General features: G+C 43.1%; 1 protein-coding gene across 2 annotated transcripts; it reads left to right on the forward strand.

Annotated features, from left to right (window-relative positions):
* Window positions 1-9576: 9576 nt before the first annotated feature.
* On the forward strand, window positions 9577-93910 carry IFT57 (intraflagellar transport 57). 2 transcript variants are annotated; one of them, XM_033943419.1, is made up of 11 exons: window positions 9580-10168; window positions 18267-18429; window positions 19226-19344; window positions 19761-19851; window positions 19977-20048; window positions 42268-42390; window positions 55492-55563; window positions 57296-57427; window positions 59879-59941; window positions 86815-86881; window positions 93534-93910. In XM_033943419.1, exons 1-11 carry the CDS (start codon window positions 9906-9908, stop codon window positions 93710-93712), a joined length of 1344 nt encoding a protein of 447 aa, XP_033799310.1. In that variant the 5' UTR covers window positions 9580-9905; the 3' UTR covers window positions 93713-93910. The 2 variants fall into 2 exon arrangements, with proteins under 2 accessions (XP_033799311.1, XP_033799310.1); XM_033943420.1 differs by lacking the exon at window positions 86815-86881 and having other exon boundaries at window positions 9577-10168; window positions 93534-93676.
* Window positions 93911-124405: the final 30495 nt, after the last annotated feature.

Here is a 124405-nt window from a genome sequence, read left to right on the forward strand (position 1 = left end):
GACCAGACAACAAAAGGTAGAAAAATAATTTTATTTTCTATTATGTGATTACAATATGTCACATTTGAAATGTGTATCCTTCCAGAGCTGGTGTTAGACAGCGAGCGTGAGCTCGGACCTAACAGAGAGAAGTTTATTTTGTTTACACTACAACTCCGGCATGGGGCTGGAGAAGGCAAAGGGGGCTGGGATGGGTGAAGAGGCTACAAAATAAGCTTCTTAAAGTATTATCACCCTAAGTGGCCTAAATAATCAATATAACGTGATGTACGATATTCCACTCAATATAGGAGGTGCATCTACAGTGTTCTATTGCATATAATAACCTCTCTCTATTCAGGAAAAGGCCTCAGAATTGGAGCTTATGCAAAGTCTTATCATAGACTGAGAGATCAGCGTAGTTTTTTCTGCTCCATGCTCCAGTCATTGGCCAAAAAACCTGAAATCTATATTTATTCTTAATATCATAATTATTATTACTTTTTTCTTTTTTTGATTTTTATAACTTAATCTATGACTTAAAATATCATTCAACATTTAAAATTACCAAAGATGCACTACTCCATTAGTTTGAAAAACAGTTGACAGCTAGTTACTTATCTTAATCAATGTTTGTTCAGTGTTTTCTCATTGTTTGTTCTATAATGCCGACGCAGCCAGATTTTCGCGGATTTTATTCTTTATCCACTGCTTCAGGGCCAATGTCAAAGCATCAAGACATCTATAATTAAATCAACTCATTAGTATTATAACAAACCATCTTTCTAGTTAAACAAAATGTTACTCACTTTCCTGCTACTGACTGCCAATGGTTCTCGAACATGATGACAAAAGTCCTGCAGGAAATATTGTAAAATGCAATGTAGAACCTTTATGAATAGAAATTCAATGGGAAGACTACAGTGGTAAGAGCATACGACTGTTTACTTAAACAGGATAAAAGAAACAGTGAAATACTACACAGAAATTAGTAAGAATACCCAAATTTGGAAACATAATAATAGTGTTATTTTTAAACAACATCCATACTTTCTGTAAGCTTTTAACTCTGACAACCACTCCTTTTACTTTTTTGAAAAACTTCACATTTTTATGGAATTTGATACCTTTCTTATAATCCAAGTAGTGTACATGTTACTGCAACGGAGATTTAAATGACTTGCACAGAGTCATAAGAAGCTGCAATGGGCATTGAACCTAGTTCCCCTGGTTCTCAGCCCACTGCACTATTAAGCTACTCCCACTCTAATAGTCTTAATTTTTTTTTAAATTAAATGTGACAACAGTTTTATGTCTTCTTTCGAGGGACTGACAAATCTAAGCAATACATATCGAAAGAAACACAACCAATTTGCTTACCTTTTTGATGTGACATCACTAAAAGTTATTCCTAACCACATAATAAGCAAAAATTACTACATAAATATTACCAGTAATATTTATAAAGAATAAAATAATGTTAATTAATATACCTTGCAGAATTAAATAAGTAACTGGGCACAGTGGCGTACCAAGTGTGGGGGGACATCCGCCCCGGGTGCACGCTCCAAGGGGGTGCACAGCCGGCTGGATCCGGAACCTCCCGTGCTGCTCCAAACGGCACCTCAGCGCAGCTGCCGTACTTATAACAGAGCAGAATTGGCATCCACGCTGAAGTGAACGAAGGTCCCGCAATGACTGTGCCGTCTACTGCCTCTGTTCCGGAAGAGGTAAGTGACGTCGGGGGTGGGGGGGGGAAGGGTGCCGGTCATTGCAGGATCTTGCCGCAACTAACTGCGTCTGTTGGCCCAGCCCCCACTTACCTCTTCAATCCGGAGCAGAAGCAGTCATCGCGGAACGTTTGGGATGGAGAAAGAAAGGAGCATAGTAGGGTGGTGAAGGGAGAGAAAGGAGGTCAGGGTGGCATGGAAGGGTGTGGAGGGTGACAAAGGGAGTAAGGGTGGTATAGAATCATGCTGAAGGGTGACAAAGGGGGGTCAGGGTGGTATAGAATCATGGTGAAGGGTGACAAAGCGGGTCAGGGTGGTATGGAAGGGTGTGGAGGGTGACAAAGGGAGGTCAGGGTGGAATGGAATGATGGTGAAGAAAGGGGGTCAGGGTGGTATGGAATCATGGTGAAGGGTGAGAAAGGGGGTCAGGGTGGTATGGAAGCATGGTGGAGGGAGAGAAAGGGGCAGATGCTGATGGAATTGCAGGGAAAGAGACATAAGGGGGAAGGATACTGCATGGAATAGGGTTGGAGGGAGAGAAAAGGGGCAGATGCTGATGGAAGTGGGGGGAAGGGAGAGGAGAGAGTGAAATGCCAGACCATGTGGGTGTGGGAGAGGGAAGGGAAGAAGAGGAGAGGCCAGACCATTGGAGGAGGGGAGGGAGGAAGATGGATGCCAGACTAATGGGGGTGAAGGAAAAAATGGAAGGGGGATGCATAAAGTTTCTAGAATGGGAATAGAAAGAGAGAAGATGCCATATAAAAGGGGCAGAGAGAGGGTAGACAGTAGATGAAAGGAAGAGAGTGACAAAAAGATGAGGAAAGCAGAAACCAGAGAAGACAAGGTAGAAAAAAAATTCTATTTATTTATTTATTTTTTGCTTTAGGTGAGATGCATCCCTGTTTCTGTGATGTTGCATTGTATGCAGAGTCCAGCTTCTTGGTGCTTCAGTTTAACCTTTGTCTATGTATTTTTATTCTGTCTCTCCATTTACAAAACTGTAGAGCGTTTTTTAGCGTTGGCAAATGTTATGCCTCCGCATATTACTGATATGTTCAGAATATTATATGTCTCCTCAAGTCTGCTTACCTGACCTTAGTGTTACCTTGACAACATTAAATGCTTTACTAAGAACCCAGCAGATTTTCCCTGACTTCAGTTGCCTGCGTACCGCTCAAATAACATCAGTAAGGACAGACCTGGGTGTTATCAAAACAGAGAACAAAAGAGCAAGACCAGTCCCTGCAACACCTCATTAACGCCAGATGGGACCTGAATGTTATCCAAACAAAGGAACTGGCCAGGGGGGTAACTGAAATTCAGCATGCTACCGACATGAATCCACAAGTCTGTTTCTACATCACATCAAAGAAAGAGTGAAACCAGATGAGAAGCCGGTTTACTTCGACACCTCCTTATGACATTCTGAATACCTCCTGGGTAGCATCAAAGAGGACAGGGAAACCAAACAAGTATCTGACCTCCTTGAACTATGTGTTGTCAAAACAAATAACAAAGGACCAGTACCAACTGTCTTACTAAGAGGGCAGCAGTTTTTCTCTATAAAAGAGAAAAACTCAGCCCATAGAATTAGAATCCAAGATGTCGCAAGGGACAGAATCCATGATGTCTGTAGGGAGAAGCCACGACGTCTAAAGGGACAGTCCTTTGGTCCACCCATCTATCTATTGCACGGATTCCCACTAGTGAGGATGGTCGTTATATGGGGTCAAGGTGATGATAATTTATATTTAATTCTTATATGTGTATAATAAAGTGTTATTGTTTATGCTTTATATTGTCTGGGTGCTTTTCTGAGTGTTACTGATCATCCCACCTGTCAGAAATTAGTGGCGCACAAATTGGTACCAGAAGTGGGGTAATCATGTGGTCAGGAAAGCTAACTAGAAAACAAGGGGTGGAGGAGCAGGCTCCCAATCCCTCCATTCCAAATGGGAATGAAATTATGGGAAAATTAATGGCCACTGAGTGGTCTGTAGAAGCAGGATTGTGTGAATCCTGTACTTTTGGAAGTGGGGATCCACATGAATTATGTGCCTCCTTACAAAAGGTGAAAATCTCAAAAGGAGATGAGCAAGAAGTAATTTCTAGACAAGGAAGGATGATTTTGTCAGACTGGAGGAATTTGCATGAAGATAAACAGGAATTACAATTGAAATTAGAAGAGCTGGAAAAGAAAAAGAATAAACAACAGCATGCCATTACAATGCTACAATGTCAGAATAAGTTGTTAATGGATAAGGTAGAAACCTATCAAAATGTAACAGAAAAGTCAGCTATGCGATATGCACGATATAAATACAAGAAACGGAGGTGGAAAGTGAGTTACAGAAAAGTTAAAATTTTTATTTATCATCTGCCGAATGATTGGAATCCAAACAAACGGGATGGGAATATTTGGGATTCAAATTCTAATAACAGTGAGGAGGATATATGTGTTAAAGGAGAACAGGCAGAAAGTTTAGAAGCAGAGCCTGTGAGGAGACAAAGATTACAGGGAAATCTGCAAACAGGAGAAAATCTAACTAGAGATAATGTTAGGGAGGATGTTACTCCAAATGAAATCATGGATATGATGGCACGCTTTACACAGCAGCCTGGGGAACCACTAATACAGTGGGTAGTTCGGGTGCAGGAGCTGGGCGCAGCAGGGATTATGTTAGATGCCACAGATGCCCCTAAATTTGTTCAAATTAGTCAAGAAGTAGCAATGCAACATGCGTTGCGGGAGGATCCTTATCCTGCAAAAAATGCCCAAAGGTCTTTATTAGAGATAATTAGTAGGGGTGTCACGAGGCGATATCCACTTGAATCTGATTGGCCCTCAAATGATAAGATTTGGTATACATTAAAAGATGCTCAAATGAGAATTAAGGAGGAGTCTATGAAGGCAGCCTTAGTAATAGGTCACGCTGACACATATATGTCATTACCTTTTACTGAGTCCATGAGAAATAAAATTATTAAGCATGCTGCACCGGCATACAAACAGGTAATGATAACTTTGTTGATCAATCAAATAGACAGGACTATTTTGGAAGCCTTAGAAGCGGTCCGACAGTTAGGAGATCGGGGGGACTGGGGACCTCAAAATACTTTTGATAAAAAGAGAACAGGACAATCCAATTCAAACAGGGCTAAGCGGGTGTCTCGGAGGAATATGTTTTTGGCATTAATAAATTTTATCTTGATTTAAAAGGGTGGAAGTGTTTGGAGGATCAATAATGTGAATGCCGAGCCTCAGTGTGTGCCTGGACCAAATTAGAACAGCGTCCGCAGGTAGAGATAAATATTTAGTAGAAACCTGGGGAGCAACAAGTACAAGCTGTAGTGGACGCTGGGGTGTAGGAATATAAATATCAGGATTGGGGGGAAAATTATACAAGCAGGAAGAAAAAATTTTACAAATTTTAAAATCGGACAATTACCAATTTGGGATTAATCTATGGGATTCCTTGCCAGATATCCAAAAAAGGGTTAACATGATAGCTTTCCGATGGAATCTATAGTTTTGGTAAATTGCCAGACATTCCTATGAGATCAGTAGTGGTGGGGAAACCAATAGTAGTACCGATCTCCACAAAAAATTGTAAACATGAACCAATGCATTTTTTACTATTCCTATAGTGGAGCAATGTCCAGAACCATTTACATCCACTTGGCAAGGGAGGCAATATACATATACCAGATTACCACAAAAAATACTTACAGATGCCGAGAGGTGATAGAGAAAGCTAAACTTCTCTTCTCCCCAAAGTAAAAAACAGACTTGGGCCTTTTTGGATTTTGGAGGCAACATATTTCACATCTGGGGTAACATATGGGGTAGGTTGGACAATAAAAAAGTAGACTTTTATAATGAATAAAGTTTTGTTAGATAGTATAAGGAAGTTGCACTCCAAGTAATTTTGCAAATGTGTCTTTTACCTCAAACACTAACATTGTGAACCACTGTACCGGCACGTAAATCTCTCTTATATGTTTTATAGATTAAAGCGTCCCTGCTTGAATTTTTATGATTGTGTGACAGAACTTTGAAATGGAAGAAAATAGAAAAGAAGACCAGTAAAACTATATAGAGCAATTAACTTAAATTTCTATCTCTCTTTCTTTTAGAAGCTTATTATCTAGACATGGTCCGGAGAACCAATTTCACTGTGCCACATTTAAAATACTTCCAGCAATGTGACCTGATAGTGGGAATCCAATGGATACCACATTTGTTTGTGACTCTTTTGATTAATAGTGTGCTTATTTACAGATTAAATTCAACCCTGAATCATTACTGATGGAAGAAAGCATGCCGGAGCTCTGTGTTTGTCTGTTTCTGTTATGTGTTGTCTGTTTTAGCTTATGGGATACCCCAACATTGCACATTGGCCATTTCCAGAGTTTATTCCACCCCTTCTATTAGTCCAAATGGTACCATATCCCTTTCCAAAAAAGATTCCCCCACATACCAGAAAGTATCTTATGAAAACCATGCTCACAATGATTTTATGCTATGGCTCAAAGGTAATCGAGGCCAGCAGCGTGCCAGATTTTAGGAATAAATGGGACGCCCATGTGGGATCCCTACGTGGGTCAGGGCAAAACATTGGCTAATCTTAAGGGCAAAGGGTCTATAGAGTGGGCAGACTTGATGGGCCTTGGCCCTTTTCTGCCGTCATCTTTCTATGTTTCTATACAGCCCAATGATAATTTAGTTAGGGGTTATATTATAAAAGGATATCTGAAGAGAAATAATTAGAAAGCTTTATACCTGGTAAAATGGTGTTCATTGGTATTTGATATTTGCTAAATAAAATAAAAAATGGTCTCTCTTTATTTAACTTACCAGGTATAAACAGTGCAGTGCACATCTCTGACATAAGTTATTTTGGTATCACATTCTGTACGTGTGTATGGTCTCTCTTAAATGACATAATAATTATGTCCAGAACATAAAAAGGTATATTTTCTGAATGTCCTACAGAATACCTTTAAGTGCATTAGTGTTGTTTCTCTTATCTCACACAAATACTACCTTACACACAAGTATTGTGTCAAATGTTATCACATTCTGTACGTGTGTATGGTCTCTCTTAAATGACATAATAATTATGTCCAGAACATAAAAAGGTGTATTTTCTGAATGTCCTACAGAAGACCTTTAAGTGCATTAGTATTGTTTCTCTCATCTCACACAAATACTACTTTACACACAAGTATTGTGTCACATGTTTTCACCTTCTGTACATAAAGTGGTTTTTCTCCTTTTTCTCTTATCTTCTCTTTTACCACTAGGGGTGTTTATTGTAACTAAAGCACTGAAGCTAAATAGTCATGAGGAAATATTTTCCTTGAAAAATCACGTACTGGGAAATGTTATTCCATATAGACTTTCATCCTTTTGTGATAAAATTGGTCAGCTCTATTCTCTCATTCTAATGATTTGGCTAACATGCTGGGTTAAGAGAAAATTTCACCAGATCGAGAAGATGACACGCAACCAGACATACAGTGCCATGAAGCTATTATGTGGCACCGACTTGGGAATAGAAGTGAGCCTATATCCTGCCACTTCACATTAGGGCTGGTCTCTGGAGGCGGTGCTCGTGAATCTTACATGAGTGAAGGCATGTGAGTGGCATAGCAAGCCTATTGAAACTGGAGCATAGCCAGACCCTAACCAAAGCTGCTAAGAAAAACAGGATAACAGATAACTGCAGTGATCGATGGTGACTATGAAGCTACCCTAAATGTATGTAAGTCATGAGTAAGAGCACAAATATAATATTAATAAGATTATTAATTTCCATGATTCCCTATACGTGATACTTTCAAGTAAAATGCCTAATTAGCAAGAAATATTAGGGAATGCAAGAATACCAAGTTTAGCACATAAGGAAATAATTTATGACTATTGTTTCTGAAATACTGGCTGGCAAACAAGCATATTTTGGCTCCAGAGTAGCAGATGTATTTAGATGGGAAGGTGAATAGGTGCCAAATACTGTACATAATTATGAACTATGATCAGTTAATGTTACATGTCGTTAATGATATCACAAAGAATTAACTTTATCGCATTGATTTAAAACCACATCACATTCTGTACCCTTAGATAGAAAATGGTGTAATTTTGAAATGAAACAATGTGTCCTTTTACGGGGATGCCTTTGACATTGGGACCCCAATTAGGGTTTCCCCTTTTTCATGGGCAACAAATAGATGAACAAAATAAAACAAACGTGTCATTCTATGAACCATGTTCTTTATAAAAATGTTTTTGTTGCTAGCAGTACTGTTAAACTTGTGATTCATGCTATTCAAGCTCCCTTTTCAGTATGTGTATAGCAAATGTAAATATTAATTTTTCTTTTAATAATTGTGAAAAACAGACTTGAGTATCCAAGGGTGGAATGTTATGCCTCCGCATATTACTGATATGTTCAGAATATTATATGTCTCCTCAAGTCTGCTTACCTGACCTTAGTGTTACCTTGACAACATTAAATGCTTTACTAAGAACCCAGCAGATTTTCCCTGACTTCAGTTGCCTGCGTACCGCTCAAATAACATCAGTAAGGACAGACCTGGGTGTTATCAAAACAGAGAACAAAAGAGCAAGACCAGTCCCTGCAACACCTCATTAACGCCAGATGGGACCTGAATGTTATCCAAACAAAGGAACTGGCCAGGGGGGTAACTGAAATTCAGCATGCTACCGACATGAATCCACAAGTCTGTTTCTACATCACATCAAAGAAAGAGTGAAACCAGATGAGAAGCCGGTTTACTTCGACACCTCCTTATGACATTCTGAATACCTCCTGGGTAGCATCAAAGAGGACAGGGAAACCAAACAAGTATCTGACCTCCTTGAACTATGTGTTGTCAAAACAAATAACAAAAGACCAGTACTAACTGTCTTACTAAGAGGGCAGCAGTTTTTCTCTATAAAAGAGAAAAACTCAGCCCATAGAATTAGAATCCAAGATGTCGCAAGGGACAGAATCCATGATGTCTGTAGGGAGAAGCCACGACGTCTAAAGGGACAGTCCTTTGGTCCACCCATCTATCTATTGCACGGATTCCCACTAGTGAGGATGGTCGTTATATGGGGTCAAGGTGATGATAATTTATATTTAATTCTTATATGTGTATAATAAAGTGTTATTGTTTATGCTTTATATTGTCTGGGTGCTTTTCTGAGTGTTACTGATCATCCCACCTGTCAGAAATTAGTGGCGGAACAGCATCTGAGTTGTTACCACTGTGGCTAAAAACCACACTACAGTTTTGTAAAAGGGGAGGGGTTAGTTTGTGATTACATACTAGGCGAAGGTGTTTTCTGTGTTCTGTGTGTTTGAAAAGACATGGTTTTCTGTTAGGATTGACTGTGTAGGATTGATCTGTACTAGTCTGGCTTGTTTAGTTTTACAACATTTGGGTTTATTGATGTACTGCTCACTGCAGTATGTAAGATGCTGCCTTTTCCTAGATATTCATGTGTGACATGTGGATTGTTCCTAAAAATCATGTTTTTCATACAGATGGGGGGTGTCAAAAAAATGATGGGCCCCGGGTGTCACATATGCTAGGTAGCCACTGACTGGGCACACAATTGAATAAAGCTCTGTAACTCTGTTCAAAGACCACCACTGTAGATTCATTGGCACTGACCTGATAAGACATGCAAATTAAGTTCCACCCTATCACAAGTTTGTAGTTACAGTACTGTTATGCAAACACGTGTAACAACATTCAGAATCTCGTTTCCAGAACAGATCCCACCTTTTTTTTTTTTTTTTTCAACTTTTGTCGATCAGACTTGTGATGATGATGATGATTGGCCAACTCAGAAAGAGGCTTGGAATACAGCTCGTGCTTACCCCTCTGTGACATCTGAACTTACAGCTCTCTTACACTTTCCTCTTTCAACGCACACAATCGGAACTCTGCCAGCTTTCCCTCACTTCACGCTTTCTACTTTCGCTTCCAAAGAAATCTCTACGGCCAAATCCTGGTGGCTATCGTGGAACAGAATCATAGCTGGAGCGAGTTTTTACAAGTGCGCGAACGTTTCTCTTTGATTTAAGTTAAACAGTTAAACTGGCGGGTAAAACCAGCGCGCGAATTAAGGCTAACGAGCCTACTAGGCCCCGCCCCCTCACCGGAGACGCATCTCCCATGGTAACGGGAGCGATAGGCCCGTGTTGTGTAACTGTGGCGCCTGCGGCGGGAGCAGCCGAAGAAACCACAAAGGTGGCGGCTGGAGGTGCCGCCGCCGCCGCCGCTGTGGCGGAGGATGGTAGACGAGGTGACGACGAGGATCGCGGTCCTGGAGCTGTCTTTCAGATGTTCGTGATGATGGAGGACTTGCTGGACAAACTGAAGCTACTGAACTATGAGCAGGAGGTGCTACGGAAGCACAACATGAAGGCGCTTTCTAGGTAAGGGGTGTGTGCTTTAATGAGCCTCCATAGCTTTCCCACTCCGAAGGGGTGGCAACAATAAAATGCGGCAGACTTTGCGCACATGTCGGCTCGGCTTCAGCAAACAATGTTATTTGACATAAAACGCAAACACGAATTTTGCACGGGAGCTAACTGAACCCAAAGTCTTAGTTAGACTGATCCCCGGTACGTTGCAATGGTTGTTCTGCACAGATGCTGCAGAGAAGTGTGCAGAAGAACCAAAAGCTGAGTTATGGGTTTGTGAGGCCGATGCAAAAAGCTGCCTAGTAGAGCTTTACACCAGTGGCTGTGCATGCAGCTTTTAATTTTAAGGTAATGTGAAAGTTCTCTAAGGACAAGCAGACAGTATTCTCAGATGTGGGAAATGTTATCCATGAACCTGGAACAGACACTACCAAATGTACTGTCACTTTAAATCAGGGGTCTCCAAAGGACCTCCTTGAAGGCCGAATCCAGTCGGGTTTTCAGGATTTCCCCAATGAATATGTATGAGATCTATGTGCATGCACTGCTTTCAATGCATATTCATTGGGGAAATCCTGAAAACCCAACTGGATTTGACCCTCAAGGAGGGACTTTGGAGACCCCTGATTTAAATCTTTAGGTAGTGTGCGGTATGGCGCCGTGAGGTGTGCTTCTGTGGCAACATTCTAACCTCACGGTGCATGTGGGGGCAGAAGGCGCGCAACTGTGGAGCGTCATTTAGCGCGGTCGTCTTCGGCCGCATTTGGCGGTTTGTCGACCAGGAGGAGAGTGGCTGTGGCGGTTACAGAGTGGCAATGCCGGCATTTTCTCTCCTGTTAGTGGAGAGTGTCGGTTCCGTGTGCAGCCGCTGTTACAAGGTAAAAAACCCCCAACAACAAAAAAACACCAAACGGCTCAGGGAAGTGATGGGGAAGAGGGAAAGGGGCTACTTTGGAGGGAGGGGTGTGTTGGGAGGCCGACAGAGAGAAGGGGGCCAGAAGAGACAGAGAAATACAGGCAGGGGGCCAAGGACAGAGACAGGGGCCCAGGCAGAAAGAAAGACAGCCATCCATACAAGGAAAGAGAGAGAGACAGAAATAAAGGTAGGGGTCAGGCAGAAAGACAGAGAGAAAGAAAAACAGGGGGCCAAGCAGAGAGACAGAGAGAAAGAAAAACAGGGAGCCAGGCAGAAAGACAGAGAGACAGACAAACAAAAACTGGGGGCCAGGGAGAGAGACAGGGGGCCAGACAGAGAGACAGCCAGAAAGATATAAACAGGGGGCCAGGCAGAAAGACAGACAGACAGAAAGAAAGACAGCCTGCTTGTGGGACCATACTACTGCTTGTGGGACCTGCTTGTGGGACCATACTACTGCTACTACTATTTAACACTTCTATAGCCCTGCAGGGTATATGCATTACTATACATTTTGACATTAAATTGACAGTCCCTGCTCTGAAGAGCTTATAGTCTAACTTGGACAGACAGACATGACATAGAGCAGCGGTCTCAAACTCAAACCCTTTGCAGGGCCACATTTTTGATTTGTAGGTACTTGGAGGGCTGCAGAAAAAATAGTTAATGTCTTATTAAAGAAATGACAACTTTGCAAGAGGTAAGTACCTGCAAATCCAAAATGTGAATTATCTGAAATCTGAAATTATCAGAAGCAATTAAGGAAATATTTCTAAACAATATTTTATAAATCTTTCCTTGATTACTTCTGATAATTTCAGCTATAAACAGCTGAAAGCAGTGCAGCATGCAGAAAATGAAAAACTATCGAAGTATCAACTTCAAGAGACAAGACTTTGGACCAACTATTTTGAGGCCCTTGATATTATAAAGAATGATTTTTTTATTGAAAACTTATGCCTTAAGTGTCCGGTGGTCACATCCGCAACCGCCTTCAGCTCTCACCTCCTCCATCACCGGACACATGCACAAGCTGCACTGCCTTCAATGGTTACCTTATGTTCTGAAACATTGCCCGCCTCACTGCTGTAAACTCAGGCAAACGCTTTCCCTCGTCTGTACGTGATTATGAGGTGGAGAGGAAATTCACATACAGATACAGGAAAGCGCTTGCATGAGGTTACAGCAGTGAGGCGGGCAACGTTCCAGAAAAACCGCCGGACACTTAAGGCACAAGTTTTCCATAAAGAATCATTCTTTATAATACCGAGGGCCTTAAAATAGTACCTAGTGGGCTGTATGTGGCTCCCGGGCCGCAAGTTTGAGACCACTGACATAGAGGGTTGGGGATGCAGAACCCAAGGAGGAGAGTTAGGACTTAAAAGCAGTCTCAAAGAGGTGAGCTTTTTTTTTTTTTTTTTAATCTTTATTCTTTTAATTTTTTTAATTTTTTTAAATTTAATCTTTATTTTTTTAATCTTTATTCTTTTTTTTAATCTTTAATATATACATCAAGTGTACAATAAATATAAATCATCATAGTACATTATCACTTGAAAATTCCATAACAATATATATCCAAAAAGTTTACATCCCACCTCCCTCCCACATCCGTACATATGTAATATAATTCCTATGCATATTAATCATTTAAAATATGTAAATATATATTTAAATTGTCATAACCCACCCATCCCCCCATTCTTTCAAATTGTCACATAAGGAAAAAGAATAATACATTAACATTAATCATTATAATAATTTATTATTGGCCTCCACACATCCTGAAACCTATTAAAATGACCATTTTGTATTGCAAGTAGACGTTCCATTTTGTACAATGACACACTGAATTCCACCAGAAGCTGTAATTTTGTCTAGAACAATTCTTCCAATTAAACGTTATTTGTTGGATCCCCACACCTGTAAGGATCATCAGAAGCTTATTATTTGCTGCAGATATTTGGCTTTTAGTTCTCATACATTCCAAATAGAACAGTATCATAGGACAATGCCACATGATTTTCCATCATAAGGTTAACTTGATCCCAAATTGATAGCCAAAATGCCTTAATGAATGGACAACAAAATAAGAGATGATCCAAAGTTCCAATTACAATTTGACAATGCCAGCACCTATTAGACTTAGAGCAATCTAATTTTTGTAATTTTACAGGGGTCCATGCAACAGGCTCTATGCAACAGGAAAAACCATGTCTGTCTAATAGATGCCGACACTGTACATTTAATTCTCCAAGACCAAATACGTGGCCATTGAGATGCATTAATCTGATGCTTAATCTCAATGCTCCAAATATCCCTTAATCCATTTTTAGGTTTCTTATTCAAATAATTAGATAATATTTTGTACCACTTTGCGGCCTGGTGTCCCAGAAAGTCTGCCTGGAAACATAGGAATTCTAAACTAAATTGATTATTTAAAGATTTCCATTCAGGGAACCCTACCTGAATAGCCTGCTTCAACTGCAACCATTTATAACTTTGTTTTTTATTGAGACCATATTTATGTTGCAATTGTGAAAAATCAAGCAGCTTACCATTATGAATAACATCATTTAAGGATCGTATATCTGCTTTAATCAAATCCTTCCAGACAATCTTAAACCCGCCTATTTGTATCTTGGAGTTTACCCAAATAGCTTGATGTGTAGATTTTCCAATAGACTCAGGAGTTAATTTGTCTACAAATCTTAATGTTTTCCAAGTATCCATTAATACTTTATTGTCTTTACGTATTCTAGGCATCTTTATACTAAGCAGAAGATCAAGTCTAAGTGGGAATATAAGCGACCTTTCAACCCATAACCAGTCTGGCAGTTGTTCCAAAAGCTCTGGGAGGACCCAATACATACCTTAGCGCATGATATAGGATTGGTGATACCTATAAAAATTGGGGAAATTTACCCCACCCTCCTTAATTGGCCTTTGTAAAGACACTAGAGCAACTCTTGCAATTTTACCCAGCCAAATAAATTTAACCAGAATACTATTTAATTTTTTATAGAAAGACCCCTGAAAAAACACTGGTATCATGCCCAATTGGTAACAAACCACAGGCAGAATCATCATTTTAACAGTTTGAACTCTTCCCCACCACGATAAATGCAAAGGATTCCATTGTTCACACAACTCTGTTACTTTTTGCAATAAAAATTTTTCATTTACTTTTATTGTCTCTTCAAGTGTATTTTTTAACCAAATACCTAAGTATTTTATTCCATCCTCTTTCCAAATAAAAGGAAAAGAGTCAAATAGACCTTTTGTACAATACACATTCAAAGGTAAAATTTCTGACAGTCCAATTTATTTTGTATTCTGAGAATTTTCCAAATGTATCAATTATTTCAAGTAGACATGGAATTGTTGTTTCCGGATTTCTCAAATGAAGCAATATATCATCCGCATAAGCAGATACTTTATAATCCACTCCAGCACATGGAATATCCTGTATGTCCTTTGCCTGTCGAATAGCTAATAACAAGGGTTCAAGTATTATATCAAAAAGCAAAGGAGATAATGGACAGCCCTGCCTAACTCCCCTCTGCAATTTAAAAGCATCTGAAAAATTATTATTTATATATAAACGAGCAGTCGGGGAGCTATACAGTGCTTGAATCATTTGTATAAATCCGGATCCAATACCAAACCATTCCATAGCTTGATACATGAATTTCCACTCTACACAATCAAAAGCTTTCTCAGCATCTAGTGATACTGAAAAAGCCGGATCATTAATTTTTTTTTGTTAGATAAAACATCTGGAATGCCAATCTAGTATTATTGGAAGAGTGTCTTTGAGCAACAAAACCCGTTTGATGCATACCTATTATATGAGGAAGAGCTTTAGCCAATCTTAAAGCTAAAATCTTAGCTAATAATTTACCATCTACATTTATTAAAGAAATAGGCCTGTAATTGAAACCAATGTAGGATCTCTATTTGGCTTTGGCAAAACAATAGTTAAAGACTCTGCCATAGTTCCTAAGATACAACCTTTATTCAGTTGAGCCTGATACAATTTTAACAAATAAGGTAGAAGGGTAATTTGAAATTCTTTATAAAACTCTACCGTAAATCCATCCCCACCTGGAGCGGTCCCAACTCTAAGGGACTTCAGTGCTGTTTGTAACTCTTTTAGTGATATAGATTCATCTAAACTTCTTTTTATATGATCAGGAACTTTAGGACCTTCAACTAAACTCAAAAATTCCAATCCATCTTTCTCTTTACTTAAATAAGACTCAGAAGAATAAAGGGACTTATAATAATTTAAAAATTGTTTTAATATATTTCCAATCTGAGAATGAGAATTACCTAACTCATCCTTAATTATACCTATTTTTTCCTTTCTTTTCTTTGCTTTTAAATAATTTGCCAATAGCCTTCCAGGCTTATTTGAACTACCATAATACAACGCTTGCTGAGTAAAAATATCTTTCCTTACTAATTTAGAGGAAACCTCATTATATTCACATTTTGTTTTTAAGAATACTTGAAATGTAGACTGTTCCCATTTTTTAATCAACTGTGATTCAAAATTTTTAATCTCTTTTTCCAAACTTACAAATTGCTTTCTTAGCTGTTTCTTATTATATGCAGAATATGAAATAATTTGACCTCTCATAGTTGCTTTGAAAGCATCCCATAAGATTTCAACCGAAATTTCCTCTAGGAGAGGTGAACTTTTAACTTGGACTTGAATACTGCCAGAGACTGAGCCCGCCATAGGGATTCAGGCAGTTTGTTCCAGGCATATGGCGCAGCAAGACAGAAAGGGCGGAGTCTGGAATTTGCAGAGGAAGAGAAGGGCACAGATAGGAGAGATTTTCCAGTTGAGCAGAGGAGGGGGGACATAGGGGGAGAGGAGAGAGATAATGAGGGGCAGCGGAATGTGGGCTGTGGTAAGCAACCACTGCTCACATTGAAAGCTCATTGTACCAGAGGAGTTGCTACCTCATGGGCAGAGACTAGGACTGTCTCACCCGAGGAAATCTGTAGAGCGGCTACACAGTGGTCTCCTCATATCTTTTACCAGGTTCTATTGCAGACATGGACAAATTACAGCCTGCAGGCCATATCCGGCCCGTTTAGTTTTTTAATCCGGCCCACCAACCACGAGCCCTACATACCTCCCTCCAGAGCAGCATCGAGCCAGCAGCACTCTAAACAGGCTGTTTCGTGGCCTTCTCTCGTCGGGGAATTCCCTCTGATGCATCATTGATGAGGTCATCAGTAACGTGGCACACGGAAGGCCCCGACGAGAGAAGGCCGCAAAGCAGCTTGTTTAAAGTGCTGCCGGTCCGATGCTGCTCTGGAGGGAGGTATGTAGGGCTCGTGGTCGGTGGGGTTCGGATGGTAGGGAAGGATGGAGGATCAGCGGGGTTTCGGTGGCGGGGGGGTAGGTGCTCAAGGGTTCTGCTGCACAAGGAATGGGAGAGAGGGAAGGATAGAAGCTAGGCAAGGATTCTTCTGCACGAGGAATGGGAGGGAAGCTGGGCAAGGGTTCTGCTGCACAGGGGGATGGAAGGATAGAAAGATGCTCTTGGTCTGGCCTCTCTGTCAAATTTAAGAACCTATTGTAGCCCACGAGTCAAAACGTTTGCCCACCCCTGTTCTATAGGGTGGACATGACAGCCAGGGAAGACACCGCTTTCGGGTCCTCCATTCTGAAGGTGGTCTCAGCGGAAGCACCCTAGACTCTGGGGACTGCTTTGGTACGTCTCTGCAGTTCAGGACCACTAGACACATTGCACTAGAAAAAGAAAGATTAGGTTCTTACCCCAATTAATCTTCTTTCTTGTAGATGTGTCTAGTGGTTTGAAGCCCCACCCTGTATATGGGCTGTACCTGCCTTGGAATCTGTCTGGAGCTGGACAGATTTCTATCTTGGTGAGTTGGGGAAAAAAAGAGAACACGCTTGAGAGTGTATAGTCTGCTTCGAGTCTGTGTTGGATAGTGGAACATGCAAGTAGCTAAGAGCTTTAAATAAGATTAATGCTGATTGCACAAATTTTTCTATCTGTTTTATAGCAGATGCTTGAATTTTATAATACTTATTGGCATTGTTTGTTACAGAGCAGAACAAAATTGTACTGTTGGGGATTCTTCCTGTTTTCCTCCTTCCGGTTATGTCTTTCATTACAGTACTACTTGATTGCTTTTGCAAGAACTGAGAGGGCAGGAGAAGGTCCCTGGGAAGGAGGCGGAGTTGAGAAGATGATTGACATTTTTCTGCAAGCAGTTTGCAGGTTCAGATGCAAAACTCTATGGTTCAGGACCACTAGACACATCTACAAGAAAGAAGATTATCGAGGTAAGAACCTAATCTTTCCTTATACAAAGTAAAGGAAAATTGGATCGATGATGTAAGGGTGAATAATTTGATGAATGATATGCACACTCTTCTTTCTCACTTATGAAGGTCTATATTAAAATATTTATTTCATATTTGAAAATGTTTTGTTAGTGTTTTTGATAGAGATCTCATAATTTTGGATATTATTGCTGCTTCAGCACCCTGAGGTTGTGAATTTGATTCCCACTGTAGCTCCTTGTGACTCTGGGCAAGTCACTTATTGCTCCATGTAAACTACCCAGAAAAAGCGGTGTATCAAGTCGCATCCCGTTTACATTTATTGGAAATCTTATTTATACATAGAATAGGTACAAAATTAGTTCCTTTTTAGACTTCAAAAATTACCATTTGGGGTGCTGTTTTTATAAAGACACATCGGTACCTTTATCTTTACAAAATAGTCTCTCAAACTTGTAACAATTGCAGATAAATACACCCTCACACATTTAATTCCTTCTTGGGAGTTGGTGTAATTGTGTACATTTGAAATACCGGTACATATGCTTGTGCATAGGATATGAAATGTGTGTGAACTTCACCACTCTGTCCAAACTCCCTCAAAACACACTCACCCTTGGGTTACTTAAAATAGGAGCAAAAATTCTACTTGCTTATTTTGCTCATACACAACCCCTCTGGATAATTATATAAAAGCCTTTTTCTTGGGTAAACCACTGTTTACCCTTGGATTTCATAACATTGCCTCTTTAATGTATTCCCTCTCTGTTTGGCATTTAAGGAAAAAAGATTTTCTTAAACAAAAGAAGATAATATGCTCTTATGTAACATACTTTTGTTTTTTTCTTCTTTGTTTACAGACATTACTTTGCTCTGCCTACAAACCCAGGAGAACAGTTCTACATGTTTTGTACACTTGCAGCTTGGCTAATTAATAAATCAGGACATCAGTTTGAACAGCCACAAGAATATGATGACCCCAATGCCACAATATCCAGTATCTTATCAGAGCTGCGGTCTTTTGTAAGTGTCATTTGGTTCTTGTGTTTTGTGCCTTGCATTATTGTTTGGGTTATATTGGGACATATTTAAGAACACAGTCCTTTTCTGGAATCCTTGGCACCAGATACCTTTTGGTATTTGAGGGTTTTTTGGATTTTGGAATTATAGTCAGGAGAATTAGGTGTTTGCATAGTTTATCAGGAATTAAACCTTAAACACCTTGTTAGTATATAAGATATAGGTGGGGTGGGATTTGGAAATATGATATTTGCTAATTGATTTATTGTTAATGGGGGGAAGGGTTTCTTTTATACTTTAAGGATTATAAGTAAGATTGTCAAGTGATTTATTAAAAATTTTTTGTGATAATAATTTTACACTTGATGTAAGATATGAAAATGAATAAAGATTTAATAAAAAAAAACAAACGAAAAAAAAAGGAATTATTACCAGTGTTTTCCTAGTTTTCATTAGTTTTTGGTTCATCCAGTATCCTTTTTCCAAAAGTGGCCAAGCCAGGTCACAGATACCTGGCAATATACAACGAGTAAAACAGATTTTCTGCTGCTTATCCTAGAAAAAGACTAGTGGATTTTCCACAGTTCATCTTAATACTGTCTGCTTTTGCACAAACTGGATCTCAGTGGGCAGTGCTGAGGTAAGAGGGTAGGGTCAAAAGAATTATGTTAATGAGGCTTCTTACAAGCAGTGTCTCACAACATGGGATGCATAACCTACTTGTCCAGGAATAGAGTGTGGATTTACAAGATTAGCAAAGGTAAGAACCTAATCTTTCAAATTTTCCTTTCTGTTGCAGGGGAATTCCGTGGATTTTCCTCCTTCCAAGCTAAAAGCAGGTCATGGAGAACAAGTGTGCTATGTACTTGATTGTTTAGCGGAAGAAACTCTGAAAAGCATTGGTTTCAGCTGGAAAAGGTAAATCTCATTGCATTGTGCTTCAGTGCAAATTAAACAGAACAAGGTAGAAAAACATCAGGATGGATTTTTGAATTTGAAAGAAGAACCAGGAACATCGGGATCTCTTGCTTCAGAATCCTTGTAAAATTACTTTTTTACATCTGTTATTGACTTGAGACTCCTTTTACAAAGCTGAAGTAGCAATTCCCCCTTGGCAAATGCACCGAAGCCTGTTCAAGTCCTATGGGTTTTGGTGCATTTGCTGCAGGAAAATTGCTACTGCAACTTTGTAAAAGGGGACCTTAGTGTAGATTTTAAAATTCAAATGCAGTGCATAGGATCTGAATTTGAGTACTCCCCACCCTACATATGTGAGTCTTTTTGTAGACTAGGCATGTGTTGGTAAAATGCTTATAAGAATTTGCATTCCTTAGGCCTACATATCCCTCAGAAGAACTAGAAGAAGAGACTGTACTGGAAGATGATGTAGAATTGACACTAAATAAAATAGAGGATGAAACTCGGGTAAGCATGTATGTTTGTGGTCATAAGAAGAGAACATCAGACTGCACAAATATAAATGTAGGGGAAAAATTCTAGGTCTTCTGTATGTTTTATGACAAATGATCTGTTTTTTTTCATTCTTTAAGGAAGAGGACACAGACAATGAAGATGATCACCTTATTGATTTGAATGTTTTAAAGTCACAAACACTAAAGTTGGTAAGCTATGATAAATGCAGAAAATGCAATTTAAATCTTTTTTATTGAAAAAAATGATCCAAACCATATTAATATATTCCATTAAATACAATACCATATAGTTTATTTCAGTGTAATAGGTAAGACATTCTAGACAGTAAGGTTATTTCCCTTTAGTCGCATGGTTACAGAAGGAATCCATTCAGGATTTTTCACTGCCTCTATAGTACTTCACTGATCAATTTGGCACCCTGTACAGTTTTTTCCTTCTGCACACATTGATGCAGTTGTGTGTGTTCTGCTCTCCCCATTTTATTGTTTTAATTCAATGTAATTTCGTCCCTTTTCGGGTAATTTAGTGCTTGGAGCGATTTTAAAGCTCTGCCTGCTTGAGAATTCACATACTTCGGTCTGTAGCTGACAGGCCGATTCCTTTTTGGATACCTGTTGGCCAGCCTGCATAGTTTTCTTCGGAGCCCAGGGCCGTCCCTGAGGTGGTCTTGCCTTCTGTTAATTAGGGGTCAAGCTCAGGCACCCTTAGGAGGCTCAGCGGTGTCTCACAGTGCCAGCTGCGTTGTCACGCCTCTGCCCATTCCGGTGCACATCCAGTGGTCTGCAAAAGTGAAGATGTAGTCAGACATTGGAGTCTGATTGGTAGCTCGAAGATCAGCTTTGAAGGAACTTTCACACCATTGTGACAGTGATTATTTTCATCCAGCTACTATGAGAGAGCTGAATGCAGGCTTGCAGCACTTCTAACTGATCCTCTGAGGTTACAGTGAGTAAACAGGCTGAGACACATCGAGAGAGATGTGAAAAGTGGGGTTTTGAGTGCTTCTGAATGTTCCCCTATAATCTACCTCCTGAAAAATCCTAAAATTTCCGTTTTTAACATTTGGGAAATGTGAAAAATATTGCGATTTTAGCACAAATTTTGTGACGGTGGCCATCTTGGATTTTTAGCATTTTTTATTTTCTAAAGCTTCCCGCTTCTTCAAAACTGCAAATTTTGCCTGGAAACTTGCTGGGATGGAGTTTTGGGGCTCTCCTCTTGTGGATTCTTGACAGAATTGTGAAATTTTAGTGTTTTATAGCGTTTTTTGCACCACATGTCATGTGGCACAGCCGGCGGACGGGGGGCCTGCAGTGTTCAGCTTAGCCTCTTCCCTGCTGAAGCAGGTGACTAAACACTCAGCTAGCCTAGCGGGGTGGCCTTCATGGTTTTCGAGGCTCAGCACAACTGGTAATTCCATCCTCCAGGCTGCAACCCCTGCACAGCCTCAGAAAAGCTCAGTTTTGCCACTTTAATGTGATCTATTGTTGGAAAATCCAGTGGCATTATCCTCTGATACTGTGCTTTTTGGCAAGTCAATGAGAGCTAAAAGTCAAATATCTAAGAACAACAGGCTTTTATTTTATTTTTTTTTATAAATCTTTATTCATTTTATATTTTACATCAAGTGTACAGAAAATAACAGCAATTACATTAATACATCACTTGAAATTCCACAAAATTTTCCATAAATAAGATTTATCCCCCTCCCACCCACCATATCAATATCAAATAAACTACATAATATAATACAATATAATCTATCCTTCCCTTCATACCAAATGATGAGAATCAAAAACCCACCCCCCCACCCCATACAATCATTTATGTTATATAGGGGAAATGATAACTGTTCATCACAGTACTTTATTAATGGCCCCCACACATCCTTAAATTTATTAAAACATCCTTTTTGAACTGCTAACGCTCTTTCCATTTTATACAAGTGACACACTGAATTTCGCAAAAACTATAATTCAATCTTTTCCAATCCTTCCAATTATACGTGATTTGTTGGATGGCAACTCCTGTCAAAATCATTAAAAATTTGTTATTATTGGAAGATATTTGGCACTTAGCTCTTATAGACATGCCAAATAAAACTGTGTCATATGACAATGCCACATGATTTTCTAATAAACAATTTATTTGATCCCAAATCGACTGCCAAAAAGCCAGTAAAACAATAGATGATCCAAAGTTCCAGTATCAAGATGACAATGCCACATGAATATAATATCTTATCATTCATATTTATTATTAATAGAAATCCAACCCCAGCCCGATCCACATGTAAGAATTAAAATTGGGAAAAGTGTAAATTATTCATTAGAATAATTTAAAAATGGCCCCCACACATCCCATACAGTGGGAGGGGGTGGGGGTTATATCTTTTTGTTATATGATATGGTAGATTTTCAAGTGATATTGTATTCTAATTGTTTGATATTTACTGTACACTTGTTGTGAATTATAAAATGAATAAAGAATTAAAAAAAAAAAAAAAAAGATGACAATGCCAGCATCTATTAAACTTAGAGCAATCCAATTTTTGTAAACGAACAGGGGTCCAGAATGCTCTATGCAACAGGAAAAACCATGTTTGCCTCATAGATGCAGACAATGTACATCTCATCCTCCAAAACCAAATTCGTGGCCATTGAGATACAGTAATTTGATGCTTAATCTCAATGCTCCAAATATCTCTAAGTCCAGTTTTTGGTTTTTTATTCATATATCCAGATAATAATTTGTACCACTGTGTGGCCTGGTGTCCCAGGAAGTCTGCCTGAAAGCATAAGAATTCTAAACTAAATTGATTATTAAGAGATTTCCATTCAGGGAACCCTGCCTGAATAGCCTGCTTCAGTTGCAACCATTTATAACTTTGTTTTTTTATCAAGGCCAAATTTATGTTACAGCTGTGAAAAATCAAGCAGTTTACCATTAGATATAACATCATCTAACGTACGTATGCCTGCTTTAATCCAATCCTTCCAGACAATCTTGAATCCGCCTATTTGAATCTTGGAGTTTAGCCATATAGTTTGATTTGTAGATTTTTGAATTGGAATAGGTGTTAAACTATTGACATATCGTATAGTTTACCATGTATCTATTAATATTTTATTTTCTTTATGTAATCTAGGCATTTTGATACTGAGAACATGACCGAGCCTAATGGAAACATGAGCTGCCATTCCAACCACAACCAGTCTGGAAACTTTTTCATGAGCTCTGAGAGGACCCAATACTTACCCTGGCGCATAATATAGGCCTGATGATACCTATAGAAATTTGGAAAATTTACCCCACCCTCCGCAATTGGTTTTTGTAAAGTCACTAAGGCAATTCTAGCAATTTTACCCAGCCAAATAAATTTCATAAGAATACTATTTAATTTTTTTATAAAAAGACTCCTGAAAAAAAACTGGTATCATACCCATTTGATAACAAACTACAGGCAAAATCATCATCTTAATAGTTTGGACTCTTCCTCACCAAGACAGATGCAACGGATTCCATTGTTCACACAATTCTGTTACCTTATTTAATAAAGATTTTTCATTCATCTTCATTGTCTCTTCTAGCGTGTTCTTAATCCAAATACCTAAATATTTGATGCCTTCCTCTTTCCAGATAAAGGGAAATGAATCAAATAAACCTTTTGCACAATGTACATTTAGAGGAAGAACTTCTGATTTATTCCAGTTTATTTTATATCCTGAAAATTTCCCAAATTTTTCTATCAATTCAAGCAGACATGGAATGGTTGTTTCAGGATTCCTCAAATAGAGTAATATATCATCTGCTTAAGCAGAAACTTTATATTCTCTACCAGAACATGAAATACCCTGTATCTCCTTCACCTGTTGAACAGCTAAATAATAAGGGTTCTAATACTATATCAAAAAGTAAAGGAGACAAGGGACAACCTTGCCTAACCCCCCTTTGTAAATTAAAACTTTCTGAGAAATTATTATTAATATATAATCTGGCAACAAGGGAGCTATACAATGTCTGGATCATTTGTATAAATCCTGGACCTATACCAAACCAATCCATTGCTTGATACATGAAGGTCCATTCTACCCTATCAAAGGCCTTCTCTGCATCCAAGGATACAGTGAAGGCCGGATCTTTCATGGCTTTCGTTAAATATAACATCTGAAAAGCCAATCTGGTATTATTTGAAGAATGTCTCTGAGCAACAAAACCCGCTTGATGCATACCAATAATGTAAGGAAGAGCCTTGGCCAAACAAAGCCAAAAGATAAGCCAACAATTTTCCATCAACATTAATTAAATAGGCCTGTAATTTGAAACCAAACTAGGATCTTTAATTGGCTTCGACAAAACAATGGTTATCCCAGGACAAGCAGGCAGCATATTCTTGACTGATGGGTGACGGCACCAACGGAGCCCCGGTACGGACAATTTTAGAGTGATTGCACTCTAAGAACTTGGAAAGTTCTAGTAGGCCGCACCGCGCACGCATGAGTGCCTTCCCGCCAGACAGAGGCGCGCGGTCCCCAGTTTCTTAGTTTCCGCGGAGCTAAGAAGACGCACTTTCAACGGCTGTTGAAAACTTTTTCCTCATTAGCCTTCCCGCTCGCGTAAACCTTTCTGGAAATTGTATTCCCTTTTTTTCTATTTTCTTATTTAAAAAAAAAAAAAGAATTTTCTTTTTTTCTTCTTTTTTCGGTTTTGCCCCGGTGGGGCCTTCTGCCACCATCGAGGCCTCGGCCTTCGATTTGGCAGAAGCCGTTTTTACATTCATGCCCCCCCAACCCGGGTTTAAGAAGTGCCAGCAGTGCGCGAGGCCCATTTCTCTCACCGACCACACAACTGGTGCTTACAGTGCCTGGGTCCTGACCATCGGGCGTCCACCTGCACCCGCTGTGCCACTCTAAAAAAGAGAACCAAAACCGACAGATCCAGCAGCAGTTATTGTTTGGTACCGATATGTCGGATTCGGCGGCACCGGCCCCGACATAGGCCCCGACGCAGTCGGCACCTACCTTGTCGACACCGCGCCGGCATCGCATCCTCCAGGTAAGCCGGCTAAGAAGTCTTCCCCACTGGAGCGTCCTCTGGTCTCAGTAGCAGCGAGCCCAGTCCTGCCGACCTCGAGGCGCCCGTGGAAGCGCTCCGCACCGATTGAGGTGAGCCCCTCGACCTCGGGTTCCTCTTCGGAGTGTAGAGCGGCACCGAAGGTACCGCAGAAGAAAAAAGCGGTGCAGGTGCAGCTCAAGGAGAAATTACAGCAGCTCCCTCCTGCTCTTTTGAAACCGAGCCTTTCAGTCCCGGTCCGGTCTGAGCCACCGGTACCGGCAGTGGAGCAACCTCTTTTATCTGCATCCACTCTGTCGGTACCGGTACATTCGGCTTCGTCGGTATCCATGCCGATCTTAGCGCCGGAACCGAGGTCCTTACACCAGGCTGTGCAAACTTCGGCACCGGCACAACCCATAACATCTCCCGGTACCGTTTCCCAGAGGTCGGGTAAGTCGACACACAAAACTCGACACCTGGAACCCTCCACACCGGAGTCCCGAGACCGCAGTTTCCAAGTAAAGGATCCTGATCTGTGGTGTGACTCCGAAGAGCCTCTTCTCTCTGAGGGGGAGTGTTCATCGGCAGACGAGGATCCTTCTGTTTTAGATCCGTCCTCTAAGCCTGATGCAACCTCTTTCACCTCTTTTCTCAAAGAGATGTGTGACTCTCTCTCTATTCCCTTGGAGGCTGAATCCAAAAAATCCAAGGCGTTTCTCGATGCACTGGATTTTGAACAGCCTCCAAGGGAATTTCTAAAATTGCCTCTCCATGATATATTAAGAGAGACTTTTTACAAAAATCTGGAGACGCCTTTGACCATCCCAGGAGCCCCTCGCAAACTGGACTCCTTATATAAGGTCATCCCCATTCCTGGCTTTGACAAACCACAACTCCCTCATGAGTCTCTCTTGGTGGAATTGACTTTAAAGAAATCCACGGGAGTTAGTGTGTACGCCTCAGTCCCTCCTGGCAGAGAAGGTAAGGCCATGGATAAGTTTGGCAAGAGGTTGTATCAGAATGCGATGCTAGCTAATAGATCAGGGAATTATGCTTTCCATTTTTCATTCTACCTTAAATATCTCATTCAGAATTTGTCAGCTTTTGAAAAGTACCTCCCTGACCGCAAAAGATCTGCCTTTCGCCAAACTTCTTCATCACTTTTACAACTTCGTAAATTCATGGTCAGGTCGATCTATGACACCTTTGAGCTGACCTCTCGAGCCACGGCTATGTCGGTGGCCATGCGTCGTCTGGCATGGCTCAGGGTTTCAGAACTTGATGTCAATCATCAAGATCGACTGGCTAATGCGCCTTGCCTGGGTGATGAGCTGTTTGGAGAATCCATGGACTCCACTACCCAAAAGCTCTCAGCTCATGAGACTAGGTGGGATACTCTCCTCAAAACAAAAAAGAAGACCCCACCTACCAGGCCTTTTCGGCAGCAATCAGCCTACCAACGCCGATTTGTGGCTCGTCCTTTGCCACCGGCCTCTCAACAGCCCCGGCGTCAGCGGCAACAACAGAGGCAAAACCCTAGACCAGCACAACAGCAACAACAGGTGAAGTCTCCTCCTCCACAAAAGTCCTCCCAATCCTTTTGACTTGGTTTTCCAGGACATAGCCAGTATTCTACCATCTGCCCATCTTCCGGAGCCCATAGGAGGACGCCTTGCTCATTACATAAGCCGTTGGGAAAATATCACCTTGGATCAGTGGGTCCTCAACATCATCCGCCATGGCTACTCTCTCAACTTTCAGACTCTGCCTACCCAAAGTCTGCCAAAAGAGTCTGCTTTGAACACTCATCAGTCTTCCCTCCTTCTTCAAGAGGTTCAATTCCTCCTCCTTCTGAACGCCATAGAGGAGGTTCCTCTAGATCAGCAGGGACAGGGATTCTACTCTCGTTATTTTCTAGTCCCCAAAAAAACAGGAGATCTCAGACCCATCCTTGATCTTCGCAATCTCAACAAATGCTTGGTCAAAGAGAAATTCAGAATGCTTTCTCTGGCCACTCTTTACCCTCTTCTCAATCAGGGCGACTGGCTATGCTCCCTCGATCTCAAAGAGGCATATACTCACATACCGGTCAATCTGGCCTCCAGACAGTTCCTCCGCTTCATGATCCATCATTGTCATTACCAATACAAGGTGCTGCCCTTCGGTCTTGCCTCCTCTCCAAGAGTATTCACCAAATGTCTGATTGTGGTGGCTGCCTTTCTACGCTCTCACCACCTTCAAGTCTTTCCTTACCTGGAAGATTGGTTAATCAAGGCCAATTCATCTCAGACGGTACTTCTGGCCACCAACCAAACCATCCTGTTTCTACGACTTCTGGGGTTCGAGATCAATCTACCCAAATCTCATTCATCCCCACTCAGAGACTTCAATTCATTGGAGCGGTGCTGGACACAGTCCTCATGAGAGCGTTCCTGCCGTCCAACCGTCTTCAAACTCTTCAGTCTCTATGTCAGCAGGTACTTCCACAACGTTCCATCTCTGCCAAGCAAATGATGATACTCTTGGGTCACATGGCCTCCACAGTTCATGTCACACCCTTCGCACGTCTTCACCTGCGCACTCCTCAATGGACCCTAGCTACTCAGTGGTCCCAAGCAACGGATCCCTGCTCACGACACATATCTATGACATCATCTCTTCGTCAGTCTCTGCAATGGTGGTTGATATCCTCAAATCTATCCAGAGGTCTTCTGTTCCATCTACCTCCTCATCAACTTATCATCACCACCGACGCCTCCCCTTACGCCTGGGGAGCTCATTTGAACGAATTCCAAACTCAAGGTCTTTGGACAGCCCAGGAAATGAAACATCACATCAATTTCCTGGAACTCAGAGCGATGTTTTATGCCCTCAAGGCCTTCCAACATCTTCTCTTTCCTCAAGTCCTCCTGCTGTGCACAGACAATCAAGTTGCATTGTATTACATCAACAAGCAGGGTGGGACAGGCTCTCGCCTCTTGTGCCAGGAAGCCCTGAAGATTTGGGCTTGGGCCACAGATCACCAACTCTTCCTGAAGGCGATCTACATTCAGGGAGAACAGAATTCCTTGGCGGACAAACTCAGCAGAATTCTCCAGCCTCACGAGTGGACTCTCGATCCTTTAACTCTACAGTCCATCTTCGCTTAGTGGGGCACTCCTCAGATAGACCTCTTTGCAGCTCCTCACAATCACCAGCTGCCCCTCTTCTGCTCCAGACTCTACTCTCCTCACCGTCTGGCAGCAGATGCATTTCTCCTGGATTGGTCCAATCTGTTCCTGTATGCTTTCCCTCCGCTACCTCTCATGTTACGAACCTTGTTCAAGCTCAAGAGGGAACAGGCCACCATGATTCTCATCGCTCCACGATGGCCCAGGCAACATTGGTTCTCCCTTCTACTTCAACTCAGTTCCAGGGAGCCTATTCTTCTTCCATTGTTTCCTTCTCTGCTTACACAGCATCAGGAGACCCTTCTGCATCCCAACCTCCAGTCTCTGCACCTGACAGCTTGGTATCTCTCGGGCTGACTTCGAATGATACTCTGTTGTCTCAGCCCGTTCGTTCTATTCTGGATGCCTCCAGGAAACCTGCAACTCTGCAATGTTACCATCAGAAGTGGACAAGATTTTCTTCCTGGTGTCTTCTTCATCATCATAATCCTACGTCCCTTGCAGTGGAGACTTTGTTGGATTACCTTCTTTCTTTGTCTGACTCTGGGCTCAAGTCTACTTCCATCAGAGTCCACCTCAGTGCTATTGCTGCTTTTCATGAGCCAGTTCATGGGAAACTCCTTTCAGCTCATCCCTTGGTTTCCAGATTCATGCGGGGTCTTTTCAATGTGAAACCACCTCTTAAAGCACCCCCTGTAGTCTGGGATCTCAATGTGGTTCTCTCCGCCTTAATGAAGCCTCCGTTTGAACCTTTGGCTACGACTCCTTTCAAGTTTCTCACTTGGAAAGCGGTCTTCCTTATTGCTCTAACTTCTGCCAGGAGGGTCAGTGAGCTACATGCACTAGTTGCGGATCCACCTTTTACAATCTTTCATCATGACAAGGTGGTTCTGCGTACACATCCAAAGTTTCTCCCTAAGGTTGTCTCTGAATTCCATCTCAACCAATCCATTGTTCTGCCTGTCTTCTTTCCGAAACCTCACTCTCATTCTGGAGAACACGCTCTGCATACTTTGGACTGTAAGCGGGCTCTAGCTTACTATTTAGAGCGTACTAAGCCCCACAGATCATCTCCCCAACTTTTTCTATCCTTTGATCCGAATAAATTGGGACGTCCTGTTTCTAAACGTACGTTGTCTAATTGGCTTGCAGCGTGCATTTCATTCTGTTATGCTCAGTCCGGACTGACACTGGAAGGTTCTGTCACGGCCCATAGAGTTCGAACTATGGCAGCATCTGTAGCTTTCCTCTGTTCCACTCCTATTGAGGAAATCTGCAAGGCTGCTACTTGGTCCTCAGTTTATACTTTTACATCTCACTATTGTCTGGATGCATTCTCCAGACAGGATGGAAACTTCGGCCAATCTTTTTTGCAAAATTTGTTTTCCTAATGGCCAACCTTCCCTCCATCCCTCTTTTTTGTTAGCTTGGAGGTCACCCAGCAGTCAAGAATATGCTGCCTGCTTGTCCTGGGATAAAGCACAGTTACTTACCGTAACAGGTGTTATCCAGGGACAGCAGGTAGATATTCTTGCGTCCCACCCACCTCCCCGGGTTGGCTTCTTAGCTGGCTTATCCTAACTGGGGACCGCGCGCCTCTGTCGGGCGGGAAGGCACTCGCGCGTGCACGGTGCGGCCTACTAGAACTTTCCAAGTTCTTAGAGTGCAATCACTCTAAAATTGTCCGTACCGGGGCTCCGTCGGTGCCGTCACCCATCAGTCAAGAATATCTGTCTGCTGTCCCTGGATAACACCTGTTACGGTAAGTAACTGTGCTTTAATGATTCTGCCATAGTTCCTGAAATACAACCTTTATTTAGTTGAATCTGATATAAATTTAATAAATGAGGTAATAAGGTAATTTGAAATGATTTATAGAACTCTACAGTAAAACCATCACCACCTGGAGCGGTCCCAACTCTAAGAGATTTCAATGCTGTTTGCAATTCTTTCAATGATATAGGCTCTTCTAGACTTCTTTTTGTATGATCAGGAACTTTTGGTCCCTCAATTAGTTTTAAAAATATAAACCATTCTTTTCTCTATCTAAATAAGCCGCAGAAGAATAAAGGGCTTTATAAAACTTTAAAAATTGTTTTAAAATAGGTTCAATTTGAGAATATGTATCACCTTTTTCATCTTTAATAACATTTATTTGTGTTTTTCTTTTCTTTGCTTTGAGATAATTTGCCAATAATCTTCCCGCCTTATTTGAGCTTCCATAATACAGAGCTTGTTGAGAAAAAATATCATTCCTTACCAATTTAGAAGAAATCTCATTATACTTGCATTTAGATTTTAAAAGAGCTTGTAATGTTGAATATTCCCATTTTTCAATCAGTTTTGATTCTAAAAATTTAATTTCCTTCTCCAAATCAGAAAATTGCTTTTTTATTTGTTTCTTAGTAAAAGCTGAAAATGAAATAATTTGTCCTCATGGTTGCCTTAAAAGTATCCCATAAGGTTTCCATCGAGATTTCTTCTGTGTTATTAATTTGAAAGTATTCATTAATTTTTAATTGAAAATCTTCACAGAATTTTGGATCCGCAAGCAGTGTATTATCAAATCTCCATATTGGTCTACTACAATCTTTATCAATAAAATTAAATTTTACCCACACCCCACCATGATCAGATAAAATAATTGGATCAATGGAGGCCTGTGTAACCTGTTGTATTAAGTAATCCAAAATAAAAACATAATTCTTGAAAAAGATTTATGAACATGGGAACAAAAAGAAAATTCCCGCTCATTAAAATGAAGTATTCGCCATATATCTTTCAAATTACAAGATTGCACAAAATTATCTAAACCTAATGATTTCATGATTTTACTAGGTATTTTATCCATTAAAGGATCCATAACAGCATTAAAATCCCCCGCCACCACTAAATTAGAAGTAGCCAGTGGCAATAATAACTGTTGCAGAGTCTTAAAAAACTCAATTTGGTTTGAATTAGGGGCATATACATTAAAAAGAGCCACAGTATTATTGCTCATGCTCATATCTACATGTAACCACCTTCCCAATGGATCTGAAGCTATCATGTTAAATAATGCATTACATTTTTTACTTACTAGAATTGCTACCCCAACCTTTTTCCTCACAGCAGGGGCAAAGAAACAGTGCTTTACCCAATTACCTTCCAACTTTTTAGATTCTTCAGCGGTCAAGTGTGTCTCTTGAAGAAAACATATATCCGCGTTCTGTTGCTCTAGGTATAATAACGTCTTTTTCCTTTTAATCGGATGATTAAGGCCATTAACATTTAATGATAAAATTTTAAAATCCATAATATTATTTTATCACAATATCTGTATATAACCAGAAAATCACAAAACCTTTAATAACTAATATATAATCATTTTTCCCAGATTTAAACTAAACCACCCCCCTCCAAATTCCCTCCCTCCAACTCCCCACCCCATACCCACCCCTCCCTCCCAAATTGAAAATGAAAACTTGGAAACACACATATAGAATCAGGTGATGAAAAGCTCCCTTCATATACATCATTTATAAAATACAATAAGCTACCCAATAATATAATACAAATCATATATTATGTAAAATCTAATTTTTTTTTAAGATTAATTACTAAAAATTCCATATGTAACAAATTATATAAAACCTTACATAATTGAACTCAAAATCATAAAACCAATAAAAGCTCATTTCCTTATATCAAGTCCATGAAATTTTACAAAGTCAGAATTTCTTCAAATTAAAAGAAATCTTTACTACACTATATACCTATACAAACAAGTGAATACTAATAAAGTATTACTCAATCTCCAAATTATCCACAGTCCATTAACTAATCCATTTAATTATGTAATATATCATCTATAACTATATAATTAATCATAATATACCTTCCTATCTTAAGATACACATCAAATTGATTTCAGGAAGAAGTAGCTATATATCTTAAAATGGACAAAAGAAATGGAGAAATCAATCAAAACAAATCCATTTTTTCCTTTCCTCTAAATTGACTATTTGTCCTCTCCATCAGTTGAAGAATTATGTTACTTATGACCCTTTCATCAAATGCAGAACTCTGATTCTTGTGACTACTGAATCAGTAGCTAGTATTATTCCTAATGGCTGCTGGAGTCTTCTATATCCAATGCAAGTCAAATGTGTCAGCAACTAATATCCTCTTCTGTCCAAGTTATTATAATTTATTTTAGAAGTCCAATTTATCCAATTAGTCTCAGGTTTATATTCCCTACGTTTGATGACAATTACAACCTCCTTTCCTTCCATCTGCTTATTTGTCCACTCTACCGGCTGCATACTTTTATAATTTTATGACCATTCTGACAAATACTGTTGTCCTCTCTGTCCACTGCTCAATGTCTTTTGATGTTATCCATTATGTCCAATGCTGATGTCCATTATGTCCGTTGCTGATGTCCACTATATCCATTTTTGATGTTCACTGTGTCCGTTGCTGACGTAAACTGTTTTAGCTGCTAATATATGTTTATCGACGGCTTTCTTCCCGCCTGCTGACAGAATCCTCCAAACCAAATTCAGTCCCCCTCTGCACCTTATTATAGTCGTATGAATTCCTGAAGCAAATCCAATCACGCGCTAGTAAAACAGAACTAGAATCGCAGTTGCTTGACACATCAGAATGTTTAAGACACCAAAAGTTCTACTAAAATTGCAGCCAGTAGAATGTTGCAACCATGGACTTTTTCTCTGTGTAACCCAAAACCAACGCAAATGAACGCCGCTATTCAAAGTACTTGCGCTCATAATACAAAAACTGATTTTTTGTTTTGGTTCTATACTTTTCTTGCTGTTGTTAATAATCATTGCTTCCATGGTTTCCTGGTATCCAGCAGATATTTTCTCATTGAATTCTATTTTAATAACCTCATATGTTATTATTTCAGGAATTAGAGCCATTCACTCTTAATCTATGTTTTTTTACTGCAATTTCATGCCAATTCCATTTAATATTAGCATACTAGATTTAAAATCCCATCAAGCAGACACCTCAGAATGTTAAGTATCATCAATATCCTCTGAAAACTATAGCATGTGGAATGATGTAATTATAGAATTCTGCATCCTCATCCTTCCATTCAGTTCCATCAGAATTTCAATTCAGTTCAAATTCAAACTGTGACCACCCAAAGACAAAATCCCTACAAATAAACTATATCAGAACAAAAATAAAACAGAGAAAAAAAAAATTTCCTAAATAAAATAAATCCCACTGCAATAAATCCCATGTAGTCATAGGCTGATCACATTGCTCTAAAAACTCTTTTAATTTCAATGGATCATCAAAGTTTAAAGTTTTATTTGCATAAGTGACCCGCATGATTGCTGGGTATATCAACCCATATCTGGCTCCAATCGACCTAAGCTGTGGCCTTAGTTAAAGTAATTTTTTCCTTTTATAAGCCGTTGCCTTTGCAAAATCCAGCACCATGTAAATTTTTGAATCCTGGCACTTAAGGTTCTTATTCTCTTTTGCCAGCTTAGTAATTTCAACAACATGTTGATAACGGAGCAGCTTAAAAATTAAAGGACGCGGTCCCTTCTGATTATCAATTCTTCTTGTCGGGACCCTGTGCGCCCTTTCTATCTCCAGAGGAAATTTAGTTTTAAAAAGTAGAATTTTAGGCAAAAACTGCTCAAGAAAGGTAATGGGGTCATTTTTTTCTACCCCTCTGGGACCCCAATCATTCTTAAATTATTCCTTCTTTCTCAATTTGAACAATCCTCAAGATCTTTCTTTAACATTTCTGTTTCTTTACAATCCTTCTTGCACTGAACTATTTCCGTTTCTGCCTTTTCAACTCGTTTATCTAATTGATCCACTTTAACATCCACTACTTGCAGTCTGATTTTAAGACTCACAAACTCCTCTTTAACCTCCTGAATATTTTTTGCATTTTGTAACACTATCTCCTTAATTTGCCGGAGCTCTTTAAAGATATCTATATCTTCAGATTCTTCCGTTGGCAACGGAATTTTAGAGGGGGTTGCTGGCTCCATTTTTGACCTTTTATTGCTTCCTGAGTTCACTCCCGCTGAATTAGCTTTTGTCAGCTTACCCGATGCCATTATGCTTTGAACTTTCTTCTTTTGAGATGATTTTAAAAATAGTTTTGTAGCTTATTTTATCAAATTAAGCCTTTTTCCACAGAGCAAATCAATCACCCGACCATTCCCTTACATCTCCAAGCCACGCCCCCCAACAGGCTTTTATTAATAATGACAGGAGTTGCCATACAACAAATTACGAGCAATTGGAAGAATTGGATGAGGCTTAATTATAGTTTAGGGTGGAATTCATTATGTCATATGTATAAAATGGAAAGAATATTAGCCATTCAGAAAGGGAATTTTAAGAAATTTCAAGAGACCTGGGAGCCATTAGCAAAATATTGTAATGTTTAATCATTGTTTTCCCCTATAGCATGCACATCCCGGAGGTCTGATAGGTTAATGAATTGGGGTTCATTATAGAAATTTTATGTGATGAGCATTGTGATTGTTTAGGAGGGAGGGAAACTAATTCTGAAATGAATATTAATGGATATTAAGTGTCATTGAAGTATAAAATGTGGTATTTATTGTTACACTTATTGTAAGTTTTGAAAATAATAAAGAATTGGAAAAAAAAAATGTGATCTGTGCCCCAGGAGCCAGACACCTTTTCAAAATCTTCAAAACTTTTGCACTCTGGAGTTCGTACCACTGTGTTTTTCATTCTGTGAAGTCCCAATCCTTCCACACCGCATCTCTCAGTGGCATTACTTCTTTGGACACGTCCTAGACTCACCCTGCCAGAATTCTTGCACTGCCTGACTGTGATCTGGGGGATCCGGGTGCGGATGATTTGCTTGCTCACCCCTTATTTACAGCGTTTCCTGGGACGGGAGATCAAAGACTGTGTGCTGAATCTGTGGATCCTTCTGGGGTTTGGGGAGCCTGGAAATGCTCTTACGAGCCTGCACCTATTTGAATTGGTGGCTTTGCCAGACCTTCTTTCTGAATCTTTATAGGAGATCTTTTTGGTCTCAGCTGGCTCCAGCCATCACTTCTTCCTGGCTTTGTGTGGTCTCTTTGTGGGCTGCAGCTAGAACTGTGTCTTGTGGAGATTTGCATGCAGTAACGTGGTCTTATGTACTTACCCTGGAGACATTCTAGACTTCCGCCCAATATTTACTGTGCCTGTTTACAGTTTTCAATCAGTTTATGCTTCTCCAAGCTATTTCTTGGATGCCTGTCAGCCCTTGTGGGCTGTTTGTATATATGTTCCATTTATTGGGGACTGGTTTCTCAGCTTCTTTGAAGCCAGGGTTGACATTTCACTTTACTGTTGGTTGAAGTCTTGAATTGAACAGTTGGTTTGAGCCTATTGCTACAGGTGCCTCTACTTTATGTATATTCGGTGCTTGGGTACTGACTGTAGATGGTGCTAAACTGATCAGTGAAGTACTATAGAGGCAGAGTGAAAAATCCAGAGTGGATTCCTTCTTCAACCATGCGACCTAAAGGGAAATAACCCTACTGTCTAGAATATCTTACCTATCTACTGGAAAAGAGCTTACCAGGGTACAATATAATTTGGGATCAGTTGTTACATTAACAATTAGATTCTAGAGAGCATATTGGATAGTGATTAGTCATTATAAAGACAAAAAGATAAGTCTTTTAACAATACATCTTAAACACCCTTAAATAAGCCTACCCCCCAAAAAAAAACCTCAAAACAACCAATGTTGTTCAGTTACAATAAAGAGTTCCATAGTGTGGGGGCCATTTTTAAATTATTCTAATGAATAATTTACACTTTTCCCAACTTTAATTCTTACATGTGGATCGGGGGGGGTGGGGTGGATTTCTATTAATAATATATATGAATGATAAGATATTATAATCATGTGGTATATTTTTTGTTGTATATGGAAGTGGGAGGGGGTGGGGGTTATATCTTTTTGTTGTATGATAGGATAGATTTTCAAGTGGTATTGTATTCTAATTGTTTGATATTTACTGTACACTTGTGAATTATAAAATGAATAAAGAATTTAAAATATATATATATATATTAAAGAAACAATAATAATAAAAAAAAGAGTTCCATAATGTCTACAGGATCTGGTCTCTTACGACCCCATAGCACCCTTCACTGGTTACTTAGCATTGACTTTGCACCTCACCCTCCCAAACCCTAGATACTCTAATGATACACAAGACTTTGTACTTTAGAAGAAATGGACTGAAGATAGGCCTGCCATATAGAGAAGAAATCCTTCTGTTGTTTAGGGTGAAACATTGCTCCAAAGATTCCCACACCATCAAAGTATGGAGCTTATTCCTCTGGTACCAGAAGGATAGCAAATAATCCTGAAGCCAGAAATGGAAATAATGTTAAAGGTCTTGTTGGACATTCTTGGGAAATGAGAGCGATCACATGCTGTCACTCATAATAGCAAAATCCAGTGATTTTGAATATTTCAGTGAGTATGTGCTTTGTTCTCTGATGGAATCATCTTCAAGGGCCCTGATCCAAACTGCCCTCAAACCTCCAACCTGATTCCACCAAATTCACTGACAAGACATTTATGTTGTCAGTTTTGAGAGTACTCTAGATTCAGAATACCATACCATACTAGCAAATGTCAGTTAGGAATCATTGCGGCTTACATAATATCAGAAATGATACAGAGGTATAGACTTTATACAGATGGGTACATTATTGTAAGTCAGTGCAGTGAAAAGAATAGATGCATCTTCAGTGCCTTCCTAAATTGGAAGTATGTGGGAAGTTAACGTAAGCTGCTTGGGAGTGTGTTCCAGATTTTAATAAAAGCGGCATGTTTCAGAGATAGACATCTCTATCTTCAGGTATGTAAAAGTCAAAAGTAAATGAAAAATTAAATCTTTTGTCACTAACTTTACAAATCAAAAGTGTATCATCGCATAATCAGATAGGTGAAAAATTAAATTCTTTAGCATTCTCCAGACCAGTAGAGGTTAATCTTTATGAGTGGGTATATATCCAATCATGACCAGCAGGTGGAGACTGAAACAAAACTGTGGAATAGTACATAAGAGATACCTTTCCCTATTCCTATCAGTCTTCTTTCAGTCTCCAGCAGGTGTTGAGTGAGCTGTACCCATCTCCCTTGGTAGGGCTGTTGGAATTTGTTTAGGGGATTTCTAGTTCCTGTTTTTGGCCATGGTATTCCGGTTTTAGGCCTGTAGTTTTCTACCTTACTTGGGTCATGTCCTTTGGCCTTAAGGATGGGTGTCAGGTAGATGGCTGACAGTGTTGAAGGGTAGATCCCTTTTGCCAGGCATAGGATGGTGATATCAGTCAGCCAGCATATAAATTTGGTAGATGTGTGGTCTAGTAAATTAGCTGGGCACAGGTCGAGATAGCATCGTTTCTTTGTAAGTCTCTTTAGTAGGCTAGCGATTTCCATTAGCTTAACTTTGGCGAATTCCTTCCAGTTCCTGTCTGCTGGTACTCCCATTGGACCTTCAACTTGCCTTAGGTCTGATGTTGCGTAGGCTTCTGGTGTGTGACTAAATGATTCTCTTATAGATCTGATTTTGTCCTGGAAGTATTGAGCAAGGTCCTCTTCATCTGGACATTGAGTAAATGGGTTTGTGGTTATTTCTGTGGTGGAAATCAGAGTTGTGAAGACTTTTGGTTGAGTTTTATGATTGGCTGATCAGTGTGTCATAGTATATTCTTTTGGCTTCAGCTATCGCTAGCTTGTATTGCTTTATCTCCTTTTGCCAGCTGATGTAATGTTCTTTTCCAAGCTTCTTCTTCCGTGCCCATTCTAGCCTATGTACTTACAGTGTTTGGGATCATAGTTCCTTTGTGTACCATGTGTTGATTTTCTCTTTCACCTGTGTTTGTTTGATTGGATCTAGCTTATCGAGGGCTGAAGTGGAGAGATGTTGCCAGGAGACCATGATCTGTTCTATATCTCCTCTTGCTGGCTTCAGATGGGTTGTGATTTCTTCCCAGTATTCTGCCACTGGGATTTTGCCTCAGGATTCTCTTTGTGTTGTTGTTTTGGATATTGTTGGCATTGTCTGGGGTAACTGCAGGGTGGAGGTGAAGAGATAGTGGTCGGACCAGATGGTGGGTTCCCAGTTGGTATGGTCAATCAGAGGATGGTTTGATCAAACTGATAGTGTGGCAATTACATCAAGACTGTGACCACCCTTGTGGGTTGGTTCTGGAGGGAGGGTGTTGCAATCCAGATGGGACAGGATGACTTTGAAAACTCGAACTTTGGGGTCAGAGTCATCTTCCAGATATAGGTTTACATCTCCTAGCAAGACAGAAAATAAATTGACTCTATTTTCTGTCTTGGTGGGTCTGTATGTCTTGTCATGTTGATTGTAAACACTCTATTGGAGAGGGTGAACAACCTGTTTTTATCTACTAAGTCTATTCCCTTCAGTATCTTGAATGTTTCGATCATGTCACCTCTCAGTCTCCTCTTTTCAAGGGAGAAGAGGCCCAGTTTCTCTAATTTCTCACTGTACAACAACGCCTCCAGCCCCTTAACCATTTTAGTCGCTCTTCTCTGGACCCTTTCGAGTAGTTCTGTGTCAAGAATCTTCAAGTACGGCGACCAGTGCTGGACACAGTATTCCAAGTGGGGGCGTACCATGGCCCAGTACAGCGGCATGATAACCTTCTCTGATCTGTTTGTGATCCCCTTCTTAATCATTCCAAGCATTCTGTTCGCCCTTTTTGCCGCCGCCACACATTGCGTGGACAGCTTCATCGACTTGTCGACCAATACTCCCAAGTCTCTTTCCTGGGGGGTCTCTCCGAGTACCACCCTGGACATCTTGTATTCGTGTATAAGATTTTTGTTACCACTTATCCACGTTGAACCTCATTTGCTATGTTGCGGCCCATTTCTTGCTCGTGTTTATGTCACGTTACAGGTCTTCGCAATCCTTCTGCGTCTTCACTACTCTGAATAATATTGTATCGTCTGCAAATTTTATCACCTTACTCGTCATACCAATTTCCAGGTCGTTTATAAATATGTTGAAGAGCACGTGTCCAAGCACCGAACCCTGTGGCACTTCACTCGTGCCGCTTTTCCAGTCCAAGTATTGCCCATTTACCCCCACTCTCTGTTTCCTATCCGCCAACCAGTTTTTAATCCATGTGAGTATTTCACCCTCGATTCCATGGTTGTGTATCTTGAAAAGAAATGGAAAATTAAATTTGATATTTAAATCTGTTTCTTTCTTTTAAAAAAAAAAGTAATTTTAAAATCCTGTTTCTCCAAAATTTGCTTATTTCTATCTAAATCTGCATTCCATGGGAAGGTTACTTCAATAGAAAATCGTTCTGTAAGTAATACGTCAAGTTTCAAGTTTAAGTTTCAAGTTTTATTTAAATTTGATGAATCGCTTATTGTATACTAAGCGAGTAACAATAAAATATAAAATAAACTTATAATTTAATGTACAGCATTAAAATGGGTTAAAACGGACTGACAGACAGACTTGGATACATAAGGAAAAAAAAGGGAGACAGTTACAAAATTAATGTTTTTCATAATTAGAAAAGAAAGGAAAAAGGCAAAAAAAGGAAGGAACATGAGGAGCGGTATTAGGTATGTTAAAAATGGATCATTTAAAGATTAAAGGCGTCTCTAAAAAGAAAAGTTTTCAGGTTGTTTTTAAATCTGTTAAGATCTTTTTCTTCTCTTATATGTAGAGGTAGGGCATTCCAAGTTTGAGGGGCCATCACTGAATATATATCATGGCGTCTGGTTCCAATAATTTTCAAAGAAGGAACCGTTAATAACCCCTGTGCTGTGGATCGGAGAGAACATGTCGTATTATATGGGATAAACAACTGATTTATAAATTGAGGTTCATTAGAAGACAGTGTTTTAAATACTAGAAGCACTTGTATTGTATAAGTTTGTAAAACAACATCTTGAGAAAAATCGGATTTGTTCAAAAGAAACTCGTAAAGTTAGAAAAAGTACAAGGCATTTGCTATGTACAGTATAAAAGAATACATGCTGTACTTAAAGAGATGATCCATTTGTAAAGTCAGGTTTTTGCTCTGACATACCTGTACCTTTTTCTTCTGTGGTATATATTTGTTGTATATGAATTTGGGAGGGGGGTTAGGGTTAAATTTTCTTTTTGAATGATGTTGAAGATTTCTTCAAGTGATGATGTATTTAATTGTTGATAACTACTGTACACTTGATGTAAATTATAAAATAAATAAAGAATTACCGTATTTTCACGCAAATAACGCGCACCCGTATAAAATGCGCACACGGGTATAGCGCGCAGAAATCACGATGATATGTACAAAAACTTTGGTATACCGCGCTCACGGGTATACCGCGCATGCTGCCCGACGCTCCTTTCGCCCGCCCTGACTTTCCGACTCTCCGTTCACCCCCCCTGACTTCCGTGCACTGTCCCCCCTTGAAGGTCTGTCCCCATCCTGAAAGCCTGATGCCCCCCCCCGACGTCCGATACATCCCTCCCCCCGAAGGACCGCCGACTCCCCAACAATATCGGGCCAGGAGGGAGCCCAAATCCTCCTGGCCACGGCGACCCCCTAACCCCACCCCGCACTACATTACGGGCAGGAGGGATCCCAGGCCCTCCTGCCCTCGACGCAAACCCCCCTCCCTCCAACGACTGCCCCCCCCCCAAGAACCTCCGACCGCCCCCCCCAGCCGACCCGCGACCCCCCCTGGCGACCCCCACGACCCCCCTTCCCCGTACCTTTGGTAGTTGGGCCAGAAGGGAGCCCAAACCCTCCTGGCCACGGCGACCCCCTAACCCCACCCCGCACTACATTACGGGCAGGAGGGATCCCAGGCCCTCCTGCCCTCGACGCAAACCCCCCTCCCCCCCAACGACCGCCCCCCCAAGAACCTCCGACCGCTCCCCCAGCCGACCCGCGACCCCCCTGGCGACCCCCACGACCCCCCCACCCCCCTTCCCCGTACCTTTGGTAGTTGGCCGGACAGACGGGAGCCAAACCCGCCTGTCCGGCAGGCAGCCAACGAAGGAATGAGGCCGGATTGGCCCATCCATCCTAAAGCTCCGCCTACTGGTGGGGCCTAAGGCGCGTGGGCCAATCAGAATAGGCCCTGGAGCCTTAGGTCCCACCTGGGGGCGCGGCCTGAGGCACATGGTCGGGTTGGGCCCATGTGCCTCAGGCCGCGCCCCCAGGTGGGACCTAAGGCTCCAGGGCCTATTCTGATTGGCCCACGCGCCTTAGGCCCCACCAGTAGGCGGAGCTTTAGGATGGATGGGCCAATCCGGCCTCATTCCTTCGTTGGCTGCCTGCCGGACAGGCGGGTTTGGCTCCCGTCTGTCCGGCCAACTACCAAAGGTACGGGGAAGGGGGGTGGGGGGGTCGTGGGGGTCGCCAGGGGGATCGCGGGTCGGCTGGGGGGCGGTCGGAGGTTCTTGGGGGGGGCGGTCGTTGGGGGGGAGGGGGGTTTGCGTCGAGGGCAGGAGGGCCTGGGATCCCTCCTGCCCGTAATGTAGTGCGGGGTGGGGTTAGGGGGTCGCCGTGGCCAGGAGGGTTTGGGCTCCCTTCTGGCCCGATATTGTCGGGAAGTCGGCGGTCCTTCGGGGTGGGGGTGCGAGTGGTCCTGCCGGGGGGGGGGGGGGATGTATTGGACGTCGGGGAGTCGGCCGGGCAAGAGGGCTTGGGCTCCCTCTTGCTCCGATCGTGGATGCGGGTGCGGGTGGGAGCGCGTGCGAGCGGTCGTTCGGGGTGGGGGTGCGAGTGGTCCTGCCGGGGGGGGGGGGATGTATCGGACGTCGGGGAGTCGGCCGGGCAAGAGGGCTTGGGCTCCCTCTTGCTCCGATCGTGGGTGCAGGTGGGAGCGCGTGCGAGCGGTCGTTCGGGGTGGGGGTGCGAGCGGTCCTGCTGGGGGGGGTGAATCGGGCGTCGGGCGGGGTGGGAACTATGTTTTAAAACTTTTGTATACCGCGCTCACGCATATAACGCGCGAGGGGTATGTGCGGTAGGTAAAAATGCGTATAACGCGCGTGTTATATGCGTGAAAATACGGTATTAAAAAAAAAAAAAGAAGTTACAGTTTAGAAGCATTTTCCTTTGTTTCTGTCTGTGAATAAAACCTTTGGTTTTCATTTAGGATTTAAGTGAATCTTCAAAGCCAGAAGAAATTTTAGAATCAACAACAGACGCAGCAGAGTGGAACCTGGAAGTGGAGCGTGTTCTTCCTCAATTGAAAGTTACAATTAGGACAGACAACAAGGTAAGCAATATACCTGAAGCCCTTATTTTGCTGATTGAGCATTGTTTGATTTTTGTAGTTGTTCGTTTAGAGTGCACTTCTATAACTGTGTACCTATATAGAGGTGCACATTTACTACAGGAAGGTAGATGCCTGATCTTTCCAGAACACTAGAGCAACTGGATATATATGCACTCATGTATTCGGCACAAGCAGTTGACCAACAACCAAAGAACTGATGTAAATATATGAGCCTGTAGGCTGATTACACAAATGAATTATAATATACTCTAAATTGTGTGTAATGTTGGGCCTTACCTATGCTTCACCCTGATGTTGCTCATTTGTACACCTACCTACAATCTTTGTGTTGTTGGAAGTATGCGCGTTTTTATAGAATATCTGTTAGGCAGCATATTATCAAGCATGCATATACACTACTGGTATTCTAAAGCTGAATGCAGTTATTTGGCACCTAAATGTAGATGCCCATATTATAGAATTACCCTGTTAGTGTATACTCTTAGTTTGTCTAAAGCAGGCAATGGTCTCAAATTCGCGGCCTGCCAGGTACTATTTTGAGGCCCTCAGTATGTTTATCATAATCACAAAAGTAAAATAAAACAGTTTCGTGATCATATGTCTCTTTAGCTATAAATGACAATATTATTATTAAGACTTAGCCAAAAGGAAAGATGTATTTATTTATTTATTTATTTTTCAAATTCTTTATTCATTTTTCCATCTTACATCAAGAACACAATATTACATCATTTAAACCTTGTAAACATCACTTGTATTTCTTTTAACATCATCTTAAAAACATTCATACCCTCTCCTCCCACCCTTCCCACAAATATTTTAATCAAAAATATCATATAAATATTATCAATTGATCGAACCTTAATATAACTTTATACTCTCCCCCTCCCCCCTATATATAAATGTACTTTCAATGGATAATGGTGTCTAATCATTACAATAGTTTGTCAATGGCCCCCAAATCTTTTCAAAATTATTATAATTCCCTCTTTGTATGGCAATTACTCTTTCCATTTGTAAATGTGGCATAATGAATTCCACCAGAAGGTATAGTTTAGTCTACTGTAATTTTTCCAATTACTGGTAATATGTTGTATGGCGACTCCTGTCATAATCAATAAAAGTTTATTATTGCTTGATAAAATTTGACTTTTTGTTCTCATTGACATACCAAACATTATTGTATCATATTATTATTATTATTCAAGTTTATTAGGTTTTTTTATAAACCGCCTATCAAGGTTGTCTAAGCGGTTTTACAATCAGGTACTCGAGTATTTTTCCCTGATAATGGTTTTCTAATAAATAATTAATCTGAGACCAGATTGATTTCTAAAATGCCATGATACAGGGACAATAGATTATCCCAGGACAAGCAGGCAGCATATTCCCACACATGGGTGACGTCACCGACGGAGCCCCGCAGCGGACAGCCTCGAAAGCAACTTTGCTTGAAGATCTCGATCTTTCGAGTGCTGTAGCGCGCATGCGCACGTGCCTTCCCGCCCGAAATAGGGGGCGCATCTCCTGTGAGGATCCTCAGTTCGTTTAATTCCGCGGAGACAAGAGGACACGTTTTTCTTCATCTCTGCAGCAAATTGCCTTCTTTTCACCGCGGCTGGTTTTTTTTTTTCGGATTAGTTCGGTCGCTGTGCTCTTCAATTTCTCCTTTTCCTTTCTTTTCTTTTTAAAAAAAAAATAAATAAATAAATATAAAAACAAATTTTTTGTTTCTTTTCTTTCTTGTCCGGCCGGTGAGCCTTGGGCCTAGGCCCAATTGCTCCTTCCGTTCGACACGGACTTTATTTTTTCTATGTCCCGGCCCCTTACCGGGTTTAAACGTTGTCGTCAGTGCAATCGGGTGATTTCGGTCACCGATCCCCACTGCCGCTGTCTTCAGTGCCTGGGTCCTACTCATTCTCCAGAAGACTGTCACCGTTGTTTCACTCTCACTCCACGGGCCTTTCGACGACGGTGTGCCCAATTTTTTCAACTTTTTGGCGACATGGAGCAATCTTCGGATCCTGCCTCGACCGCGACGGCTGTCCCGGTCTCGAAGGCTTCGACTCCATCCACATCGACGCCCAAGGTCTCGAAGGCTTCGACCCTGGTTCCGGCCGGAGCCTCGGTCTCGAAAGCCTCGACCATGCCTCCTTCGGTTCCCTCGAAGACAGTGACCTTGGTGAAATCTTCCATAGGGGGTAAGTCTCCTGGTTCTATTTCAGGTGCCGTACCTAAGAAGCCACCCGAGTCCTCTTCACGCCCATCTTCTAAGCGTACCTCCAAGATAAGGGAATACTCACCTTCGAGGTCGCCCTCTTCGGAGCGTATTGCTGCACCTACGAGACCAGAATCTTCTGTCTCGGTGCCGATGCTGGAGGACATGTTAAAGTCTATCTTGACCACTCAGATTTCCTCATTGGTGGCTCAATTGGTTCCGTCCTCGACCTTGCCTCGGGTGGATCAGCCTGTCACCCAACCACAGCTTCCAGTGTCTCAAGGCCGATCCCGGACTCCGAAGAGGACACCTTCTTCGGATTCTTCTCCGGAATCACCTCCTCCGAAGCATTGCTCGAAGCATTCGAAACATCTTGCTTCCAAGCATCGAGGGGAGTCTTCTGCTTTTGACACCGAGACTTCATTGCCTCGTTCTTCGAAATTGAAGCAGGGCTCTCGACACTACAGAGCATCGAATCGAAGCCCTTCTCGACCGAGGACTCCATTGTCGAAAACCACTCATCGAGACGCTTCTCCTCAGACTTCGACCCACTCAGTACCACGTACACCTGGTACTTCTCCATCCAGGAGTCTTAAGAGGAAACATTCTCTTACTCCACCTCACAGTACAACATCTTCTGTGACTCTACGTCTTGAATCAGAACCACTCTCACCATACTCTAGAGAAGCTTCTCCTTCTTACTCAGCACTTCCTAAATCTCGCAGTGTGTCACCTGAGGAAGCATCTGATTCAAAATCCATTTCATTTGCCAAATTTATTTTCGATATGGGACAAGCTCTCAAACTAGATCTTCATTCAGATTCAAAATACACTCCTGAATATTTAGCAGATATGGAGCTTCCTCATCCACCTAAAGAGTCACTACGGTTACCAATGACTCCTGTTCTCAAACAAATCTTTGTTCGTAACATGGAGACTCCTTATTCTATCACTGCCATTCCATCTAAATTGGAATCTCGTTATCGAACAGTTCCATGTAAAGGTTATGAAAAATCTCAACTTTCCCATCAATCCCTGGTAGTGGAATCATCTCTGAAGAAAGCGCATCCCTCAAAAATTTACGCTTCAGTTCCTCCAGGCAGAGAAGGTCGTACCATGGATAAGTTTGGTCGCCGATTGTACCAGAACTCTATGATGGCAAATAGAGTTCTTAATTGTAGCTACATATTTACATCTTACTTCAACCACTTTCTGAAGATTTTACCATCTTTTTACCCGGATATCTCCACAACTCGTCTGTCTGAATTCAAACTTATTCTTAAGACTCTTTCTCAATTGAGACTCTTCATGCTTCAAGCTTCCTATGACGCCTTCGAACTATCTTCTCGTGTCTCTGCTTTTGCTGTAGCTATGTGTCGTTTAGCATGGTTACGCATTGTTGACATGGATCCCAATCTTCAAGATCGATTGGCGAATCTACCTTGTCTGGGGAATGAATTGTTTGATGATTCTATTGAAGCAGCTACTAAGCGTCTTTCAGAACATGAACGCTCTTTTGCTTCTCTCATCAGACCAAAACCGAAATCTGCTCCAACCAGAGGTTTTAAACAGACTCCACGTCGTTATCCTCAGAAAACGACTCCTGCTTTTTCCAGGCCTCCTCCTCGTCGTCCTCCGTAACAACAGCGCCAGCAAAAGTCTCAGACTCCTGCTGCCACCAAACCAGCTCAGTCTTTTTGACAGTCTCAGCCTGAGCATTCAAATTTCTCTGTTTCCAAATTCTCCCCTCCCCATAGGGGGTCGCATTTCCCAGTTTTATCACCAGTGGGAGCTCATTACATCAGATCTCTGGGTGCTTACCATCCTACGAGAGGGATACTCTCTTCGATTCCTTCAGGTACCTCTAGATCGCCATCCAAGAGAGTGTCCTTCCGATCTGTCGCACCTTCCCCTTCTTCTTCAAGAAGCTTGGGCCCTTCTTCGCCTGCGAGCTGTGGAGGAAGTTCCTCTTCCACAAAGGAACTTGGGATTCTACTCCCGTTATTTTCTAGTTCCCAAAAAGACGGGGGATTTCAGACCGATCCTAGATCTCAGAGCTCTCAACAAATGTCTAGTCAAAGAGAAATTTCGAATGCTCACTCTGCAAACTTTATATTCCTTAATGGATCAAGGGGATTGGATGTGCTCCCTCGATCTCAAAGAGGCGTATACTCATATCCCTATTCATTCAGCATTTCGCAAGTACCTCAGATTTCAGGTAGGAAGCCTTCATCTGCAATACCGAGTTCTCCCCTTCGGGTTGGCTTCTTCTCCCAAAGTGTTCACAAAATGTCTGGTGGTGGTGGCGGCAGCTCTTCGCAACCAGGGTCTCCAAGTATTTCCATACCTCGACGACTGGCTCATAAAAGCTCCCTCTTTTTCAGGGGTTATTGCAGCGACCCAACAGACTATTCTTTTTCTACAAAGTTTGGGATTTCACATCAACTTTCCCAAATCTCAGTTGACTCCTTCTCAGTCTCTCCAGTTCATAGGAGCGACTCTGGACACTACCAATATGAGAGCCTACCTTCCAAAGTCGCGTCAGGACGCCCTTCTTCAGATTGCTCAACAAGTCTTCCACCTTTCATCTGTTCCAGCACGAAAGATGATGGTTCTACTAGGTCACATGGCTTCTACAGTTCATGTGATTCCTTTTGCCAGACTTCACCTTCGTATTCCTCAATGGACACTTGCATCCCAATGGCAGCAAACTGTGGATCCACCATCTCGACTGATTTCCATAACTCCTTCATTGCGGAAGTCTCTCCGTTGGTGGATGCTCTCTTTGAATCTTTCAAGAGGCTTGCTGTTCCACCCTCTACCTCATCAGAAAGTCCTCACCACCGACTCGTCAACGTATGCATGGGAAGCACATGTGGACGGACTTCGTACTCAGGGTCTATGGACTCCAGCAGACCGTCGATATCATATAAATCTGTTGGAACTCAGAGCGATCTTCTATGCTCTCAAAGCCTTTCAAAATCTCCTTCACGACATGGTGATTCTGGTACGTACAGACAACCAAGTAGCCATGTATTATGTCAACAAACAGGGAGGGACGGGATCTCACTCCCTCTGTCAAGAAGCTCTGAAATTGTGGAATTGGGCAATTCTTCACAACATCTACCTCAGAGCTGTTTATATTCAGGGTCAACACAACTATTTGGCGGACAAATTGAGTCGTCTTCTACAGCCTCACGAATGGACACTCAATTCTCCAACTCTTCACCAAATCTTTGCTCGTTGAGGAACTCCGCAGATAGATCTGTTTGCATCACCTCTCAACTTCAAACTGCCTCAATTTTGCTCCCGCATCTATACTCCTCAACGTCTCGAAGCGGATGCATTTCTACTAGACTGGAGGAATCTGTTCCTTTATGCTTTTCCTCCGTTTCCTCTGATTCTCAAGACTCTATTCAAACTGAAGTCAGAACATACCACCATGATTCTGATAGCTCCTCGGTGGCCCAGACAACCATGGTTCTCCCTTCTACTTCAACTCAGCACCAGGGAGCCTCTTCTTCTACCGGTATTTCCCTCTCTACTCACGCAGAGTCACGGTTCCTTGCTTCATCCCAATCTGCAGTCTCTACACTTAACAGCTTGGTACCTTTCTGTGTAACAGACTTTTCTCAATTTTCTCCATCTGTTCAAGATATTTTACTTGCTTCCAGAAAGCCATCAACTAGACAATGTTATGGCCAGAAGTGGACTAGATTTTCTGCTTGGTGTTCTACACATCAATTATCACCCAGATCTTCCTCCTTGACATCGGTTCTAGACTACTTACTTCATTTGTCACAGTCGGGACTTCAAACTACATCTATTCGAGTCCATCTTAGCGCTATAACTGCTTTTCATCAACCTCTAGATGGGAAACCTCTTTCTGCACATCCTATGGTTTCTCGCTTCATGAAAGGACTTCTTAATCTTCATCCACCCCTTAAACCACCTCCAGTGGTCTGGGATCTCAATGTTCTAGCTCAACTGATGAAACCTCCTTTTGAACCACTTGACAAAGCCCACCTCAAGTATCTCACTTGGAAGGTTGTGTTTCTTATTGCCCTCACATCTGCTCGAAGAGTCAGTGAGTTGCAAGCTTTGGTTGCAGATCCACCCTTCACAGTTTTTCACCATGACAAGGTGGTCCTCTGTACTCATCCTAAATTCTTACCTAAAGTTGTGTCAGAATTTCACATCAACCAGTCTATTATTCTACCTGTGTTTTTTCCAAAGCCTCACTCTCATCCTGGAGAAGCGGCTCTCCATACTTTGGACTGTAAACGTGCTTTAGCGTTCTACCTCCAACACACTCAACTTCATAGAACATCTTCTCAGCTTTTCATCTCATTTGACCCGAACAGGTTGGGTTGTCCTATCTCGAAACGCACCATCTCCAACTGGATGGCTGCTTGCATTTCTTTCTGCTATGATCAGGCTGGTCTTCCTCTGCAAGGTCGAGTGACGGGCCACAAAGTCAGAGCTATGGCAGCATCTGTAGCTTTTCTTCGATCAACACCTATTGAGGAAATCTGTAAGGCTGCCACTTGGTCCTCGGTTCATACTTTCACTTCTCATTATTGTCTGGATTCTTTATCCAGGAGAGATGGCCAATTTGGCCAATCTGTTTTGCAGAATCTTTTTTCATAATTTGCCAACTTCCCTCCATCCCTTTCTACTTAGCTTGGAGGTCACCCATGTGTGGGAATATGCTGCCTGCTTGTCCTGGGATAAAGCACAGTTACTTACCGTAACAGTTGTTGTCCAGGGACAGCAGGCAGATATTCCCACAACCCTCCCACCTCCCCGGGTTGGCTTCTTAGCTAGGTACCTGAACTGAGGATCCTCACAGGAGATGCGCCCCCTATTTCGGGCGGGAAGGCACGCGCGCATGCGCGCTACAGCACTCGAAAGATCGAGATCTTCAAGCAAAGTTGCTTTCGAGGTCTGCCCGGAGGGTTGTGCAAAGACTTGTGTATCTTGGGGACAGTATAAAATTGAGGAGTGCGAGTAGGGGTCTGGGTGAGAAACTTAGCCTCAGTTTTGGTAATCATGTTTTTTTCAAGAGCAGTTTGGACCACCTTAGCAATATCAGCTTGTAGGACGAGGGAGGGGTCAGACTCAAGCCTTCTGTACCATGCCGTGTTGGTAATATGGGCCTGTACTTGAGCTAGGTACTGAGTAGTAGATTGGACAACAATGGCCCCTCCCTTGTTAGCGGGTTGGGACTGTCCTGGAGCCGTTGTCCAAGATGGTAGACCACTTTCTCAAACCTCAGGTGGTCAAAGCCAAATCGTTCATTTGGGATACCACCCATTTCTTAAAAAGTATCAGAGCACTTGAAGTCCAGTCCACTGATTATTTGATAGTCATGGATCTTGAAGCACTTTACAGCAACATCCCTCAGGCAGAAGCGTTAAAGATAGTGGAAAAGAATTTGTCTGCTTTGCCTATTGATAACAGAATCCCTGCTTCTTTTTTGCAGACTTTATCCTCTTTTGTTCTGCAACGGAATTTTTTTGAAGCTCAAGGAGAATTTTATTTACAGACGCACGGGGTAGCGATGGGTACCGCCATGGCTCCTAGTGTTGCTAATCTGTATGTGTCTAATTTTGAGGAGTGTTTCCTTTACCAGTCCACTTGGATGTCTGCCATCTCGGTGTGGTTTCGCTTCATCGATGATTTGTTTTTAATATGGACGGATTCCTTGGCTCGTTTTCATGTGTTTTTGGATTGGCTTAATTCAGTGGATACTCATTTGAAGTTCACTGCCACTACAAGTGCTATTTCAGTGACTTATTTGGATGCGGTGGTGACTAAGAGTGCGGGAAAGTTGATAACATCTGTGTTTAGAAAAGTGACCGACCGGAATACCTATTTACATTTTACTAGTTGTCATCCTTTCAGACTTAAACAGGCTATTCCGGTCGGTCAATTTTTGAGAATTCGCCGGATTTGTTCTTCTCTGGCTGAATTCAAAATCCAGGCCAGAGATTTATCTCAACGTTTTTTGGAAAGAGGATACCCGGAGTGGACTATCAGACGGGCTTATTTACGTGCCCGGCATGCTAATCCTGAACTATTGCTTCATCATGTTCAGCGTTCTGATCCAGAACGTCAAGTATGTGTGGTCACATATTCCCCTCGGGCTCAACAAATGGCTACCCTCATCAGACAACATTGGCAGGTTTTGAGTTTCCACTCTATCTTTCAGGAACCCCCCCTCACTGCATTCTCGCGCCCCAGGAATCTAAAAAATTTGTTGTCTACTCGTGTCACTAAGAGCAGTCCTGGCTCTCATCTACCTTGTGGGCGTTGTTCCATGTGTGCAAATACTATCACTGCGTCTTGTTGGCATGATCCTCATACCCACAGGGAATTTCAGTTAAGGAGTCACACCACTTGTGAATCACGGTGGGTTGTGTATGTCATCAATTGCCCCTGTGGATTATCCTACGTAGGTCGCACATGCAGAATGATCAAAACCAGGTTGACGGAACACAAGAGTAGACTTCACCAGGCTGTCGAGTCGGCTCCTATGGTCTCCCATTGTTTACAATTGGGCCATGAGTTCCAACACTTAACATGGATGGTGCTGGAACAGATTCCTGATACCTACAGAGGAGACAGAATGACACAACTTCAATTGAGAGAACAACATTGGATTTTTAAGCTTGGCACGGTCATTCCGGGGGGCCTCAATGAATGTGTGGAGTGGAATACTATTGTTTGATCTTTTGGTGACTCCTCCTTGTTTTTTCTTCTTTTTTGTTTCTGATTGGTTGAAAGTGTCTGATGTCATTTTGGATCTGCTTTTAAGCCCGGTCAGTTGCCTCTGCGGGCTCTCCTGCTTCCCTCCCAGCCGGTTCTGCTCCAGCCTTAAGATCCTGATGAAGGGTTTCACCCGAAACCGGTTGATCCAATGACTATTCTGGTCTCCTGCAATTCTCATTGACTTCATTTGGCTCGCTTTAAAAGCTAAGTTGGCTGTGGTTTCATTTTGTATCTTGGGGATTAGGCTGGGGAGGACTCTATGAGTGGGTTTTCAGTGTGATTCACTCTCTCACTAGTTCACTGTTTGTGACTTATTTATTGTTATTAATTCTGCACAGTTGATTTTGCACACTAGGGACGCCCGATGATGGTGTGCAGGCGGGGTGATTCACCTCCGTCTTTGTAGTGGAAGTGCTGGAGTTTGTTCTCCCGTCGCTAATAACCTCACACTGAGAGCGTCCCTACTCCTCAACTGACATTTGGTATTTGTGTGGTTTGGTCTGTTAGTAGTGATTAGCTGATAGACACACTCATAGAGTCCTTACTGACATCTTTTGCCTTCTTTTTTGTATCTTTCTAAGCACCTTTTGGCAAACGTATAGGAGTTTATAGTTTACTTTATATAACCTTGGCATTTTGATACTAATAACATGACTGAGACATAAAGGAAACATAAGTCTCCACTCTAACCAGAACCAATCTGGTATATTGTCAGTGGGCTCTGGGAGGATCCAATACATACCTTGACGCAAAATATAGGCTTGATGATACCTATAAAAGTTGGGAAAATTTACCCCACCCTCCATAATTGGCCTTTGCAATGACACTAAAGCGATTCTAGGATTTTTATCAAGCCAAATAAATTTTGTCAAAATCCTATTTAATTTTTTATAAAAAGATTCCTGAAAAGAAAACTGGTAACATCCCCATTTGGTAACAAACTACAGGCAAAATCATCATTTTTACAGTTTGTACTCTTCTCCACCAAGATAAATGCAAAGGATTCCATTGCTCACTCAATTCTGTCACCTTTTGTAATAGACATTTTTCATTAATTTTCATTGTTTCATCCAGTGTTTTTGTAATCCAAATTCCTAAATATTTTATACTATCTTCCTTCCAAACAAAAGAAAATGCATCAAATAAACCTCTTGTACAATGTATATTCAATGGAAGAATTTCTGATTTATTCCAATTTATCTTATATCCTGAGAATTTTCCAAATCTCTCAATCAACTCAAGCAAACATGGAATGGTAGATTCTGGATTCCTCAAATACAGCAAGATATCATCTGCATACGCTGATACTTTATATTCTCTATCTGAATATGGTATACCTTGTATTTCCTTCACCTGTTGAATAGCCAATAATAAGGGTTACAAAACAATATCAAACAGCAAAGGAGACAAGGGACAACCTTGTCTAACCCCCCTCTGCAAATTAAAACGTTCCGAAAAAGTATTATTAATATATAACCTAGCAGTTGGGGAGCTATACAACATTTGTATTATTTGTATGAATCCCGAACCTATACCAAACCATTCCAATGCCTGATACATAAAGGTCCATTCCACTCTATCAAAGGCCTTCTCTGCATCCAAAGAAACAGAAAAAGTCGGATCTCTCATATTCTTTGTCAAATATAACATATGAAATGCCAATCTTGTATTATGAGACAAATGTCTTTGAGCAACGAATCCTGTTTGATGCATACCTATAATATAAGGGAGAGCTTTAGCCAATCTTAATGCTAATATCTTAGCTAGTAGTTTACCATCTACATTTATTAAAGATATTGGCCTATAGTTTCAAACCAAAGTGGGATCTTTATTTGGCTTTGGCAAAACAATAGTTAAAGATTCTGCCATAAGTTGAAACTGATAAAGATTTAATAAATAAGGCAATAGGAAATTTTGAAATGATTTATAAAACTCTACCGTATAACCATCACCACCTGGAGCGGATCCAACTCTAAGGGACTTCAAAGCTCTTCCTAATTCTTTTAGTGATATTGGCTCCTCCAAGCTTCGTTTTACATGTTCAGGAACTTTAGGACCCTCTAACATTTTCAAAAATTCTAAACCATCTTTTTCTTTATCTAAATAAGTCTCGGAAGAATAAAGAGATTTATAGAACTTTAAAAATTGTTTTAAAATAGGCTCAATTTGTGTAAAAGTTTCACCATTTTCATCCTTGATGGCAATTCATTTTGATTTTCTTTTTTTCGCTTTAAGATAATTTGCCAGTGTTCTTCCCGCCTTATTTGAGTTTCCATAATACAATGCTTGCTGAGAAAATAAATCTTTCCTAATCAATTTAGATGAAATCTCATTATATTTGCCCTTAACCTTTAGCAAATCCTGTTGAATAGAATATTCCCATTTTTCTATAAGTTTTGATTCTAAAAATTTAATCTCTTTCTCTAAGTTTAAAAATTGCTTTTTAACCTGTTTTTTAAGATAAGCAGAATATGAAATAATTTGTCCTCTCATTGATGCCTTAAAAGCATCCCATAATATTTCCATAGAGATTTCATCTTTATCATTCAATTGAAAATAATCCTTCATTTTTATTAGAAGATTCTCACAAAATATTGGATCAGCAAGCAATGTATTATCAAACCTCCAAATTGGTCTATTAATATTTTGATCTTCAACCTTAATTTCAATCCATACCCCACCATGATCAGATAAAATGATTGGATCAATGGCGGCTTGCGTCACTTGATGTATCAATTGATTTGAAATAAAAATATAATCTATTCTTGAAAAAGAGTTATGAACATGAGAACAAAAAGAAAATTCCCGTCCATCAAAATGAAGTAGTCGCCAAATATCTTTCAAATCACAAGATTGTACAAAATTATCTAATCCCAAAGATTTCATAATTCTTCTTGGGTTTTTATCCAATAGAGGATCCATAACAGCATTGAAATCCCCAGCTACTACTAAATTCAAAGTAGCCAGTGGCAAAATCAGTTGTTGAAGAGTCTTAAAAAATTCATTTTGGTTCGAATTAGGGGCGTATACATTAAACAGCGTCATGATAGCATTTCCCATGCTCATTTCCACATGTACCCACCTGCCTTGAGTATCTGACGCCTTTAATTTGAATGAAGCAGAACATTTTTTATTCACTAGAATAGCAACACCTGCCTTTTTCCCTATAGCTGAAGAGAAAAAACAATGTTTGACCCAACTACCTTCCAGCTTTCTAGATTCAATATTTGAGAGGTGGGTCTCCTGTATATAACAAATATCCGCATTTTGCAGTTTCTCTTGCAAAGTCAGGCACAATATGTATTTTTGCGTCCTGACATCTGAGATTTCTGTTCTCCTTGGCTAATTGACAAATTTCCATAGCATATTGATGCCTCAGGAGTCTAAAAATTAAAGTCCTTGGACCCGTTTGAGAGGATTTCCTTTGTGCTGGTATCCTGTGTGCCCTCTCGATCTCCAGTGGAGCATTGGATTTTAATGGCAGCACTTTAGCCAAGAACTGCTCCAGGAAAGTTACAGGTTCGTTTTTTTTCAACCCCTTCCGGCATTCCTATGATTCTTAAATTATTTCTTCTTGCGCGGTTCCAACTGTCTTCAAGGTCTCTTTTAATTTCTTCAACCTCCTTCCATACTAATTTACACTGTCTCATATCTGTATTTAATTGTTCAGCGTTTTCTTCCAAAATATTTATTCTGTTCTCAGTCACATCCACTCTTTTAGTAAGAATTGCAGCATCGTCCCCTACACTAACCATTAGGCTACTCCTCCAGGGGAAAAATTTCTTAACATTAAAACCCTTCAAACCTAACTGACTAATAATCACAGAAGGCACAGAAAAATATTGAAGGGGATAAACAAGATCCCTGAGGCACTCCTGTGCCAAAAGCTATGAAAACCATATATTACATCCATTGAGCAGGGAGTGAAAGACATTGAAGATAGGTGGAGAGGAAGAAAAGGATTTTCAGATGTGATGGGAGGTTAGAAGTGGGGTAAATTTTGAGAGAAGCAGAAAGAGAATACATATAATGTGTTACACTGAAACATTCACTTCTTCATTTTTTTCCCCCTTTTTCTTTCTTTTAAGGACTGGAGAATTCATGTGGACCAAATGCACCAACATAAAGAAGGAATTGAATCTTCTTTAAAGGAGACCAAGGTAAGTGTTACCCCTTGAGTTAGATAACAGAAAAGTCACAAGAGGTAAAAATCAGCCAAAGCAAAAAACTAATGACAACAATAAGCATCAGATAAAATGCAAGCCAACTCATTATACTTTTTACTTTTAAAATCTTTGTATGTTCAGGTTCACAAATGTCCATGCTATGCCATCCTCTGTTTATAGTACAAAAAATAAAGTCACCACATACATCAATATGCTTAGTAAGCTTATTTCTTACTTAGAACTCTGCTCAGAGACATGAAGGCTGATTACTCGGCCTCACCTACCAATCATTGCAGTGTTCAAAAAGAAAGCTTTTTATCTCCAATGCTCTTGCAGCTGTGGGCTGTGAGTTAAAAGGAAAATGGCATAGACAAGAGAAAATGCTGTTGCATTGTGCAGTTTCCTGGGGGTGGAGTACTCAGAGTTGGTGGAGACAGAAATCAAACCTGTCTCTGCTGGAATTGAATCTGTCCCCACCCATCTTTGCTGTAATCTAATCCGTCCCTGCCTGTCCCCATTCCTATACGCGACTGGCGGCTAACCCGGTAATCTTCCCTCTGACGCGTTTTATGTCAGAGAGGTTTCCCTCTGATGCAAAATGTGTCCGAGGAAAGATTTTCGGGTTAGCTTCCAGCTGCATTGTAGGAAGGAACGCTGCTATGACCTGAAGAGAGTGAGTACAGCTGGACCCGGAAGAAATTAATGCACTCACGGGAACCTCGAATTAACCATTTCCATCCCGAGGGGATCCTTATGGACTCCGCGGGATTCCCGTTGCCCCATGAAGCTCCTGAGGAAGGTTTGAGGTGGTTGAGAGGCTGCTGGGAAAAAAAACTTCTTTTTAAGGAGCCCTGTGAAGATAGTGGAACAGAGGAACTACCACCAGGGGAAGACTACAGTGCTGAGGGCCTTTCATAACGATGAGCTTCAGAAGCTTATTAGACAGGACTCTTCAGTTCTGATTAAAGAAGGATCCTCAGGAGAAACCAAGTAAAGATAAATGATTCGCTCCTGAAGGGCAATTAAGAAGCCGGCCCATTCCTTTCCCCTACCTCAAGTCATAATAGCCTTAGAATGGGACTTTCCAGATGCCACTTTAAGATAGGGTAGTCCATGGCGCCCCTTTCCCCATTCTGGTAGAGAACCTTTAATGGAGAGGAGAAGCTTGATGTGGTAATAGTAGCAATCGGGAAGGGGGCTATAATCCCAGTGGAAGGGGCATGTAGGAGAGATTCTTCAAATGGCACTCAGATATAAGCACTGAAAAAATAGGTGTCGGGAAGTGCTGTTCTATAAAGGGTGTGCACTCTTTATAGAATAGTGCATGATGCTGATTCCTGCACCTAACTTTAGGTGGCAGACTTAAGCCTGCTGAAATCTGATGTAAAAGCTAGAGCCCAAGAGTCACACTTTTTTAGAACCCTCTTTTTATTTGCGCAGTAGTAGAGTTAGATGCAATGCCTTATAGTCTTTATCTGCTGTCATTTTCTATGTTTCTACCTGTATGATAGTTTTACACTATATTACTGACATGGTACACTTAGAGCCTTTTGCGCTTTTTATGCAAACCTATTTTTTGAAATTTGTGAAAATAGACAGCTTATACAAGTTAATTCAAACATACACATCTGTTCCCAGAAACCCTCCTTTTCCAGCAACCAGACTAAACAATAGGTCTGGACTCTTATGTACCTTTCACACTTTAATGTTCAAAATGGTTTCCTAGGGCTATCTTGACAAACTTCAAAATGAAATCAGCAAAACCCTAGAGAAAGTGGGCAGTCGGGAGAAGTACATTAATAATCAGCTGGAACACTTAGTCCAGGAATACCGAGCGGCTCATGCCCAACTGAGCGAGGTAATGTATTGCGTCACGTTACAGAGAAGTTCCTTGTATTTGACCACATCCAAAACTTGTTGATTTCAGCGTTTATTTTCTAACACCAGCCACTGTAGACTCTTTATACCCAAATGACAGCGTTGTTGCATATGCAGATACCAATATTGAGTATTTGGGTATAGTGCAGTCTCTGGCACTTATCCAGGTACCTAGATAAAGTTAGGACAGACTTTTTGATGCTCTAACTTTACCTGGATAGTTAACTAGTTAGTGGACTAAATATTGCCACTAACTGAGTAACTTCCAGCATTGCCTAGAATCCATCCTAATCTGCCCCAGGACTGCCTAGATAATTCCAAGGCGAGCCGATCAGATTTCAATGTCATTATTTGTGTGCATGCCACTGAAAATCTGGATAGGACCTGGTCAGTGGAACTTTTTTTTTGGATAGGAGCAATTCCTACTCAGATAAAGTGCCACTGAATATCAGGCCTAGCATAAAGAAATATAATACTTTCCAGAAAAAAATAGTTTTCAGAAACTGATTATTTTTCCTGAAAAGTTATAATTTTTTAATTTTTTTAATTTTGCCTCTATTCATTTGTTTTTGTTGGGGTTTTTTTTCCCAATTCTTTATTCTTTTTTAAAACTTACAATAAGTGTAACAGTAAATACATCATTTTATACTCAAATATCACACTTAATATTCTATTAATGTCCATTACAGAATTAATCCCCCCTCCCCCCTAATCAATCACAATTTCCAACACGTAAAATATTTATCATAAACCCCATATCTATATATCAAAATTTATTATCTTACCAGACCTCCCCCCTCCCAGATGTGCATTTTTAAAGGGAAAAATAATATTTAGACATTACAATATTTTGTTAGTGGCTTCCAGGTCTCCTGAAATTTCTTAAAACACCCTTTCTGAGTAGCTAATGTTCTTTCCATTTTATACATATATATATATGACATAAGGAATTCCACCCAAAACTATAGTTAAGCCTCTTCCAATCTTTCCAATTGCTCGTAATTTGTTGTATGGCAACTCCTGTCATAATTAGTAAAAGCCTGTTGTTTTTAGATAATATTTGGCTTTTAGCCCTCATTGACATGCCAAATAACACAGTATCAAAAGACAATGCCACTGGATTTATTTGGCTCCATATTGATTTCCAAAAAGCCAAAATAAATGGACAATAGAACAATAAATGATCTAAAGTCCCTGCTTCAAGATGACAATACCAACATCTATTTGACTTAGAGCTATCCAACTTTTGTAAACGAACAGGGGTCCAGAATGCTCTGTGTAACAGAGAAAAACACGTTTGTCTCATAGATGCCGACACTGTACATCTTATCCTCTAAGTCCAAATTCTTGTCCATTGAGACGCAGAAATTTGATGCTTAATCTCAATACTCCAAATGTCCCTAAGACCAGTTTTTGGTTTCTTATTTATAAATCCAGCTATCAATTTATACCACTGTGCGGCCTGATGTCCCAGGAAGTCCACCTGAAAGCATAAGAATTCCAAACTATATTGATTATTTAAATTTTTCCATTCAGGGAACCCCGCCTGAATGGCATGCTTCAGTTGCAACCATCTAAAACTTTGTGATTTATTAAGTTCAAATTTATGTTACAACTGTGAAAATTCGAGCAGCTTACCATTCGAGCAGCTAACCATCATCTAAAATACGTATTCCTGCTATCATCCAGTACTTTCAGATGACCTTAAATCCACCAATTTGAAGTTATAATCTTAATTTCTTCATTAATTCAATATTAACTTGTTAGTTTTTGGAATCAGCTTCCTTTGAGACTTCATGTTTGTGGGCATTATCTTTGGTTTTGGAAACTGTTGAAATCTTTGTGGTTTTCTTCATAAATTATTCTTAACTGAGTTCAATTCTGTAATATAAATCTTCTGCTCCAATTTTGTAATTTCTGGATAAGTTGGTCCAGTTTTCTTTTTGTTATCTGTCCTTGATCTAATTAGATAAAGGTGGAAGAGAAAAATCTATATAACATAACATCTTAAAAATTAGCTATTTCTTTGCAATTGAAATATCTTCAAATGCATGTGTGTGGTAAAAGCTAACTATTTCCAATGATTTTTTAATAAAAAAAAGTCCAGTGGCCATATATACATAAAATATGTAGGGCCACAAGTGGCTAATATCTCGCTGCCGGAATTCATATCCAGATGTTTACTTCCAAAAACGAAACCACATCTGATAGCTGCTCTTTGAATTTTTCTAGTTCTATTAGTGTCTTCAAACACAAGCACTTGTGATAAAGAAATGACAGCTCTTTAGTCTCTCTCCATCTGCTGGCTGACAAGTATAGCCAATGCATTCTGGACTGATCTGGTTATACTCGAGGAAAGAGAATTAACCAAAAAATTTCCATTTATTTTAATATTTCTTTGCCAGTCATCTTAATTTTCTTACTTTTACAGGCAAGAGAGCGCTACCAGCAAGCAAGTGGAGGAGTCACGGATAGGACCAGAGTTTTGGCTGAGGTACTTGTTCACAAATTTCTTTAATTGTTCAGTTTTATGCAGTTAAATCCAAAACTCAATTTTTATTTTTTTTTCCCAAATTCTTTATTCATTTATCCATCTTACATCAAGAACATAGTATTACATCATTTAAATCTCGTACACATCACTTGTATTTCTTCTAACATCATATTAAAAACATAAATTTATACCCTCCCCATCCCCCCTTCCCACAAATATTTTAAGCAAAAATATCATATAAATATTATATTCTTATCTATTGATCAAACCATTAATATAACTTTATATCCTCCCCCCTCCCCCTATGTATGAGAGTACTTTCTGTGAATAATGGTGTCTAATCATTGCAATAATTTGTCAATGGCCCCCAAATCTTTTTAAAATTGTTATAATTCCCTCTTTGTATGGCAATTGTTCTTTCCATTTTGTAAATGTGGCACAGCGAATTCCACCAGAAGGTAGTTACCGTATTTTCACGCATATAATGCGCGCGTTATATGCGAGTGCACATTGTACAATTTTTTTTTACATGGTTCCCCCCCCCGATGTCCGATTCATCCCCCAGCCCTGAAAGTCTGATGCCCCACCCCAAAGGACTGCTGGCCCCCCCACCCTGAAGGACCGCTCGCACCCCCCCCTGACATCCGATTCATCCCCAGCCCCCCCGCATGGAGAAGCAGCCTACCGTTGGTTCCCGATGCCAGTGAGCCCTGCTGCTTCCTCTGCCGGCGGTCCTGCCCCTTCTCTGAGCCCTGCGCTGCTTCCTCTGCCGGCGGTCCCGCCCTTTCTCTGACCCGCTGTGCTACTCTTAAAAAACGTACGTTAAAGAATAGGCAGATTCAGCAGAACATCCTTTATCCCAGGACAAGCAGGCAGCATATTCTTGACTGATGGGTGACGGCACCGACGGAGCCCCGGTACGGACAATTTTAGAGTGATTGCACTCTAAGAACTTGGAAAGTTCTGGTAGGCCGCACCGCGCACGCGCGAGTGCCTTCCCGCCCGACAGAGGCGCGCGGTCCCCAGTTTCTTAGTTTCCGCGGAGCTAAGAAGACGCGTTTCCTCAACGGCTGTTGAAGAAATATTTTTTCGATCTTCCCGCTCGCGTAAACCTTTGTTTTAATAAAGGTTTCTTTATTTCTTTATTCTTTTCCTTTTTCAAAAAAAAAAAAAAAAAAACTTAGTTGTTTTTTCTCTCTTTTTTCGTTTCGCCCCGGCGGGGCCTGTTGCCACAATCGAAGCCTCGGCTTTCCATTTGGCAGAGGCTGTCTTTACTTTCATGCCCCCTCAGCCCGGGTTTAAAAAGTGCCAGCGGTGCGCTAGGCCAATCTCACTGACAGACCCACATAACTGGTGTCTGCAGTGTCTTGGTCCAGTGTCAGCGTCCACTTGCACCCGCTGTGCAACTTTGAAAAAACGAACACTTAAGAACCGCCAAATCCAGCAGCGGTTGCTATTCGGTGCCGAGATGTCCGATTCCAATGTACCGGCACCGACATCGATTGCATCTCAATCGGCACCGACTTCATCGACACCGCGCGATACCGTGCCGGCGTCGCAACCAGCAGGTAAGCCGGCTAAGAAGCCTTCCCCGCTGGAGCGTCCTCCGGTCTCTACTGCAGTGAGTCCAATCCTGCCGACCTCGAGGCGCCCACGGAAGCGCTCCGCTCCGATTGAAGTTAGCCCCTCGACATCGGGTTCTTCATCGGAGTGTCGAGCGGCACCCAAGGTACCGCAGAAGAAAAAGGCGGTACCGGTGCCTTCACTGGACGAGCGCATTGCCGCCGTTCTGCAGGTACAGCTGAGAGAGCAACTCCAACAGCTACTACCTGCCTTTTTGCCCCAGAACCTTCCAGTTCCGGTACGGTCGGAGCCACCGGTGCCGATAGTGGAACGCCCTCTTTTATCGGCATCCACTTTATCGGTACCGGGTCTTACCACCTCATCGACCTCGATGCCGGTTTTAGCTCCAGAGCCTAAATCTCACCACCAGGCGGTACAAACCTCGGTACCAGCACAACAGGTTACATCGCCTGGTACCGTATCCATGAGGTCGGGTAAGTCCACACATAAAACCCGACACCAGGAACCCTCCACACCAGAGTCTCGACACCATGGCTCTCAGGTTAGGGATCCTGATTTGTGGGGTGATTCTGAAGAGCCCTTTCTATCCGAAGGTGAATGCTCTTCTGATGAGGAGGAACGCCTTGTTACCAATCCCTCTTCTCATCCAGATTCCGCATCTTTTCCTTCTTTTCTAAAGGAAATGTGTGAATCTTTGTCTATTCCCTTGGAGGCTGAGTCAAAGAAATCTAAGGCATTTCTTGATGCATTGGACTTTGACCAGCCTCCAAGGGAATTTCTTAAACTTCCTCTCCATGATATATTGAGAGAAACGTTTTATAAAAATCTTGAAACTCCCCTGACTGTCCCTGGAGCCCCTCGAAAACTGGACTCTTTATACAGGGTGATACCTATTCCTGGGTTTGATAAACCCCAACTCCCGCATGAGTCTCTTTTAGTGGAGTCCACTTTAAAGAAATCAGCGGGAGCTAATGTGTATGCCTCAGTCCCTCCTGGCAGAGAAGGGAAATCAATGGACAAATTTGGCAAGCGGCTATATCAAAATGCCATGCTTGCCAACAGATCAGGAAATTATGCTTTTCATTTCTCATTTTATTTGAAGCATTTAATCCAAACAATTTCTACCTTTGAGAAATATCTGCCTGATCGCAAAAAATCTGCTTTTAACACTTGTACCTCCTCTCTTCTCCAGTTGAGGAAGTTCCTAGTAAGGTCAATTTATGACACCTTTGAATTGACTTCTAGAGCCACGGCTATGTCAGTGGCTATGCGCAGGTTGGCATGGCTCAGGGTCTCAGAGTTGGAGGTAAACCACCAAGACCGTCTAGCAAATGCACCTTGCTTAGGGGATGAGCTGTTTGGTGATTCCATGGATTCCACCACACAGAAGCTATCGGCGCATGAGACACGTTGGGATACTCTCCTAAAGAATAAAAAGAAGACTCCCCCTACTAGGCCTTTCCGACAACAATCGGCCTACCAACGCCGCTATGCTGCTCGTCCCTTGCCTCAGGCTACTCAACAGCCTAGACGACAACGACAACAACAACGTCAACCTCAGAGGCAGGCGCAGCAGCAACAGAAACCTCCGCCACCTCAAAAGTCTACTCAACCCTTTTGACGTGTTTCTCCTGAGCATAGCCAATATCATACCATCTGCCCATCTCCCCCAACCGATAGGAGGGCACCTGACCCATTATCTCAGTCGGTGGGAGATCATTACATCCGACCAATGGGTCCTAAACATCATCCGCCACGGCTACTCTCTCAACTTCCAGACTTATCCCGATCAAAGTCTACCAAAAGAGTCTGCTTTGAACACTCTCTCTCCTGATACAAGAGGTTCAATCCCTCCTTCTTCTAAACGCCATAGAAGAAGTTCCTCTAGACCAGAAAGGTCAGGGATTTTACTCCCGTTACTTTCTAGTTCCAAAGAAAACAGGAGATCTCAGGCCCATCTTAGATCTTCGAGATCTCAACAAATGCTTGGTCAAGGAGAAATTCAAGATGCTTTCTTTAGCAACTCTTTATCCTCTTCTCAATCAGGGCGAATGGCTATGCTCCCTCGACCTCAAGGAGGCTTACACTCATATTCCCATTCATCTAGCCTCCAGACAGTATCTCCGCTTCATGATCAATCACTGTCATTACCAATACAAAGTTCTCCCCTTCAGACTTGCTTCATCTCCAAGAGTGTTCACCAAATGTCTAATTGTGGTGGCTGCTTTCCTTCGTTCACATCATCTGCAAGTTTTCCCTTACCTGGACGATTGGTTGATAAAGGCCAATTCTCCTCAAACAGTGCTACTGGCCACCAATCAAACCATCTTGTTCTTACAGATTCTGGGGTTCGAGGTCAATTTTCCCAAATCTCATCTCATCCCCACTCAGAGACTTCAATTCATTGGAGCGGTGCTGGACACGATCCTCATGAGAGCATTCCTGCCGTCCAACCGGCTCCACACTCTTCAAGTTTTGTGTCAAGAGGTTCTTCCTCAAAGTTCCATCTCTGCCAAACAAATGATGATACTATTGGGACACATGGCTTCAACAGTACATGTCACCCCTCTGGCACGTCTTCACCTGCGCACACCTCAATGGACCCTTGCTACCCAGTGGTCCCAAGCGACGGATCCTTGCTCACGTCACATATCTGTGACATCATCTCTTCGTCAGTCTCTACAATGGTGGTTGGTATCCTCAAATCTATCCAGAGGTCTTCTGTTCCATCTACCTCCTCATCAACTGGTCATCACAACCGATGCCTCCAGGTATGCTTGGGGAGCTCATTTGAACGAGTTCCAAACTCAAGGCCTGTGGACAGCCCAGGAGAAGAAGCATCACATCAATTTCCTGGAACTCAGAGCGATGTTTTATGCCCTCAAGGCTTTCCAACATCTTCTCTTCCCTCAAGTTCTGCTCCTGTGCACAGACAATCAGGTGGCGATGTACTACATCAACAAGCAAGGTGGAACGGGTTCTCGCCTCTTGTGCCAAGAAGCCCAGAAAATCTGGACTTGGGCCATAGATCATCATCTATTTCTGAAAGCGATTTACATTCAGGGAGAAAAGAATTCCTTAGCAGACAAACTCAGCAGAATTCTCCAACCTCACGAGTGGACACTCGATCCTGTAACTCTTCAGTCCATCTTCGTTCAATGGGGCACTCCTCAGATAGACCTCTTTGCAGCTCCTCACAATCACCAGCTGCCCCTTTTCTGCTCCAGACTCTACTCGCCTCACCGCCTGGCAGCGGATGCGTTTCTCCTAGATTGGTCAAATCTGTTCCTGTATGCTTTCCCTTCTCTCCCTCTCATGTTGAGGACCTTATTCAAGCTCAAGAGGGAAAGAGCCACCATGATTCTGATAGCTCCGAGGTGGCCCAGGCAACATTGGTTCTCCCTTCTACTTCAACTCAGTTCCAGAGAACCTTTTCTTCTGCCACTGTATCCTTTTCTGCTTACACAGCATCAGGAAACCCTTCTACATCCCAACCTCCAGTCTCTGCACCTGACAACTTGGTATCTCTCGGGCTGACTTCGAGTGATTCCCTTTTGTCTCAGCCTGTTCGTTCAATTCTGAATGCCTCCAGGAAGCCGGCCACTCTGCAATGTTACCATCAGAAGTGGACACGTTTTTCTTCCTGGTGTCTTCTTCATCATCATGATCCCACTTCCCTTGCAGTGGAGACCTTGTTGGACTATCTTCTTTCGTTGTCAGACTCTGGTCTCAAATCCACTTCAATCAGAGTCCACCTCAGTGCTATTGCGGCTTTTCATGAGCCAGTCCATGGAAAAATCCTCTCAGCTCGTCCCTTGGTGTCCAGGTTTATGCGGGGTCTTTTTAATGTGAAACCACCTCTTAAAGCCCCTCCTGTTATCTGGGATCTCAATGTAGTTCTATCCGCTTTAATGAAGCCTCCATTTGAACCCTTGGCTACAGTTTCTTTCAAGTTCCTCACTTGGAAGGTACTTTTCCTTATTGCTCTTACCTCTGCCAGGAGGGTCAGTGAGCTACATGCACTAGTTGCGGATCCACCTTTTACAATCTTTCATCATGACAAGGTGGTTCTGCGTACACATCCAAAGTTTCTCCCTAAGGTTGTCTCTGATTTTCATCTCAACCAATCCATTGTTCTGCCTGTCTTCTTTCCGAAACCTCACTCGCATTCTGGAGAACAGGCTCTACATACTTTGGACTGTAAGAGGGCTCTAGCTTACTATTTAGAGCGTACTAAGCCCCACAGATCAGCTCCCCAGCTCTTCCTGTCATTTGATCCAAATAAATTGGGTCGTCCTGTTTCTAAACGTACGTTGTCTAATTGGCTAGCAGCGTGCATTTCATTCTGTTATGCTCAGACCGGACTGACACTGGAAGGTTCTGTCACTGCCCATAGAGTCCGAGCTATGGCAGCATCTGTAGCTTTCCTCCGTTCTACTCCTATTGAGGAAATCTGCAAGGCTGCTACTTGGTCCTCAGTTCATACTTTTACATCTCATTATTGTCTGGATGCTTTTTCCAGACGGGATGGACACTTCGGCCAATCTGTTTTGCAAAATTTGTTTTCCTAATGGCCAACCTTCCCTCCATCCCTCTTTTTGTTAGCTTGGAGGTCACCCATCAGTCAAGAATATGCTGCCTGCTTGTCCTGGGATAAAGCACAGTTACTTACCGTAACAGGTGTTATCCAGGGACAGCAGGCAGATATTCTTGCGTCCCTCCCACCTCCCCGGGTTGGCTTCTTAGCTGGCTTATCATAACTGGGGACCGCGCGCCTCTGTCGGGCGGGAAGGCACTCGCGCGTGCGCGGTGCGGCCTACCAGAACTTTCCAAGTTCTTAGAGTGTAATCACTCTAAAATTGTCCGTACCGGGGCTCCGTCGGTGCCGTCACCCATCAGTCAAGAATATCTGCCTGCTGTCCCTGGATAACACCTGTTACGGTAAGTAACTGTGCTTTTTGGCACCGGATCTGCCATGGAGTCTGCCACACCATTGACGGCGCCGCTAAAGTCGGCACCGACTTCCTCCACACCGCCTGATCCTTCCTCGGGGTCGATGGCGTCAGGTAAGCCGGCTAAGAAGCCTTCCACTTCCCTTGAGCGCCCTCCTGCCACGGCGGCGACACCGGTCCTCCCGGCATCCAGCCGACCCCGTAAACGCTCCGCCCCGATTTCGGTGAGTGCCTCGTCATCGGCCTCCTCATCGCCGGGGCGTAGAGCAGCACCTATGGTACCGAAAAAGAAAAAAGCGGTACCGGTGCCTCCTCTGGACGACCGCATTGCGGCCATACTCCAAACTCAATTACAGGAGCAGCTACAGCAACAACTACAGCATCTGTTGCCAACAATATTGGCCCCGCTCCTTCCGGTACCGGACCAGCCCGAACCTCGCACCATACCACCGGAGTCAACTCCATCGGTACCATTAAACACGTCCATGTCGGTGCTCGCGGCGGAACCCATCAACCCTCTCGTGCAACTGCACTCTGATGCCGATCCTCTCCGACATCGGGACCGTCGCCAAGCCGACCGAGACCGGCACCGCTCCTCTTCCCCCGGTACCGTCTCCATGCATTCTGGCAAATCTCTCTCTAAGACTCGCCACGCAGAACCATCCACACCACCGTCCCGTCCTATACACACCGACGTCAGGGACCCGGACCTCTGGGAAGATTCCCAACCCGGTACCGACGATGAGGCTTCTTCAACCGACGAGGAGCCCTCCACAATCGATACCGGTTCCAAGCCTGAACAATCCTCGTTCACCAAATTTCTTTGGGAAATGTCAGCGGCTCTCTCTATCCCATTAGAATCTGACTCTAAGAAGTCACAGGCTTTCTTAGATGCCCTAGACTTCGAGCAACCCCCCAAAGAATTCCTAAAGTTACCCGTCCACGACATCTTACGGGAAACTTTGTACAAGAATTGGGAGAACCCTCTCTCGGTACCGGGGGCCCCTAGAAAACTGGATAGTCTCTACATGGTCATCCCTATCCCGGGGTTTGACAAACCCCAACTACCCCATGAATCTCTTCTTGTCGAATCCACCTTGAAGAAAACCCAGGGATCCAGTATTTATGCTTCTACCCCTCCTGGCAGAGAGGGCAAAACGATGGATAAATTTGGCAAGCGCCTTTATCAAAATTCAATGCTTGCAAACAGAGCCAATAATTACACCTTTCACTTCTCCTTCTACATGAAGCATCTGGTTCAACAACTCTCTTCATTACAAAAGTATCTTCCTGAACGTAAGGTCCCTCTTTTCCAACAACACATTTCCAGTCTGCTCCAACTCCGCAAATTCATGGTGCGCTCTATTTATGATTCTTTCGAGCTCACCTCTCGAGCTTCGGCCATGGCGGTTGCCATGAGACGTCTGGCCTGGCTGAGAGTTTCCGACCTCGATGTTAACCATCAAGACCGCCTGGCTAACGCACCTTGTCTTGGTGATGAACTTTTCGGAGAGTCCCTTGACTCCTTTCTCCAGGGCATAGCCAGTCTCTCACCAGCGTTACCTCTTCCTCAACCTATCGGAGGACGCCTGCAACTTTTTTTCAGCCGTTGGGAGGTCATCACGTCAGACCAGTGGGTCCTTACCATCATTCGCCACGGCTACTCTCTCAACTTCCAGACTCTTCCACCAGACAATCCTCCCGTAGAGTCTGCTTCTCACTCCTCTCAAACCCTCCTCCTTCTCAAGGAGGTTCAATACCTCCTTCTTCTCAATGCCATCGAAGAAGTCCCCCAAGACCAAAGGGGTCAGGGATTCTACTCCCGCTACTTCCTGGTACCCAAGAAGACAGGAGACCTACGTCCCATCCTTGATCTCAGGGACCTCAACAAGTGTCTGGTCAAGGAAAAGTTCAGAATGCTCTCCCTGGCCACGCTTTACCCTCTTCTCTCTCAACACGACTGGCTATGTTCCCTAGACCTCAAGGAGGCCTACACTCACATTCCAATCAGTCAGACTTCACGTCGCTACCTCCGGTTTCAGATACAGCACCATCACCACCAGTACAAAGTGCTACTCTTTGGCCTTGCATCATCGCCCAGGGTGTTCACCAAGTGCCTTATTGTGGTGGCGGCCTTCCTCAGGTCTCACAACCTCCAGGTGTTCCCCTACTTGGACGATTGGTTGGTGAAAGCACCTACGTCTCCACTTGTGCTACAAGCCACTCAACACACCATCTCTTTCCTCCATCTTCTGGGGTTCGAGATCAACTACCCCAAGTCGCATCTGCTTCCCACACAGCGACTTCAGTTCATTGGAGCAGTTCTCGACACCATGTATTTCTTCATAAAGCTAGATAAGTGATAGTATTACTTAACTAACTTGTATTTCTACATATAGATTGATAAATGATAATACTGTTTAATAACCTATAATTCTACATATAGATTGATAAATGATAATACTATTTATCTCCAAAAGAACCTACATACACTCTTAGAGCCTGATAGCTATTAATACTAGATATCCTCTAAATAACCATATATCTTTATATAGCCTGTCAAGCTGATAGTACTGTATTTCTACATAACCTCATAGATCCTGTTAAATTGATAGTACTGTTTATCTCCAAAACTACCTGACAAGCATAGACAAATTGCTACTGCCGATACTCTTATATCCCATTGATAGATCTCCTTAATCCTACTTAACACTATTAGCTCCCCATGAACCAACAATACCCTACATAATATTGATAGCCGCACACCAAGTACCTAACTCCAGACTCTCTGACTCCCTAAACAAAAATCACTATGCCTCCCAGTTTATCTACAATCACACTCCTACATTTAATATTCTTCCTACTCCTAACCAACAGAAAAGCAGAAGGATATCATACATCCTCTATCCCAACCTTAACAAAATCCCATAGATTCCCTCCACCTACCAGAAAACTATACTCGCCCAGAAACTTGATAGACTGCTCCTCACTCAACCATATCAGCATACCAACCAACTGGAGAAATAGACCAACCCTAAAACCAAAATCGATAAACCACAACTATCACCCACTAACCAAAGAAAATCTCCTCCACCCAAACCGCTCACCCACTCCCCAAACACTTAACACTACATTATCCTGTGCATATATGAACATCAGATCAATAAGCATAAAAGCAGACCTTATTAAGGACTGGATAATTAAAAAACAACTAAGCTGCTTATTCCTATCCGAAACCTGGTTAACCTCAGAATCCGATCCCTCCATCACAGAACTCTGCCCAATGGGTTATAATATTGAATTAATCTGCAGGAAAAAAAAACGTGGTGGAGGCCTAGCCATCATACTCAAAAACAACATCAATATAAAGACCCTAGACAAACACTCCACTCCCCACCTAGATCTCCTAGCCTGTCAACTATCCGACGATTCTCTCATAGAAACTCTAACATGCATCCTCTGTTACTCAACACCAAGAAAATGGAATGACAACAAACAAGCGCTTGAAGAATTTATTTACCAGAACTCCCTAACATCACCTCATAACCTTCTCCTAGGAGACATAAACCTCCATCTAGAAGATCACACCTCAAAACAAGTAATAAATTTACTCTCATATCTCAATGCACTAAACTACCAGATCCTCAATCCCCAATCCACACACGAAAAAGGACACCAATTAGATCTTGCTGCTTATATGACCCAACATCCTCACAAACCCAAAATCAATATCTCTAATGGGCATGGCACCCCTCCCTTTGGTCAGATCACTATAAATACACCTTTGACATCAACTGGCCTCAAAGCATTAACAAACAACCTCCAATAAAAACCTCCTTCAAAACACGCCAAAAAATCGAACCCTCCATATTCTGGGATAAAGCAGACCACGCCACTACCAACATAGCTCCCAACGAATTTATATCCCAATGGAGATCCATAAGCAAAACCATTCTAAATGAGCTAGCCCCAGAAAAACTAAAATTCAAAATATGCAGACCTTCTGATAAATGGTTCGACACCGAACTTCTCCAATCTAAAAAGCTCTGCAGACAACTAGAAAGAGTCTGGAAAAAAAACAAGAGTTTAGAACACACTAAAACTGCATGGAGATACCAAATTAATCAATACAAAACCAAACTCAAGGAAAAACGAAAAGCCTACTACTCCAAAATGATAGGCAAAAAAACCCCAGACATAAAAAAGCTATTTAATCTAGTAAAGAACCTCACAGATACCAAAACTTACCTCTCCACCTAAGGTATCAACCCACCAACAGCCATCCACCTAGCAGACCATTTCAAAAACAAGATCACCAATATCAGATCTACATTCATCAACACACACACCCATCTAGAAAAGATAACAACAAACCCATCAACTAGCGAAGCCATCGTAGCAGACAGAAGCTGGTCCGATTTCCCAATTCTAGTCTGGTCGGATATGAACCGACTCTACAATAAATACAGCCATGCTTCCAGTGACCTAAATAATTGCCCCACCTACATATTATCAAACGCCTCCACTACATTCAAAACCAACTTCATGCTATGGATTCAAACCACATTGACAGAAGGCCAATTCCCACAGGACCTAGGAGAGATCTTAATCACTCCAATCATAAAGGATCACAAAGGCCCAATAGATAGCCCCTCCAACTACAGACCTATCGCTTCAATACCATTGTATGTTAAAATAATAGAAGGCCTAGTGGCACAATACCTCACCGAATATCTGGAAAAACATAACCTACTCCACCCCTCACAATCAGGATTCCGAACTAACCATAGCACAGAAACACTACTTGTCACATTACTAGATACAGCCCGACAACACATCAGTAAAGGAAAAAAAAATGATATTAATACAATTAGACCTCTCTGCAGCATTTGACCTAGTTGACCACACCTTACTACTACAAATTCTCGACGCCATAGGAATCTCAGGCAAGGTCTACAAATGGTTTCAGGGGTTCCTCAAATCTAGAACCTACAGGGTAAAATACAATGATATAAAATCAGAACCATGGACAAATCCCTGCGGAGTTCCACAAGGATCACCTCTCTCACCTACGCTCTTCAACCTCTTTATCTCCTCCCTAGGAGCCACTTTAGATACCCTAGATGTCACATCTTTCAGCTATGCTGATGACATCACCATAATCCTCCCCTTCGACCCATCAGAGACCACCACCACAACAAAGCTAGAAACAACCTTAGACACAGTAGAAAAATGGATGATGGATCACAAACTAAAACTAAATTCTGAAAAAACAAAATTCCTTTTGCTCGAAAAAGCCCAAACTCCTACCATCACTGAACTGAAAATCAAAAATACCAAATACCCAATACAACCCGAACTAAAACTCCTAGGAGTTACGATAGACAGATGTTGCACAATGCAGCCCCAGATCAACAAAACAACCCAGAAAGCTTTTCTAACCATGAGAAATCTCCGTAAAATCAGAAAATTCTTTGACCAAGCACAATTTAGACTAATCGTCCAATCCCTAGTCTTAGGTCTACTGGATTATTGCAACTCCCTATATCTTCCTTGTCCAGCCACTATGATAAAACAACTCCAGACCATACAAAACACCGCCCTCAGATTGATCTACTCACTCAAAAAATATGATCACATAACAACTGCCTTCTTAGACTCTCACTGGCTACCCATACAAGCACGAATCCAATTCAAATTCTACTGCCTGATATTCAAAGCATTACACGGCTCTTCCCCCTCCTATCTAAACAACCGCTTAAACCAAATCTCCACCTCAAGACACAGAAGAACCTCGAACCCTTTCGCCTTCCCCCCACTCAAAGGCACACATCGCAAGAAAATGTTTGACAACCTTCTGGCAACACAAGCAGCAAAAATCAACCATTCCATCTCCAATCTTATGACAATATCAGACAACTTCAAAACATTCAGAAAAGAAATCAAAACCCTGCTTTTCAAAAAATTCATCCAAATATCTTAACCCCTCCTCTTTTACCTCCAGAAGATTCACCTACCTTCAGATAACCTTCCCCCAAATTACCCACCTTAACACCGTCCAATTAAAAAATACCATAAATAGATTGTAACCTACCCTCTCTAACTGCATTCCATATGTATTTTTCATACAGTTCTTCACTGTCAGTTTAATTTCCATCCTATAAATTCACATAGAATTTTTCTTTTCTCAACCATCTTTATTTTCTCTTCTTTATTAATTTCCAGGTACTTTAGTTAGATTGTGAGCCTTCGGGACAGTAAGGGAATTTTTAAGTACCTTCTTACTTCTCATTTATAATCTTAATGTATATTTTCTTCAAACCGCTTAGAACCTAACGGATGTAGCGGTATATAAGAAATAAATTACATTACATTACACTCTGATGAGGGCGTTTCTCCCCTCCGACCGTCAACAGACCCTGCTCCATCTTTGCCGCCAGGTGCTCCTTCATCACTCCATCCCTGCTCGGCAGATGATGGTCCTCCTGGGCCACATGGCTTCCACGGTCCATGTGCTCCCTCTGGCACGACTCCACCTCAGAACACCTCAGTGGGCTCTAGCCAACCAATGGTCTCAGACCACGGACCTTCTTTCTCATCCCATCTGTGTGACATCGTCTCTTCAGCGATCTCTTCAATGGTGGTTGAACTCCTCCAATCTTTCCAGGGGTCTGCTTTTTCATCTACCCCCTCACTCCATGGTCATCACCACGGATGCCTCCCCCTACACATGGGGAGCCCACCTGGGAGAACTTCGCACACAGGGTCTCTGTACCCCTCAGGAACGTCAACATCATATCAACTTCCTGGAACTCAGGGCCATGTTCTATGCACTCAAAGCTTTCCAACACCTTCTCTACCCTCAGGTTCTTCTCCTGTGCACAGACAACCAAGTCGCCATGTATTACATAAACAAGCAAGGCGGCACCGGTTCTCCCCTCCTCTGTCAGGAGGCCATCCGCATCTGGACCTGGGCCACGGCCCGCAATCTCTTCCTCAAGGCTGTCTACATCCAGGGCGAACAGAACTCCCTGGCCGACAATCTCAGCCGCATCCTTCAACCTCACGAGTGGACTCTGGATCCGACCACACTCCACTCCATCTTCGATCGGTGGGGCACTCCTCAGGTGGACCTCTTTGCAGCTCCTCACAACCATCAACTGCCCCTTTTCTGTTCCAGACTCTCCTCTCCTCATCGTCTGGCCCCGGATGCGTTCCTGCTCAACTGGACGGGTCGGTTTCTCTATGCCTTCCCTCCACTTCCTCTGATGTTGCGGACGTTGTTCAAACTCCGCAGAGACAATGCCACCATGATTCTCATCGCTCCTCGGTGGCCTCGCAAACACTGGTTCTCTCTCCTGCTCCAGCTCAGCTCCAGGGAGCCCATTCCTCTTCCTGTGTTTCCTACTCTACTTACGCAGCAGCATCAGTCTCTACTACATCCCAATCTGTCCTCGCTCCACCTGACAGCTTGGTTTCTCTCGGGCTGACCTCTCCACAGAATCTGTCTCAGCCTGTCCGTCGCATTTTGGATGCCTCCAGGAAACCGGCCACCCTCCAATGTTACCATCAGAAGTGGACCAGGTTCTCCTCTTGGTGTCTACTGCATCACCACGATCCCACCTCATTGACGGTGGAACCTGTACTGGACTATTTGCTCTCTCTGTCCGACGCTGGCCTCAAGTCTACCTCCATCAGAGTCCACCTCAGTGCCATCACTGCGTTTCATGAGCCTATCCTCGGAAAACCTCTTACGGCTCATCCCCTGGTTTCCCGGTTCATGAGAGGCCTCTTCAATGTCAAACCACCTCTGAAGCCTCCTCCAGTCGTCTGGGACCTGAATGTGGTTTTGTCAACCCTCATGAAACCTCCGTTTGAGCCTCTTGCCACTACTTCACTCAAATTTCTGACATGGAAGATGCTTTTCCTCATTGCCATCACCTCTGCTAGGAGGGTTAGTGAGCTGCATGCACTGGTTGCCGACCCACCTTTCACTGTTTTTCACCATGACAAGGTGGTTCTGCGCACCCATCCTAAGTTCCTTCCCAAGGTGGTCTCGGACTTTCACCTCAACCAGTCCATTGTTTTGCCTGTCTTTTTTCCCAAACCCCACTCTCATCCTGGGGAACAGGCGCTGCATACGCTGGACTGTAAGCGTGCCCTTGCTTACTATCTTGATCGCACCAGGGCTCACCGCTCATCCCCTCAGCTCTTTCTATCTTTCGACCCTAACCGTTTAGGTCGCCCTGTCTCTAAACGGACGCTTTCTAACTGGCTTGCTGCCTGCATTGCTTTCTGTTATGCTCGGGCCGGTCTCTCACTGGAAGGTGCTGTCACGGCCCACAGAGTCAGAGCTATGGCTGCTTCTGTGGCTTTCCTCCGTTCCACGCCCATTGAGGAAATCTGCAAGGCTGCGACTTGGTCCTCAGTTCACACGTTCACTACTCACTACTGTCTGGATGCCTTCTCCAGACGGGATGGACTCTTCGGCCAATCTGTGTTACAAAATTTATTTTCCTAATGGCCAACCATCCCTCCTCCCCCTCTGTTAGCTTGGAGGTCACCCATACGTTAAGAATATGCTGCCTGCTTGTCCTGGGATAAAGCACAGTTACTTACCGTAACAGGTGTTATCCAGGGACAGCAGGCAGATATTCTTAGGACCCGCCCTCCTCCCCGGGTTGGCTTCTTAGCTGGCTTATCTTAACTGGGGATCACGCTCTCCTCCGTCGAGCGGGAAGGCACCCGTGCATGCGCGGTGCAGTCAACTAGAACTTTCTAGTTAAAAGTGTCCGTACCGGGGCTCCGTCGGTGACGTCACCCATACGTTAAGAATATCTGCCTGCTGTCCCTGGATAACACCTGTTACGGTAAGTAACTGTGCTTTATCAAATCTCCAAACAGATCTACTGTACTCCTGTTGATCTAAATGAAGTTCAATCCATATACCTCCATGATCAGATAAAATAATTGGGTCTATGGAAGCTTTAATCACCTGCTGAACTATTTGAATTGAGACAAAAATATAATCAATTCTTGAAAAAGACTTATGAACATGTGAACAAAAGGAAAATTCCTGATCATTAAAATGAAGTATATGCCAAATATCTTTTAAATCACATGAATGAACCAAATTATCTAATCCTAATGATTTTATATTTTTACATGTTTTTTTATCCATTTATGGATCCATAACAGCGTTAAAATCTCCAGCTACAACTATTTTAGAAGCAGCCAGTGGGAGTAGCAATTGTTGCAATGTTTTAAAAAATTCATTTTGATTCGAATTAGGAGCATACACATTGAACAAAGCCAGGGTATTATTTCCCATACTCATATCCACATGCACCCATATACCCAAAGGATCTGAACCTACTAGTTGAAAATTGGCTGTATATTTCTTATTAATAAGAATAGCTACCCCTGCTTTTTTTTCTAACAGCTGGGGCAAAAAAACATTGTTTCACCCAACCCCCTTCCAGCTTTTTTGATTCTGCAATAGACAGATGAGTCTCTTGTATATAGTAAATATCAGTATTCTGTTTTTTCAAGTAGGCAAGTGTTTTTTCCTTTTAATCTGATGATTGAGGCCATTGACATTCAGTGAGAAAATTTTAAACGCCATCATAAGCTTTATAATCAAGATACTTAATCAAAATCAAATAACTAAACAAATTCCTAAACTCATGAACAGACACCATTTTACTTAATTTAGGTCCTTGAGCCTGGACCTTACCCCTTTTAAACCCCCCTTCCACCCACCCTAACCCCCCATACTAGTGAGAAAAGTGAAAACTTGAAAACACACATATTAGATCAGGTAAAGAGAATTCCCCCGATAGAGAAATCATTGACATTTGTCCTATAAATAATAAGTTACATTAATAAAAAAATATATAAATATTTAAATTCTTTATTCATTTTAAAAATCTTTCATCAAGTGTACAATAATCATAATAAGCACAATAAATCAAGGCACTTGCATGTCTTATCATTATAATCTAAACATATAAATGTAACCCTCTCCCCACCCTCCCTCAGAGCCCTTCATTCATATAAAGAAATCTATATTTGTATCCCTCTCCCCTCCTATTACTATATGATGTCTGATTAATAGGAAAATGGCATTTAATCATGACAAAAAGACATTAATGGCTCCCAAATTTTAATAAAATTATTATAATTTCCATTTTGTATCGCTATTGATCTTTCCATTCTATATATGTGGCATACTGAATTCCACCAACAATTAAAGTTTAACCTAGTATGATCTTTCCAGTTATTAGTAATATGTTGGATGGCAACTCCAGTCATGATCATTAAAAGTTTATTATTACTCGATGATATCTGACTCTTTTTTCTCATGTACATTCCAAATATTACAGTATCATAAGATAACGCTACAAGGTTTTCCAATAAACAATTTATTTGATCCCAGATTGAGTTCCAAAAGGCTAAGATATGGGGACAGTAGAATAAAAGATGATCCAAAGTCCCTACCTCCGACTTACAATGCCAGCATCTATTGGACAAGGTACTATTTAACTTTTGTAATCTAACTGGGGTCCAAAAAGCTCTATGTAACAAAAAAACCAAGTTTGTCTCATAGACACTGACATTGTACATCTCATTCTCCAAGACCAAATTTGTGGCCATTGAGATGCTGAAATCTGATGTTTAATCTCAATGCTCCAAATATCCCTCAGACTATTTTTAGGTTTTTTTTTAACCAATTTGCTAATAGATTTATACCACTGTGCAGCCTGCTGACCCAGAAAGTCCACCTGAAAACATAAGAAGTCCAAACTGGACTGAGTATTAAGATTTTTCCAGTTAGGGAACCCAGCCTGAATGGCCTGCTTCAATTGCAACCAGCAAAATATATAAATAAATTAATCCCTTAGGAATATAACCCCAGTAAAGAAATCAAATCCCCCTATAAATAAATTATGATAATTAATTATGTCTCATATTTATAAATAATCCTCAAAAACTTTTCATCATATATTATATCAAAATGAACACTCATATTACATAAATACTAAACATATAATAAATGAGTAAAGAAATTAATATCATACTCAAATATTAGCTTGTAAGACAGCAATAAAATTGATCAGAAATATTACCAAAAAAATAAACTTCCTAACCAAAAAGATTCTAATCTTAAATGTTAAATCGCTTTTATATAATGTTATATCAACATAAGTTATAATAATTATGCATCTTGAAAAGTTATAATTAATATAAAAATAAAACCCAAGTTAATGTGGAAAGATATATAATTTACATATTTTTTGTGAAAGTGTAGTATATTATAATATTATTGTATTTCACATATCCGAGTTTCTTTTGCTATATACTTAGGAAAGATATATAATTGACCATATCCTTCAGAAGTGATAAAGATAGGACACTCAATTCAAAGCAGAAAATGACATGAACCTTAACTGTACTTCAGTTAATCATGTCTAAAAAAAACTATAACTCATATTAATTATCAGATACATTGGTAAAACATACCTTGTTATATATTTAATTCCACATTTATACTAAGAGAATAATATAATCAAACATGAATAAATTCATAACATTTCATTACGTTTGTTCATAAATCTGTTGTCACGGTAACAATTCCTAACACCCATAGAAGCGAACACTATTTAGAACGTTCTCCCCCATGAGCTGTTAAGCTTTTAAAATTAAATGCTTTAAACTTCAAATCAAATTTATATTATTAACCCCATAAATAAGATTAAATGATTTAACTCATCTCCTGATTTAACTCATCTCCTGAATAAAAATATATCAAACAACCAAAAAAAAGAGTATTTATGAATTCATAGGTTCTTCCAATTGCTGTAAGAATTCATGCAGATCACCCTTGAAATTAGTAGTTTTATTTCTGTAGGTCACCCTCATAATCGCCAGGTAAATCAAACCATATTTTGCTCCTATGCTTCTCAGCTGCAATCTTAAATCAAGAAAGCTCTTCCTTTTAGCTGCAGTGGCCGGTACAAAGTCTGGCACAACGTAGATACGAGAGTCCTGAAACTTTAAATTCTTGTTCTCTTTAGCCAGGCAACATAACTCCAATACTTTCTGATGCCTTAAGAGTTTAAAGATTACTCGACGCGGCCCTTTTTGATTTTCAATCCTCCTTGAAGGTATCCTTTTGGCTCTTTCAATTTCAAGAGGATACTTTGATTTAATTGGCAGGATTTTAGGGAGGAGGTTCTCTAAGATGGAAGTCATATTGTTTTTCTCTGCCCCTTCCGGAAGCCCTAATAATCTCAAGTTACTCCTTCTCTCCCTATTACAGAAATCCTCCAGCATCTGAGTAAGTACTTCAATCTTCTTATGATCAGGCTTCATTTGAATTACCTCTGTTTCAACTGTCACCATTCTGTGTTCCAGGTTCAGCATTTTGTTTTCAGCTATTTCCATTTTCTTATTAAGAATAGCGATGTTTTCTTTCACCTCCTGGATCTTTTTAGAGTTATCAGATACAATTTCTATAATAGCTCGCAACTCTAGAAGGATTTCATTATTATCCAGGTTATCCTTCGATGTTAAGTTTTTCGAGGGGATCACTGGCTCAGGTTTCGCTCATTTTGCACTTCCCGTTGCGATAAAAGCTGAATCAGCCTTAATTTGCTTAACGGACGCCATAGGTTAACAGAGCCTCCCTTTTAAGTCGGAAAAAATCAGCTTTTGTAACCTATTAAATCTTTAAAAAGATCTATCAGGACGGAGCTCACCGTTTACCCGACCGTGCTCATGTGCCTCCAAGCCACGCCCCCAGGTTAGAAGATATTTCAACACATTACAGCACAAAGAAAGATAAAATTTGCTATTCTATTAACAGGACTTTTGATCTGGTCGAACGTGAGTTGTTGCTCTGTCATTACAAGGAGATTGAAATAGTAGGAAGAATGTTGGATTGGGTTAAATCTTTTGTGCAAGAGTGAAGGGCTCACAAAGTTGTCAGTCAGAGGAATAATTTTGTCTCATTCCTCTGTGTACTGCAATACTATTACTTTTCAGTTTGTGTTTGAGTGATGTCCAACTGTTTATTACTTCTGCAATAAAGAGAAAATAGCACGGATTAAGCTAAATAGATGGTTATTGAAGAGTAATTGATGTTAGGTTAACGTTTTGTCCTCAGTATGCAGTATAGGAGGAGAAAATATAGGAGAGGAAAGATATCAAGTTAATCTACTTGGTTTGGAGTGATGACTAGAAAGATTGGAATGATATCTGGACCAGAGGTTAGTGGAGGATGATTAAATGGCAATATACTGTTCTGCATATGTAAAATGAGAATTGCGCAATAATTATGACCTCTTTGCAACCAGCTAGGTTCTGTCGGCACTATTGCAACTGTCGGCACTATTCCCTCTAAGCTGAGTGGGAGTCCTACATCTCAGTGTGTATGTGGGGAATACTGATTCTATATTGTGTTTTATCCCAGGACAAGCAGGCAGCATATTCTTGACTGATGGGTGACGGCACCGACGGAGCACCGGTACGGACAATTTTAGAGTGATTGCACTCTAAGAACTTGGAAAGTTCTAGTAGGCCGCACCGCGCACGCGCGAGTGCCTTCCCGCCTGACAGAGGCGCGCGGTCCCCAGTTTCTTAGTTTCCGCGGAGCTAAGAAGATGCACTTTCAACGGCTGTTGAAAACTTTTTCCTCATTCGCCTTCCCGCTCGCGTAAACCTTTCTGGAAATTGTATTCCCTTTTTTTCTTATTTTCTTATTTAAAAAAGAAAAAAGAATTTTCTTTTTTTCTTCTTTTTTCGGTTTTGCCCCGGCGGGGCCTGCTGCCACCATCGAGGCCTCGGCCTTTGATTTGGCAGAAGCCGTTTTTACGTTCATGCCCCCCAACCCGGGTTTAAGAAGTGCCAGCGGTGCGCGAAGCCCATTTCTCTCACCGACCCGCACAACTGGTGCTTACAGTGCCTGGGTTCTGACCATCGGGCGTCCACCTGCACCCGCTGTGCCACTCTAAAAAAGAGAACCTTAAAAAACCGACAGATCCAGCAGCAGTTATTGTTTGGTACCGATATGTCGGATTCGACGGCACCGGCCCCGACATCGGCCCCGACGCAGTCGGCACCTACCTCGTCGACACCGCGCCGGCATCGCATCCTCCAGGTAAGCCGGCTAAGAAGCCTTCCCTGCTAGAGCGTCCTCCTGTCTCAGTAGCAGCGAGCCCAGTCCTGCCGACCTCGAGGCGCCCACGGAAGCGCTCCGCACCAATTGAGGTGAGCCCCTCGACCTCGGGTTCCTCTTCGGAGTGAAGAGCGGCACCGAAGGTACCGCAGAAGAAAAAAGCGGTGCCGGTGCCTTCGCTGGATGAGCGAATTGCCGCCATCCTGCAGGTGCAGCTCAAGAAGCAATTACAGCAGCTCCTTCCTGCTCTTTTGAAACCGAGCCTTTCAGTCCCGGTCCGGTCTGAGCCACCGGTACCGGCAGTGGAGCAACCTCTTTTATCTGCATCCACTGTGTCGGTACCGGTACATTCGGCTTCGTCGGTATCCATGCCGATCTTAGCGCCGGAACCGAGGTTCTTACACCAGGCTGTGCAAACTTCGGCACCGGCACAACCCATAACATCTCCCGGTACCGTTTCCCAGAGGTCGGGTAAGTCGACACACAAAACTCGACACCTGGAACCCTCCACACCGGAGTCCCGAGACCGCAGTTTCCAAGTAAGGGATCCTGATCTGTAGGGTGACTCCGAAGAGCCTCTTCTCTCTGAGGGGGAGTGTTCATCGGCAGACGAGGATCCTTCTGTTTTAGATCCGTCCTCTAAGCCTGATGCAACCTCTTTCACCTCTTTTCTCAAAGAGATGTGTGACTCTCTATTCCCTTGGAGGCTGAATCCAAAAAATCCAAGGCGTTTCTCGATGCACTGGATTTTGAACAGCCTCCAAGGGAATTTCTAAAATTGCCTCTCCATGATATATTAAGAGAGACTTTTTACAAAAATCTGGAGACGCCTTTGACCATCCCAGGAGCCCCTCACAAACTGGACTCCTTATATAAGGTCATCCCCAATCCTGGCTTTGACAAACCACAAATCCCTCATGAGTCTCTCTTGGTGGAATCCACTTTAAAGAAATCCACGGGAGCTAGTATGTACGCCTCGGTCCCTCCTGGCAGAGAAGGTAAGGCCATGGATAAGTTTGGCAAGAGGTTGTATCAGAATGCGATGCTAGCTAATAGATCAGTGAATTATGCTTTCCATTTTTCATTCTATCTTAAACATCTCATTCAGAATTTGTCAGCTTTTGAAAAGTACCTCCCTGACCACAAAAGATCTGCCTTTCGCCAAACTTCTTCATCACTTTTACAACTTCGTAAATTCATGGTCAGGTCGATCTATGACACCTTTGAGCTGACCTCTCGAGCCACGGCTATGTCGGTGGCCATGCGTCGTCTGGCATGGCTCAGGGTTTCAGAACTTGATGTCAATCATCAAGATCGACTGGCTAATGCGCCTTGCCTGGGTGATGAGCTGTTTGAAGAATCCATGGACTCCACTACCCAAAAGCTCTCAGCTCATGAGACTAGGTGGGATACTCTCCTCAAAACAAAAAAGAAGACCCCACCTACCAGGCCTTTTCGGCAGCAATCAGCCTACCAACGCCGATTTGTGGCTTGTCCTTTGCCACCGGCCTCTCAACAGCCCCGGCGTCAGCAGCAACAACAGAGGCAAAACCCTAGACCAGCACAACAGCAACAACAGGTGAAGCCTCCTCCTCCACAAAAGTCCTCCCAACCCTTTTGACTTGGTTCTCCAGGACATAGCCAGTATTCTACCATCTGCCCATCTTCCACAGCCTATAGGAGGACGCCTTGCTCATTATATAAGCCGTTGGGAAAATATCACCTCGGATCCGTTGGTCCTCAACATCATCCGCCATGGCTACTCTCTCAACTTTCAGACTCTGCCTACCCAAAGTCTGCCAAAAGAGTCTGCTTTGAACACTCGTCAGTCTTCCCTCCTTCTTCAAGAGGTTCAATCCCTCCTCCTTCTGAACGCCATAGAGGAGGTTCCTCTAGATCAGCAGGGACAGGGATTCTACTCTCGTTATTTTCTAGTCCCCAAAAAAACAGTAGATCTCAGACCCATCCTAGATCTTCGCAATCTCAACAAATGCTTGGTCAAAGAGAAATTCAGAATGCTTTCTCTGGCCACTCTTTACCCTCTTCTCAATCAGGGCGACTGGCTATGCTCCCTCGATCTCAAAGAGGCATATACTCACATACCGGTCAATCTGGCCTCCAGACAGTTCCTCCGCTTCATGATCCATCATTGTCATTACCAATACAAGGTGCTGCCCTTCGGTCTTGCCTCCTCTCCAAGAGTATTCACCAAATGTCTGATTGTGGTGGCTGCCTTTCTATGCCCTCACCACCTTCAAGTCTTTCCTTACCTGGAAGATTGGTTAATCAAGGCCAATTCATCTCAGATGGTACTTCTGGCCACCAACCAAACCATCCTGTTTCTACGACTTCTGGGGTTCGAGATCAATCTACCCAAATCTCATCTCATCCCCACTCAGAGACTTCAATTCATTGGAGCGGTGCTGGACACAGTCCTCATGAGAGCGTTCCTGCCGTCCAACCGTCTTCAAACTCTTCAGTCTCTATGTCAGCAGGTACTTCCACAACGTTCCATCTCTGCCAAGCAAATGATGATACTCTTGGGTCACATGGCCTCCACAGTTCATGTCACACCCTTCGCACGTCTTCACCTGCGTACTCCTCAATGGACCCTAGATACTCAGTGGTCCCAAGCGACGGATCCCTGCTCACGACACATATCTGTGACATCGTCTCTTCGTCAGTCTCTGCAATGGTGGTTGATATCCTCAAATCTATCCAGAGGTCTTCTGTTCCATCTACCTCCTCATCAACTTATCATCACCACCGACGCCTCCCCTTACGCCTGGGGAGCACATTTGAACGAATTCCAAACTCAAGGTCTTTGGACAGCCCAGGAAATGAAACATCACATCAATTTCCTGGAACTCAGAGCGATGTTTTATGCCCTCAAGGCCTTCCAACATCTTCTCTTTCCTCAAGTCCTCCTGCTGTGCACAGACAATCAAGTTGCAATGTATTACATCAACAAGCAGGGTGGGACAGGCTCTCGCCTCTTGTGCCAGGAAGCCCTGAAGATTTGGGCTTGGGCCACAGATCACCAACTCTTCCTGAAGGCGATCTACATTCAGGGAGAACAGAATTCCTTGGCGGACAAACTCAGCAGAATTCTCCAGCCTCATGAGTGGACTCTCGATCCTTTAACTCTACAGTCCATCTTCGCTCAATGGGGCACTCCTCAGATAGACCTCTTTGCAGCTCCTCACAATCACCAGCTGCCCCTCTTCTGCTCCAGACTCTACTCTCCTCACCATCTGGCAGCGGATGCATTTCTCCTGGATTGGTCCAATCTGTTCCTGTATGCTTTCCCTCCACTACCTCTCATGTTACGAACCTTGTTCAAGCTCAAGAGGGAACAGGCCACCATGATTCTCATCGCTCCACGATGGCCCAGGCAACATTGGTTCTCCCTTCTACTTCAACTCAGTTCCAGGGAGCCTATTCTTCTTCCATTGTTTCCTTCTCTGCTTACACAGCATCAGGAGACCCTTCTGCATCCCAACCTCCAGTCTCTGCACCTGACAGCTTGGTATCTCTTGGGCTGACTTCGAATGATACTCTGTTGTCTCAGCCCGTTCGTTCTATTCTGGATGCCTCCAGGAAATCTGCAACTCTGCAATGTTACCATCAGAAGTGGACAAGATTTTCTTCCTGGTGTCTTCTTCATCATCATAATCCTACGTCCCTTGCAGTGGAGACTTTGTTGGATTACCTTCTTTCTTTGTCTGACTCTAGGATCAAGTCTACTTCCATCAGAGTCCACCTCAGTGCTATTGCTGCTTTTCATGAGCCAGTTCATGGGAAACTCCTTTCAGCTCATCCCTTGGTTTCCAGATTCATGCGGGGTCTTTTCAATGTGAAACCACCTCTTAAAGCACCCCCTGTAATCTGGGATCTCAATGTGGTTCTCTCCGCCTTAATGAAGCTTCCATTTGAACCTTTGGCTACGACTCCTTTCAAGTTTCTCACTTGGAAAGTGGTCTTCCTTATTGCTCTAACCTCTGCCAGGAGGGTCAGTGAGCTACATGCACTAGTTGCGGATCCACCTTTTACAATCTTTCATCATGACAAGGTGGTTCTGCGTACACATCCAAAGTTTCTCCCTAAGGTTGTCTCTGAATTCCATCTCAACCAATCCATTGTTCTGCTTGTCTTCTTTCCGAAACCTCACTCTCATTCTGGAGAACAGGCTCTGTATACTTTGGACTGTAAGCGGGCTCTAGCTTACTATTTAGAGCGTACTAAGCCCCACAGATCATCTCCCCAACTTTTTCTATCCTTTGATCCGAATAAATTGGGACGTCCTGTTTCTAAACGTACGTTGTCTAATTGGCTTGCAGCGTGCATTTCATTCTGTTATGCTCAGTCCGGACTGACACTGGAAGGTTCTGTCACGGCCCATAGAGTTCGAGCTATGGCAGCATCTGTAGCTTTCCTCCGTTCCACTCCTATTGAGGAAATCTGCAAGGCTGCTACTTGGTCCTCAGTTCATACTTTTACATCTCACTATTGTCTGGATGCATTCTCCAGACGGGACGGACACTTCGGCCAATCTGTTTTGCAAAATTTGTTTTCCTAATGGCCAACCTTCCCTCCATCCCTCTTTTTTGTTAGCTTGGAGGTCACCCATCAGTCAAGAATATGCTGCCTGCTTGTCCTGGGATAAAGCACAGTTACTTACCGTAACTGGTGTTATCCAGGGACAGCAGGCAGATATTCTTGCGTCCCACCCACCTCCCCGGGTTGGCTTCTTAGCTGGCTTATCCTAACTGGGGACCGCGAGCCTCTGTCGGGCGGGAAGGCACTCGCGCGTGTGCGGTGCGGCCTACTAGAACTTTCCAAGTTCTTAGAGTGCAATCACTCTAAAATTGTCCGTACCGGGGCTCCGTCGGTGCCGTCACCCATCAGTCAAGAATATCTGCCTGCTGTCCCTGGATAACACCTGTTACGGTAAGTAACTGTGCTTTTCAGTGGCTAGGGGCAGACAGGCTCCCTGGAGTTCTGCCAAGTTTTCCTATGCCTCACTACTGAAAATATAATGGTGAAACAGCACCCCCCACTAACAGGACTGTAGGTAGAGGACTCCTGCTCAGAGGGAACCCTGGCTGTGCTCCCATTTTTAGACTATTGCAGTCAACTATTTATAAGGTTGCCAGGGTGAATACTTCATCTGAAGGTTGCGAAAAATGGTGTGGCTCAGCTGAATTTTAAGCAACCTAGATAGGTTTTAGCACAGCGTTTGCTTAAAAGTCTATACTGATTGTCAGTTTAGGCACAACATAGAGAGGAAGACAGGCAAAAATATCTGGAAAAGTTAAGAGAGGCTGGTCTAGTAGTTTGGAAAACAAAGATGCAAATGAAGAGAAAATAGCTGACATGGTAAAAAGATATAAATAGGGTGGAGTCGGTTCAGAGGAAGGCTTCTAAAATGGTTGGTGGCCTTCATCATAAGGCATTTGGTGACAGACTTAAAGATCTCAATATGTATACTTTGGAGGAAAGACATGAGAGGGGAAATGTGATAAAGATGTATAAATACCTACATGGCATAAATGCACATGAGATGAGTCATTTGAAGGGATGCTACAGAATGAGAATACATAGGATGACGTTAAGAGTTGGTAGGCTCAGGAGTAATATAAAGAAATACTTTTTTTTACAGAAAGGGTGGTAGATATGTGGAATAGTCTCCCGGTAGAGTGGAGACAAAGACTGTCTGAATTCAAACAAGCAAGGGACAGGCACATGATGGTAGGTTCAGGTCAGGTGGTAAATCAGGGCTTTTTCAGTAAGTGATTCTAGAATTTCAGCATATCCTACTGCAGACTGCGTAAAAGGCCTAGTTATGAGCAATTTCAAAAACATTTAGGGGGTGAAGGAGTGAGGGGATGCAGTGTTATGGGGTGAGGGGAATGAGAGAGGTTTAATTTTTGTCTGCTTCCTTGCTTGTTTTGTTCTTGGGGTTATTTTTCTTTTTAGTTGTTTTACTGCTTCAGTTGTCTTTCTAGAAGTTTATAAGCTGTCTGTAAGAATTTTAGATAAAATAAAAAAATTATTTATTTCCAACATTCTTTTGATTTGGAAAGAATAAAAATGAATAATTTATTCTACAAAAGAATGTAAAGCAAAATATTTCAGGTTTATTTTTTTCTTTTAAGATCACTGAAGAATTAGAAAAAGTAAAGCAGGAAATGGAAGAAAAGGGAAGTAGCATGACTGATGGAGGTAAGCAAAGGCCAAATACAAAAGATATGTGCTGTTCCTTTTTATTTAACTTTCACATCTACAAACTCCCCTCTGGAGATGGTGTGTCTGGGCTACTCTGGGGATCCCTTAGTACTGAAGATGTGTTGTGCTGTTGGAAGTCCAGGGAGGTGGTGCATTAGCCACAGTAATGTTCCCTTCCTCCCTGGACATGAGTGCATTACCACCTGTGCTGCACACAGAACAGACCAATCCCACCCAAACAAGGTATTTCAACCCTGGCCTCTCACCATGCTACAGCTTGAGCCATTGGGCTAAAGTAATAATTTTAAATCATTCATATTATACAGTCATGTGAAAAAATTAGGACACCATGAAATATTCAGTTCTTTCTTAAGAAATGTTCACATATCAATGTCAAATCTTTTTTTTTTATTTATCTCTGGAAAGAAAGTGATATAATTGCAGGTAAACAACAAAAGATTTCTCTTGATTTACTCGTGAAACAAAAGATATCCACAAAAATGTATATTCTAACTGAGGAATAAATTAGGACACCCTACACCCTAATAGTTAGTGTTACTCCCTTTGGCTGAAATAACTGCAATGAGATGCTTCTTGTAGCCATCTACCATTCTCTGACATCAGTCTGAGGAAAGTTTGGCCCACTCCTCAATGCAGAATTCTTTCAGCTGTGAGATGTTTGAGGGGTTTCTTGCATGTACAGCCCGTTTCAAATCACCCCATAGCATCTCAATGGGATTAAGATCAGGGCTTTGACTTGGCCACTCCAGGACTCTCCATTTCTTAGTTTTCAGGCAGTCCTTTGTGGATTTACTGGTATGTTTAGGGTCATTGTTGTGTTGCAGGGTCCAGTTCCGCTTCAGCTTTCATTTTCTTACAAATGGTCTCACACATTCCTCAAGCACCCTCTGATACATTGTAGAATTCATGGTGGATCTACGATGGTAAGCTGGCCAGGTTCTGCTGCAGCAAAGCATCCCTAAACCATCACACTTCCACCTCCATGCTTCACAGTTGGGTATGAGGTTCTTTTCCTGGAATGCTGTATTCGGTATACACCAAACATGTCCTTTTTTCTGGTGTCCAAATTCAATTTTAGACTCATCTATCCACAGAACACTATTCCAGAAGTCCTGGTGTTTGTCTACATTCTCTCTGGCAAACTTCAGTCTGGCCTTGATGTTTCACTTAAAGAGCAAAGATTTTCTCCTTGCACACGTCCCATGCAAGTTAAATTTGTGCAGTCTCTTTCTAATTGTAGAGGCATGCACTTTCACATCAACAGTAGCAAGAGCCTGCTGTAGGTCCCGTGATGACATTTTAGCGGTTTTGGAGACTTAGCATCTTGCGGTCTGCTCTAGGGTCAACTTGCATGGAGATCTTTTTAAATCCCTTACCAGATTTATAAACTGCTACAATCTTCTTTCTGAAGGCCTTAGACAGCTCTTTTGATCTCACCGCAGCAGTCATGAGCACACCAAACTAAATGTCTGAGATTTAAGTAGGGCAAACCTCCTTCAAAATGCTGCGTAACGATGTTCTAATCATGTGCACCTGATGTTTTTATGTAAAATTACATTGTACACCGCTTAGAAACCTGATTAAGCGGTTTAAAAAATCTTTTAATAAACTTGAAACTTGATGTGATATACTTGTGTGTGATTTGAGCCACTTTAAGTGGGAGGATATGTGAGGGTGTCCTAATTTATTCCTTAGTCAGAATACACATTTTTATGGATATTTTTGTTTCATGAGTAAATCATGTTTACCTGCAATTATATCACTTTCTTTTCCAGAGATAAATAAAAAAAAAGATTTGACATCAATATGTGAATATTTCTTAAGAAAGAACTGAATATTTCATGGGGTGTCCTAATTTTTTTTTTTTTTTTTTAAATCTTTATTCCTTTTTATTTCTTTCAACAAGTGTACAGTATTATTACAATTAATTTACATAACACACTTGGCATTCTTAAACAATATTATTATACATGTTTTTATTCCCTCCCCCATCTCCCACCCTTTTCCATATCAATAAAATATTCCTTACAAATTTATATATAATTATATATCCCTTTTTGATAATACAATTAATCTGACATGAAATCTGTCCCTCCCCCCATCCTTCTTCCTCAAACACTTTAAACATTTTATTATACCCAGTAATGCACAACAATAAATATCCCATCCTATTACATATATCATCTTATTTTTCATAACATATTTCCAATATTTTTTTCCTCCCTATCCCTCCCATCCCATCCCATTTCTATATATTATCTCCTAAGGAAAAAGAATAAACTAATAAACTAATTTTTTCACATGACTGTATATAATATATTGGTTGAGGCAAAAAAAGAATCCCCCCTTGAGTTTTTGCTCTTTTCTTAAATACCACTTTGAATTTCAATTTTATGTACTTTTTTTAGTCATCATGCTTATATATTAGTATTAAACAACATTAGGGCCCTTCAGCTTGGAAAAGAGAGGGCCGAGGGGAGATATGATTGAAGTCTACAAAATCCTGAGTGGAGTAGAACGGGTACAAGTAGATCAATTTTTCACTCCGTCAAAAATTATAAAGACTAGGGGACACTCAAAGTTACTGGGAAATACTTTTAAAACCAATAGGTGGAAATATTTTTTCACTCGGAGAATAGTTAAGCTCTGGAACACGTTGCCAGAGGTTGTGGTAAGAGGGAATAGCATAGCTGGTTTAAGAAAGGTTTGGACAATTTCCAAGAGGAAAAGACCATAGTCTGTTTGTGAGAGAGACACGGGGGAAGCCACTGCTTGCCCTGGATCAGTAGCATGGAATGTTGCTACTCTTTGGGTTTTTGCCAGGTACTGGTGACCTGGATTGGCCACCATGAGATCGGGCTAGTAGGCTTGATGGACCATTGGTCTGACCCTGTAAGGCTATTCTTATGTGATGAGCACATCTGTCCATCCCTGAGGAAGGCAGGCTTGTGCTTGATCTCCTATGTACTCCAATGTTTGTACTGGGTACAGATGGGACTTTGGGTAATTGATCACAAACCTTAGTAACTGCAGCATCTGAAAGTTCTCTGCACTGATACTTGAGCACCTTCCCTTGACATACTCTTAATCAGCTTGTCATCCAGGTAGAGAAACACAAACTTTGTCTGTGGTGGTGATGTGACTATGGCTAGGCATTTTCCCCAAATTCTAGAAATGGCGCTAGAAATGGCATGCACAAATTTGAGTATATGAATAATTTGGGTCCTGGGTGGATCGAGGGCGTTCCCACAATTTATGCAATAGGGGGGTATGGGATCCTACTTCTTGTGTCAGGAAGCAGTCAGGATGTGACAGTGGGCCACCAGCCACAGCACAGTGCTCCAAGAAACATACTTTACAGGGAAAGACAACAGTCTGGTGGACAATCTGAGCAGAGTAATACAACCACACAAGTGATCTCTCAAAACAGCTATAACCCACAAGATTTTCCAAGAGTGGGGCACCCCTTCAGTAGATCTTTTTGCCACTCATCTAGAATCCCTCAGTTCTACTCCAGACTCAGACTGTATGGCAGACCTAGTGTCTGATGCCTTCCTCCTCCATTTGGGGAAGGTTCTTCTATATGTGAAATCTTGTGTCCCTCTAATGGGAAAGGCCTTACTGAAACTCAAGCAGGACTGGGGAACCATGATATTCATTGTACCTTATTGGAAAAAGCAGATCTGGTTCCCTGTGTTCTGGAGTTGTCCTCCAAGGAGCTTTGGATGTTGTACTGCTTTCCATCTCTCCTGAATGAGGGGTCTTCTGAATCCTAATCTCCATTTCCTAGCCCTCATAGCCTGGATGTTGAGAGCATAGAATTTGCATTCTTAAAACTACCTGTGGATGTCTCCAGGATCCTGCAGGCTTCCAGGAAAGATTCCACTAAGAGGTGTTATACTTTTAAGTGGAGGAGGTTTGCTGTCTGGTAACAGGACAAGGCCTTAGATCCTCTGTCTTTTCCTACACAAAAACTGCTTGAATATTAACTTTGTAAGGGTTCACTTTAGTGCTTACCTTCATCATGAGGGAAGTAAGTCCATCTCTCTAAAGCCTTTAATTTTTTGATTCATGAGAGGTTTGCTGTTGACAAAGTCCCCTATCAAACCTCAGCTGTGTCATGAAATCTCAATATTGTCATCATCCAGCTGATGAAAGCTCCTTTTGAGCCATTTGATTCCTGTCATCTGAAGCACCTGACCTGGAATGTCTTGCTTTTGGTGGTGGTTACTTCAGCTTGTAGGGTTAGTAAGCTTAAGGCCCTAGTAGCTGATCCACCTTAAATGAGGTTTCATCATAAGCGTAGTTCTCCATATGCATCCCAAGTTCCTTCCTAAGGTGATGTTAGAGCTCCATCTTGATCAGTCAGTGGTTCTGCCAACATTCTTCCCAAAACTTCATGCCCATCCTGGTGAATGCACACTGCACTCCTTGGCCTTCTATCTAGAGTGGACTAAAACCCATAGACAATGTACTCACCTTTTGGTTTCTTTTGAAGATAAGGGCAGCCATCGGTAAACACACCTTATCCAATTTGCTAGTGGATTGCATCTCTTTCACTTACATCCAGGCTGGGATTGACTACAGGGTCATGACACAGCTCATAATATCGGAGCCATGGCTGTGTTGGTAGCCCACTTGAGGTCAGTCTCCATTGAAGAGATTTGCAAAGTTGCAACATGGTCTTCAGTTTACACATTTACATCTCGTTGGCAAAACACCTGATGCAACTTTTTAAGAGTCAGTTTGGTCGGACAGTCCTGCAGAATTTGTTCGGTGTCTAGAATACAACTCTACCTTACTAGGCCCATTTTTATTCTGTTCCTGGCCTCCCCTCCATAACAGTCTTTTTGTATAAGTTCAGGTTGATTGGTTTCTGGTTGGCCTTGTTATTGCAAGCCCCTGTTTTCCTATTCCAATTATTCCGAAAGCATCTGAAAACTTGGCTATTCTCAAAAATGTAAATCTCGCTACCCTCTTTATAATCACTAATTTTAATTTGTTTTTCCTTCCTTATATTAAAGTTCCTGTAAACTGACGAGCTCTATCTTTATGGAGAGGATGCGGTATATAAACTTAAGGTTTAGTTTAGTTTATTCCTGCTATAGGCAAGTAACTTCTCACTTTGTAAAACAGATAAAGCAAATGTATGTATTTATCACCTCTTTGTTTTCAAGAATAATACAGTACAGGCAGAATTAGGTAGCAGAGACTCTTAAAACAAACCCCAACCAAATGGTGAGAAATATAGAAAGAATCAAGGTAAACTTGTGCACTTTACAGAAAGACTCTCCAAAGTGATATCTTTGAGCTGCACATGTGCTGGGGAAATCAAAGTCAGAGCTTTCCTTAAATCATATTTCACCTCTCCAAGATACCCTCCCCCTCAAGAGATTGGCTGACAATGGACCAGGTAAAGGCCTTTTAGTCTGCAGACTATCCAAACTTTTTTAAACCTACTTTAGACATGCAAAACATGTCCAAATAGAGAATTTCTTACATTAATAGCCACAGAGATTTACCAAATATTGCACATGTGCAGCCCCTCATAGTCTGGGAGTGGAAAATAAAAATGATGCCTGAAATTTTATACAAACTCTCAACCAAAGACACCAATCTAAATGTGAGCATGTGACATAAAAAACCAGTCATAGATGAGATATGCCATTCTACCGCAATTAAATTTTTGCTTGCAACAGGCCCTTTGATAGATGACAAGGTCCCTTTTGCAAGATTAAGAAGACTGGTAAAGTGAGCAATGCTCTGTACTAGTAAACATAGTACTGTATTTTTTGCTCCATAAGATGCACTTTTTTTCTACCCAAAAGTGGGTAGAAATCTAGGTGAATCTTATACAGCGAAGATACAAAATTTGTACCCCCCGTACTGTTGTAAAACACCCCGCCGCACATTTTTAAAATACACACCCCCATCACCGCCGCACCTTTTTAAAACAAGCCAGCCCGCCGCCGTCGTCGTACCTTTTTTAAACAGCCTGGTGGTCCAGTGTATATCCCTCCTTAACTAGACGGTTCTCGTACTATTTCCCAGCCAGCGGTGCACAGATCAGGAGTGTGGAGGTCGGGAGCAAGCTTTACATGCTCCCGCGGGACTCACAAGAACTGATGCCAGCCATTCAGAAAATGGCGCAGGGCTAGGTGGGAACGCGGAAAGCTTGCTCCTGACCTGTGCGCCACTGACTGGGAAATAGTACAAGACAGCTATTTTGGGGAGGGAGGGATTTTTAAAAGTACAGGTGAGGGGTATGATTTAAAAGGTACGGGTGGGGGGGGGGGGGAGGAGGCCGGGGCCTGCCTCCCAAATTAAAAATAGGGAGGGAGGAAGGAAAGGCCGGGGCCTGCATGCCTACCTGCCTGGGAGGGGAGGGAGGGAGGCCTGCCTGCCACTAGGCCTGTGTGCCCTGTCCTGGCCTACCACTAGACCACCAGAGGGGGGACAGGGTACAGAGCCCGGCAAGGAGTTTGGAGTTGGGTGCAGAGCCTGGTAGGGAGAATTTGATTCAGAATGTCTGTTTTCTTGTTTTCCTCCTTTAAATCTAGGGTGTGTCTTATGGAGCGAAAAATACAGTATTATTGCAGAAACCTGGTTTTTTTGTGTATTTTCTTAGCTCCTTTAGTGAAGATTAAACAAGCCTTAACGAAGCTAAAACAAGAAACAATTCAGATGGATATTCGCATTGGTGTAGTGGAACATACTTTGCTGCAGTCGAAACTAAAAGAGAAATGCAACATGACCAGAGATATGCATGCCACAATTCTTCCAGAGTCCACAATTGGTGCTTATTAAGATGACTTTTTTTAGATTTCTTTATGGAGATTTATGAATTTAAACTGTATTTAATTTTAAGAATTTGTTACATATGTTGTATATAAGCCCACATTGATCAATCTAAACTTTTACATAGTTGATATGTCTGTTGTGGTTTTCTGATTGAATGGATTTTATTGCTTAAGTGCTTATTTTATTAAATATATTTTGAATAGATGTGACTTTCCAGTGCATCTGTTAAAGCTGTAATTTTCTTTAATGTGACATTAGTTTAAATATTTACTGAGTTCTACGATAGAAAAAAAAAAATCAGACTACTTTTTGCTTCATTTGCTCTTAACCACTGAGAACACATGTAGAAAAAGTAAGTTTTAAAACCATTAGCATGTAACTTCTTCTGCTGAAGCATCAATTAAGCATTGTACATACCCTGCATTATCTTATTTCATGCTGTAAAAATACATTCTGGTCTATTCATCAACTTTTTAAAATCCAAAATAACAAAAAAAGCTTGTCTTTGAGGACAAGCAGAGTAACAAGCCTGAGGACAAGCAGAGTAACAAGCCCTCATAATGGGGTGGTGAGTTCTGATGGAAGCCACACAGAATTATTTTTCCAACTTAAATTAATCTGAAAGCTTTTGAGAAGTCTTGCCTGCATGACTGCAGTTCATCCCTCAGGCATTTTTAATTCATTGGGACCAATAAGAGATGTACTTGCTATGCTCTCTGAATGAGATTCTTGTCCTATTTCTGTATTTTAAATTATCATTGTTTATGCAGGCCACCTTTATTTTTCTTTCTAATAGGTGGCCTAGTTAATGTTTTTATCTGTTTCTAAATGTATTTGTTTTTTTGCACATTAACCCACAAAGTGCTCTTCACAGGTTTAGGGGCATCCTGATAAGGAGCAATCTCTTTCCAAATTCCTCCAGTACAATTTTTTGTCACCACAGACATGTCCAGACATGGCCAATAAATTTTCTAGCATGAAGGTAATATAGAATACTTTAAAGGCTTTCAGAAATCAGTTGGCCAACCAGTAATTTTAGTCCAGACAAGTTGTGCATCACATCAACAGACAGGGAGGAATGAGATTCTATCTTCTGTCTTGGGAAACTGTCAGATTGTGGAATTGGGCTGGCCACCTCTCTGGAAGAGGAAAGACAACATCCTGATGGAAGAACTTATGATGGAATTGGGGAATCATGGTTCTTATATCGGCTGAGACAAATGTGATTCCTTCTTCTGGAACTATGTGTAACAAGTCTCATTAAACTAAGCTTCCCTCACAGCTTAGGATTTCTCTTTCTGCTTAGATGCTGAGTGGGAAACTTTTTAGATAGCATGAATAAACCTGACTGTATCACAGGTCATTCTGACTCCTAAGAGAGACTCCACTAAAATCTTTGCTAGTGCAAGGTGTGTCATTCTGGATGGATGGGTAATATCCACATTCTCATGAGCCATGCAGAAGGAATCAACTCCAACTTTTGAATCTCTCCTCCTTCACTAGAGGGCTCTGCTGACCCCTTCAGCTTCTCTTTATGCATGCAAGCCAGAAGGAGTCTTTCTACTCTCTATATATATTTATTTATTTTTGATGAATTTTTGACAGCTTTCAGTGCTCAGAGTTCCCCTTGTTGAGGGTTCAGCTCTGCCTGCATGGAGGAGAAGCAGACTGAGGTCTATAGCTGACAAGCTAATCCCTCTGTGGTACCTGTTGGCTAGCCTGCTGAAACTTTTCTGGAGTTCAGGGTTCATTTCTCTTGTAGCGTTGCTTGTCTACTGCATTGCAGGGGCTTAAGCACAGGCTGTCAGGCTTCTGTGTGGGGCTCCACAGGTGGCGGCTGCATTTTGCCTCCTCCCTTTTGGGTCTGCAGATGTTCGAGACTCTGTCACACACCAGTCTGACAGGCAACCTGAAGATTCATCATTGGAGGAGTGGTTCGTTGAGGCAGTGATTTCTTCTCCCAGATCCAGCTATCTTATGAGCTAAGGCAGGCTGCAGCAGCCTATGAGAAAAAGCAGGGGGGAGAGGCGGGGATGGTGTCTTTAAAACTACTTATTTTCAAGTTTCTGCCTCTTCCTTAGGTTTCCACACCTCCAAAATTGCTGGAGGGTTTTGTGTTTTAGTTAGTGTTTTGGTGCCATAATGTTGCCACCGTGGCCATCTTCGATTTTCTCCAGAACCTTCAAATCACCTCATTTTGTCTCAAAACTGGCTGGGATGGAGTTCTCTGTCTCCATTAGCGCAATTCATGCCAGGTTTGCACTGGATAGGGACTCTCTAGGGCTGAAGAATACTAGAGGGGTCTATCAGTTGGAAGTTAATCCCTTTCAGAGCCCCATAATGGTGGCTATTAAGCACAGGAGCATGAAGGGCACAAAGCTCAAGAGACGCAAACTGGAGTCTTCTAAAGGAGATTGCATGGCATTTTCTCCAGAAATTGTCAATCTGATGTGAAGAACTTATCTGGATGGATGAGTGTCCAGGATTAGTCTGCCTGAATATCTAACAGCATCTGAACTGTGGCTGCAACTTTGCTTGCTTTCTCTGGTTGCTCCATTGGGGAGTTAACAAACAAGTATTTAAGGGCTAGGTGAATTTGAGCTTGTAACTGCTCTGAATCATCTCCAACATCCAATGATCCAACGAGATCTGCACCCAAGCCTCCGCATATTCCAAGATTTGTCCCCCTATCTTCAGGAGAATTGCTCTGGACTTAGTGTCATTTTGCTTTCTTGGAGGTTGGAGCAGAATAAGAACTGGAGGCTTGGCTCCATCTAGGGCCTGAGAATATGTATGGCTCCCTGGAAGGATCTCTTAACATAAGAAGTTGCCTCCGCTGAGTCAGACCAGAGGTCCATCTTGCCCAGCGGTCCGCTCCCGCGGCGGCCCATCAGGCCTAATTGCCTGATCAGTGTCCCTGAGTAATTTTGTAACTGCCTCTAATCCTCTCCCTATAACCTACCTCTACTCCTATCTGTACCCCTCAATCCCTTTGTCTTCCAGGTACCCATCCAAACCTTCTTTGAAGCCCTGTAGCGTGCTCCTGCTTATCACATCCTCCGGTAGCGCGTTCCATGTATCCACCACCCTCTGGGTGAAAAAGAACTTCCTGGCGTTTGTTCTAAACCTTCCCCCTTTCAATTTCTGTGAGTGTACTTGTGGTTCCCCATAATTTGAAAAATCTGTCCCTGTCTACTCTTTCTATGCCCTTCATGATCTTGAAGGTTTCTATCATGTCTCCTCTAAGTCTCCGCTTTTCCAGGGAGAAAAGCCCCAGCTTTTACAGTCTGTCAGTATATGAGAGGTCCTCCATACCCTTTATTAGCTTAGTTGCTCTTCTTTGGACTCTCTCGAGTACCACCATGTCCTTCTTGAGGTACGGCGACCAGTACTGGACACAGTACTCCAGGTGCGGGCGCACCATTGCACGATACAGTGGCAGGATGACTTCCTTCGTCCTGGTCGTGATACCCTTCTTAATGATGCCCAACATTTTGTTTGCCTTCCTTGAGGCTGTGGCGCACTGGGCCGACGCCTTCAATGATGTGTCTACCATCACTCCCAGGTCTCTTTCAAGGTTACTCACCCCTAGCGGTGATTCCCCCCATTTTGTATGTGAACATCGGATTCTTTTTCCCTACATGCATGACCTTACATTTCCCTATGTTGAAGCTCATTTGCCACTTTTTGGCCCACTCTTCCAGCGCTGTCAGATCTTTCTGGATATCTTTGCAGTCCTCCGTGTTTTCAACCCTGCTGTATAGTTTGGTGTCATCCGCAAATTTAATAACCTCACATTTTGTTCTTGCCTCCAGGTCGTTAATAAATATATTGAACAGGAGCAGTCCCAGCACCGACCCCTGCGGAACTCCGCTCGTGACCCCTTTCCAGTCTGAGTAATGGCCCTTTATTCCTACCCTCTGTTTCCTGTCCGCCAGCCAGTTTTTGATCCATCGGTGGACCTCCCCTTGCACCCCGTGGTTCCATAGCTTCCTTAGCAGTCTTTCGTGTGGTACCTTGTCGAAGGCTTTTTGGAAGGCAAGGTAAATGATGTCTATAGATTCGCCTTTATCCACCTGGCTGTTTACCCCCTCAAAGAAGTATAATAAGTTTGTGAGGCATGACCTGCCCTTGCAGAAGTCATGCTGGCTCGGCATTAGCTGCCCAGAGTTTTCGATGTGTTCCCAGATGCTGTCTTTAATCAGCGCTTCCATCATCTTTCCCGGGACCGAGGTCAAGCTCACCGGCCTGTAGTTTCCTGGGTCTCCCCTTGAGCCTTTCTTGAAGATGGGCGTGACATTTGCTATTTTCCAGTCTTCCAGAATCTCTCCAGTTTTTAAGGATAGGTTACATATTTGTCGAAGTGGCTCAGCTATTTCGTTCCTTAGTTCCTTGAGTACCCTTGAGTGAATGCCATCCGGGCCTGGCGATTTGTCGCTCTTTAGCCTGTCTATCTGCCTGAGGACATCCACCTTGCTTACCTCTAGTTGGACCAGATTTTCATCCTGGTCTCCTTTTACGATCTCCTCGGGTTCCGGAATGTTGGTTGTGTCCTCCCTCGTGAAAACTGAAGTGAAGAACTCGTTTAACCTGTCAGCTATCTCCTTTTCCTCTTTTACCACTCCCTTTCTGTCTCCATCATCCAAGGGTCCCACTTCCTCCCTAGCTGGTTGCTTCCCCTTGATGTACCTGAAGAATGATTTGAAGTTTGTTGCTTCCCCCGCCAGTCTCTCTTCATATTCTCTTTTTGCTTTCCTAACCACTCGGTGACACTCCTTTTAATGTTTTTTGTGCTCCTTTCGGTTGTCCTCTGATTTGTCCTTTTTCCAATTTTTGAATGATGCCTTCTTGTCACTTATCGCCTTTTTCACTGCATTTGTTATCCACACTGGGTTTTCTGTTCTATTTTTTTTTGCACCCTTTCCTGAACTTGGGGACGCACAGTTTTTGTGCTTCGTGCACCGTGCCCTTGAGAAAGGTCCAGGCTTTTTCTATGGACTCCATCTTCCTTGCGGTGTCCTTGAGTTTCTTTCCCACCATTTTCCTCATGGCATCATAATTCCCTTTTTTGAAGTTCAGTGCTGTCATTGTAGTTCTTTTCACCTTTGATGATCCAATTTCTAGCCTGTACTGGATCGTGTTGTGATCGCTGTTTCCTAGTGGGGCTAGTACCGCCACCTCCTTAGCGGGTCCCCCTAGTCCGGTGAAGATTAGGTCAAGAGTGGCATCTCCCCGTGTTGGTTCTGTGACCAGCTGTTCCATGAAACAGTCCCTTGTGACCTCCAGGAATTTGGTCTCCCTCATGCAGTTTGAGTGCCCTATACTCCAGTCTATTCCCGGGTAGTTGAAGTCCCCCATCACCACCACACTTCCGCTTCTGCATATCTGCCCCAGTTCAGCCTCCAGATCCTGGTCGATTTCTTCCGTTTGTCCCGGTGGGTGATAGTAAGACCAATTTTATGTCTGCTCCAGTTCCTCCGGATAGCTTAACCCATAGTGATTCCAAGTCATCCGCCCTTGCTGTTGTTTCCATCCTGGCTGAAGGTATGGAATCCTTTATATATAGTGCTATTCCTCCACCCTTTTTGTGTGACCTATCTCTCCTGTAGAGTTTGAACCCTGGTAAAGCCACATCCCATTTATTGTCATCAGTCCACCACGTTTCTGTGACTCCAATTATGCTAGGCCCTTTTTGTTGGCTAAGACTTCCAGCTCTCCCATTTTAGCCCTTAGGCTCCTAGCATTAATGTATAGGCAATGTAAGTCCCGGTTGTTCGCCTTTCTTGCTGGTTTTCCTCGTAGTTTGGCGCTCCTGGCAACCCCCTCGTGAGCTGCCAGTCCCCAAGCCTCGTCTCGGTCATCCTCCTCCTGTGGTGTGTCTGTTTTGTCCTCAGCCTGCTTCCTCTTTTTTGGTTGTCCCTCTGGATTCCGTTGTTCTCTGCTAGTCCTGTTTGCCAATTTCATTTGTGTCCTAGACCCCTGCAATTTGTCCTTAGATCCTTCTTCAAAAAATTCCCACACAGTCCTGAGCCCTCTTTTACCGCGTTCTTGTTCAATGTCCTTGGCCCTGGGCATCTGCATTGCGTCCTTAGGTTCTTTTCCCAAAATTTCCCACTCAGTCCCGATCCCTTTTTTACAATGTCCTTGCCCAATGTCCTTGGCCCTGGGACCCTGTGTTGCATCCTTAGATCCTTTTTCCAAAAATTCCCACTCAGTCCCGAGCCCTCTTTTACAATGTCCTTGCTCAGTATCCTTCTTTGATACTTTTGTCCGATGTGTCAGATCGACTGTCGGCTTTCCCCTCTTCCTCAGTTTAAAGCCAAATCTATGACGCTCTGGACGTTGCGTGCCAGCATCCTCGTCCCAGTCGTGCTCAGGTGCAGTCCGTCTCCTGTACAGCTTATTCTTTCCCAAGAAAGTTGTCCAATTCCGAACAAAAAGGAAACCCTCCTCTTCGCACCATCACCTGAGCCAACCGTTTATTGCTTGTAGCTCACTCTGCCTCCCTGCGTCCGCTCTTGGTACTGGAGATCTCCGAGAAGGCTATCTTCCTTGCCCTCAGTTTCAGTTTCCTCCCAAGGATCCTGAACTGGTCAGTTAGTGCAGTCCTGTTGTAGCTTCTCCTGCTGACATCGTTGGTTCCAATATGGATTACTACAGCTGTCTCCTCCGTCTCGGCCCCTTCCAGGATCCTCTCAATTCTGTCGATGACGTCCTTTGTTCTTGCCCCCGGGAGACATGTCACTAGTCGGTCCTCTCTCCCTCCAGCTATGTGACTGTCCACTCCTCTCAGGATTGAGTCTCCCACTACGATAGTAGATCTCCCTTTCTTCAGCTGTCTCTTTGATCTCAGGTCTGTGTCAGTGGCGCAGTCCGCTAATTCTTCCTCCGGGTTCTGTTGGGTCTCCTCCTCATCTGCCTGTCCAGATTCTCCGCAAGGTCCTACTCCCATGGTGTCTGGTGGATTTTGTCGTCCGACTGTTAGTTTTCCCCTGATGTGCTGGTGGTCCTGTGCCTCCACCATCCTGCAGGCCTCCTCGATGAATCTCTCGAGCTCTCTAACTTGTTCCATGATCTGGTCCTCTCTGGCGGTGTCCTCAGTTGCCCAGCACTGTTCTTCTATGGTGCACAGTCTCTCCAGTTCCTGTACTCGAACCTGCAGTCTCCCGACCTCCTTCTTCAGGCTATCCAGTTCCTGACATCGACTGCATATGTACGCCTGCTTCCCGGAGGAGAGGTAGTCATACATATGACATTCGATGCAGTATACTGGGTAGCTCCCCTGGGTTTCTGTAGCCTCCATTCCTTTATCCTTGCTCCTATGGTCCCTCGGTGATTTGGGGGTGATGCCTGGCGTGCAGCTAGCTGAAAAAGTAGAGAGAGAGAAAAGAATGAAAAGAGAAGAAAAGTACCTTGGTTTTATTTTTTTTTATTTTTTTTTATTTAGAAGTTAGATTTGCTGCTGGGCTGCCTGGGCTCCTTCTCAAGGCTCCTTCGCAAAGGCCCTCTCGCTAAGGCGAGTGCCTTTGCCACGCGCCGAACGGCTGCACGCCGTTGGCTCGCCTCCTTTTAAGGAGAAGGGAGGCCCTGGCGCCTACTGCTGACGCGGTGGGGGTGGGTGGAGCTACTCTTGCCGCTGCCCCGATGTGCTGTTAGCTCCTTGCGCTTTCCTCGTGTCTCCTCTGTCTCCCTAGCGCTTCTCCTTCTTCTCCCTCGTGCCCGCTTGTACTCCTTCGCCTGCCTGTCCTCTGCAGCTGCTCACCGTCGGCTCGCCTCCTTTTAAGGAGGAGGGGGGCCCGGGCGCCTACTGCTGACGCGGTGGGGGTGGGTGGAGCTACTCTCGCCACTGCCCCAATGTGATGTTAGCTCCTTGCGCTTTCCTCGTGTCTCCTATGTCTCCCTAGCGCTTCTCCTTCCTCTCCCTCGTGCCCGCTTGCACTCCTTCGCCTGCCTGTCCTCTGCAGCTGCTCACCATCGGCTCGCCTCCTTTTAAGGAGGAGGGGGGCCTGGGCGCCTACTGCTGACGCGGTGGGGGTGGGCGTAGCTACTCTCGCCGCTGCCCCGATGTGCTGTTAGCTTCTTACGCTTTCCTCGTGTCTCCTCTGTCTCCCTAGCGCTTCTCCTTCCTCTCCCTCGTGCCCGCTTGCACTCCTTCGCCTGCCTGTCCTCTGCAGCTGCTCACCGTCGGCTCGCCTCCTTTTAAGGAGGAGGGGGGCCCGGGCGCCTACTGCTGACGCGGTGGGGGTGGGCGGAGCTACTCTCACCGCTGCCCCAATGTGCTGTTAGCTCCTTGCGCTTTCCTCGTGTCTCCTCTGTCTCCCTAGCGCTTCTCCTTCCTCTCCCTCGTGCCTTCTTGCACTCCTTCGCCTGCCTGTCCTCCACCTGAGTACCATCGAAAATGCCTGGAGCCATGAAAATTAGACCACCTTTACTGTCAGGTAGATATTTCAGCTGATATGCCACACTGGTCATGAGATTGTCTATTCCCTTTTCAAACAACATTTGTCCCTTGAAAGGAAGTCTGCTGAAGCTAGCTTTGGAGGAGAAATTTCCAGCCCCTTGTCTGAGCCAGAGCATTCTGTAGGCTGAGACTGAATATGCCAAACTTTGCTCATGACTCTGATGTTGTAGAGAGCTTCGTCTTCCTAATCCACTCCAGTTAATACGAGCTGAGGCAAAGGCTCGCCCTCGGCTAGCTCAATCCTCCACAACTTGGTATGACAGATGTGTGTCACAAAGGAAGCTGCTGCAGCTGCCTTGATTCCCAAGGCTAGTGCTTTAAATGATCTTAAGAATCGCATCTATTCTGCAATCTTGCATATCCTTTAATACCATTCCCTCACTTGGTAGGGATGTGCATTTGGTTACCTGCACTACCACGGAATCTACCTTGGGCTGACACTCCTATGCCATCGGATACAGCCAAGCCATTGTTTTGGGTTATTTAAGAAACAGTTCAGGAGTATCCCAATGCTCCGTGACCAATACACTGATATCAGGATGCCAGGGAAATGAGGAAGACTAGGCACTCATGCCGCTCATTATAGAACAGGGACCAGAGGGACCTGCTGAGAGTCCAAGTTTAACTCCCGCAAAGAGTTTGCAATAAGCTTCAACAAAGCTGAAGGTCTGAATAGTTGATAGACCATGAGGTCATCTGCTTGGATCGAGAGCCACCACGGTATCTTGTGCACTTGCACCAGCCTGCGATCCTGAGACAGATGTGTCCTGGGAGTCCAAGCCCCCTACAGTCAACCCTTCCCAAATATCACCAGCAGGAGGGATGTCCACTACCTCCTGCCAGCACCCCTTTAACACATGACCGACCCCCCCCCCCCCCTCTCCTCCGTACCTTTATCAGCAAGGCCGGCTGGAAAGATGCCTACTCCATCTGGCCAACAGGCCTGCTGCTTCAGAATGGCAGGCCTTCCCCGTACATCCTGGGATACACTGGGGAGAAGCTTTAGGTACCTGGACCAACCAGAATCTTAGACCGCCTCAGTGTATTCTGGGATGCACTGGTTGTAGCCTAAGATTCCGATTGGCCAGATACCTAAAGCCACTCCCATGGATGGCTGTGATACCAGTAAATTGTACCAAAAGATATAAGTGGCGTAATGTAGTGGTTAGACCACCAGCTAGGGGAACCCATTCAAATGCTGCTGCTGCTCCTCCTCCTCCTTGTGTTCATGGGTAAGTTACTTAACCCTTCATTGCCTCCGATACAAGCATGAAAGATAATTCTGTAACAGGGCACGTAAAGTTGCGTGCTATTTATCTGCATAGGTTATATACATAATTGCTGAAAGTAATCTACATGAACAAATGGCTTAGCATGTAACTTCAAGAGAACATACATGTGGGAGGGGCATGGGAATGGCTCCAACCTATGCATGCAATTTACAGAATTCTGTAAGTTGCATGCATGCCTTCCTCACTTAGGTGTACCTATTTACACCTGCCATTGACATGTGCCTATGTTGACTTAAGCTGGTATTCTATAATGGTATCTTGACTCAACCCAAATGCTATTAAATTAGAGCTCAGCGCATAGTGTTGTGGCACACAATTATAGAATTGCCCGCTTAAGCCCTGATTCTATATATGGTGCCTAGAAAATCAGCGCTAAGCGTGACACAAAGTTAGGTTTACTGTATAGAATCATGCTTAGCACCACATAAGCAGCGTTTGGCATTGCTAGGCATCAGAACTTTTAGGTGCACCCTATTTATGCTAGGGTTTTCTAGGCCTAGATGCCTGCAACTTGGGTGCATAATGGCGCCTAACTCAAACACGCCCATGATCTGTCCCTAACCATGCCCACTTTTAACTCTGTGCTTTGCTTTTGGTGCCTAAATTTTATAGAATCACCTAGCAAGTTGTTGACTTAACTTTCAATTAACATCAGTAGAGAATGACGTGATAAAATTTGTCGCTGTTCCCCAAGGATTCATCCCCAAGGATAACCATGGGAAACATAAGATTTTGGGGATCAGTGATAGTCCTTTAATTTTATGTGTAGCTCTAGAACCTATTTTGACCTCTGGGGATCAATTGAGGTTTTCAAAATTTCCTAAATATCAATTATAGTCTGCATGTTTAAACTTCTGTTGAATACTTATGAAAGTTAGGTAATATGGCATATAGAGGTGCTATTAATTTTAACATGAAGATGTCATTTAAATTAGATTTTCTGTGATTTATGACTGGTTTCACACTGTGAGCATATGGGAAGAAATAAAACAAATTATATTATGTAATTATACCACAATGACTATCCCTGCAATATTCAGCTGGCATCGGTCAGTAAGTTTTTAAAGCACCGATTACGAATTAGACCGGGATATTCAAGACCAAGCCGTATCGAGGTACCAGCATTAAATATTTAGACATGACTGTCCAGGAACTAGCTGCTACTATGTGAGTCCTGGATGATTTCCAGGCTTTATATGGAAGGCTGTGATTAGTGTGAGGAGTCAGTGCCACCATTTTGAATCCCAAGCTGGATGAGCAGAACTGGACAGGGCAGGAGGGGGGATAGATCTCACCCCAGCCCACCAGTGATCACTTCAGAATCTGTCCCATGAGAGGGAGTGGAGAACAGATGCAATCTAACAATAATAAGAAGGAGTGGAGAACAGGTACAATCTAACAATAATGGTGCAACAAACATATGAACTCTTTAAATCAGGTAGTGACCTTACTGGTTTCATGAAGTTGTAAAAATTGTTCCAATTGAATAGAATCCCAATAAACATATTCACAATCTTTAAATTTTATTAAGCATTTACATGGAAACTTCAAATAAAATGTGGCTCCCAGTGCCAACACCCTTGGTTTCAAAGCCAAAAAAGCTTTTCTTCTCAATTGTGTGGTGTGGTGTGGGCCACATCCAGAAAAATCAGTACATTATCTCCACAAAATTTCATCAGCTTATTCTGAAAATAAGCTTTCATTATTAAAGATTTAACTTTTGAAAACTAATTTGGCCCCAAATTAATAAATTATTAGAGAACCATGTAGGACTCTCATATGACACTATATTATTTGGTACAGCAATGAGAACTCAGAGTCCGATTTCTGAAAATAACAAGTTATTAATATTGACAGGGGTCGCCATGCAACAAATTACTCAAAACTGGAAAGATTATACTAAATTAAATTATACATTTTGGTGGAATTCAGTCTGTCACATATATAAGATGGAAAAGATGTTAGCGTTACAACAAGGGAATCTTCATAATTTTTAAAAAAATATGGGAACCATTGACTAACTTAGCACATGGGTAGCAGATAGGTGGGGATGGGGTGGGAAATGTATATCATATGGAATTAGGAATATTGATAAAAAGGGTATTTATTTTATATTACAAGAATATTTGATTGTAAATACAAGTGATATATGAAAGTTGTTTGTATTATGTTTAATTCACTTGTTGTAAGAATTCAAAAATGAATAAGGAGAAATTAGGTTCTTACCTGCTAATTTACTTTCTTTTAGCTTCTCCAGACCAGTAGAGGTTAACTTTACGATTGGGTATATATCTAATCATGACCAGCAGGTGGAGACTGAAAACAAAACTTTGGGACAGTATATCCTAGCCCCTCCTCTCTATTTCCCTCAGTCTGCCGAATAGCCAAGCAGAACCAAGAACTGGAAACAACAGAGAGAAAAAACAATACTCCGAAAGGAGTAACCAATAACATACCCAAAAAATGCTGTTGGAAAATGCAGAGGAGAAATTCCCGAAGGAAGAAGGTCCCCACAGCTCGCCAGCTAAGCCAGCCGAGCCACAGCCGCTGTTCTTCAATTCTCCCCGGCCCTAGAAAAATACTAGAACCCGCAGCAAAAACCAAAAACTGCCCGCGCAACAGCCCCAACAACAACAACAACAGACAGGGTGGGGACCTCTACTGGTCTGGAGAAGCTAAAAGAAAGTAAATTAGCAGGTAAGAACCTAATTTCTCCTTCTTTAGCACTCTCCAGACCAGTAGAGGTTAACTTTACGATTGGGACGTACCAAAGCAGTCCCTCTCACGGGCGGGACCCCCGAAGGGCCGATACCAGAACACGCTCACCGAACACCGCGTCCCGACGCGCCTGAACATCTACCCGATAATGCCGAACAAATGAATGCAAGGAGGACCAAACCGCAGCCTTACAAATATCCACCGGAGGCACGAGCGACGACTCAGCCCAAGAAGCCGCCTGACCCCTAGTGGAATGAGCCTTGAGAAACTCCGGAACCGGCTTCTGACTCAGAAGATAAGCGGAAGCGATCGTCTCCTTGATCCAGCGCGCAATAGTAGCCTTAGAAGCGCCAGCCCCCCGACGAGGACCCGCCAGAAGCACAAAGAGATGATCGGAGCTCCGAAAATCCCGGGTCCGCTGCACATAAGCATGGAGGACCCGACCGACATCCAACTTGCGCAGCTGTCGTTGCTCAGAAGAACCCTCCCGACTACCCAAGACCGGGAGGACCACCGATTGATTGACATGAAAAGGAGAAACTACCTTCGGCAGAAAGGAAGGAACAGGCCGCAAAACAACCCGCTCCTTTGAAAACTCCAGGAAGGGAGCCCTACAAGAGAAAGCCTGTAGCTCCGACACCCGTCTAGCGGAAGTAATGGCCACCAAAAAGACCGACTTCAGCGTAAGGTCCTTCAACGAACAGCCATCCAACGGCTCGAAAGGAGGGCGCACTAGAACAGAGAGAACCAGATTGAGATCCCAAGAGGGAATCGAGGGCCTTATGGGAGGCCTGAGCAACTTGGCCGCCCTAAGAAAGCGAATCACATCAGGAATGGCTGACAAACGCTGACCTGTCACCAGCCCCCGAAAAGCCGACAGGGCCGCCAGATGAACCCGAAGAGAAGACCAGGCCAGGCCCCTATCCAGGCCATCCTGCAAAAACTCTAGAATGTTAGGCAGAGAAGCGCGAAAGGAGACCACTCCCCGCGCTCGGCACCATTCCTCAAACAGACGCCAAACCCGTACATAAGCCCGAGAGGTAGAAAGCCTCCGGGACCCCAAAAGTGTAGAGATCACCTTGTCGGAATATCCCTTCTTACTCAGGCGGCCCCTTTCAAGAGCCAAGCCGTAAGACAAAAGGGAGACGGGTCGAACATGGGAATGGGACCCTGCGTCAGAAGATCGCACTCGAGAGGCAGAGGAAGAGGATCCGCCACCAGATGCCTCACCAGATCCGCATACCACGGACGACGAGGCCAATCCGGAGCCACCAAGACCACCAGCCCCGGATGGCGAACAATGCGAAGCAGTACTCTGCCTACTAATGGCCAAGGAGGGAACACATACAACAGCCCCTCCGTTGGCCACGGTTGGACCAGAGCATCCAGACCCTCGGCCAGACCGTCCCTGCGACGACTGAAGAAGCGGGGTACTTTGGCGTTGCCACTTGTAGCCATCAGATCCATCAGGGGCTGCCCCCAAGCACGCACTAGCAACTGAAACGCCTCGGCGCCGAGACACCACTCTCCCGGATCCAAGAAGTGACGACTGAGGAAGTCCGCCTGAACGTTTTCTACCCCGGCAATGTGAGAGGCCGAGAGGTCCAGAAGATGCGACTCCGCCCAAACCATGAGCCGAGCCGCCTCCTGCGCCACCAGAGTGCTCTTGGTGCCCCCCTGACGATTGACATAAGCCACTGCCGTGGCATTGTCCGACAGAACTCTGACCGACTTGCCCAACAAAAGGGAGTGGAAAGCCAACAGCGCCAGCCGGACCGCCCTGGTCTCCAACACGTTGATCGACCAGGAGGCCTCCTCCGTGGACCAGGTTCCCTGAGCAGAGTGACCCAGACACTGGGCCCCCCAACCCAGGAGACTCGCATCCGTAAGGAGCACCGTCCACTGCGGAAGATCCAGACCCACCCCCTGAACTAGGTGAGGGGTCCGGAGCCACCAACGCAGACTGCAGCGCGCCAAGCCTCGCAGGGGAACCGGAACATCCATCCCGTGCCTCTGGGGAGACCACCTCCGGAGCAGAGCATACTGAAGAGGACGCATGTGGGCCCGCGCCCACCTCACCACGTCCAGGGACGCCGCCATCGACCCCAGGACCTGGAGGAAATCTCGCGCCCGAGGACACCGGGACGCCAAAAGCAGGCGAATCTGAGACTGCAATTTGCTCACCCGGGCCTCTGGGAGGAAGACCTTCCCCAAGGAGGTGTCGAACAGCACCCCGAGGTACTCCAGACGCTGAGCCGGAACCAACCGACTCTTGGAAAGGTTGACCACCCAGCCCAGCGACCGGAGAAACTCCACCACCCGAGCCGTAACCCGGTAGCTTTCCTGCAACGACTTGGCCCGAATTAACCAGTCGTCCAGGTAGGGGTGTACCAGAATGCCCTCCGACCGCAAGGCTGCCGCGACGACCACCATCACCTTGGTGAACGTCCGGGGAGCCGTGGCCAGCCCAAAGGGAAGCGCACAGAACTGATAGTGCCGACCCAAGATCGCAAAGCGCAGGAAACGCTGATGAGAGGTCCGAATAGGAACATGCAAGTAGGCCTCCGTCAGATCGAGAGAAGTGAGAAACTCCCCCGGCTGAACCGCCAGAATGACCGACCGCAGCGTTTCCATACGGAAAGAGGGAACCTTGAGAGCCCTGTTGACCCCTTTCAAATCGAGGATGGGCCGAAAAGTCCCCTCCTTCTTGGGCACCACAAAGTAAATGGAGTACCTGCCCGTGCCCCACTCCGGGGGGGGCACCGGAACTACTGCCCTGAGATCTAGCAAGCGCTGAAGGGTCTGGCGAAAAGCCTGCTTCTTCCCCGGAGTCTGACACGGAGAAGCGAGGAAAAAATCCGGCAGAGAGCGGGCGAACTCCAGGGCATAACCGTCCCGCACCACCTCCAGGACCCACTGATCGGACGTGATCTCGGCCCATTTGGGAAAAAAGTCGCGCAGCCGGGCCCCCACCGGAACCAAGGGGGGCGCCGGCAAGGCGTCATTGTGCAGGACGGGAAGCGGGGGAACCGGCGGAGGGGTTCCCTGCCCTCCGACGGGCCCCCCGAAAGGGCTGCATGCGCTGGAAGAACCGACCCCGGGAAAACCCCGGAGACTGGAAAGAAGCAGCCCCACGCCCAGGGCGATACTTGCGAAATTCCCGCAAACGCCCCCGGGCCGCACCCCCCCGAGACGCCGGGCGGGCACGGTCCTCCGGCAAACGGGGAACTTTCGAGTCCGACAGAGTCTGAATTAACTTATCCAAGTCCTCTCCAAATAAAAACGACCCCCGAAAGGGAAATTTAGTAAGCTTAGCTTTGGACGCAGCATCCGCCGCCCAAGCGCGCAGCCACAACACACGCCTTGCGGCCACGCCAAAAGCCATGGACTTAGCCGAGATCCGCACCAAGTCATACAGAGCATCCGAGAGGAATGAGGCAGCCATCTCAATCTTTGCTACCTCCTGATCCACCAGAGACCAGTCGTCAGACTCTCGATCCAAGACCCGCTCCGCCCACCGAAACACGGCGCGAGCGACCAGTCCCCCACAAATAGCCGCCTGGACCCCAAAAGCAGAGACTTGAAAATTTTGCTTAAGGATGTTCTCCAATTTGCGCTCCTCAGAGTCCCGCAAGGCAGAACCGCCCTCAACAGGCACGGTATGCCGCTTGGAAATAGCCGAGACCACCGCATCCACGACTGGCGAAGCTAACGTAGCCCGATCCCCTTCAGGAATGGGATACAGGCGAGCCATGCTGCGCGCCAGCCGAAACGGCGTCTCCGGCGTTTTCCACTGCTCAAGAATAATATCCCGAATATCCTGATGCATAGGAAAAGAGCGGGAAACGGAACGGATCCCTCGTAACAGAGGGTCCCCCACACGCGGAGTCTCCGGCGGCGCGTCCTCAAAACGCAAAGCCGAAGAAACCTGTTGAATAAGGTCAGGCAGCTCATCTCTCTGAAAAAGGCGCACCACGGACGCCTCGTCACTGGAGAACGGGAAACCCGACAACCCGCCGCCAGCTTCCGTCCCCTCCAGAGGGTCCTGGAATTCCTCAGAAGGGTCCAGGTCCTCCTCCATACCGACACGTTCCTCCGACCACAAATCCTCGTCCCACGACACCCGCGGACGCTTGGACAAGAGAGGCGGCGGAGGGGACGTCACGTCAGACGAGAGAGGCAAAGCCGCAGGGAGCGCGGAGGAAACCCCACCCCCCGAGACCCCCTGGGCGCAACCGGGACCCCCAGCCGCCTGAAAATAGGCTTTGCATAATGAAAAGAAAAAATCAGGGGAAAAACCCCCCGAGGGTCCCAAGGGACTCCCTGCCACAGCAGGGGACCCAGCAGAAACCTGCCCCTGCTTAGACAAAACAGGGGGAAGGTCACCTGAGGTGGAAGACAAAATGGAGGGGCCAGACAGAGAAGATGGCGTCTTTCCCGCCAAAACAGCTCCCTCCACAGCCTGAAGCGGCTGAGAGACCTGAATAGTCTCAGCCGCTAAAACAGGCAAGCCGGCATCAGCTGTCAAAATATCAGCTGAGAGGGAATCCTCTAAAACCCGACCGTCGGCGGCTCGGGGAATCCCTCCGTGGGCGGACGGAGAAGACCGGGCTTCTCCACCGTTCCCTGCCGACTCGCGAGGCACCATCGGCGGGGAGCTCTGGGCGCCTGCAGCCGCTGCCGACGGAGCTCCTCCACCGCACCGGCCTGAACACCGCTTGCACAGGCCGGCCGCGAGTGCCTCGCGTCTGGAGCACAATGAGCACTTTTTCCCTTTAGAAGTGCTCATTGCTCCATACGCGACCTAGCTGTAAAAAAGTGCCGGTTAGTTGAAAAAATACAGTAAAATACAGTTTTCTTAAAGGGATACAACCCTCCAGACCAGCACTACCTCAGGATTTTTTTTTTTTTTTTTTTTTACAGAACAGACTCCACAGGCTCTCGAAGCAATATGCCTTGCTTGATTTAGGGGGCAAGGCTTACTGCTGAGGCTCCTCTAAAAAAATATGGGGAGGTGGAGGAAGTGGGGGGAGGGACCCCGCTCGTGACCCGCCGGGTTTGACACCCCCGAGGTCGGACGAACCCCCAAACAGAGTCCGTCCAAGCTCCGTCCGGCTAAAAACAGGGACAATAAACCTCTAAACAAATTCCAACAGCCCTACCAAGGGAGATGGGTACAGATCACTCAACACCTGCTGGAGACTGAAAGAAGACTGAGGGAAATAGAGAGGAGGGGCTAGGATATACTGTCCCAAAGTTTTGTTTTCAGTCTCCACCTGCTGGTCATGATTAGATATATACCCAATCGTAAAGTTAACCTCTACTGGTCTGGAGAGTGCTAAAGAAATAAAATTTAAAAAAATAAAAATAAAAAACCCGATAAAAATGAGTTAATTTGCTAATGCCCATCATATTTCTGACCTTAAAATGGCTGCCATGACCTCTAACAACAGCCTAACTGGGGGATGCACAAAATTAACAATTGGATCCGGATCTTTGCTAAACCGGTTTGACCAGTTTAGCAATTGATCTTATTCCCCGATGCACAAAACTGCACGCCGCATGTTTTTCCCCTCAATCGCCCATTTAACAATCTGATCCGACCCATGTATATTAGTAAAACCCCATGCAAAATAGCCAAGTAACTGATGCACAAACCCAATTGCAGTAGACCTGTCAGCAAATTTTTTTATTTTTTATTTTTTTGGGGGGATCATTTTTTCCCCAATGGCACAGATATTTTGTGTATATTACACATGCAAAATATTTGTCCCATTTTTAAAAAAATAAAAAAATTCCCCCACCGCTGCTGATAGCCCTTCCCAATGACCCCCAACCATGCCCCCCACCCCCGACAAACACGGCAACCTCCTCTAAACCTAAAACAAAAGGCAGGAGGGGTGCCCACTCCCTCCTGCCACGAAGGCGTCCACCCCTCCCCCTCAAAAGGCAGGAGGGATAGTCATTGTGGTATAATTACATAATATAATTTGTTTTATTTCTTCCCACTGAAAACACCTCCCGCTCCCTCAATGACGACACTAGACCTTAGGCCCCTCCCTGGTGCATCATATGATGCTTAGGGAGGGGCCTAAGACCCTGATTGGCTCAGATGGCCAATCAGGGACTTCCTTCCCAAGGTAGGGGCCTGAGGTGTCCAAGCCAATCAGGGCCTTAGGCCCCTCTCCGTGCCTCACATGATGGACTGGGGAGGAGCCTAAGGCCCAGTGTTAAGCGAGCAGGAGGTGTCCAGGGACAGGGCAGAGGAGTCTGGAGGGGGGGGTAGGTGTCTCCATGGCAGGAGGGAATGGGCATCCCTCCTGCCTTTTTTTAGGAGGCGGGAGGAAGGGACATCCCTCCACGATGTAGAAAATATTTTTAGTAATTTTGATTTTATAGCCCACCCTCCCGAGAGACTTTTCCTCTCTCTTTTAGGTCCTAGCTCATGCTTGCTGTGTACTACCAGCTCCGACAGGATACACATTTCAAATCTGACATATTGTAATCGCAAAATAGAAAATAAAATTATTTTTCTACCTTTTGTTGTTTGGTCATTTTATTATTCAAATCATGTTGAGGCTCTGATTTCTGTTTGTCTTCTGTTAACTTGCTCACCAGGATCTCTTGCCCATTTGATGTGTTCTTCTTTCTTCGTGCTCATCATCCATCTTCCATCTGTGTACCTTCCCTTCCACTGCCATATCCAATATTTCTTTTTCTTTCCCACTGTTTACCATCTCTCTCACTCTTTCTCCCTGCCTTGTGCCAAACCTCTCTATTCCTCTCCATGCAGCATCTCTCCCTTCCTCCTTCCTACAGGCCATTAAGTTTGACTTCTGTGGTAAGCAAATTAATGGAAACACTTTTAAAAAAGAAAATGATGAAATTTTTGGAATCCAGTGGATTACAAGACCGGAGGCAATATAGATTCACTAGAGGTAAGTCTTGTCAGACAAATCTGATCAATTTCTTTGACTTGGTGACCAGAAAATTGGATAGGAGTCCGCTAGATGTGGTGTATTTAGATTTTAGCAAAGCCTTTGACAGTGTTCCATACAGATGTCTAATAAATAGACTGATTGCCCCTTGGAAGGGCCCCAAAATGACAGGCTGGGTCAGGAACTGGTTTAGTGGAAGACAGCAGAGGGTAGTGGTCAATGGAGATCACTTTAAGAAAAGGGATGCTACCAGTGATGTGCCTCAAGGATCTTTTCTTGGGCTTGTTCTTTTTAACATTCTGTCTCCAACAAACTGCACTACATTCATGACCTTTATCTCTCAGTCCCTCCACCTACTTGCTCCAACTGGATTTGCACTGAGGACTCCACTGCAGCTGCTGTCCTCTCCCATGGTGGCTACCACTTCTCCCATATACCACAAACTATTGGTTGAGGTGCAGGTTTTGAGCTGCTTCTCTCTTTTTGCAAATTCCAACCTCTTCCACCTCAATCCCATTGACTTCCCTCATTTGAATCCTGCCATCTGCCTCTTTGGATATTGATAATTTATCATCCCCTTCCTCCTCACTGACTTTGACTCCTGGCTTTCGGGCTTCTTTGATTCCTCTTCTCCCTCCCTCATTCTTGGGGATTTTAACTTTCACCCTGACAATCCCATGCTGCTAAGTTTCTTGCCTTAACCTCCTCATCTGACCTCCAGCTGTGCTCCACTATCCCCGGTCACCAGTATGGCCACTGCCTTGATCTTGTCTTTTTCTCCAACTGCTCTCTCTATTCTACCTCACTTCTCCCTGTATCTGGTCATTATCTAATAACCTTCACAATTACTCCCCCCACATCCAGTCACCACCAGCAGATTTCAAAATCTTCAAGCCCTCGAGCCTTCCACACACTCAACCACTGTTTCACCTCTCTTTGCCGCCACCACTATGTTATCCAAGTCTGTCCATGAGGCTGTCTTGTACAACTCTATTCTGGACACATTTGCTGCCCCTATTCCCCGCTCTGTCAGGCATACCAAACCTCAACCTTGGCTCAATCCCAGTTTCTGCTACTTATGTTCCTGTACCTGCTGTGGTGAGCACCTTTGGCTCAAATCTCGCATACATGCTGACTTTCTTTGCTTTAAATTTATGCTGACCACCTTTAATTCTGCACTTATATGGCTCAAGTAAGACTACTACATCCAACTAACTCCCTTTCTTCCAACTCTTGTCATCTCTTTGCCATGCTGAACTCCCTCTTCAAAGTACCCACACCTCTGACCCCTCTTTCTCTCTGTCCCCAGACTATGGCTGATTAATTCCATGATAAAGTCCACAAGATCACCCTTGAATTCACTACAAAGTCACATCCTTCTCCCCTACCCACATCTACTCTAAAGCGCTTCAAACTCTCACCACCTCTTTATCTTTCACCCAAACAACTCAGGAAGCTCCCCTTGCCTGGTCCCACCCTCTTGACCCTCCATCAACTACCGCTGGCTTTTCAACTCTGAAATTACAGAGGAAGAAACCGTACAACTTCTGTCTTCAACCAAGCCTACTACATGCCTTGCAGACCCTATTCCCACCCCTCTACTTAACACCATCTCACATAGTGTTATCCCTCCCATCTGCCTTATTCTCAACCTATCCATTTCCACTACACCTGTCCCAGCTGCCTTTAAACATGAGGTGGTTAAGCTGCTTCTCAAAAAACCCTCATTGGATCCCAGCTGCCCTTCCAAATATCGCCCTGTTTCCATTCTGTTCCTATCCAAACTATTTGAGCATGCTGTCACTGTTATAAATCCTGTGTTTTAGGGTAGCCACTGATTGAACCTGCATTTTTGTTTAAAATATTGTGTTTTAGGGGGTATAGAGCCTATATTTCTGACTTACTAGTTTTCAAATTACTCCTAGAATTGGCTAAATCCCCTTGTGCCTGAGCCAGAAGTCTGTAACTGTACTAAATACAAGAACAGTAATGAAGTTAAGGTCAAAGATATCAGTATGAGCCCACCATGAATCATGGGAACCTTTTGGCTCAGGCTGAGTTTCACAGGTGACTAGCACCAGACTTACATCTAAATGAGAATTGCTTCATACATCATCAAATCTAACAGACGTCTTAAATGTAGGCCAGCATTTTACAGATCTACATTTAAGGCACCTGTCTTGCACCTATGGAGACACATATGAAGTCCAACTTTAAAGTTCTCGGAAAAATGTTTTAATTAATATGATGAGCTTAGGCCCATAACTATAAGTGCCACAGGACAGGCAAGGGTTACCATAGGACCATCATAGCAACATTGATGTCTCTTAACCGCCTAACTTTGTCACACAAATACATTACATTAGTTCCCATCTTCTATGATCTTGTCAACAAATACTTATCTTTTCCAGTGTGTCTAGTGGTTCCATTCCTACCATGGTTTGCCTTGTCTCCTGGTTATTAACACCCCATTACACATATATTACTTGCTTTGGAAAGACTCCCTTCTACTCGCGTTTTGCTAGTCTTGGCTTCATCAGGAGGGGATGCCTCCTGATGAAGACTATTTCTTCTATAAACAAAATCATTCATTTCAAGTGAAAAAATACAGGCTTATAGTTCAGGAACAAGGGGAATATAAGGACATAACAAACAAATACCCCATCACAGACTAAACCAACACAATAAATATGGTAAGTTATGAAAACTAAGGAAAATATGTGAATGGTGGTTGAAGATTTACACATGCATAATTTTAAACCTCAAATTTAATAAATACTAAAACATTTAAATTAATAAGTTAATGTATAACATCTAAAAGTTAATCTAAATAAATATGAGGATCCATTAAAAGAATTGTAATGTGCAAATCTGCCCAGACCCTGAGAAACAAATAACTACAGTACGATAACAAATTGTATGCTCATGAAAAGTGCCAGTGCCAGCACCAATACAGGAATTCCTGTCTATAATAGCAACAAAATCTTTCTCATTAAAATAAAGTACAATGACTCAAGTACCAATTGAATTTCAAACATTCAAATGCAAATATAAAAAATATGTGAATATCACTCATATAACCCAACTATAGTGGCTAATAAAGCATCAGTACTATAACAATTAACTATAACATATAACCAGGGACTCAGACTATTACCAACCCCACACATATACACACACAATACCACTCAAACCAAGAACATATCGTCATTCATCGTCATTCATCACCACTCGACAGAGCTCCGTTTCGTGTCTTCATCAGGAGCAGGATGCCAAATAATATAATATAATGGCCCAGTGGAAAACACCGACAACCAAATTTCACAGTTAATCGGTCCAGAGTTTCAAAACCAAAAATCAAGGAAAATACTCAGAGCTAGCGTGTACAAATCAAACAACGCTGCTGAAAAACATGGCGTCTATGGGGTTTAAGAACGCCTCGGAGAACCAGCCATGGACGCGCCCACAAACTGCGTGGTGACGCAAAAGAACAGCACCCGCAAAGGGACAAACATAATGAAGGCAAAATTATGTACCATAAGAAAAACGTATAAAAAGATAAATGTACAAAATTATTATATGAAAGAAAAAAAGGGGGAAAAAAGGGAGAATCATATGATAAACTAATCCATGTAAAGAACTGACCAGACAGGTATGAAATTAACAAGTAAAACATTTGTCAACATTTTCATTTAACCCTATGGGAAAATATGCTTGAAGACAAAATATCCAGAAATTTTCACGAGTCAGCAGGTAAGTATGTCTGTCCCCTTCAAATGTAGTGGAAATCTGTTCCAAAATACACCAACGTAATTGAGAAAAACTATGTTGATGGGACATATTGTGAGACACCATAGGGGCTGTAATTTTACCAGTTTTTAAACAACTCCGGTGTTCAATTAGGCGAGTGCGAATACTTCGGGTAGTGCAGCCCACATAAATGAGTCCACAAGGACAGGAAATCACATACACTACAAAATTTGAACCACAAGAAGTCCTAGATTTCAAATTGTATGCGCGTTTGGTGATGGGATGTACCCATTGATTGCCAGAGAGAGACGTATCACAAACAGAACACTTCCCACAGGGGGCATGCTGTCCCATGCCCAATATAGGGCTGGATCTAGGTGGAAAAACAGAGGAAACTAAATATTCAGAAAGATTCCTTCCCCTGGTAAATGCAATGCAAGGGTTCTCCTGGAATACTGTGTGGAGTTGTAACACATGCCAATGCGTTCTAATACTGGCAGCCACTGCTGCCGACTGTGTGGAATGAGAAAGAACGCATATATGATTAGAGGATGTTTCTTTATTAGTACCTTGCAGCATAAGCTCCCTGTTTGCATGCTTGGCCCTGAGGTAAGCCTTCCGGATCACCCTTCTAGGGTAACCCCTGGCTAAAAATTTCTTCCAAAGGGCATCAGCTTCCATCTTAAATGCTTCTTCTGTAGTACAGATACGTCTCACTCGAAGGAACTGGCCGATGGGAATTGCAGCTTTGAGATGTCTGGGGTGACAACTGGAAAATGCTAACAAATTATTCCTTTCTGTAATTTTATTATGGACTTTAGTTAAAATTTTGTTATTGTCAAGGATCACCGTGGTATCTAAAAATGTGATAGATTGTCTATGATAAATCATAGTAAACTTCAAATGTTGAGTCAAAGAATTCAACCAATTCACAAAAGAATGAAGATGTACTTCTGAATGTGTCCATATGAAAAAAATATCGTCGATAAAACGTGTCCAACCTACTACATAAACAAACAGAATCAGGATAGAGAAAATCTTCTTCGAACTGGCTCATAAAGAGGTTGGCTATACTGGGAGCCGCAGTAGTACCCATAGCGACTCCCTGTATCTGTTGGTAAAACCGTTCATCAAACTTGAAATAATTCTTGGAAAGTACAAGCTTGGCCAGATTCATCAAAAAAGAAGTAGGAACCCTGATGGGGGCCTGACTAAGATCAAGAGTTTTTCTAACAATATTCAAAGCTTGATCTTGTGGAATACTAGTGTAAAGGGCCACCACATCAAGGGAGACAAGATAAGCCTCAGCAGCATTTATATGTAACATTTGGAGTTTGCGTAAAAAATCAGTAGATTTTTTACGGCGAGTGCCGTTCTTTTGCGTCACCACGCAGTTTGTGGGCGCGTCCATGGCTGGTTCTCCGAGGCGTTCTTAAACCCCATAGACGCCATGTTTTTCAGCAGCGTTGTTTGATTTGTACACGCTAGCTCTGAGTATTTTCCTTGATTTTTGGTTTTGAAACTCTGGACCGACTAACTGTGAAATTTGGTTGTCGGTGTTTTCCACTGGGCCATTATATTATATTATTTGGCATCCTGCTCCTGATGAAGACACGAAACGGAGCTCTGTCGAGTGGTGATGAATGACGATATGTTCTTGGTTTGAGTGGTATTGTGTGTGTATATGTGTGGGGTTGGTAATATTCTGAGTTCCTGGTTATATGTTATAGTTAATTGTTATAGTACTGATGCTTTATTAGCCACTATAGTTGGGTTATATGAGTGATATTCACATATTTTTTATATTTGCATTTGAATGTTTGAAATTCAATTGGTACTTGAGTCATTGTACTTTATTTTAATGAGAAAGATTTTGTTGCTATTATAGACAGGAATTTCTGTATTGGTGCTGGCACTGGCACTTTTCATGAGCATACAATTTGTTATCGTACTGTAGTTATTTGTTTCTCAGGGTCTGGGCAGATTTGCACATTTAGCACAATTTGCACATTACAATTCTTTTAATGGATCCTCATATTTATTTAGATTAACTTTTAGATGTTATACATTAACTTATTAATTTAAATGTTTTAGTATTTATAAAATTTGAGGTTTAAAATTATGCATGTGTAAATCTTCAACCACCATTCACATATTTTCCTTAGTTTTCATAACTTACCATATTTATTGTGTTGGTTTAGTCTGTGATGGGGTATTTGTTTGTTATGTCCTTATATTCCCCTTGTTCCTGAACTATAAGCCTGTATTTTTTCACTTGAAATGAATGATTTTGTTTATAGAAGATGGTCACAGATTTGATGATGTATGAGGCAATTCTCATTTAGACGTACGTCTGGTGCTAGTCACCTGTGATATTTAGCCTGAGCCAAAAGGTTCCCATGATTCATGGTGGGCTCATACTGATATCTTTGACCTTAACTTCATTACTGTTCTTGTATTTAGTAGTTACAGACTTCTGGCTCAGGCACAAGGGGATTTAGCCAATTCTAGAAGTAATTTGATAATAGTTTTTATTGGCTATATACCTTATAGGGTTTTCTTTTTTGCTTACTAGTTTTCAGCCATTGTTTTCTGCTGATTAGGTGGAGAAGGGAGGAGCTCTGTTTTACTTCTAAGGTTAACTGCATTATCTCTGGGACAGTGCTGTGAACAAGGCTGCCCTGTGAACTTCAATAAGATAAGTTGCTCAATATTTCATATTCTGCTCTTTTCACTGGTTTTCAGCATTATATCTGCTTAATTTCTCTTCTCCTCCCTGTTTACTTACTTAAAAAAAAAAAAAGCACAAAAAATAAACCCTTCTCTTTCCTCTGTTAAATCGTATTTCCTCTTTCCCTTTCCCTTCATAGAAATAAGGGTAAGACTTATAGTCCCACCAACCCCAGGGACCAATTTTCATATATAGAGACCCAAATAATCAGGACTACTCAAATCAAGTCACTTCACAACCAATCAAGATGACCTTTATTCTATGCAATCACTGTGGTGCTTTAATTCCAAGACATACTATTTGGAGGCTTAAGGCTTGCCCCATCTGTCTTCAACTTGCTAGTATTAAGGAGGAGCTCTGTAAACTTAAACATGAACTGAATACAATTAAAGCAGCTTCCATCGCTCCACAAAATCATACCAACTTACCACCTCTACCTCAAAGAATAAAACAGCCCAGGAATAAATGGGTCACACTAGGCTCAGGAAGACTGCGATATGTAACACAGAAACATCCACCTTCACAAATATTACCTCTATAGAATTCCTTTGCTCCACTAGTGTACTGCGATACTCAAGAAAACAGAAGAGAGGTGGGACTGGAACCAATGAAGGTAACTCAAGAGAACAAGCGCACCCTAAGCACAAATAAAAAAGCCAAAAACAGAAAACTATTACTGTTGGGGGATTCTATCATCAGAGGCATTAACCTTGGAACACAGGGTGAGGATACCAAAATAGTGAAATATCTTCCAGGATCCTCAGCTACCAGGAGTTCCAGGTAAATACAGACTATAATTAAGGAAGAAACTAAGGATTTTAACACTGATGTTGTTATCCATCTGGGAACAAATGACCTGGCCAACAACTCCACACTTGCAGCACAGAAAGCTTTTCGGGAGCTTGGTGAGGGAGTGAAACCTTTTGTAAAGACTTTAGCTTTTTCTGAAATATTGCCTGCATATGGCAAGGGAGAGCAAAGAGTGAAAAACACAGAGGACTTTAATAGATGGCTCAAATCCTGGTGTCATCAAGGCTTCAGGTACATAGGAGGATGGGGAAATACATGGAAGGACAAGAAGCTATATTGAACTGATGGGCTACATATTACTACAGCAGGAAAAAGAAACCTTGCAGAGAAATTTAGACAATATTTTTCTAGGCATTTAAACTAGAAGGTGGGGGTGGTGTATGTACGAAGGACAATTATAGAGACCACCCCCAGCAAAAGAAAAGATGTGATAGTAGTAAAGACTGCAACATAAGCAATATCAGCAACTCATTTCTTAGTATTGCAACGGAAAGTGAAATGAAACAAAAATCCATACGAAAAAGGAGATTATCACTGAAAAATAGCTGGAAAGCGATGACCACAAATGCTCGCAGTATAAGCAACAAAGTTCATGATCTGCAAACCTTGATGTTAGAGGCAGATCTAGATATTGTCGCTATCACAGAGACATGGTTCAGTGAATCACATGGATGGGATGCAAACATACCGGGATATAATCTTTTTAGGAAGGACAGAGATGGTCAAAAAGGTGGAGGAGTAGCTCTCTATGTAAAGATCCGAAATGCAACCGAAATGCAAGGGACCTGGGGAGAGGAAGAAGCGATATGGATTGCTCCGAAAAGAGAAGATGGAACTTCTATCTATGTGGGTGTAGTCTACAGACCTCCGACTCAATCGCAGCAAATTGATAAGGATCTGATTGTGGATATCCAAAAGTTTGGAAGGAAAGAGGAGGTTCTGTTGGGAGATTTCAACCTGCCGGATGCGGACTGGAATGTTCCGTCTGCAGAATCAGAAAGAAGTAGGGAGATTATGGATGCCTTTCAAGAGGCTCTGCTCAGACAAATGGTGATGGAACCCACAAGGGAAAAAGCGATATTGGATCTGGTCCTCACAAATGGAGAGAGTATCTGTAATGTTCGAGTGCTCACCTGGAAAGTAGTGATCATCAAACAGTTTGGTTTGATATAACGACTAAAGTGGAGAGCGGCTGCACAATACTTAAAGTCCTAGATTTCAAACGTACAGACTTTAATGCTATGGGAGAGTACCTGAAGAAAGAGCTGTTAGGATGGGAGGACATAAGAGAAGTGGAAAGACAGTGTTCTAAGCTGAAAGGAGCGATAAAAATGGCTACGGACCTTTATGTGAAGAAAATCAATAAAAACAAGAGAAAAAGGAAGCCGATATGGTTCTCCAACCTAGTGGCTGAGAAAATAAAGGCGAAAGAGTTGACGTTCGTGAAATATAAAAAAAAACCAAGAAGAAGAGAGCAGAAAGGACTACAGGGTGAAACTGAAAGAAGCCAAGAGAGAGATACGTTTGGCGAAGGCACAGGCGGAAGAACAAATGGCTAAAAATGTAAAAAAGAGAGATAAATATTTTTTCAGATATATTAGTGAAAGGAGGAAGATGAAAAATGGAATTGCTAGGCTAAAAGATGCTGGGAACCAATATGTAGAAAGTGATGAGGAGAAAGCGAAAGTGCTAAACAAATACTTTTGTTCTGTGTTCACAGAAGAAAATCCTGGAGAAGGACCGAGATTGTCTAGCAAAGTTACACGAGAAAATGGAGTAGATTCTGTGCCGTTCACGGAGGAGGGTGTTTATGAGCAACTTGAAAAACTGAAGGTGGACAAAGCGATGGGACCAGACAGGATCCATCCCAGGGAGCTCAGAGAGGTTCTGGCGAGTCCTATTAAAGACTTGTTCAACAAATCTCGAGACAGGAGTGATTCCTGGGGATTGGAGGAGAGCGGATGTGGTCCCTATTCATAAAAGTGGTCACACGGATGAAGCAGGAAACTACTAGCCAGTGAGCCTCACTTCAGTTGTTGGAAAAATAATGGAAGTTTTGCTGAAAGAAAGGATAGTGTACTTCCTTGAATCTAATGGGTTACAGGATCCGAGGCAACATGGCTTTACAAAAGGTAAATCGTGCCAAACGAACCTGATTTAATTTTTTGATTGGGTGACCAGAGAGCTGGATCGAGGACATATGCTAGATGTAATTTACTTGGATTTCAGCAAAGCCTTTGATACAGTTCCTCATAGGAGGCTGTTGAACAAACTTGAAGGGCTGAAGTTAGGACCCAAAGTGGTGAACTGGGTCAGAAACTAGCTGTCGGACAGACACCAGAGGGTGGTGGTTAATGGAAGTCGCTTGAAGGAAGGAAAGGTGAGTAGTGGAGTCCCTCAGGGATCAGTGCTGGGGCCAATTCTGTTCAATATGTTTGTGAGTGACATTGCTGAAGTGTGCGTTTTCGCAGATGATACCAAGATTTGTAACAGAGTAGACACCGAAGAGGGAGTGGAAAATATGAAAAAGGATCTGCAAAAGTTAGAGGAATGGTCTAATGCCTGGCAACTAAAATTCAATGCAAAGAAATGCAGAGTAATGCATTTGGGGATTAATAATAGGAAGGAACCGTATATGCTGGGAGGAGAAGCTGATATGCACGGACGGGGAGAGGGACCTTGGGGTGATAGTGTCCGAAGATCTAAAGGTGAAAAAACTGTGTGATAAGACAGTAGCTGCGGCCAGAAGGATGCTGGGCTGTATAAAGAGAGGTGTAGTCAGTAGAAGGAAGAAGGTGTTGATGCCCCTGTACAGGTCATTGGTAAGGCCCCACATGGAGTATTGTGTTCAATTTTGGAGACCATATCTGGCGAAGGACGTAAGAAGACTTGAGGCGGTCCAGAGGAGGGCAACGAAAATGATAGGAGGCTTGTGCCAGAAAACGTATGAGGAGAGACTGGAAGCCCTGAATATGTATATTCTAGAGCAGGGGTGCCCAATATGTTGATCGCGATCGACAGGTCGCTCGCTCAGGCGACCCCAATCGATCGCAGAGCGGGTTCCCTTCTCTTTTTTCCCCTCCTGACTGGCCTGCTCCTGAATTCTGCTGCTGCCGCTGCTCAACATTTAAAAAAAAAAAAACCAGCTTGGAGAACTTATGCTCCAGGAGCTAACGTGTGCTTGTACTGGCTTCCCTTCTCTTCCCTCTGAAACCGGAAGTTATGTCGGGGGGGGGGGAGAGAAGGTAAGCCGGCACGCACATATTAGAGCCCCATTCGCGGGCTAAAGCGGGAGACAGTTCAGTGAAGCTTGAGATTTGCTGTTCTTGCTGCCAGGTCCTGCCTACTTTCTGTTTCCTCAAAGGCAGGACCCGGCAGCATTTCTCCCAATAGGTCGATCTTGGGCCAATCAGCCTTCCTCTCCCCGACGTCAATTTTGCCGTCGGAGAGAAAGTTCTGGCCAGCGGAACTTCCTCTCCGACGGCAAAACTAACGTCGGGGAGAGGAATGCTGGTGGGCCCGAAGCAAGGAGAGCTTGGCCAGCGGCGGGCAGCTTTGGGGGCCTGTTATCCGATGGCAGTGGCAGTGGCTTGGGGGAGGGCAGGAAGGGAGAAAGAGGGCAGGCAGGGAGACAGAAGGAAAGAAGAGAAACAGAAAAAAAGAAAGGGGGCATGAAGAGAGAAAGAAAGAGGGCAGGGAGAGAAGAAGAAAACGGGGTGGGGGGGAATGAGGTCAGGAGGAAGCATACAGGCTAAAAGAAGGGAAGAAAGATTGGATGCACAGTCAGAAGAAGAAAGTGCAACCAGAGACTTATGAAATCACCAGACAAGGTAGGAAAAATGATTTTATTTTAAATTTGGTAATCAAAATGTGTCTGAATTTATATCTGCTGTCTATATTTTACAATATTGTCCCCTTTTACTAAACCGCAATAGAGGTTTTTAGCGCAGGGAGCCTATGCGTTAAAAACTGCTATCGTGGTTTAGTAAAAAGGGTGGG

The sequence above is a fragment of the Geotrypetes seraphini genome, chromosome 4, assembly GCF_902459505.1.
Source record: "Geotrypetes seraphini chromosome 4, aGeoSer1.1, whole genome shotgun sequence".
In the NCBI taxonomy this organism is placed as follows: Eukaryota; Metazoa; Chordata; class Amphibia; order Gymnophiona; family Dermophiidae; genus Geotrypetes; species Geotrypetes seraphini.

Coding starts and splice junctions, on each gene's coding strand:
- IFT57 (XM_033943419.1), top strand. CDS start 9,906: ATGGTAACGGGAGCGATAGGCCCGTGTTGTGTAACTGTGGCGCCTGCG. Junction 18,430..19,225: donor TATCAGAGCTGCGGTCTTTT/GTAAGTGTCATT, acceptor TTTCTGTTGCAG/GGGAATTCCGTGGATTTTCC. Junction 86,882..93,533: donor AAGTAGCATGACTGATGGAG/GTAAGCAAAGGC, acceptor GTATTTTCTTAG/CTCCTTTAGTGAAGATTAAA.